The following is a 134258-nucleotide window of genomic DNA, read 5'->3' as shown; positions in this document are numbered from 1 at the left end:
CGTTCAGAACTGGGCTTCCTTCCCTAGGAAGCCACCACCTCCTCAACAGCTTCTACTCTGCCAATACCATCCTCAAAAACAGGCATTACAAGAGGGTAGATTTCCATCGTGGGTTTCTATGAACGTTCAGGGGAGGCAACAGAGTGGTTTCACAGATATAGCAAGGCTATAAAGTTGCTTTAGAAAGAATTCTTAGGACTCTAGATCCCACTTCTAAGACTGTGACAGTTTTTTTTTTTCTTTGTCTTTTGGTGGTGGTGGCTGGGGGTGGGGGAAATCACTCACTGCTACCAGTAGATGGATTCACATTGTGGGCAGTGCCAGAGTCACATTTCTTCCCCATCAGACAAAGACAACAATTATGTACACGTAATTTTAGAAAGAAGTATTAACATTATAGAAGCAACTCACGCCTAGCTTGCATTTATTTATTTATTTATTTATTTATTTATTTATTTATTTATTTATGATAGTCACAGAGAGAGAGAGAGGCAGAGGGAGAAGAGGCTCCATGCACCGGGAGCCCAACGTGGGACTTGATCCCGGGTCTTCAGGATCGCGCCCTGGGCCAAAGGCAGGCGCTAAACTGCTGCGCCAACCAGGGATCCCCCATGCCTAGCTTTTTATAACAATTCCTTTATTTTTCTGAAACAATTCCATGTAATGGAATATTACATCACTGTGATTATTTTTTTTAGATATAAAGCACATAAATATCAGCCTTTTAAAGTGGTTATTAGTGCATTCATAGATTCATAGATTGTGCAATCATCACCTCTCTAATTCCAGGACACTGCCATCAGCTCAGAAAGAAGCCTCATCCCCATTAAACAGTCACTTCCCATTCCTCTCCCAGCCCCATATAACCGCCCCTCTTGTTTTGTCTCTATGGCTTTGTCTATTCCCAACACTACATGTAGATGGAATCATACAATATTGTGGCCTTTTGTGTCTGGCTTTTACCATTTAGCGTATTTTCCAGGTTTATCCATGTTGTAGCATGTGTTAGTACTTTGTTCCTCTGTATGGCTGAATCTGACAGATCAGATATCTGGTCCACTTCAGGCAGGCTTGAAGCCAGCAGGTTTGACATTGTGCCAGGGGGTAGGCACTGGCATTAAACAGGCAGAAGCAGCACAAGAGGATGAAGTAATGGGATTCCTGACTTTTGTCCAGTCTACATATTAGGCTTTTGTACAAGATTTTATTTAAAGAAAATTTTTCTTTACTTATAAAGTTCTAAGATTAAGATGAGCTAATCATACATTTATCAAATATTCTGCTAGGTATTTAGGAATACAAAGACCACTGAAAGTTTGGTTCTTCTAGTCAAAGGGAAGACTTGGTGAAGGCAGGTGTGTGTAAACACGTGCACACACGTGTATAGGGGCACAGTACTAGACTCAGGCCCCAGGTGATGCAGAAATATCAACACATGAGGCACCTTTGGCTCAGGGCAGGATCCCAAGGTCCTGGGATCAAGTCCTGCATCTGGCTCCCCACAGGGAGCCTCTTTCTCCCTCTGCCTATGTCTCGGCCTCTCTCTATTTCTCATGAACAAATAAAATCTAAGAAAGAAAGAAAGAAAGAAAGAAAGAAAGAAAGAAAGAAAGAAAGAAAGAAAGAAAGAAAGAAAGAAAGATGAACACTTGAAGATAACAAGTGGTTTAGCACAGCTGAAATGCAAAGTACAACTGGGCAAAGAGGAAGCCTCATGGACAGGCAGGGACCACGAACATCATGCTAACTTTATTTTATGGGCTCCTTGAAGTCATTTAACCAAAAATTCGCCCAACGGATTGATAAGATTCATAAGAAAATCATTTTTTGGGGATCCCTGGGTGGCTCAGAGGTTTAGCACCTGCCTTTGGCCCAGGGCATGATCCTGGAGTCCTGGGATCGAGTCCCGTGTGGGGCTCCCTTAATGGAGCCTGCTTATCCCTCTGCCTATGTCTCTGCCTCTCTCGCTTTGTGTCTTTCATGAATAAATAAATAATTTTTTTTAAAAAAATAATTTTTTCCTGGGATGAGTGGGGGAAATGGATTAAAGGTGAAGCAGGGGGTAGCCCCGATGGCCCAGCGGTTTGGCGCCACCTTCAGCCTAGTATATGATCCTGGAGACCTGGAATAGAGTCCCACATAGGGCTCCCTGCATGGAGCCTGCTTCTTCCTCTGCCTGTGTGTGTCTCTGGGTCTCTTTCTCTCTGTGTCTGTCATGAATAAATAAACAAAATCTTAAAAAAAAAAATAAAGGTGAAGCGGGGAAATAGTTAAGAGAATAGATCTAGATCAGAAATGATGGAAGTCTGAACAAAGCCAGGAATGTGAGGAAGAGAAGATTGGAAGGAATCTGGGAGATTCAAGGGGGAGGGTGGACTCAGAAGAATTTGATAAATGAATGCAAGAAAGTGCGTGAAGGAGGAGAATCTAGAAGACCATGTCTAGTATCAGCAACTGGGAAGAAAGAAACCCTCTCTAAGATGAGGACTACAAGGAAAAATTAGCCTTTAAAAAAATTAATTTGGGGGGAACAGAGAAAGAGGGAGAGAGAAAAAATATTAAGCAGGCTCCATACCTAGTGTGGGGCCCCACAGGCATGCTCCCCCGACTGAGAAAGCCACGTGACCCCTAAATACAAAGGGCTTTATTGCAAAGAATTGGCTCTACAACCATGGAGGCAGGTGAGGCAAGTCTGAAATCTGGAGGGCAGGCCAGCCATCTGGAGGGCGTGCTCCAGGTACACAGATGGATTTCTTTTTCCTCAGGGATACCCCAGTTTTGCTCTTTTGCTTCCTTGTAAATTTTATGTAATCAAAACTTACACTTTTAGTGACTTAATTTTCTTTTTAAAATTTTTTCTAGCTTTATTGAAGTATAAATGGCAAATAAAACTGTAATATATTTAAAGTGTACGACGTGATGATTTGATACATATACATGGTGAAAGGACTCCCACAATCAAGTTCATTAACAGATGCACCACCTCAGTTACTTTAAAAAAATTTGTTTTATTGAAGAATAATTGACATACAACATTGTATTCATGTCAAGTGTACAATATAGTGATTCAATATTTATATACATTATAAAGTGGTCGGGGCACCTGGGTGGCTCAGTCAGTTAAGCATCTGACTGGGTTTCAGCTCAAGTCATGATTTCAGGGTCATGGGATCCAGCCTCGAGTCAGGCTCTGTGTTCAGCAGAGTCTGCTTATTCCTCTGTTCCTCCCGCTGCAGAGTGTGCTTATCCCTCTGCCCCCCCCAACCCGTTCCTCACCCCCCAACCCCGCTCGTGCTCATTCACTCTCTCTCTACAGTAAATAAAGAAAAAAAATGTTAAAAAATTGTTACAATATTATTTACTATTCCCTACACTGTATATTACATCTCCCAATCTTATTTTATCAATAGTTACCCTTAAAAATTTTTTGTGAGACTACTTAAGATCTACTCACATAGCAAATTACAATCATACAATATAGTATTTTCAACTACGGTCACTAGGAGACACAGCGGAAAGTTTGTACCCTTTTACTAACATCTCTCCATTTCCCATACTTCCCAGGTCTTGGCAACCACATTCTACTGTTTCTATGGTGTTCAACTTTTTTTTTTTTTTTTTTTTTAAGTAATCTCTACTCTGAAGGTTGGGCTTTAACTCATGACCCTGAGATCAAGAGTAGCATGCTCTACTGATGGAGCCAGTCAAGAACCCTGATGTTCAATTTTTTGATTTTAGATTCCACACGTAAGTATCAGTTTTGCTTTTAGGCATTTCAACTGACTGCATGCAGCCTACCTGGCTTACCCAGGATCATTACTTAAAGTCAAATGATTGTAGATGGTAATTGTGTCTACAAAGCATCTTCACAGCAACACCTAGACTAGTTTTGATTGAACGCTTTACTACAGCCTAGCCAAACTAACATATAAATGACCTGTTGCATCTGAGAAAACCTAGGAGGGCTGGAGAGGGGAGTCAGAACAACAGCAGGCAGTGAAGGAGTTTGCTAACCAAAGTCAGATAAAATGATTACTGAGGAATCCTGGGAACTTAGCTATTAGTTACTAGAGATCACAGCAAGTTGATAGAGTACTGCCCAGGGACTTGGGAAAGCTAGGTCCTACCTCTGCACAACTACATGGCCTTAGTCAAACCTCTTAACCTCTCTGGGTTCCAAATACCCATTTATAAGGGGCACCTGGGTGGCTCAGTGGTTGAGCGCCTCCTTTCGGCCCAGGGCGTGATCCTGGGGTCCTGGGATTGAGTCCCACATCAGGCTCCCTGCAGGGAGCCTGCTTCTCCCTTTGCCTGTGTCTCTGCCTCTCTCTCTTTCTCTCTCTCTCTCTGTGTCTCTCATGAATAAATAAATCTTAAAAAAAAAAAAAAGAGCTTCTCTGGGTTATAGGCTCTCTAAGATGTATCGAGTGCATACATCCTAGAAATCTAACTTCTAAGAATTCATTACATGAAAAAACTGACCTCATTGTGCAATGACTGAATGCTATATAGTGATAATGGAGATATGTGTATGAAGGACATGGCCCAAAAGAGGGTATGTCTGAGGTCTCCCCAAATAGGAAATGATCTGGAGTATGCCAGTATGAAGGGCCCAAAGGTCCACTGCTCCTCTGATGGCAACTGGAGGCAATCTCTCAAAAAGATTACACACACACTGACAGCTAGGGGCACCTGGCTGGCTCAGTGGGTACAGCATGGCACTCTTGATCTTGAGGTTCTAAACTGGAGCCCCATGTTAGGTGTAGAGATTACTTAAAAACAAAATCTTAAAACAACAACAACCTTGCCCTACAGGAGGTCACCAAATTAACCAAATTAACTAGGTGATGTAACTATGACTGCTTCCTCATGTGGATCATCATGGACTCCATAGTGGCTGGAACTGAATCCTCAAGCTCCCACTGCAGAGCAGAGCAGAGCAGGGAAAGAGCCATTTTAAGGAAACACAGGACCAGGCATCTAGAGGATTCCCAAGAATAGAGAAGCTTCAATCTGCACAAGCTGATGCAGGAGAAAGCAAAAGTCAAATCTGTGCCCCCCATTTTGAGATTTTAAAAAAAAAATTATGAGAGTGAGCATGAGCAGGGGGAGGGGCAAAGGGGGAGAGAGAGAGAGGGAAAGGGAGAGAGAGAGGGAGAAGTAGATTCTGTGTTGAGCAGGGTACCCCATGCAGGCTCAATCTCAGGACCCTGAGATCATGACCTGAGCTGAACGCAGACAATTAACAAATTTAGCCACCCATGTGCCCCAAAGGTCAAATCCCTAAACTACAACCACCAAAAGAACCTGACTATCCAAGAAATAGAAGGCTCCCCTTAGACTACAACTTGTAGGTTTCTTTTTCTTAAAGGTTTCATTGATTCATGAGAGACACAGAGAGAGGCAAAGACACAGGCAGAGGGAGAAACAGGCTCTCTGTGGAGAGCCCAATGTGGGATTCCATCCCAGCACCCCAGGATCATGACCTTCATGAGGCAAAGGCAGACGCTCAACCATTGAGCCACTCAGGTGTCCGAACTCGTGGGTTTCAAGAAAGTTTTGGGTCCAATACCTTCCAGTCCAGCCAATGAAACGAGGCAATCCTTGGCATTAGCATGTGGACTCACTCGCACTGCGGAAGGACAGCAAATAGACGATGAGTAACACTGCACATATGTGAGAACGTTTAAGGATCACTTCAAGTAGGAAGACTATGTTAGCAGCCATACATGTTTGGAGCGTGGCTATTTTGAGGAAAATAGTAGGGAGAGATGAAAAATGGAAGAGGGGACTTATATTTATTTTGCATCATCTATTAGGAGTTCAGGGACTCTGGAAAAGTACCTCGTTTAATTGTGACAACAATCCTGTTGTAAAGCAGTAAGGGTATTCTCGTTTTCCAGATGAAGTCACCAAGACAGAAATCAGTTGTGGTTGTAGGAAGTTTGAGAGTTACAATGGGGGGACCCCTGGGTGGTTCAGCGGTTTAGCACCTGCCTTCCGCCCAGGGCGTGATCCTAGAGTCCTGGGATTGAGTCTCACATTGGGCTCCCTGCATGGAGCCTGCTTCTCCCTCTATCTGTGTCTCTCATGAATAAATAAATACAATCTTAAAAAAAAAAGAGAGAGTTACAATGGTGCATGTCACAGTTCACTGTGTCTCCCCCCTCAGACCTTACACCCCTGCTCATTCCCCAGGAGGTAATAACTGAGCAAATCCAAACAAAAACATGTTTTTCTCTGCTTTAGTGTGCTGTCAAAGGAAACTCACCCGGAACCGTCTAAATCTTGGTGGAGCAAATGAAAGTGAGATTCCTCAGACTTAGTACAAACTAGAGCTCTGAAAAATGACACGTTTGCCTTCAATCATATTACAAATATTTACGAGGTGCCCATGATGCATCAGGCACTCTGCTAAATGCTGTTACATGTCCAAAGTCACAAACATAGAATAAAGCAGAGTCAGTTTCGAACGCGGGTCTTTCTGATGTCAAAATCTGGGCATTTTCACATTTCTATGGCTTTCAAACATCTTCGACACAAAATCTTACAATATTTTCCGATATGAAGATCCCACAGTTAGAAAACCATGTAAAGCATCTACATGTGAGTTCTCTCAAATGTATATGCCTGTTGAACCCAAACTCCTCCATCAGGATGTTGGACCCTGGCTCACGGGTGCCAACGTGTCCCGCTGGATGCCCCAGAGACTCAGACCCCAGACAGGCAGATGCAATCAGCAAGAGGGTTTATTGAACATTTGCGCAAACGGGCTCTCCGCCTCCCAGGAGGAAAAGCCCCGATTAGCAATTACAGGGATCTTTTAAAGGCAAAAGGAAAGAAACCGCCTAAAGGCAAAAGAACGCGGGACTCCGCATAGCATCCAGGTTGATTTCACAGAGGGTCAACGTGAACCTATTCAGGGACATTCCAATCAGGGTGTGGGGGGAAATGGTTTTCTTATTGTGAACAGAATGCTTTCAGTTGCTAAAATTTCAGGAAGGCACCTGGATGGGCTGCCTCTGGGTTAGGGCTGGCCCTACTTACAAGGGGGGAGGTTTCTTCAAGGATATATAGGACATTGGGAAGCCTGGGTGGCTCAGTGGTTGAGCATCCACCTTTGGCTCAGGGCATGATCCCGGGATGCTGGGATCGAGTCCCACACTGGGCCCCCCTTGAGGAGCCTGCTTCTCCGTCCGCCTATGTCTCTGCCTCTCCTTGTGTCTCTCATGAATAAATAAATAAAATCTTTTTTTTAAAAAAAGGATATATAGGACATTACCATCACCCCCCAAAATTCCTTCTGGGCCCTTCCCAGTCACTTCCTGTCCCTAACTCCCAAAAGGCAATCACTCCTCTGACTTTCCAGCACAGGTTAAGTCTGTTCTGCATTCAAACTGCTGTTATCTAACAAAGCATGGAGCATTTGGAAAACCACCATACAGCCCTGAGAGAATGAGAAAAAAGGCAAATAACATCTTTGATATTCAGTATGAAAATCGCTTTTACTCTGCAGAGGCCAGGGGCCCCCAGACCACATTTTGAGAATCCTTGCTCTAGGGATTACAATATTTTGTTTTGTTTGAAATGTTAATATACAACTCTGCTTTGTCTGCTCAAGGCAGGAATCCTCTGGAGCCAGCCTCATTCTAGCAAGCATTTCAAACTCCCCCAGCACAGCAGCCTTCAAAGTTGACCTGAGCCTGCAGGAAAGGGCCAGTAGATAGGTCAGGGGTACCTCTGCTGAGCCCTTTTGGGAAGCTCCCCCACCCTCCTCAGCTCTTACATAATTGTAAATGAAGCAAGGGAAAGAGATGCCCACCAGGGGCCAACTGGTGAGGCTTCCTGGCCCCCTGAGGGGCTTTATTATCTTTCCCAGGAGTCCTCCCTCCCCACCTGGTGGCCCCCCTCCTCCATCTGGTCCTTTCTCTCTCACCACCAATTCCCTTCGCCAACACTGCTGCTTTGCCTTTCACCCCAGATGATCCTCACTTGGGATCTTACAAGGCTTGAAGGACAGAGAGGCTTGAAGGACAGAATTGCCTCTCTTGCTCACTAGTCTCCTTCCAATTATGATAGTGCAAATGCTAACATGACTTTGCTCTGCTCTCCTTTGCTTCCCAAGAGTCTAGTTTTAAAAAAAAAAAGTTAAAAAAAATCCACTGTTTCTTTCTTTTTGCCTGTCAGGTATTTAACAATCTAATTTCCACCAGACAGATGCACATCCTTAAGACAACCCTAGGAAGCAGATTCAACCATTATTCCTTTTTTAACACCTGAGGAAATGGAGGCAAGGAGGTTAAGCCTCTACCCTGGGTGATCTAGCACCAAAGCCCTGTACCTGAGCTATTTATTCAATCTTAAAAGTCCTGACCCCTGACCTATGCTCCTTCCACTATTTCTGGCAAGTATCTTACCAAATATCTAGGGACTGGCAACAAATATGAAAAGCCCAGGAATCCTTTCTAAAGCGTGGATAAAACCAAACTGCCAATCATCTTAAAACAGTGGTTTCCCAAGTGTGGTCCAGGAAATTCTGGAGGCTCCTAAGACACCTTCAGGGAGGTCTGCAAGGCCAAAACTATTTTCATAATAAAACTAAGATGCCATTTGCCTTTTCTCCTTGTAAACCTTTTTGTTTTTAAAATTTTCTTTACTTATTCATGAGAGACACAGAGAGAGAGGCAGAGACACAGGCAAGGGAGAAACAGGCTCCATGCAAGGAGACCAATGTGGGACTAGATCCTGGGACTTCAAGACCGTGCCCTGATCTGAAGGCAGATGCTCAACAGCTGAGCTACCCAGGCGTCCCTCCTTGCATACATTCTTAAGTATATGGTAGAGTTTTCTTTTCTTTTTATGGTAGAGTTTTCAAGAAGCTATATGATATATTGATATCACAACATCCTGAATGCAGAAGCAGATAGGAGAATCCAGCTATTTTCTGTTAAGCCAGACATTATATTTGTAAAAATGTAAAACAGTGCCACTCTTTTTTTTTTTTTTAAATTAAAATGTTAGAGTGCCTGGGTTGCACAGTTGGCTAAGCATCTGCCTTTGGCTCAGGTTATGATCCCAGGGTCCTGGAGTAGGCTCAGCCTCAGGCTCTCTGCTCATCAGGGAAACTGCCTCTCTGACTCTCTCCTGCTCTGCCTACTGGTGTGTGTGCGTTATTTCTGTCAGATAATAAATAATATCTTAAAAAATTTTATAATGTTATTTACCTCATATGTAATAGGTTATTGTAATTTTTCAGGCAGGTTTTTAAATGGAGATATAATTCACACAACATAAAACTTATCATTTTTTGAAAAGATTTTATTTACTTATTCATGAGAGACACAGAAAGAGAGGCAGAGACACAGGAAGAGGGAGAAGCAGGTTCCAGGCAGGGAGCCCGAAGTGGGACTCGATCACGATCCCGGGTCTCCAGTATGCCCCAGGCTGAAAGTGGCGCTAAACCGCTGAGCCACCCAGGCTGCCCCTCAAAAACTTTTTTTAAGATTTGTAAATTATTTAAGTAATCTCTACACCCAACATGAGGCTCAAATTTACAACTCCAAGATCAAGAGTCAAATGCTCTGCGGACTCAGCCAGACAGGCGCCCCTGGGGCCTCACATTTTAAGAATTTACGTAAAAGGACTTCAAGGGCAAAATTGTTCTCAGTAACAAAGGGTCTAACACTTGTTTTGTTTTTTTAACAGGATGGACATAATGTCTAAACCAGGGCCCTACTCCAGGAGCCCAAAGATGTGACATTCATCCCTGGTTAGGCTTCCAGAAGGGAAAGGTAACTAATTCACAAACAGGTGAACCACAGGACACTGGGGAGTGGAACCGTAGGTGAGGCTGACTAGGTAAAAGACTGAACATGCCTTTAACGTTCACTCCAATGTGTTTTGAATTACCAAGTAAGGAACATCGTAGCTGGTCTCCCGGGCTCAGATTTGACATAAGAGGACACATATGTCACCTGCACCTCACATAGTGGATTTGGGCTCAGCAGGAGGTGAGTGCACCGTGACTGCCTACAATCCGGGCAGCGCGGTCCAGACCTACAGGAGTGACCAGACGGTAAAGCACCGTAGACTGGCACTGAGTTCAAGTCTCGAAATCCACAAAAACGACCTCGCCAACCCCCACTCCCAAGGGCGCGAAGGCAAGAAACTGCAGAAAGCGAAGCTGACTTAGAATAACTCGTTTTCTCGCAACGTCTTCCCTTTTCATAGAATCACCCCTTCTGCCACTATAATAGCTTAAGCTGTGTTCAATTCAGGGAAATTTGGGGGTAAATCGATGGAGTGCCTTCGATCCCTGCTTGGTTCGTACCCAAATCCGTGGTTGAGGGGGAAAAACGAGGCGAGAAGTCTGTACTTAGGCAAATCTACGCTGGGAAACCCGAAAGACAGAAGGTACGGGGAGTCCGGTGCCCGGCCTCGCCCAGCAGCTCCTCCGACTGCTTCCGCTGCCGCCGCCATCCCTGCCTCCCGCGCCAGAATTCGAGCGGGAGCCCGGGCCGCTGCCGCCACGGCTGGCTGGCCAACCTGCGCGCATGCGTCCTCCGCCCGAGGGAGGTTTTTCTTGCAGGTCCCAGAGGCGAACCCTAGAGGGCGGGGTGGTTGAGAGCTGCCGTCAGCGGCTTCCGGCGGCGAGCAGGCGTGATTGGTGGAACCCAGAACAGGGGGCGGGGCACCGGGAAATTCGAATAGGAGAGGCGGGCCAACGGAGGGAGTGGAATGGACGCGGGGGGCGCCGCGCCGCTCAGGCGACGCGAGATGGCGGCGGCGGTCTCAGGTACGCCACCCCGGCCTGGACGGGGTGCCAAAGTCTGGAGCCTGGTGTGGTAACGCCCGGAGTCTGGTCCGGCCTCTCTGGGTTGTCGCGGAGAGGCCGAAGTGGCGCGGGGAGGGGAAGGTGGGAGTGTGGGACTTGCGAGCGGGCCGGCCCCGCTCGCATTTTCCTGCTCATTGTTTCCAGCTCTCCGCACGGGTCAGTGGGCCGTGTTAAGACCCGGTTCCGACACTAGAGCTTTGTTTGAGCCTAGCTCACTTGCCGCCTTTTGCGAGCCGCAGTTTTATTGTCGAATGGGGACAGTGACCCCATCTCGGGAGATGAGTGAGCGAAAAGTAGGTGACACTGAACCGTAAGGACCAAAAGAAAGAAGCTGGATGCACGTTTGACTGTGTTCTTGACGTGCTGTTTGAGTGAGAGGAGATCCCGGGGAGATGCAGGGAGGCCGAGGTTCAGACCGGCCGCAGCTGGGTGTATGTTGACAGCCTTAGATGTGCTGAGGTCCCGGACCAGGGAAATAAGGGTCTAGCCGTGGAAGTCAGTGCCCTTTTAGGGTTGGAAATGTTGTTGGGACATTCGGAATCTTGTAAGTGCGTATTTGTTTACAGATGTCTCTGCTCTCTTCCTGTACACTGAGTTCTGGCCAGTGATTATGGTGGGGACGGTAGTAATTGATTTAGTCCCCTGCTGTTTGTCAGGCCCTGGGAAAAACAGAGCTATTTAGCAGAATGTCAGGCACAAGTTGAACGCTTGCTAGGTGCCAGGCATAGTTGTAAGCACTTTGTGGTGTTGAATCATTTAATCGCCACACAATGCTACGAGATTGTTGGCTGTTGTCCTTGTTTTACAGATGTAAACTGAGGTGAAGATGGGTTAAATAGCTTGCTCAGAGTTAACACGACTAGTAAATATTGGGGTCTGAATTTGTGCTCAGGCAAGTCCTACTCTAGAGCCTCTGCTCTTTTTTTTTTTTTTTTTGAAAGATTTTATTTATTTATTCATGAGAGACACAGGCGGAGGGAAAAGGAGGGAAAAGCGGGCTCCATTCAGGGAGCCCGATGTAGGAATCTATCCTGGAACTCTGGGATCACGCTCTGAGCCACCCAGGCGTCCCTAGACTCTTGTATTATAAAAGCAGTTGTTTACGTATAACTCTTCTTTTCTTCTCCCCTAGACTGTGAGCTTTGGGACAGGAATGGCACGTGAACCACTTTTATGCTGAAAACAGGAAATAAACAAGCCAATGATTTATGTTAATTCATTCATCAAGTCTCAATTTGTTGAGCAGATACTTCTTTTTTTTTTTTTTTTTTAAAGCAGATACTTCTTGAGAGCTACTGTGTGCCTGGTACTGGGGGTATAGAGGTGACCAGAGTAAGACTTGTTTTCACTGAATTCAGTTAGGTGGAGCAGACAGATAAGTCTGCAGCTACAGTGGAGTATGATGAGCGCTTGGATGGAGAGAGCCAGAGAGCCATGGGTATACTGTAGTGGGGCAGTAATTTTACAAGAGGTTTTTTTTAGAAGAGGTAAGGTATTTTTACGTCAGTCATATGAGGGGAGGGATGTGATAAAGTAGATATTCCAGGGAGAGAGTATAGCATGTGCAAGTGCCCAAAGCTGTGAGAGAACTTGGCATGTTGTAGGAACTAAAGGAAAGTCATTATGGCTGAGAGCTGGAGCTTACAGTGCAAGGAAGGAAGGGAGGAAGTGGAGAGAGAACAACTGGAAACAGGGAGAGCATTGGGGAGACTGGTGAGATGATGATGAACTTTGCAAAGATTGTGCCGTGGTTCTAGAGAGAAGTGGACTCATTTAAAAAAGACAGAACTGGGAGGAGGGCAGCTGGGTGGTTCAGTGGTTGAGCATCTGCCTTTGGCTCAGGTCACGATCCCAGGGTCCTAGGATTAAGTTCTGCATCGGGCTCCCCACAGGGAGTCTGCTTCTCCCTCTGCCTATGTCTCTGCCTCTCTCTGTGTCTCTCATGAATGGATAAATGAAATCTTAAAAAAAAAAAAAAAAAGGGCAGAAATGGTACCTGGGTGGCTCAGTCCGTTAAGTGTCTGCCTTTGGCTCAGATGGTGGTCTCGGGGTCCTGGCATCGAGCCCCATGACAGCCTCCCTACTCAGTGGGGAATCTGCTTGTCCCTCTGTCCCTCCCCACTGCTCGAGTTCGCTCTCTCAAATAAATCTTTTTTAACAAGGCAGAATTGACAGGTGTTAAATGAGTAACTGACTTAGGTGGTGAGAGAGAGAAGGTGGAGTTAATCAAGGAAGACCCCCATCTTTGGGATTGGTTCCATTCATTTATTCTAGAGAGCACAGAAAGACCAGGTGGCAGAGAGATGGAGAAGGGTTCTGTTTAGGACAGGTGGGGTTTGAAATACCTGAGAATGGTGTCAGAGGAGGTGTCAGTCAGGGCAAGCTGGAACCTGGATCCTAAATTTGAGAGTGAGCTCTGGTTTGGAGGTGTGGATTAGGAGTCATCAATTTTAATTACCATTAAAATGGTAATTAAAGCCAAGAGAGCAGATGACCATACCCATGAAATGAATCAGAGTAGTTGTTTTCGACTAGAGGCAGTTTTGTTCCCTATGGGGGCATTTTTAATATCTAGAGACATTTTTGGTTGTTATGGGAGGGGGGCAGTGGCACGTGGAATGCTACTGGTATATATGTGCTAAACATCCTACAATGCACAGGATGGCTTTTTAAATTTTTTTTTCCTGGATGGCTTTATTTTTATTTTTTTTATTTATTTATGATAGTCACAGAGAGAGAGAGAGAGAGAGAGAGGCGCAGAGACATAGGCAGAGGGAGAAGCAGGCTCCATGCACCGGGAGCCCGACATGGGATTCAATCCCGGGTCTCCAGGATCGCGCCCTGGGCCAAAGGCAGGCGCCAAACCGCTGCGCCACCCAGGGATCCCCCTGGATAACTCTAATAAGTTATCCAGCCCAAAATAATAGTGCCATAGTTGAGGGACCCTGTGCTAGAGAAAGGATAGAAGGAGCTCAGGAAAAATATTTAAGACTGGCAGAAATTTAGAGTGAGCAGAGTTCTTTATTTTTTTTAATACAAATATTACAGCACTGGGTAACAGAAAAGAAACTCACATAGTCCCCATCAAGAGAAAACCGTCATTAATGATTTTGGGTATACACACATGTACATGTAAGTATGTGTTATAACCCGTGGATAAGAAATAGAAGCACAGGGCAGCCCAGTGGTCAGCAGTTTAGCACCGCCTTCAGCCCAGGGCGCGATCCTGGAGTTCTGGGATCAAGTCCCAGGTTGGGCTTTCTACATGGAGCCTGCTTCTCCCTCTGCCTGTGTCTCTGCCTCTCTGTGTCTCTCATGAATAAATAAATAAAATCTTAAAAAAAAGAAAGAAAGAAAGAAAGAAAGAAAGAAAGAAAGAAAGAAAGAAAGAAAGAAAGAAAGAAAGAAAAGCACAGAAAAGTCAGGCAGTTCATTGACTGGTTTTTTTGGGGGGGGGAGCAAATGTCAACTCTTTTAATCCTTATAACTCCAGAAGATGCTGGTCTACAACACCTTGACAATTCAAAGCATGTCCCACCAGCAGCATCCACATCATTTGGCAGTTGGTTAGAAATCCAGAATCTTAAAACAACAACAACAACAACAACAAAAAAAAAAACCTCTGGCATCACTTCAGGGACTGAAGCAAAATCTGCATTTTAACAAGATCTTACAGGTTATTTGTGTAAGCCTGACAATCTACATCCCACCGGACCTACTTGTAGAGCAAGGAAAGAAATGGGACTAAGCTTGGGAATACCCACAGTATAGCCAGGGTAGAAAGAGTTTCCCTGAAATGAGTTTCCCTCCCAAGGTATCCCCAGGTCCAGTTCATTTTCCCTGCCCCTCTGTCCAGGTTATGAGGATCTCTGGTCTACTTAAGATGCTGAGGTTTTGTTTTGTTTTCAGGCTCTGCTTATTCTTTTGAGGAGCAGAGAGACAAAATGTGGCCTATGAAACAAGATGTAATGGGCACAGGCCCCAGGAATAACTTGCTAAGGTGCTCCGAAGAGCTACTGCACCTCTCTCAGCTTCTCATTGGTAAAATGGCACGGATAGAACCTACCTCAGGAACACTGTGAAGATTAAACAATACCTGACATGTAGTCAGTGCTTAATAAATGTTAACGTTTGCTAAGTACACAATATGGTTTGCACTCCCCAACCTTTACATAATCTTGCTCCTCCAACCTCTGGCCTACTCTGGGCAAGCTGCTATTCATCCTTCAGAACTCACTGTATCAAGTACCTCTTCCTGCAAGACTCCTGTTACCTCTGGCAAAGCCGGCTCCTGCTGTTTCCGTGCCGCCACCACATTTTATGCCTAAAAACTTACCTTCTCTATTCTAGGAGCTGGTCGCTGTCGGCTAAGCAAGGTGGGGGCTGGTAGGCGCCCACCGCCAGCCCGAGTAAGGGTGGCTGTGCGGCTGCGGCCATTTGTGGATGGGACAGCTGGAGCAGGTGATCGCCCTTGTGTGCGGGGCCTGGACAGCTGTTCCCTGGAGATTGCCAACTGGAGGAACCACCAGGAGACTCTCAAATACCAGTAAGGTTCAGGCTGCCCATCCCTCTCCTCCCGCCTCCCTCCTCGGCTGCTCACGTTATTGCTTGCCCACATGGTTTCTCACACATGCCTCTTTAGGATCCTTACTCCTTCGCTAGCACAGCTTTGTTCCCCACACCTTCGTTTGGTCTTCCAGAAACATTCATGGGTGCCCACTATGACAGGTCCTCTGTAGGATCCTTGGGGAAAGGCCGAAGCCTGAACCAAACACACTACTGTTAGCAGGGGAGCCCTACCTAGGGTCAGGGGAGGTGGTGTGGGAGGGTTTGGAGGAACACAGACCAGCCAGCCAACGCAGGCTGCAGCTGGACTGTGTGAGAGAAGACCATCCAGATTTGGGGACAGAAATCACAAGGACAGCTACTTTAAAACCCCATTGGAGATAGGAAGTTCAGTCTCTTTGGCCTGTCATTGGAGGCTAGGGGATTGGCAAACTACAGCCTGCAGGTCACATCTGACCTGGAGTCTTCTTTGTAATGAAAGCTTTATTCAAACAAACCATATTTGTTCATTTACATACTATCTATGGTTGCTTTCTCATGATAATGACGGAGGTGAAGAACTGCAAAAGGAATCATATGGCTCACCAAGCCTGAAATATTTACTGTCTGGCTCATTACAGAAAAAGTTTGACAACTTCATTCTAGGCTCTTGGCAATTTGTCTTGTTTTTTTTTCCAGCCTCGTTCTCTCCCCCAACACAGGCTACAGTCCCCTTAAAACCCTTACCTCTGGGGATCCCTGGGTGGCGCAGCGGTTTAGCGCCTGCCTTTGGCCCAGGGCGCGATCCTGGAGACCCGGGATTGAATCCCACATCAGGCTCCCGGTGCGTGGAGCCTGCTTCTCCCTCTGCCTGTGTCTCTGCCTCTCTCTCTCTCTCTGTGTGACTATCATAAATAAATTAAAAAAAAACAAAAAACAAAAAAAAAAAACCTTACCTCTGCTGTGGCCTCAGCCAGAGTGCAGAGAGTAGACCGCAGGTGTGTGGAGTCTCATCTTGTTATTGACAGCATCCTCTGCTTCGTTCTGATGTACAGATATTACTTTCTCTGTGTACTGTGTCGAGAAAAAGACTGGAAGCCCCCGCCCTTTCACACCGTGCCTTGTCTGCATGCTATTTTTGATACTTGGAATATCTTTCTCTTCTCTCTCTGGCAAAATCCTCTTTCCTCAGGCAGAATCAGTTACACTTTCTAGTGTGTCCTCCTCTCCGTTTCCTGAATCACAGTAGTTTGGATATCTTTCTGTCCCACAAGACGGCAGAACTTCCCCAAAGCAGGCATCAGACTCATCTCTGTATTCCTAACACTGGGACAGGGACTGGAGCAGAATAGGTGTTCTGTGAGTGCTTTCCAAGGTCCTTATATAAAAAAAGGGATAGAGACTCTTTAAATCCGAGGCCCAGGGGCACCTGGGTGGCTCCGTTGGTTAAGCATCTGCCTTTGGCTCAGGTCATGGTCCTGGGATCAAGCTCCGTGTTGGGCTCCTTGTTCAGTGTGGAGCCTGCTTCTTCTCCCTCTGCCTGCTGCTTTCCCCTGCTTTTGCTCTCTCTTCCTCTGTCAGATAAAATAAAATCTTTAAAAATCAATCAATCCAGGGCCAGTGTTACCCTCTAAGTCTGGGTGAGAATGGAAGCCTCTGTTAATTCTCTCATTTTCTCCCTGCCTATATATAGGTTTGATGCCTTCTATGGGGAGAAGAGCTCTCAGCAGGACATCTATGCAGGATCAGTACAGCCCATCCTAAGGCACTTGCTGGAAGGGCAGAATGCCAGTGTGCTTGCCTATGGGCCCACAGGGGCAGGTAAGGGAGCCAAATAGGGAACAGGTATGGGCCCAAAAGGGCTTAAGAGTGGGGAGGAAGATCTCGCAGCAATCTCCATTCTTTCCCCCAGGGAAGACGCACACAATGCTGGGCAGCCCAGAGCAACCTGGAGTGATACCCCGGGCTCTTATGGACCTCCTACAGCTCACAAGGGAGGAGGGCAGCGAGGGCCGGCCCTGGGCCCTCTCTGTCACTATGTCCTACTTAGAGATCTACCAGGAAAAGGTGAGGCCCCATTCTGGTTGGGAAGGGGAGAGAAAGGTCAAACAAAATAGGATCCAGTTCTTGACTGTGAAGCTCTGCCCTAGCAAAGAGGCGAGACTGGAAAGACAGAGAATGGGGTAGCAGATAGTATACCTCTGACAGTCCAGCACAAGAAAGACACTGATGCCCTGGAAGTAAGCAGCTTGTGTCTAGAGAACTGGCCCTACCTCTCTCTGCTCCAACAGGTATTAGACCTCTTGGAGCCCACATCAGGAGACCTGGTGATCCGAGAAGACTGTCGGGGAAACATCCTGATTCCAGGCCTCGTGCAGAAGCCCATCACTAGCTTTGCTGATTTTGAGCGGCACTTCCTGCCAGCCAGTAGAAATCGGACTGTGGGAGCCACCCGGCTCAACCAGCGCTCCTCCCGCAGTCATGCTGTGCTCCTGGTTAAGGTGAGACCACTGACAGGGTGAGGACCTGAGGAGCCTCTACAGGCTGAATTAAGTTGGGGGCCCTTGCTCTTAACCCCAGGTGGATCAACGGGAACGGCTGGCCCCATTTCGCCAGCGGGAGGGTAAACTCTACCTGATTGACTTGGCTGGCTCAGAGGACAACCGGCGCACGGGTAACAAGGGTCTGCGGCTGAAGGAAAGCGGAGCCATCAACTCCTCCCTCTTTGTACTGGGCAAGGTGGTGGATGCCCTGAACCAAGGCCTCCCTCGTGTACCTTACCGGGACAGCAAGCTCACTCGCCTGTTGCAGGTTAGGCTACCCATCTCAGGATGAAGAGGGGCTGGAGGAGAACATTCTCAGGTGTGCTGGGAGGTTGGGGAACAGCAGTCAAGGAATGGAAACATGGGGTGTCTGATCTGCCTATCCCTGCCCAATCCCTCAGGATTCTCTGGGTGGCTCAGCCCACAGCATCCTCATTGCCAACATTGCCCCTGAGAGACACTTCTACCTAGATACAGTCTCTGCACTCAACTTTGCTGCCAGGTCCAAGGAGGTGATCAACCGGCCTTTTACCAATGAAAGTCTACAGCTTCCTGGTGAGGACTGGGGTTGGCAAGAAAGTGGAGGGCAGATCTGGACAACTGGGCAGCACGCTAAAGCTGCCCAGCATTAGCACAGAGGCTGACCTGCCCCCACATCTTCCCTAGTCTTGGCACCCATTAAACTGTCCCAGAAAGAACTGCTAGGCCCGTCAGAGGCAAAGAGAGCCCGAGGCGCTGAGGAAGAGGAAATTGGGAGTCCTGAGCCCCCAGCAGCTCCAGCCTCTGCCTCCCAGAAACTGAGGTGAGCAGAAGGGGAAGGGCCCTGGGGATGTTCCCTTCACTGTTGTGTGTGTTAAGTGCAGAGAGCAGTAGTGGGCTTAGTTTGTCAGATCCTTGAGCTGCGAACTGGTTCCTCTCTCATTGACTTTACCCCAAATCCTACTCTACAGAACTCACTGAAGTGCTAAGCTCAATCTCCAGCCCTGGTGTGCTGTCCTGCACCTGCAGGAAGCCATCCCTTTGAGTTCGCAGCCCCTCAACATTTACCAACCCCTTTAGGCAGGCAGCAAAACCTCGCATTTGCAGGCAGCTGTTTCAAGGATGAGCATTTTAACTTCTGTCTCAAGGAGAAATCTGGATCAGGTCTTTCAGGTCTAGAGGATAAGAGCAAAGCAAAGAGATGAAGAGCCGTGTCTCCCTGAGACCTCACAGTCTGTGCATTAGAGTCCAACATCTCCATGACTACAAGGGGCCAGCTGCTGTCCTAATTTGGCTTCTAACCTCAATCTAAAGTTTCTCAACTAAGTCCCTTCTGTGTGTGCAGCCTCTCCCCCGTTCTGATAGCTGCACCTCATGGCCAAGGTTGCATGAGGTCCTAGGTCACTGCCATTTAGTGGTCTTGCTTTCTATGTCTGGCCACTGGGCCCTCCCTAATTCTAGGGAGCCAGCTGCAGTTTTACTTTTGCCCGGCTTCTACCCAAGCCCAAATAAAGCATCTAAACTATTTAAGTCTGAAGACTAGTGAACAGAGGTGACCTGAAGAGGTCAAGGATTAGTACATACTCTGTCCACCCCCCTCCCGGGGATGGAAGGGCTCTACTGTCGTTGAGGATGGATGGCATACAGAAAAACGCACTTGCTTAGAACCCCATCTTAATCTTGTCCCTCAAGCTATCTGTCAGCAGTCCCCTCTCCTATGTGCATAAACTCAAGAGAAACCTACACCCTGTACATGTGTTGTAACATGTGAATAGGCAAAGTCTCTGCCAGACAGGCATCCCAGGTAAACTCAGAGATGAGGCATGTAAGACCTAGTCAGACCTTGACTTTAGGGATTCAGGAAGGGAAGACGAGAACTTCAGTTTTTTGTTTTTTGTTTTTTTAAGATTTATTTATTTATTTATTTGGGAGAGAAACAGGCAGAGACACAGGCAGAGGGAGGAACAGACTCCCTGCAGGGCACCCAATGTGGGACTTGATCCCGGAACTCTGGGATCACACCCTGAACTGAAAGCAGATGCTCAACTGCTGAGCCACCAAGGTGTCCCAGAACTTCAGTTTATGATGCAGGAGAGATAGGACAGGGTGCAGTATGGAAGGAGTTACTGCTTCTCTGACAGCCAGGGAGGAAGAAATGACTTCAAGTGTTCACCCATATTTTCTGATCCTGCTCTTCCTACATATTTGCACACAAAGAATGCGGCAGTCCCTGTCCTTGAGGAACTAGTTCACAGTATATGAAGGAAGGTACACAATCAAGTTGGGGTTCATGGGAAAGGTGGTGTCAAATTGACTGATAATTGTGAGGGGAAATAATACCAAACAGAAGGAACAAATGTTAAGCATGGTCATACTCAGATTAAGTCAGGACTCAGTTTGAGGAGAACTTTCCTACTGCCCATGGGAAGAAGATTTGGCATTTGAGGTCTTCAGTGGCTTTCAGAGTGCTGCTGAATCTTTCCCCAACTGCTCTTCCAGAGAAACCGGCACACAGCCCTTGTTGTCACAGTCTTTGCCTTTCCCTTAAGACAGTGACTGCCGGCAGAGCAGGGTTTTAGAGCCTGAGCATTTGAAACTCAGGTGTGCATTAAATGCCTGTTCTCGTTGGATCTCTTGGCATCCCTGAGAGGTTACCTGGGCAAGCAGTGATTGATCTCATTCACCTGATGAAGGCACTATACCCAGAGAGTCTGACTGACTTTGCTCAAGGTTGCCCAGCAAGTTAACACCAGAGTCTGGAATCATAGAATATGCCATTTTAAGGGATCATGGGGGGAGTCTTGCTGCTTTAGAGAGGGTGATGAGAGAAGGGGTAGATGCAGAGTAACTTTTGTCTGCTCAGCCCCCTGCAGAAGCTAAGTAGCATGGATCCAGCTGTGCTGGAGCGCCTCCTAAGCTTGGACCGTCTCTTGGGCTCCCAGGGGAGCCAGGGGACCTATGGGCTGAACACCCCAAGACGAGAGCGGATGGTGCTCATGAAGACAATGGAGGAGAAGGATTTGGAGATTAAGGTAAGTGTTGGGAAGGTGGGGGCTGGGATCCCTACTGGCTTAGAAAAGCAATCTGAAGATCTTCAGATAAAGGACACCAAAGGCTGGACCAGCATCCAATTTTTACCCAACACTGGAATCCCTGTTCTTCAGCTTCTGCTTGAATGTCCTTAATGTGGCCAGACTGAAAAATAATTGAGGTCAGCTTTGAGGAGGTGAGGGGGTGGAAATCCAAGTGAAAGGAACAAATGTAAGATGTCCTTTCTTAAAACCCAACTCAAGTTAGGACTTTCTACCTGAACAGTCCCTTTCCTTCAGTGTTTCACAATGGGTCCCGTTCCACCTCCAAGCAGCCCTGATCATGAGGAAGCCCTTAATTATACTGGGCTCCATTTGTCTCCTGGTGGCTTCTCTCCTTGGTCCTCACCCTGCCTGCTAGTGCGTCAGAGCCCTGCATTCACTTTCCTGGACCACTGCCCTTCAAGCTGTCTGAAAGTTGGTTCTAGGTCAGACGTCTCCCTGATCTTTTCCAACAGAGGCTTAAGATGAAGCAAAAAGAACTAGAAGCTAAGGTTCTGGCCCAGGAGGCTCTGGACCCAAAGGATAAAGAGAATTCCTCTCCTGCAATACTCCGACCACTTGCCCGCCGCACAGTCACAGTAGCTAAGCCCCTGAAAAAGGCTGTGGTGATGCCCTTACAACTGAGTAAGTTCAGCTGTGGAGACCAGGGGAGCCCAGATGATAGAGCCTGGGAAGGGAGGAGGTTTATGGAACAGCTTTCATCACATCACTCGTGCTCTCTCCGTATTGCAACTGCGGGGTCGGGGGTTGAGGACTGCCTGAAATAGAGCTTGGGTGCGCTCTGTTCTCAGGCACTTAGTAGGTCGGATAGACGGACAATATGTGACTGATTACTATGCAGTAACAGCTGAGACTTTCAAATATAGATATAAGAAAGGTCATATGGAAACAACAGAAGAGGAGGCTCACTTGGGCTGGAGGGGAACTGGGGAATGAGAAATAGAACCAAGTGAGGGAGGGTGAAAAGTAGCCTCTGCCATGATTCTGGCTCATGATTCTTGCCTTCAGTTCAGGAACAGGCAGCATCTCCCAATGCTGAGATCCATATTCTGAAGAAGAGAGGGCGGAAGAGAAAGGTGAGAGCAGCTGGCAGCTTAAGCCACACTTACAGCGGAGAAGCTAAGACTAGTGAGCTCTAGTGGGAAGAGCACTGGCCATGGAGTTAAAAAACACATACCAGCTATTTATAAGTTGCTCATCCTCTGAATGTAGAGATACTTCACAGCATTTAGGATAAAATGCAGTATGTATCTGTATACCTAGCAGAGAGGGTGTCTGTCACCTGTTACTTCTCTTTCTTCCTGCTGGCGCTCTCCCTCAGTCAGCAGCTACTTACTAGGTACAGTGTGTAGCCTGAGTCTCACTCCACAAAATTAAGAGGTCACTTAGGGGAAACATGACCTAAACACTCAAGAAATGAACACTGGAAGAGTTACCTAAAAACTGAGATGATGTATGTGGTGGGGGTGTGAGTATCATTTATTAAGTACCTTTTGTGTGCCTTCCTAGGAGTGGAAGAAAGCTCATTCTTTACTTTTCAGAGATGAGGCAAATTTAAGAGCTTATTATGTGCTTTATGTTCATTAATTCATTCCAGCTTCACAATAACTATCAGCAGTCTTTCACAATAAGAATCAGCCAAGAGAGTGACCCGAGAGAAGTGTGTCTGTTTTTGGACAGACACTTGAGGGAAAGAGAGGCTTGGGAGGGGCGGGGAGGTAGCTGCGCCTAGGCATCTAGCCTTGGCAGAGGAGTCTAAAGCAGTTTGCTGCCATGGGCTGAATAGCAAACTCTGTTTCTGTCACTCACCTCCCCCTGCCTCATAGCCGGAGTCCCTGGATGCCTCAGAGCCAGAGGAGAAGGCTGAGGACTGCTGGGAGCTACAGATCAGCCCGGAGCTATTGGCCCATGGGCGCCAAAAAATACTAGATCTGCTGAACGAAGGCTCTGCCCGGGATCTGCGCAGCCTGCAGCGCATTGGCCAAAAGAAGGCCCAGCTCATCGTTGGCTGGAGGGAGCTCCACGGCCCCTTCAGCCAGGTAATGGCCCAGGGAGGCCGGCGGCCCTGGAATGGAGTTGGGGGGTGGGGCAGGAGGGGCGACGCGGGACACCCCTGAGGCCCCTTCCCATCACTGCTGCCGTGCTGTCCTGCCAGGTGGAGGACCTGGAACACGTGGAGGGCATATCCGGGAAACAGATGGAATCATTCCTGAAGGTGAGCCCACCGCTTAGCCCCCTCCCTTCCCCAGCCTGTGCCCTGCACCCAGCTTTAATGCCCCTCTCCCTTTCCCTCCTGTGTTGCAGGCGAACATCCTGGGTCTCGCCGCGTGCCAGCGCAGGGCCCCCTCCTGACTGCCAGCTCCTTTCCTCTCTCTGCCATTTTTTTTAATCCTTATATAATTGCGTGTCGTGTAAATACAATTTTTACTCCGGTGTTTCAGCCTGATTCTTGGGACTGTGGGGGCGGGGCCAGGGGGTATAACTGCCCTTGGGTTGGGCCACAAGCTCCTCGGCATAACTTCTCCGGGCGCCATCTTTGGGAAAAGCAGGCAGGAACCAAGCGGGGCAGGATTGTAAATAAACCGCTGGCGTGGGGAGGGGGAAACGACGGTGGCCGAAAGGAAACAAAAAAGTAACGCGAAAGCCCGCGGACGGCGACCGTTAGGCGGGCGCGCGCTTCGAGTTTAGCCCCGCCCCATCTGTACCCCCGGCGCGCGCTCCCCTGTTCTCCCGCTCAGCAACGACAGCGGTTTTATGCGCGTGCGCGCGAAATAACGGCCGCTAGAGGAGGGAGGAGGGGGGTGGAATCTTTGAAGGGGGGGGAAAGAGAGAAGCCGCCCCGTCTCCCGCGCGCCCACCACCTGCGCCATCGTCAGCCAATCAGCGGCCGTCTCAGGGGTCTCGCGCTTGGGGCGACTTGGGCTGCTGGGTGGCTCCCCCGTCCCTCCTCCCGCCAGAGTCCCTCTCGTACCTCCCCCCTCCCGCTGGCCTCGCGCGCGCTCGCGCTCGCGCCCGCTCCAGCCTCTTGTGTGTCCTCGCGCCCCCCGCCCGCCCTCCCCGCGCGCAGTGTGCTCCGCTCCCCCCACCCTCCTCCTCCTTCCCCCCTCCCGCTCGCCCCGCGCGCCTCCTCCCTGGGTTCCCCCTCCCCCACTGCCGCCTCCTCCTCCTCCCGCCCCAGGGTGAGCGCGAGCCACCTCCCTCCCTCCCTCCGCCATGGATCCCGGCAACTGGAGCAGCTTCATCTTCCAGGTAACAACCCCCTCCCCCCGCCCCCCCCACCCCCCCTTCCCACACCCCCTCCCGCCCGCCCTCCCTCCCGTCCCACCCCCCCTCCGCGCGCCCGGTGCGCGCGCAGCTGTCCCCCTCCCTCCCTCGCGCCCTCCCCCGCCCTCCCCGAGGCGCCGGCTGGGCGCGCGCGCGGCGGGGGCCGAGGCTGCTCCCTCGCTCCCCCCACCCCGCCCCGCCAGGCTCCAACCGCCGCCGCCGCCGCCGCCGCCGCCGCCGCCCGGGCCCCCGCCCCCCGCCCCCGGCCCCCGGCCCCGCGGGGCCTCCCGCCCCCACCCAGGGGGCGTCGCCGCCGCCGTCGCCGCCGCGCTCCGCGGCCCGCCAGGCGCCCTCCTTCCCTCCCTCCCGCCGGCCGGGGTGCGCGGGCGGCGGGGCGGCCCGCGGGCCATGCGTTCGGCGCGGCCCAGCCCGGCCGGCCGGGGGCGGCGCCCCGAGCCCGGGCCCCGAGCGGCCCGCGCCCCCGGCCCCCGCTGAGCCCCGGGGGCCCCGCCGTGGCCGAGGCCATGTTCCCCGTGTTCCCTTGCACGCTGCTGGCCCCCCCCTTCCCCGTGCTGGGCCTGGACTCCCGGGGGGTGGGCGGCCTCATGAACTCCTTCCCGCCACCTCAGGGTCACGCCCAGAACCCCCTGCAGGTCGGGGCTGAGCTCCAGTCCCGCTTCTTTGCCTCCCAGGGCTGCGCCCAGAGTCCATTCCAGGTGAGTAGGGGCCGGCCGTGGCGGGCCGGGCGGGGAGGGCGCCGACCCGCGGCCGCGGCCCACACGGCGCCTTGTCTTCGCAGGCCGCGCCGGCGCCCCCACCCACGCCCCAGCCCCCGGCGGCCGAGCCCCTCCAGGTGGACTTGCTCCCGGTTCTCGCCGCCGCCCAGGAGTCTGCCGCCGCCGCGGCCGCCGCCGCAGCAGCTGCTGCCGCCGCCGCCGTCGCTGCTGCGCCCCCGGCCCCGGCCGCCGCCTCCACAGTGGACACAGCGGCTCTGAAGCAGCCGCCGGCGCCCCCGCCGCCGCCCCCGCCGGTGTCGGCGCCCGCGGCCGAGGCCGCGCCCCCTGTCTCTGCCGCCACTATCGCCGCAGCCGCGGCTACCGCCGTCGTAGCCCCAACCTCGACGGTCGCCGTGGCCCCGGTCGCATCTGCCTTGGAGAAGAAGACAAAGAGCAAGGGGCCCTACATCTGTGCCCTGTGCGCCAAGGAGTTCAAGAACGGCTACAATCTCCGGAGGCACGAGGCCATCCACACAGGAGCCAAGGCCGGCCGGGTCCCCTCGGGTGCTATGAAGATGCCCACCATGGTGCCCCTGAGTCTCCTGAGCGTGCCCCAGCTGAGCGGAGCCGGCGGGGGAGGGGGAGAAGCCGGTGCGGGCGGCGGAGCGGCCGCCGTGGCCGCGGGTGGCGTGGTGACCACGACCGCCTCGGGGAAGCGCATCCGGAAGAACCACGCCTGTGAGATGTGCGGCAAGGCCTTCCGCGACGTCTACCATCTGAACCGACACAAGCTGTCGCACTCGGACGAGAAGCCCTACCAGTGCCCGGTGTGCCAGCAGCGCTTCAAGCGCAAGGACCGCATGAGCTACCACGTGCGCTCACATGACGGCGCTGTGCACAAGCCCTACAACTGCTCCCACTGTGGCAAGAGCTTCTCCCGGTGTGCACGGGGCCTCGGCCGCCCACTGGGCGGGTGGGGAGGGAGGGACGGCAACGGAGGTGGCCTGGCCTTGGCTGGCGGGGAGGGAGGCGGTTTCTGAGGATGGGGACCGGGAGCCACTCCCCGGGAGGAGGGAGGATAGCCTCTCCCGGTTACCAGGGAGCGGGGGGTGGTACTTAGCCAAGGAGGTGGGTCCTCCGGTTGTAAGAAAGCTTCGCGTGGGAGGAGGAGCAGCCCGCCCTGCGGCAGGGGGAGGGATTTCCTGCCACACACGGGACTCCGGAGCCTCGGGTCGGGGCGAATTGCAGGAGTCTTTGGAAGGGCCTGTTGCGCTAAGTTAGGCAGATTTGGGAGCACGTCCACACTCCAGGGCCCTAACCCCAACCCCAACGTATTCTCAGGCCGGATCACCTCAACAGTCACGTCAGACAAGTGCACTCAACAGAACGGCCCTTCAAATGTGAGGTAGGAAGCCCGCCTCCTCCTGTCCCGGTTTTCATGATTTTGATCCTCATTGTAGCTGTCTGAGTTCAGCCTCTCAGACCCCCTTTTTCTCTCTTCTTTTTGCTTTTTCACTCCATTTTCTCATCCCTTCTTCAAGACCTTGTCATCTCACTCCCATTTCCTACAGATCAAAGATCCCCAAGGCTCTGATTCCTTTAACCTCTTGTTCCCCTCTCCCTGCTCCCCGAAGCTCTAACTCTCCTGACAACCCCCACGCCCCTCCCCCCTCCCCAGAAATGTGAGGCAGCTTTTGCTACGAAGGATCGACTGAGAGCGCACACAGTACGACACGAGGAGAAGGTGCCATGTCATGTGTGTGGCAAGATGCTGAGCTCGGCTTATATTTCGGACCACATGAAGGTGCACAGCCAGGGCCCTCACCATGTCTGTGAGCTCTGCAACAAAGGTACATGCTGAGGGATGCTGGGAGGGCCAGGGACAAAGGGTAGGGACGAAGCCAGAGGCCCTTCCACAAATGTGGGTTAAAGGTGCTGTAGCCAAGAGCTCACGGCTATTAGAGCCTTTTAGGAAGCAAGGGGAACAACATCCGAGACCGAACCTCATTAAGTTCTAAGAGGTCTTGACTGGAGGAGATGAGCTACTAGCAAGAGTGGGCCTCTGAGGGTGGGGAGGAGGAGCAGGATTCGGCTGCTTTGGGAAAGGAGCAAGGAGCAGTCAAGAGAGCCAGGTCCCAAGGGTTGGAAGGCAGGGTTTCAGCTGTGCATCCACATGGTGTGCTCTTTGGCTTCTGGGGCAAATGGAGTATGCTGGCAGGGGATTAACAAGCTCGAACCCTGCCCTAGTAGCAGAAAGCTGCTTTTAAACAGCTTCACAGATTGACTTGAGTAATTGGGATGAGACCGTATGGGGCCCTGGAGGGAGGGGACACAGCCGTCTCTGCTGAGGGTCAACTCTTCGAGTGGCTAGAAATCTGTGGCCTGTCACCCCGGGAGAGGTCCCCCTAGCCACAGAAAATAGGTTCTGTGGACACCAAGGCTGAGAAGCTGACACCACTCACCCAGGTCCCAAGCTTAGGGAGGGGCGGTGTTCCACCAGCCCCAAGAAAGTAGTTGGCCCCAGGCTACCAAGGATGTGGGAGGAGGACAGGGCCATCTGAGGAGGGCGTCCCCGGCCTAGGAGAACCACCCCGTCTCTGGGGTCTCCGCCTGGCTGACCCCCCCATCCCCCCATCCCAATCCACCCCCCCCCCAATAGGCTTCACCACAGCAGCATACCTGCGCATCCACGCGGTGAAGGACCACGGGCTCCAGGCCCCGCGGGCTGACCGCATCCTGTGCAAGCTGTGCAGCGTGCACTGCAAGACCCCTGCCCAGCTGGCCGGCCACATGCAGACCCATCTGGGGGGGGCCGCCCCCCCTGTCCCGGGAGACGCCCCCCAGCCACAGCCCACCTGCTGAGGGGGACCCCGCACCCACCAGGCAAGGCGTGGGGCATGGCTGGGGGGGGTGGGATGGGGTGTGTGGGACGAGGGGGCTCAAAGTGCCCAGTAGCGGATCTCAGGAAGGCCAGGGATGCCCATCCATCACTGAAGTTAGGGACACTTTTGGGGACAGGGAGGGCCCTGCAGGAGAACTGGGTAAGGTTGCAGGTGGAAGCCTTTGGGGACCAAACAGGAAGTGAGCAACGGCTGTGTCCCAGGGGAGGGAGTCTGGGAAAGAGTCTGGGGCAAGGGGGCAAGGCTCTTGCCGATCGGATTGCGCTGTGATCTCCTGGTGTTTCTCTCTGTGCAGGTACTGGTGAGGTTTGTCCTATGGCGGCGGCAGCAGCAGCGGCAGCAGCAGCAGCGGCAGCAGCAGCAGCAGTGGCAGCCCCCCCTACAGCTGTGGGCTCCCTTTCCGGGGCCGAGGGGGTGCCTGTGAGCTCTCAGCCACTTCCCTCCCAGCCCTGGTGAGCTCCAGGTTGGTGGTGGGGAGAGTGGAAAGCGGAGGAAAGTCCCTTGGTACCGTCTCCTCCTCCCCTCTCTCTTCCTACCAACTCCTCACTACTTCCCCACCAACCAAGGAGCCTCCAGAAGGAAAGGAGAAAGAGATGTTTCTTAGGGGGAATTCGCTAGGTTTTAAAGATTTGTTTCTCCTGCTCCTCTCTCCTATCAGACCTGACCCCACACACACCTGTCCCCTTGGTTGTGTTGAAGCCCCCTGGACAGTGGGCAGGGGTGGCAGAGGACAGGAGCGGCCACTGCCCTCACTCCCCCTCTCCTCTCTGTAGCCCCCTGCCCTGCCCGGGATCTGCAAGCCACCTCCTTGATGGTCCCTGCTCTCCTCCTCCTCCCATTTCCCCCTCCCACTACTGTCTGCTGCCCCTCCCTGGGGAGTTGGTGCTTTTTTTTTTTTTTTTCCAGGGGGAGGGAGGAGAGGAAGGAGGGGAATCAGAGATTCTGTCCCAGAGAGGGGAAAAGGTGAGATTGCAGAAGGGGCAGAAGCAGGGAAGGCAACGGTAGTACCTTCATAAGGTGAGGTTGTTTGGGGTCGGCCCCTAAACATCGTCCTAATTGAGAATCTGTCAGGGGAAAACAAGTCAAGGGGAGCAAAAGAAGGAGCCACTAGGGCCAGAGGCAGGACAAGAGATGGAATTTTAGGGTGCCAGGGTAAATGGGGGGATCCAGGGACTAGAGGTGCTTCCTGGGGGTGGGGGGAATGCAGTCACAGTGTCTCCCCCGTCCCTCTGCCACCCCAGCTCCAGCCCTGGCCTTTTCTTTTCATCCCTCTCCCCCACGACGGAAGCTGTGGCCCTGGCCATGTCATCGTGTTCCTGTGTCCCCTGCATGTTCCCCACCCTTCACCCCCTCCTTTTGCGCGGACCCCATTACAATAAATTTTAAATAAAAACCTGTCTCTGACTCTGGATTGGATGAATTGCTCTCCCCAAGCCTTCTGCCCCACCCCCAAGGAGTTTCTTGCAGGCCTAGTATCGGTCCCAGCCTTGCCCTGCCCTGTGTGGCTCTGGGGCGCTGGCTCCTCCCTCACCAGAGGCAGCACCAGTAGCTGCCAGCCTGATTCAGGGTGGGGCTGAGGCTCCAGTGACTGGAGAGCAGGTTCCAGGACTCCCAGGTCTCCCGGGAATACCCAATCTGGGCAGTCCCAGAATAGCCACTGGAGGTTTGAAGAGGCCAGGGTGAGAAACCCCAACAGTTACCAAACAAAAATGCTGCTCTTCCCGACTCACACACACTGCCTGCTGCTCAGACCCCAGCCGAATACCTGCACACCCTTAATGCCCTGAGAGGTGACTGGGCGGTGGAGCTGCAGAAAGGATGGGGAAGTCAGCCCTGGGACTGGGAGCCCTGAGGTTGCCGAGAAGAACTGCATTTCTCCCCCACCCATCCCCTTCGCTCTTGGTGTGATCCATTCAGCATTTACGGGGCTCCAGGGCCCCAGCCCCCTCCTGTTCCAGACTGCCCCTGCAGCCTTGGCCCTGGAATTCCCTTTTGAGCCCTGCTCCAGGGACCCGGGAGCCTTCCAGCACCCATTTCTGCTGCTGCTTCCTCGAGGGTAGAGGGACTTCCCGTACTGCAGGCTCCCTTTTCTTAAAACCCCACCCTGCTCCTCCTTGGAGCAGCCTCCCCAAGTTTTGCCTCATTTCCCCTCCCCGCCTTCTGCTTGTAGGAGTGCCACCACCGGGTCCCGCCTGTCTCACAGGTCCTGTCTCCTCGCAGACCCCTCTCCGTTTCCCCCAGTCCCCCGCCTCTGCCAGGACACCCCGGTGACCGTTGGCGGGAGGGGCCCAGGGCTTGGGAAGGGGGCACCCCCAGGAGGCGCGCGTGGGAAGGGGCAGGGAGGGGGCGCGAGTGGTTACCCGGCCGGTTGCCCGGGTAACGCGGGGCCTGGCACGCGTGGCTCCCTGGGGCTGGGCGGGAGGGGCGGGAGGCGAGCGAGGGGCGGGGGCGGTGCGCGGCAGCAGCGGAGCGTAGGGGAGGGGACCTGAGAGGAGCGAGAGGAGGGGACGAGCAGAGGGGAGGGGAGACCCGCCGCCTCCCTCCCTCGCTCGCTGACTCGCTCCCTCCCGGGCTGCGGCTGCTGCAACGGGGCGGCGGTGGCAGCAGCAGCGGGAGCAGTCTCGAGGCCGGCGTCGAGGTGAGACGGGGATGGACAGAGGCTGCGGGTAGGAGTGCGCGGACAGACGGCGGACGCCGGGAGGGCTGCACCGGAATGCAGGCGCCTGGCGGACTGGCCGGTGGTGCTGGGCGCACCACGCCAGTGGGAGGAGGAGGCGCCGTCCCCCGGGGGCGAGGGAATCCCTGCAAGAGGGGCTGAGAAGGGGCTCAGAGGAGCAGCCCAGGTCCCCCAGGGAGGGGCGGGGGAGTCTGCGCCCCAGACGCGCTGTGAGAAAACACCGGCGGGGCGCCCAGGGAGGAAGGGAGGATGCAGAGGGAGTGGAATGTAAATGTCGGTCCTCTGCCCGGTGTGCCTGTCTGCCTGTCGGAGTGTACGAGCGTCTGCACAGCTTGTTGATTTCGGGGTGCTGGGGCATTTGCTAGGATCTCAGAGTCTGGATCTTGTCGGGGAGACCCAGGAAGAGACCATGGGGAGGGTCCTGTTTACAAAAGGGTTAATCTTCCCAGGGCTCTCCAAGCAGACTTTGAGCAGAGCACTCCTCCCCAGGGATGTCCCACCCCAAGGCAAAGGAAACCCCAACTTTTCTTCCTCTCCCCAGCGGCAGCCCAAGGCTGGCCCTCCAGCTGCAGTGCTGAGAGCCACCCCTTTCCGCCTCACACCAAACCTGTCTCCTCCTCTTTCAGGACTGCTGCTGTCTCTGCTGCTCCAGCCTCTCCAGCGAGGTCTTCTCCCCTCTCCCCTCTCAAGATGGCAGCCAGCAGCTCTGAGGGCTCAGAGATGAAGGGGATAGAAGAGGGTCCCCAAAGCCAAGGAGAAGGGCCTGGCCATTCTGAAGCCAAAACTGGCCCTCTCCAGGTCCCAGCTGGGGTCCCAGATGAGCCAGAGGCCCTGCAGCCCGGCCCAGACATCACTGGGGCCCCTGTGGACTCAGAAGCTAAGGCTGGGCTGGCTCCAGAAACCACAGAGACCCCAACTGGGGTCTCAGAAACAGCTCAGGCTAGAGACCTCAGCTCAAACCCAGGAGGGGAATCGAATGCCATCCCTAGCCCTGAAGAAGCATGCCAAGAGCCAGCACCCAAACCAGAAGTGAATAAAGAGTTCACTGCAGACCAGGGTTCCGATCTGGGGTCTGCGGCCCCGCTTGAGCCAGCCTCAGAGCCTGCTCCCCAGTTGGACCCCCAGTCAGACCCTCAGCCAGATTGCCAGCCAGGTTCCCAGCCCACCCCCAAGTCAGATCTTCAGCCAGAGCCCCCCACCCAGGAGGACCCCACCCCTGAGGTCCTGACTGAGAGTGTGGAGGAAAAGCAAGAGAATGGGGCAGTGGTTCCCCTGCAGGCTGGCGGTGGGGAAGAGGGCCCAGCCCCCCAGCCTCACTCGCCACCCTCAACAAAAACCCACCCAGCCAATGGGGCTCCTCCGAGAGTGCTACAGCAGCTGGTTGAGGAGGACCGACTAGGAAGGGCTCACAGTGGGCACCCAGGATCTCCCCGAGGTAGCCTGAGCCGCCACCCCAGCTCCCAACTGGCAGGGTCTGGGGTGGAGGGGGGTGAAGGCACCCAGAAACCTCGGGACTACATCATCCTCGCCATCCTGTCCTGCTTCTGCCCCATGTGGCCTGTCAACATCGTGGCCTTCGCTTATGCTGTCATGGTGAGCCCCATGGGACCCTGGCCCAGGCCTGCTGTGGCTCCCAGCTTCCTGCCAGCACTGGGACAAAAACCCCAGGAGTAGTCTTGCCTCCCTCTCCTCTCTGCATGGATCTCACTTCCCAAGTATGGGGCCTATTCTAGCCTCTCCCTAGGACTTTTCCATCTGAGCCACCATTGCCCTACCCCGTCAGGTGGGAGGGATGTCAAGATGCGTTTTACCCAGCCTTGCTGACCTTTGCCCTCCTCCCCCTGCCTTTCCAACCCTCTTTCCTCCTTTAACCACTGTCCACGGGGCCTGCCCGTCTCCTCTGGACAACTCTTTCACCTGATCCCTGCTGGGCTGTCTTCTCCTGACCTGGGCCCATGGTGCCCCACCCCTCACCCTAACCCCAGTCCCGGAACAGCCTGCAGCAGGGGGACGTGGATGGGGCCCAGCGTCTGGGCCGCGTGGCCAAGCTCTTAAGCATCGTGGCGCTGGTAGGGGGGGTCCTCATCATCATCGCCTCCTGCGTCATCAACTTAGGCGGTGAGTGGGGGTCTGGGACAGGCCGGGAGGAATGGAAGGGTTGGCAAGGGCAGCTTTACTAACCCCTGCCCCTGCTCTCTCCTGTCTGTCCTCCCTACTTCTCCTTTGTCTCTCCTTGTCTCTCCCCACCACCGTCTCTGTCTGTCCCTCCCTCTCCTCTCCCACAGTGTATAAGTGAGGGGCTCTGCCCTGCATTCCAAGACTTTTCTTCCTGTTGGGAGCTGCCTTGGGCCCATCCTCCCCTGGGGGGAGCCCAGTCGATGGCCCAGGCCCGCACCCATAGGGACCAAGGGAGCCTGAGCGGCCTTGTTTACAGCTTCTTTCCTGCTCCTGCATCCTGCCAGGCTCCTGTGCCAACCGTAGGCCTCTCTTCTCCCTGCACTGTTTTCACCCTCCCTGCACTTCTGCCTGCATTCCCCCCCCCCCCCGCCTCTTGGACTCCTTGCCCCTGCACTTCTAGAAACCTTCCTGCACTTCTGGAAATCTCCCTGACCTGAACGTCTCCCAAACTCTCTCTGCTCTCAGCCTCCCTGCATCCCCCCCAGCCTCCCTGCACTCCTCCCAACTTCCCCAATTCCCTGCACCTCTGCCCCAGTGTCCCCCTTTCAACTTTCACTGTCTTGGCATCCTTCCCCATTCCTTCCTTCCTTCTCCCCTTTATTATCTCCCCTTCCCCCTCCACACTCCTTGCCCCCTTCCTCTTCCTGCCTCCTAAGCATTCCTATCCCCCCTCAGGATCCTCTCCTCCTCCCTCCTGCCACAGTTTTCTCTGCAAAAACTCCAGCACTTAGATCAGCTGGGGGAGGGCAGCGGTGTCAGGGGAGGGCTCCCCCGCCCGCGTTCCGACTGTTTTCTGCTGGGACCACCCAGGTCCTGACGCCCCCAGGGCGCCTCTGGGTCGCAGAGCTGGCTAGCCAGGTCGTGTCTGGGAACTGGTGCGGGGTGTCGCGCACCGTTGCTTAGCTGGGTTCTGAGCACCTGGGAGGAGGAAGGGGCGCGGCTGTTGACCCTTTCAGATCAGCCCGAGTTGACTCGCCCCGACTGGGCTTTTAAACTCGCTCTGCGAGTTTCTTAAAGGCATCGGGGCTGGGGTCATTCACGTGCATAACTAAAGAACCCCGAAATAGGACCAAAGCTCCTAGATGCAGGGAGCGAGTGAAGGGCGGGGAGCTCTATAATTATTTTCCAAGAGGACTAGGGAGGTTTGTTGCACGCGACAGTTCGCTAGGGAGGCGGGGACCGAGCTACGATGCCTTTCGGAGTTGGCGGGTTTTGTTTTCTTTAAAAAAAAAAAAAAGCGTTGGAAAAACACTAAAAGTCTTTAAAAAAAAAAAAAAGGATACATCAAACAGATTCTCCCTTTTTGTATGCCGGATGCTGCATGAGTCTGAAACACCAATAAACGGAGACTGCATGAGACTCGCCTCTAGCCTCAGTTGGTCCTTACGTCTGTCCGCCGCCGGAGCCCACGGTACTGCCCCCTTTCGGGCAGAGCCTGCTGGGTGTTTGCGCATGCGTCGTCCCGGTGGCCATCTTTACTGTGGGTCGAAGCCAATTGTGCCCGAGCCTACCTGCGCATGTGCAATCCTCCCCTTGCTTTCCTTTTCTAAGTAGCTTTGGCTAGAGCGGAGACTTCCGCGCCATCTCTGTGCGCCTGCGTACCGTGACCCTGCGCAGCCCGAGAGGCGGGTCCTAGCTCCAGGTGCGTACGGCGGCTGAGGTAGCTGAACTGCGAGGTGTGGGGAGAGGGCGCCGGATCCCGGTGTAGAGAGGGGCGGTGTGAAGGCGAGAAGAGCGTCTCCACGCCCTCTCCGGCCCAGAAAGTGGTTTCCGCTGGTCCCTAGGAATCTCGGAGTACCGGATCTGGATCCGTGGGGCGGGGTCCTTGGAGGGGACTCAGCGCCCCCTCCTGGGAACCGGCAGTCTCGTCGCTGGGACTGCTGTTGGAGCCCGGTTGGAGACATTCCCTGAACTCCTGGGGAGCCCAATCCCTCGGGGGAGGGGGGCGGGAGACCCCCCTGGTTTAGTACTCCTGCATCTCCTACCATCGCAGGGCCCCTCCCCTAGTAGCCTATGTCCCTTGTTCGTGGTCATGGAGACATTTCGGCCACCACGGCGGCGCCCCTGTCTGAAGAAGGGGAGGTGACCTCTGGCCTCCAAGCTCTGGCGGTGGAGGATACCGGAGGGTCCTCTGCTTCGGCCAATAAAGCCGAGGAAGAGGGGGAAGGAGGCCAGCAGGAGACCGAGCTTGAGGGGCCCGGGGTCGAGGAGGTGCAGGAAGAAGCCCCCAGCACCGAAGGGGAAGAGCATGCCAAGGGAGAATCCGAAGACTGGTGCGTACCCTGCAGCGATGAGGAGATGGAGCTGCCCGCAGATGGGCAGGCCTGGATGCCTCCCCCCTCCGAAATCCAGCGGCTCTATGAACTTCTGGCTGCCCACGGTACCCTGGAGCTTCAGGCTGAGATCCTGCCCCGCCGGCCACCCACGCCTGAGGCCCAGAGTGAAGAGGAGAGATCGGATGAGGAGCCTGAAGCCAAAGAAGAGGAAGAGGAAAAGTGAGGGCACACCCTTACACTTTGTTGCTGGGGCTTGCTCTCTTGGTGCCAAGAGAAAATTGGGTGGGGAGGTGGGACCTTGGAGCATGGAAAGTAGAGGGTTGCAAGGGGTGTGGGGGGAGACCCTCAGGCTGGGGTGTTTGGGGAGACCACCCTCACTTTTCACTCTGTCCACCTGTCCCAGACCGCACATGCCTACAGAATTTGACTTTGACGATGAGCCAATGACCCCAAAGGACTCCCTGATTGACCGGAGACGCACCCCAGGTACAAAGGGGGAGAGTAGGGGGGAGGTAAAGGACCTCTACTCCCACTGACCTGAAAGGCGACTCCTGAGGAGAGGCCTGTGTTTGGTGCCTTGATTGCTATACACAACTTGTAGCTGCAGGAGAGAGCATTCACCAAGCGGTGCCATCATTAACAGCTTGGATAGATACCCTGTCTTCTTTATGAGACTGACAGATGGTTCTATCATGCTTCCCATTCCTTTTATCTCCATCTCCCTAGAAGTTCAAGTCTTCTCCGTCCTTATCCCTATACCACTGTGTATATCTCCTAATCTGACCTGATTTCACACTCCAAGTGCCTTCCTGGAATTTACTGTTGGAGCCATTCTTGATTTCTTTCTCTCACCCCAGCATTTAAACCAGCAGCAAGTCCTGTTTAGCCCTGCCTCCACATTTCCAAGCTCATCTGCTACTCTCCACCCTCAGCCCACACCCTCATCCAAGCCATCATTTCTCTTTCTCTTTATTTTCTTTTAGAGAGGACATTCCTGGGGAGGGCGGGCAGGGGAGACAGAGGAAGAGAGAGAATCTTAAGCAGACTCCACTCCCAGCCCAGAACCCATCCTGAGGGGTGGATCTCACAAACCTGAGATCACAACCAGAGCTGAAATTAAGAGTCAGAAGCCCAACCGACTAAGCCACCCAGGCACCCCCAAGCCATCATTTCTTTTGCCTGGATATTTGCCATGGCTTGTAACTGGCCTCCCTGCGTCCATCCTCAGCAACCAAAATGATCCTTTCAAAATATAAATCATGTCACTACTTGATTTAAAATTCTCCAAAGGATTCCATTGTTGGGGGAAAGAGCATATCAAGAGGGAATCCAAACACCACAACTCCCCCTGACTTTTTTTGGGCCGCCAAAGTTTCCAAAGATAATTTATTTCCGTTTGACCTAAGATATCCAAACTTTCATCATGGCCTCAGAGTTGTTTCTTGGGCCACAACTTTCCTTCTCCCTGCCATACCCCAGCTCTCTATACCCTTTGAACAAACCTCCCTGTTCCTGCTCTGGGGCCTTTCCACTTGCTCTTCCCCTGCCTGGATATCTTTACCTTGGTTTTCACATTACTGGCTCCTTCTTGTAAGTCAGCCCTTTACTGCTTACCCCATCTGAGGCCCAACCTCAAACCCTACAACCTCCGTGACAGAGACCTGAAAATCTGTTTAATGAGCTCCCTAAGCAATGAGTAATATGTAGGCAGGTCTGGAGCACAGCACCTCACTCCCGTCCACATTTCTTACCTTCCTCTTCTCCAGGAAGTTCCGCCCGGAGCCAGAAACGGGAGGCCCGCCTGGACAAGGTCCTCTCAGACATGAAGCGACACAAGAAGCTGGAGGAGCAGATCCTTCGTACTGGCAGGGATCTCTTCAGCCTGGACTCAGAGGACCCCAGCCCCACCAGCCCCCCGCTCCGGTCCTCAGGGAGCACACTCTTTCCCCGGCAACGGAAATATTGAGTGTTGTTGCAGCCTTTAGCATGCAGAGCTTATACCTTCTGGGCTCTCCTTCCCTAACTCTGGACACTGGGAACTGGGCAAGAGGAGAGAGCTCCCAAGCTCCCAACACCGCACCTTGCCAGAAAGAGGACATGTGTGTGTATTTATGCTTTCTGTTGAACATTTATTTGGAGACCTGGGCTGAATTTTTGGAATCTAGAATAAAAAAAACACAAAGTTATTTTCTTCTAGAGGGTGGGCTGCAGCAGGAACCCGGTTGTGGAGCAGCCAGATCAGGATCCTAGTCACTCAGGTGAGGAAACGAAAATTAAAGCCACATGGGACAGAGATGAGCTCAGCATCTGCCCCCAATTCTCGTTCCAGTGCTGCCAGCTGGCTCTGAGGCGGGACCTTCCTGAGGGCTGAAAGGGCTGCAGTGCCTTCAGCTGCCAGAGGAGCCGCCCATAGGAAAAAAATGAGAGAACCAGCTGCAAGGGCTCTTTAAATGGCCAAGCCCCACCCCCAAGCTTGCCCTCCTCTGTCAGGAAGTGATCCCTGGGGCTGGGCCAGGGAGTTTCCCCATCTGAGGGATCTGTGGCAGCAGACACTCTTCCGGGTATACTTCATACTGGTCCTAAACACCCCTAAACGAGTGGTGGGGCCTTGTGTCCCTCTAGGCTCTCCAAGCCTGGTCCTGCCTTCTAGGTCCCCTTACTTCTGCCGGGGCAGGTAAGACCTCTCTGACCCTGAGGAGGGAGAAGGTGGGTGGAGGCTTACGTTCCTTGTTGGTTTTTTTAAATTTTTTCTGTATTTCAAAAGTAAAGGTTGGTCAACTTGTTACCTTGCCAACACTCCCTACCCCCCAAAATCTCAGGCCTCTCGACTTCGGGGGCTCCCACATCAGAAGTAAGGGCAGAGGAAAGTGGGTGCATTTATACTCCCTCCTGGGTCCCTGCTGTCTGCTCCCCCTCGGGGCTGGCCTGGGCTCTGGCCCGTCCTCTAGAGCTTTTATTTATTTTTTAAAGTTTTTTTTTATTTGTTCATGAGAGACACAGAGTGAGAGGCAGAGACAGGGAGAAGCAGGCTCCATGCAGGGAGCCCGACGTGGGACTCGATCCCCCGACTCCAGGACCACGCCCTGGGCCAAAGGCAGGCGCTAAACTGCTGAGCCACCCAGGGATCCCTCTTTTGAGCTTTTAGAATGTGTTTTCTCCCACCCTTGCCCCCGGGATCCTTCATCTCTGCCAAATGAAGCTTTCCTATTGCCTCACTAAAGGCTGTGCCAATGTGGGACCATGTGGGAAGTGGTTAGGAAAGCGATTTGAGGCAGGCTGGACTTCTAGAAGGTGTGGGGGTTGGTTGTTGAGCAAGGCTCTTTTTCTCTTTGGGAGAAATGAAGGAACCCAAAATTCCTTTGGGCTTGCCAGTCTGTGATTGTGGACATCTTAGGGTTGGCTCTTCTTGAGTGAAGTCTGGAGGGGTGGGAGACAGTGGGTTGAGACAGATGTCCCTGTGTTGTCTGCTCCTTGCCCTGGGGGAACCCTGGATTGTGAGGGGGAAGCCTTCTGTTACATGGGGTGCCAGCCTGTGTGCTCCCTGGGAACTCCTGCCTGTTTCTGCCCTTGGCACACAGGCCTGACCTGGGGTGAAGCTTTCTGGGTGAGGCAGCTCTCCAGAGGCAGGAGCTGGTAGAGGAGCCACCTTGAGTGGATGCCCCTTGACCGCCCCCCCCCCCCGCCCTGCCCAGGGCTCCAAGAACTTGGGCCTCCTTGTCTGTTGGAGGCTACCTGCGGCCTCTCTCCCCCCCCGCCCCCCCCCAACTCCCTCCCTGGTCTTAGGTCCCTGTTTTGTGCTGAGAAGCCAGGCTACTTCCTGGTTTGGGAGCTCTGCAGGTAGGGTAAGAGACAGGATTCTGACCCTGTCCTTTGATCGTTGTGCAAAGTTCCTTAACTTCTAGGTTCCTGTGAGGATTAGATGAATGAGTTAAAAGGCACACAACACCTAGCACAGGTTAATTCCTTAATAAGTGGGAGCTGTTATTTGGGGGCACTTGCCAAAGATACATGTTCGGAGCCTCCTGGAAACTCAGCTGGTCTGGGTGAGGCCTGGGAATCAGCATGAACAGGAGCAATGCTCTCAGCTGGGTCTTATGATGGAGTGAGCTTAGAAAACACTGATCTGGATCAGGAATTGTGAAGCCTGGTTCCTGGGTCACTTCTCAACTAGGCAATCATTGCCTTCAGTGATGAGCATTAATTAGCATCTGGGAGGTAGGATGAAGATAGGACAAGAAGCATTCTGAGCTGGCAGATGTGTTGTGGCTCCAGTGAGGCCACCAAGCTGCTCCTCCCACAAAGTAGTTGGACTGGAGCTCAGATAAGTCTTCCCTAGGAAGGAAAGTTCCTAAAACTTTGCTCTTAAACAGTTGTGGTCAGTATGAGACAAGCTCTCAAAAATTTCCACTCTAGTCCCCTAAAGCGGAAAATAATTTCCCTAAACTAAACCAGCGTATAAACATCTGTGCATAGTGAAGGCTTCTTGCCGTCCCCAAAGTCTAGAATGTTTAAAATCAGGGAAGCTGCAATAATGAGCCCTTGTTTATGCTAGGCATCGTGCATTTTCCTAAACCTGAGTTTGATAGAGATGATGGTGGCAGGCCGGGCCACCGGCCTCCCCTCCGACTTCAGGCTGCGTGGGGCAGGGGACTTGCATTGGCTAGGGGGTCCCTGGGCCTGGCAGTGGATTGGGCTGGAGGTGAATAACCAAATGCCAAATGCCCTGCCCTTGAGAAGCAGTCTGTAATCTGAGCTTGTCTTTAAATCTCCCTCCTTCCTCCCAGCCCCCTACTTTGAGCCTGTGCACTAGAGATACCCTGTGGCCACTAATCTCTTCAAGCCCAGGAAATAGTCCCTTTTCTTTCCACTTCTCAGTCTAGGACACTCCAGCTCAGAGTTAACAAGTGGCCCAAGATAATGACAGAGTTCAGTCCTTGCTGTGTATTAGATTTAGTGGGGAAGCTTTTAAATACAGTAATGGTCAGGATGCCCGGATGGCTCAGTCTGTGTAGCCTCAACCTTTTTTTTCTATTTTTTTTAAGGTATTTTATTTAGAGCAAGAGAGAGCACATGTGCAAGCGGAGGGGCAGAGGGAGAGGCAGTCCCAAGCAGACTGCACTGAGCTTTGAGCCCAATGCAGGGTACCATCTCACGACCCTGAGATCATGACCTAAGCCTAAGTCAGGAGTTGGCTACTTAACTGATTGGGCCACCCAAGCTCCCCTACATTGAACTCTTGATCTCAGCTCAGGTTTGATCTCAGGGTGGTGAGTTTAAGCCCTGTGTTGGGCTCCACGCTGAGCATAGACCCTACTGGGAGGGGGTGAAAAAAGGCAATGCTTGTGCCCTATCTCAGGCCACTGATGTCAGAATCCCCAGAGATCAATGCTTTTCAAAGACCTCAGGTGATTCTCAAGTACAGCTAGGGCTGAGAGTGGCTGCTTGAGGCCAGTGTTGCTGGCACTTTCACATGTGCCCAAATCACTAGGGCTCTAGTTAAAATGCCAGCCGATTCAGCAGCTCTTGAGTGCAGCCCAAGAAGCTCCCTCACAAACAAGCTGCCGGTGATGTGAACACTGCTCACTGCAGACCAGGACACGGTAGTAAGGCTGGTCACACAGGTATCTGCTATTTGAGTCACTGCAGCAGGTCCTCAGGGTTGACTCTGAAGATCTCTGACCAAGAGTGACCAAAGAATCTCATTAAGCTTTGCTATAGTGTAAGTTTACTTCTGAGCCAAGACGCTGGACCAGAGTGCCTCTTAACTAGAGGAGGAACCCAGCTTCTGCCTTTAGGTTGTGTTATTCCCTGCCCTTCCACCTGTGACTTTCTTCCTTTCTTCGTGGGTGTGATGCAGTGTCTGAGGTTTTGGGCAAAAGTTGACTGGCTCCTGCAAGAGCCCCATGACCCTTGAGGGCAGTGTGATCAGGCAAAGGTGGGCATGTAGCCAGAGAGCAGACTAGGAAGCTGGTACTGGAGGGGAGAGATGGGTGGATTTGGAATATTGGGGCCAAACCCCAAGGGCTGAGCAGTAACTTCCAAAGATCAACATAATCCTTAACCATTGTTCTTTGAGGGCCCCGATATATTGGAAAGAAAATGTTCTAACTGTACATGTCATCTGGTAAACCACAAAGTCTAAATCTGGGACTTGTCACAAACATGTTGCCTGAGTCAAGTGGGTTCTCTGATTGCCTGGAGAGGCCTTACATTGAGGCTCCGTTCTAGAGATGACAGAAAAGAGCAGAGTCCATTCTTGGGTGAATAGCAGGTGATCTAGGTGGGAGGCACAGCTGTAGGGCATAGTGGATGGGTGGTAGGGGGTTAAGATGGGCCTGGGACTGAAACAAGGGCTTGGCTTTGGAACAAGGCAGAAGCCCAGCCAGATAAGCTATCAGAATAATTCTCAGCTGACTCACTGAGTTGGGCGAGGCTCTCAACCCCCCTGACTGGGCCCAGCTGGGGTGACAGATGGTAGAGAGGCCTCAGCCATAGGGAGTAGGGGATTGTCCAAAAAAGAGTCATTGGAGGCTGTTCCTGGGGCCTGCTTCCCAGCCCTGCATGGCCTTCTAGAGTTCAGATCTTCCCTGGGGGGCCTCATGGAGCCCTGTCCGTTCCTCCGTTTATAGCCCTTGCCCTTCTTCTCCCCCATCTGGCTTCCTGGCTAGGCTTCCACCCTGCAGAGAACTTGGCAAAGGAGCAGCTGGAAAAGGCTTTACTTGGCCATCAGATACCCCTTCTTTGTTTGCTATTCTTCTAGCCCCACAGCTGGGGTGATCTAAGACTTGCCATCCTTCTGGCCAGTCAACAAGGAGGGGGTTAAGGCCCCTCTGGTACTAGGCCACATCCCCTAGCTGATTAAAGGAGTTGGGCCTCAGGCTCTTTCTGCCTCAGCAGTGAGCCACATAGTGGTTCCGAAGAGCCGGGCTGTTCCAACTACTTTACAATGACCTCAGCCCTCATAACTCTGTTAGATGCCCTATCCACTCCCAGTTTACAGGCCTGGGAAACAGGTACAGGGAAGGCAACCAGGTGACCCATCCAGTAAGGGATCTAGGCAGTCCCAGCTCCTGGAGGCTCTTCAGGGGCTTCAGCAGGGAGCAACTTTGGAAGACAGCTGGGCAGGACTGAAGAGTAGAGCAGAAGGAACCAGAAGGTCCAGATAAGAGTGGGGAGGAGAACCCATCCTGGAAAGCCAGCCCCTGTATTTTCAAATGCTACCCAAAAACAACAGAAGAGGGAGCTCTGGTGCTAGAAAAGCCACTCCTACAAGTTAAGGGAAATTAACTCCACATAAAAGGGAGCCACAGAAAAGTATCAAGGTCAAATCCCATACAAAGTTGCAAGATAGCCAAGGAACATTCCTTTGATGTCAAAAGTGTACCAGGAAAAGAGGTCAAAACTGTAACCTTTCAAAATGAGGTAAGACGTGAAGGAAACAGTACAAGGCAGGAAAATGGAACTGTAAGCCTGGGCATTCTAGCTGAATCGGTGCCCCTAACCACTGTCCCGTGCTGCCACCAGAAAGGATTCCCATCCCAGTAGTACCATTTATTTGCTGTGTGGCCCTGAATGATTCGTAGTCCCTATTTGGGACTCAACCATTTTGAGCCACACTGTGTAATCTGGGATCAAGCAGCCATATTTGGCCACCTTAAATAAAACTTAATATTCTAAAGTTACTCTAGTGCCGCTCTAGTATTCAGTAGCTGCGTGTGACCAGTGCAAAGAGCACAGGTTTAGAAAATTCTGTTGGATGATGCTGAGAGGGTGTTAAGCAGGAGCCAGGCAGGTGACATAGTACAGTGGCCCAGGTACAAGATGACAGGGACTATAGGTGGGAAGTGTGGTAAATAGGAAAGCTTGTGTCCCATCCAAAGGGAGCTGCTGTGACTTGGCTCTACCCAATTTTGCTAGGTGGGAACATAGGGCATGGCCCCTAATCCTTCAAGAGAAGTAGCAATCAGGAGTTTGTGATTGCTAAACTAAAAATTGAGATTTTACAGATTGTGTAGATCAAGTAAAACTCTTGGGCCTTGCCTTGGCTCTGTAATTTATGTGTTTTCTGCCTATTTTTCCTGTGGCAAGCCACTCCCTCCTCGCTTCCCCTTTTTTCACTCCAGTCTGAAGTTGGATGAATGGTGGGGTAGATGAGGTGTCACTCCTTTCTGGTGGTGGCTTCGAAAATGTCTGACCAAAGTCTCAGAGGACAAGGCTTTGGGTCCCCTAGCAAACTTGATTCCCTTTGTGTGATGCCAAGGGCTGTGTTGTCCAAGGTCCAAGGCATGCTGGGGGCAGGGATGGAGTTTAGGGAAGAGGTGCCACCCTCCTGAACAGGCCAAGCATGGAGTGGAACCACCCAGGATTTAGAAGCAGGTAAGTTGGGGTGGGGGCGCTGGGATATGTACTCACTTATTCCCTTCCCACCCACCACCCCTACCCACAGCAGCAGGAAACCAAGAGTGGCAACTGACCAGAGAGAGCTGGGGAGGAAAGGACTAGAATATTTGGTGTTTCTAATCCAGCTGATTGCTAGGCCCCCTGTACTCATGTTGCTGTATCTGCTCTCTACCTGTCTGTCACTCTGCTGGTCTGGCCTCAGAAGTCACCATGGCAACTGAAGAGTCCATCATACGCATCCCCCCATACCACTATATCCACGTGTTGGACCAGAACAGCAATGTGTCCCGTGTGGAGGTCGGGCCAAAGACTTACATCCGGCAGGACAATGAGAGGTTGGTGTCGGGACTGGGCCATGGGGTGCCCCTTAGTCTGGCTGGCACGATTGTCCTTCTCCATCCTGTTCCCAGGCAGGATTAGCCTGGGGTTGAGTGATGGGGAGCTTTCTATCCCATTCACTGTCCCCTCCAGGAGTGGGGACAGGGATCTCCTGGGGTTCTCACACTGTCTCTCACCCCCAACAGGGTCCTGTTTGCCCCCATGCGCATGGTGACTGTCCCTCCACGCCACTACTGCACAGTGGCCAACCCTGTGTCCCGGGATCCTCAGGGCTCAGTGCTGTTCGATGTTACAGGGCAAGTACGGCTACGCCATGCTGACCTAGAGATCCGGCTGACCCAGGACCCCTTCCCTCTGTACCCGGGGGAGGTGCTGGAGAAGGTACCTAGCTTGCTTCCTCCGTAACCTCCAACCTGTACTGCCCCCTTGTCCTAGGGCTCTCTACCTCCCACAGAGAATCAGACTGGAGGGGGCGGAGGTGGGGGGTGGCATTTGGTGGTTCTCCCCAAGGACGGAATTCTTGCTTCCTCCACTCATCTCTAACCATACTCCCCTTCCTCCTCACATGCCCATGACAGACTTGCCCCCGTTTGAGAGCTGTCAGTGCATTCTCCCAACCTGGCCTCCCAGTCTCCAGAGCCTGCTAGAAGGTCCTGACCAGTCTGGTGCTAAATGACTTTGCCGAGAGTGAGCATTTCATTCACTCAAACAGTGGGACACTGGTGGCCAGTGATGATAATAGTGGACCCGATGTGACTATGCCACAGAACCACATCTCAGGCCTGCGCTTCTGGTTGAGCCCTTGTCTGTGTCACCCTCAGGCCCTGGGCCCACGCAAGTGGGCATCTGCCTTTATGTCCTTAACGGTCCTGCTTTCACCTCCTGGCCATTGTATCCTGGTTTACTCTGGCTTCCTCTACTCAGCTGTGATCCTGGAAGCCTCACGGCATGAGCCAGGGAGTTTTGAGACCTTCTTGCCCACTTAGCGGTGGCCACTTTGGAAGAGGAGTATGTGCAGCAGAGATAGGGAGGGCTGATGGGTAATTAGAATGTTAACCCTTGAGGAATCTGAGCCTCAAGGGAATTCTTTGTACTATTCTAGCAACTTCTGTGTATGTCTAAAACTGTCGAAAGCTAAAAATCCTCCATGCCCAGGTTCTACCTCAGGTCTGTTCAGTTCCCCTCTGGGTGGGGAGCAGTGTGTATGGGAGTGTGGGGGAGTCATCAGGCACCAGTGCCTAAAGCTCCCTAGGAGCCCCAGCCCCCTGCCACTCATTCTTTCACACCTCACATCATCTGGGCCAGGAGGGCAGGACCTCTCCCTCCTCAGAGCCCAGTGCCCTGGAGACCCTCCCTTTCTACCCACCACCCCCACTCTTGCCCCTCTCTGCCCATATGGCTTCTTTCCTGGTCTTCACTGCAGTGGTGCGTGGCTCAAGCGTCCCTCCTTCCTCCTCCCTGTAGATTCTGGGGAGCCTCACAGATGTCCTTGTGATGACCCTGTCGATGACTTGGCCTTCTTGCCCGACTTGGATCCTTGCCTCTCCCGTTCTGCTTCAGCCCCTTCTTGGGGGCCATGTGCACTCTGGGCTTGCTTATTCTCCCACCTGCCCACCTTGGGAATTCAACCCCACCCTCTTCACCATCAGCCTCCCTTTCCTAGGCCTCCTGGGTCATCATGGCCTGTCTTGTCTTTTTTTTTTTTTCCCTTTAAAGATTTTATTTATTTATTTATTCATGAGAGAGAGAGAGAGAGAGAGAGAGAGAGAGAGAGAGAGGCAGAGACACAGGCAGAGGGAGAAGCAGTCTCCATGCAGGGAGCCCGGTGTGGGACTCAGTCCCGGGATTCCGGGATCACGCAGAGCCAAGGGTAGATGCCCAACTGCTGAGCCACCCAGGTGTCCCAAGCTTGTCATTTTAACACTTGTGTGCAAGAACCTGTGGCAGAACCCAGTCCTGGCTTGATGGGACCCTCCCCTGTCCTGTCCTCACACTCGGTGGGGGGTGTCTCCTAGCTATGGACATGGATCCACCAAGACAATGGGCAGCAGACATGTAGTTGATGGGGTCAGCAGTTCATCCCAACCCAAGCCCCGCTCCCCCCACATTCAGTGGTTCTTTTCCTTCCTAGCCAGCTTTCTCTCCACTTCTCTCTGCATGCCTCTAAATACTTATCACAGCACTCTCCTCCTATTTCCTATCTTCTCACTCTTGAAAAAATTCATCATGTGCTTAGAAGTCAACGCCATCTGGCAGGATCTGGTCTGTGTCCCCTTCCCTACTTTAGATCTACTTTTTTCTCCTCTCTACCTGCTGGAGCCTCTGTCAGGTGGGCCCAGGAACCCAACTTGTCATTCTGTATCTCCCTCTCTCTTTTATTTTAATCCCAATGTAATTAACAGACAATAGTACATTATATAGTGATTCAACAATTCCATGCCAGACTCTGTTCATCACAGTAAATGCACTCTTAACCCCTCACCTATTTCCCCCACCCCACTACCGTTCCCCCTCTGGTAATTATCAGTTCTCTATAGTTAAGAGTCTGTTTCTTGCTTTGTCTCCCCCCCCCCCTTTATTAATTTGTTTCTTAAATTCCGCATATGAGTGAAATCCTAGGTTATTTATCTTTCTCTGACTTATTTTGCTTAGCATTATCTTCTCTAGATCCATCCACATCATTGTAAATGGCAAGATTTCTTTCTTTTTTTTGTAAATGGCAAGATTTCATTCTTTTTTATAGCTAAGTAATATTCCATTATATATATGTATCACATCTTTTTTATATATATCTTTATCCATTCCTTTATTGATGGACACTTGAGCTGCCTCCATAATCTGGCTAGTAAATAATTTACTAGCTAGTTTAATTTACTGGCTAGTAATATTTATGCTCCAATAAACATTGGAGTGCACATATCCTTTCAAATGAGTGTGCTCCTATTCTTTGGGTAAATACCCAGGAGTGTGATTATTGGATGGTAAGGGAGTTCTATTTTTTTATTTTTTGAGGACCTTCCATACTGTTTTCCAGAGTGGCAGCACCAGTTTCTGTTTCCACCAACAGTGCACGAGAGTTCCTTTTTCTCCACATCTTCGCCAACACTTATTGTTTCTTGTGTTTTTTTTCTTTTAGCCGTTCTGACAGATGTGAAGTGATATCTCCTTGTGGTTTTGATTTGCGTTTCCCTGATGATGAGTCATGCTGAGCATCTTTTCATGTGTCTGTTGGCCATCTAGGTGTCTTTGGAGAAATGTCTTCTGCCCATTTTTAATGGAATTACTTTTTGGTGTTGAGTTGTGTATAAGTTCTTTATATATTTTGAATGTCAGATATGTTATTTGCAAATATCTTCTCCCATTCAGTAGGTTGTCTTTTAGTTTTGTTTCCTTTGCTATGCAGAAGCTTTTTATTTTGATATAGTCTCAATAGATATTTGTGCTTTTTTTTTTTGTTTTGTTTTGTTTTTTCTCTTGCTTCAGAAGACCTATCTAGAAAAATGTTGCTACAGCCGATGTCAGAGACATCATTGCCTATGCTCTCTTGTAGGGTTGTTATGGTTTCAGGTCTCACATTTAGATCCTTAATTCATTTTAAATTAATTTTTGTGCCTGGTGTAAGAAAGTCCAGTTTCATCTTTGGCATGTAACTGTCTAGTTTTCCCAATACCATTTGTTGAAGAGACTTTTTCCCATTGCATATTCTTGCCTCCTTTGTTGAAGATTAATTGGCCATAAAATTGTGGCTATATTTATGGGCTCTCTATTCTGGCCATTGATCTATGTGTTTTGTTTTTGTGCCAGTCCTATACTGCTTTGATCACTACAGCTCTTGTAGCATAACTTGAAATCTGGAATGGTGACACCTCCAGCTTTGTTTTACTTTTTCAAGACTGTTTGGGCTATTCAGGGTTCTTTGTAGTTCCATAAAATTTTTGGATTGTTCTAGTTCTGTGAAATATGCTGTTGGTATCTTGATAGGGATTGCATTAAATCTGTAGATTGCTTTGGGTAGCATAAACATTTTAACAATATTTCTTTCAATCCATGAGTGTGGAATATCTTTCCATTTGTTTGTCATCTTCAGTTTCTTTCACCAGTATTTTATAGTTTTCAGAGTATAGGTCTTTCACCTCCTTAGTTAAGTTTATATCATTCTTTCTCTCTCTCTCTCTTTAAGTTTTTATTTATTCATGAGAGACACAGAGAGGCAGAGACACAGAGGGAGAAGCAGGCTCCCCTCAGAGACCCTGATGCAGGATTCAATCCCTAAGCTGGGATCACGCCCCAAGCCAAAGGCATTCGCTCAACCACTGAGCCACCCAGGTGTCCCCCATTCTATCTCTTAAGACCTTGCTCCCCCACTTCTTAGAGCTTCTCCTTCCTTTGTCTTTAACTTCTCCACTACTGATGCCTTTCTCTTGACCAATAAACATGCTTTGCCTCTTCCATCCTTTTCTTTTTTTTTCTTTATTATTTATGATAGGCACACACAGAGAGAGAGGCAGAGACACAGGCAGAGGGAGAAGCAGGCTCCATGCACCGGGAGCCTGACATGGGATTCGATCCCGGGTCTCCAGGATCGCGCCCTGGGCCAAAGGCAGGCGCCAAACCGCTGCGCCACCCAGGGATCCCCTCTTCCATCCTTTTCTGCCCTTAAAGGCTTACTTGTGTGAGCTTTTCATTCTAAAGAATACATTTGGTATATAAGGGATGAATCACTGAATTCTATTCCAGAAACCAATATTGCATTGTAGATTAACAAAATTTAAATTAAAAAAATTGAATTCAGAAGGTGTAAGGTTCTGACTTCCACCACCAATCTCTGGTCTCCATTCTCCAGATAGTATCTACTGTCATCCATTCAAGGTCTGTGTTTCCATATGTGTTTATGCGTTAGCAGAGTATGTGTAAAAAAAAAATATATATATATATATAAAAGAAATATAAAAATATGTATTACATATTTATATATGAACTATAACCATTTGCATAAGAGCTATCAGATTGTCCCTGGGTTGGGTTTTTTTGTTTTTTTGTTTTTTTTTTTTTTTAGACTTTATTTATTTATTCATGAGAAACAGAGAGAGAGAGGCAGAGACACAGGCAGAGGGAGAAGCAGGCTCTATGCAGGGAGCCCGACGCGGGACTAGATCCCGGGTCTCCAGGATCATGCCCTGGGCTGAAGGCGGCACTAAACTTCTGAGCCACCCAGGCTGCCCTGGGTTGGGGTTTTTTAATTTTTTTTTTTAGATTTTATTTGAGAAAGAATGTACACGAGTTGGGAGGGAGGGGCAAAGGGAGAGGGAGAAGCAGGCTCCCTACTGAGCAGGGAGGGAGCCTGATGCTGGACTCCATATCCAACGACCCTGAGATTATGACCTGAGCCAAAGTCAGATGCTTAACCTCCTACTGGACATCCAAACCTGCTACTTTCTGTTCTGCCCTCAAATCTGTTCTCCTACATCCCCAATTTTACATGATGATACTACTGGGTACCCAGTCACCCAAGCTGGAAGCCTGCAGTGGCAGGTGGAGACCAATTAGGAGGATCTTTCCATTGTTCAGGTGAGAGATGGTAGCTTAGGTGAGGGGAATGGCAGCAATAGATAAAGGCAGTTATAGGGTTCGCTGGAGCAGGTAGGAGGTGATGATAGAGTAGATGTGTGAGGTGAAAAACCCACTGGCCTCCCTGCTCCTTCCAGAATGCTCACCATTTCCTCCTCCCACACCTTTGCATCAGAAACAAGCTCTTCTTTGAACTTTTGCAACCTGGTTCCCTTGACACTGTCCATGGTCTGCTTGAAGAGAAGGGGCTGTATCTGTCTTATCACCTGCTGGAACTTGCAATCCATGAAGCTGGGGCTAGCCTGCCCCCACCACAACCCGCCGGGTGCTGTGTACACTGAAGGTGCACAAGGGAGGGCTTTGCTGGCACAGTGAACCTCCAACTCTGTCTCCCTCCAACCTTGCGTGTGGGAGTGGGGAGAGTGGTGTTATCTGACCACCCCCACCCCTGGCTACTCTGATTGGAGTAAGGAGTGGCAGGTGGGCTTCTTTAAAAGACTGTGGTTCAGGTCCTGATTCCTGTTCCTTACTAGTTGTGTGACCTTGGGCAGGTCTCTTAGCCTCTATGAGCCTCTCTTTGCTTGCTTTCTTGCTCCCTCAGATCAAAGACCAAGTGAAGTCCTACTCGTGGAAACATTTCTATGAACTCCTAAAAGGTTTGGATACTTGTTGCCAGGTTCCCCTCCCTGATGAAGGGAAATGTAATGGCTGTAGTACAGCAGCTGTCTTGTGACCATGAAACAACCTTGAAAACAAAACCCTGTGTCCAAAGCATGCCTGTTAAGGTTGTTCACACCTCCCACTTCCTTACATTTCGTAGAGGGCCCTGGTGCACATGAGGCCTTGAGGGGTTGCCCAGTTTCCTGCCTAGACTTCTAGGTCAGAACCATTTCCAAGCACTTCCTACAGAGAAATGTGTGTCCTTGGCTCACTGGCAGTGGAGTCCACTTGCCCTGTCAACTGTCTTAGTTCTTCAGATCAGATGGCTTTGGGACTTAACCTCTGCCTTGTACATTCCATGTGGAGGCTTATCTGGGAACATGTAAAGACTGATGCTGTGGACTCCGACCTCCAAGATATTGGGTTTGACTCTTGGGTCACAGTACTTAATGTCCCATGACTTCCCTTCTTCCCCTGTTAGGACATTACCCCACTGCAGGTGGTTCTTCCCAACACTGCCCTCCACCTTAAAGCATTGCTGGATTTTGAGGATAAGAATGGAGAGAAGGTGGTGGCAGGAGATGAGTGGCTATTTGAAGGACCCGGTAAGTTCCTTCCATTGGCTGGAGTCAGGGTCAGAGACTCCCTGCCCTTCCCTTAAGGCTCTGGTCTTTAACCTCTGCCATCTCTTCCCTTCCCAGGCACGTATATCCCCCAGAAGGAGGTGGAGGTCCTGGAGATCATTCAGGCCACAGTCATAAGGCAGAACCAGGCCTTGCGGCTGAGGGCCCGCAAGGAGTGCTGCGACCGGGACGGCAAGGAGAGGGTGACAGGTGGGATTGAGAAGGGGTGCTGATGGGGCTGAGCAGGCTGTACCTTGCCTGCAGGGTTGGGGACAGCCACTTGCATGCAGCCTGTGAGGAAGTGCTTCCCTGGTGGTATAAACTTTTGGAGGCTGCCCACTGCTTCGCATCCCACTCCAGCCTCATGCAGCCTCTACCTGACCCTGTTATCATGAATGTATTGACATGGCTTTTTCCTCCTTCCACCTCCACACCCCACTCCTTTTACCATGAGCCAGGGACAGCAGTCATATCTGTTTCTAGATCAACAAAGCAGATGTTCGCATATAGTTAGCAATCGTACTGGACAAATGTGATATGTTAATGTCTTAACAAATGCAGTACTCTCTCTGTGCCAGGTATGGCTCAAAATGCTTTACAGATGGGAACTTACTTCGTCCTCAACCTAGAGGTGCTACGGTTCTCACTCTCCAGATGACCTGAGGCACAGATGTGAGGTCACTTGCTGGGATTTATGATGAGCAAGGGCAAGGCCAGTACCCAGGCACTCTTGCTTCTCTGATAAGCCAGACAAAATCTACAACTCCCTAGAGGCAGTTCTGCCCACTTCAGGAGAAGGGAAAAGTTGGTCTTTGGAGCTCAGAGAAGGTGTGGTAGCAGCTTGAGCACTTAGATGACTTTTCTTACTGTCCTGGTTAGGGGTTGTTTTTTTTCTCTGGCCTCAGTAAAAATTAACACATGGCCTACCGTCAGGCCCTTGAGCCTGAGCACAGTGACCTCTCCTAGCCTGCAGAGTCTTGGGGGTGCCCTGTTGTTTAGGCTGCGGGAAGGGGCAGCCACTGGGGAGCAGCCTGGGTGAACTTTGACCCTCACCTCTCCACCCTTGGCCCAGGAGAAGAATGGCTGGTCCGCTCCGTGGGTGCGTATCTCCCAGCAGTGTTTGAGGAAGTTCTGGATTTGGTGGAAGCTGTGATCCTCACAGAAAAGGTCTGTGCTCTGGGGGGGTTAAGGGACCCTGGATCCCTTAGGGATCACTCCTAGTGGCAGAAACTAGTGGCAGAGGACATGACAGTAGAAGAGAGGCAATATTTGAGTCCACTCAAAGAAAAATGCAGAGGTTGGATACCTGAGGAATATCCTGGGCCCTCTGAGAGGGTTAAAGGTCCTCCTGTGTTGGTGGAGACTGGCATTCAGGCCTGAAAGCACTCAGTGGCCAGCAGAGTGGCCACCCAGATCCCCAGAGGAAACTAGAGGTCGATTTCCTCAAGTGGCCCAGCACCTTGCCATGTTGCCCTCCAGACGGCCCTACACCTGCGGGCGAGGCAGAACTTCCGAGACTTGAGAGGAGTGACCCGCCGCACCGGGGAGGAGTGGCTGGTGACTGTGCAGGACACAGAGGCCCATGTGCCAGATGTCTACGAGGAGGTGCTGGGGATCGTGCCCATCACCACCTTGGGCTCTCACAACTACTGTGTGATTCTCGACCCTGTCGGACCAGATGGCAAGAACCAGCTCGGGCAAAAGCGTGTGGTCAAGGTAAATGCCTCCAGCTCTCCTGGGAGGGTGAATGCCCCTGAGTGGCAGCAGGCCCTTAGACCACTCCCTTCCCTCCTCCCACCCCAGATACACATTCTAGAAGCATTGAGCTTATTATGGCTCCCTCTGTGCCTTTGCACACCTAGCTCTTGTCTTTATTTTAAAGATTTTTTATTTATTTATGAGAGAGAGAGAGAGAGAGAGAGAGAGAGGCAGAGACACAGGCAGAGGGAGAAGCAGGCTCCATGCAAGGAGCCCAATGCGGGACTTGATCCCGGGTCTCCAGGATCATGCCCTGGGCTGATGGCAGGCGCTAAACTGCTAAGCCACCCAGGGATCCCCTAGCTCTTGTCTTTTGAGACACTGTCCCATCAGTCTTCCTGGTGGCCCCCAACCTCAGTTCACACACGGTCTCTTCTAGGAGCACCTCCCCAGCCCCATCTGTACCTGCCGTCCTGGAAACTTTGTCATCATCCTGCATAAAACAAATCTCTTGGTTTATGCTTCTCCCCACTCCCTACCTTACCCTTCTCTCAACTATATGCTGGCCTGCCAGGGATTGGCACACTTTTCTGTGAAGGGCCAGATCGCAGATATTTTGGGCTTTGTGAATGGTAATGGCTTCTGTTGCAACCATTCAACTGTGCCGTTGGAGCAAGAGCATAGACAGCTTGTAAATGAACGAGTGCCTCTGTGTTCCTGTAACACTTTGCTTCCAGAAACAGCCCAAATGTCTATCAGTGGATGAATGGATAACAAATTGTATGGCATATCCACACAGTGGAATATCTTTCAATTATATAAAGAATATGTACTGATGCTTGTGTGCTAATGATCAGCATGTACTAACACCTACAACACGGATAAACAAATATCACGCTAAGCAAGAGGCCACACAAAAGACCATATATTGTATGATTCCATTTATACAAAATGTCCCTAATGGGTAAATCCATAGCAATAGAAAACAGATTAGTGGTTACAGCAGGTAGGGATAGATGGACATTAGCTGCTGTTGAGTACACAGATTTTCAGGATGATGAAAATGCCTTGGAGTTAGATCATCATCATGAATGGACAGCTCTGTGGATGTCCCAGAACAACTGAACTATATACTTGATTTCATTTACTTATTTTTAAGATTTTATTTTTAAATCCTCTCTACATCCAACATGGGGCTTGACTCACAACCCCAAGATCAAGAGGTGCACGCTCCACTTACTGAGCTGAATTGTATACTTTATTTTTATTTATTTATTTTTGAATTGTATACTTTAAATGGACAAATTTCTTGGTATACAGATTATATCTCAAATATATAGTTAAAAAAAAAGGCCAGATTTGACCCAACAACAGTCTCCCAACACCCAGACTATACCATCCCAAGAAACACAAGGCATGAGAGAAATGAAGAGCAACAATAGATTCATGCTTAGCTGTTGAGCTTGTGAGGGTCCAGGTCTTGACAGTTTACAGAATTTATCAAGGGCAGGTTCGACCAGATGAAGTATGTAGGCATTTGCCAAGAGCCTCACGATCCAGATGATACTTCACAGTGGGAGTGTGGGGAGGGTGCTTCTTGGGCTCCTGTTCTCAAAACAAGCCTGTGGCCACAGGAACCAGAAGAGGGACGGACCATCCAAGGGACAACCCTGGGTGGCGACTGCTCCTAACCCCGTGACTCCCCATTAGGGCGAGAAGTCCTTTTTCCTCCAGCCTGGAGAGAGACTGGAACGAGGCATCCAGGATGTATATGTGCTGTCAGAGCAACAGGGGCTGCTGCTGAGGGCCTTGCAGCCCCTGGAGGAGGGAGAAGGAGAGAAGGTTGCACACCAGGCCGGGGACCACTGGCTCATCCGTGGGCCCCTGGAGTACGTGCCCTCTGCCAAGGTGGAGGTGGTGGAAGAGCGTCAAGCCATCCCTCTGGACGAGAATGAGGGCATCTACGTGCAGGATGTCAAGACCGGAAGGGTAATGGTTAAGGGATGGGCCCCATCACCGCTGTGTGGCCCTGGTGGTAGCTTGCTTGGGGCTGACAGGGAGAGGTGCAGGGTGGAGGCGGGGGAGGGGACTTCGACAGCCTTGATGGTGGCATCTGAGCTGGCTGGCTACTAGATATAAGGACATTCTGGGGAGTATTTGCCTTCCCTTTGTCTTAAATAGCTAACTCACTAACTTTTTCTTTTTAGAGAGGGAGTGGGGGAGAGGGACAGAGGGAAATAAACAGACTCCATGCCCAGCGCAGAGCCCCCCACGCAGGGCTTGATCTCATAACCCTGAGATCATGACCTGAGCTGAAATCAAGAGTCAGAGACTTAACTGACTGAGCCACCCAGGCGCCCCATTAAATAGCTAACTTTATTTTTTTTAACTTTTATTCATTTATGATAGAGAGAGAGAGAGAGAGAGAGAGAGAGGCAGGCAGAGACACAGGCTGAGGGAGAAGCAGGCTCCATGCACCGGGAGCCCGACGTGGGATTCGATCCCGGATCTCCAGGATCACGCCCTGGGCCAAAGGCAGGCGCCAAACCGCTGCGCCACCCAGGGATCCCTAAATAGCTAACTTTAAATTTGAGAAACCCCCAAGGGAGAAGATGAGCCAGGTTTTAGGATGGGGGCTCTGACTGGCCCCAGCATAAAGGTCTGACTGGGGAGTGGCCTGGGAACAGCAAGAACCAACCTCTTCCCCATGCCTTTATCCTGGTGGAATCCTTCCTCTTTGCCCTCTCATCTGAAGCCTTGACCATGGTTTGATCTAGGACAACATCTTTGACTTCTCTCTAAGACTCCACACTAGAGGGGCACCTGGATGGCTCAGTCAGTGAAGCATCGGCCTTCAGATCATGATCCCAGGGTTCTGGGATCGAGCCCCACATTGGGCTCCCTGCTCAGCAGAGAGTCTTCTCTCTCTCCCTCTTCCCCTCCCCCTCACTCATGCTTGCTTGCTCACTCTAGCTCTTTCAAAATAAAATAAAATCTTACCAAAAAAAAAAAAAAATCCAACCTAGAAGTAGAGCTCAGAATCCTAGAAAATGTTGGTGGATATTCCCTATTTCCTAGGATTGACTGCATCTGTCCCTACGATGTTCTCCAAGCTACCCCGAGAAGGAACATTCCAGAAGAAATAATATTGAACCCTTACCACATGCCAGGTTCTCAGCACTAGATATGGGAGAGGTTATTCATTCCTCAATGTGAGGCAGCCAGTGTCAGGTCTGTTTTGCGGATGGGGGCCTAAAGCCATGCTGGAGCCAACAGGTGCTGCCTGTGGATGCAGCCCCATCCCAGGGACCATGCCCAACCACAGCACTGTCTGACCCCCGGGCCAGCTGTTTCAGGACTGTTGGCTGGGTCCTTCTCCCTTTTACCTTCCCAGCTGATGTCCCTCCTTGTCCTCTTCTCTCAAGGTACGTGCTGTGATTGGAAGCACCTACATGCTGACCCAGGATGAAGTCCTATGGGAGAAAGAGCTGCCCCCTGGGGTGGAGGAGCTGCTGAGCAAGGGGCAGGACCCTCTGGCAGACAGGGGAGAGAAGGAGATGTCCAAGACCCTTCAGCCCTCCGTTGTCCGGAACAAGACCCGTGTAGTTAGCTACCGGGTCCCTCACAACGCAGCCGTGCAGGTGTATGACTACAGAGAGAAGAGAGCTCGGTGAGGGACTACCTAGTAGCGGGGCGGGGGGGGGGGGAATTGGGGTGGGTGGGGAACAGGTGATGGAAAGGTGACAAGGGGGGAGTGAGGTAGGGGCCACTGGGGATTGAGGGACCAGCCATGGAGGACGGTGAGGTGGGAAGGGTTCTCTATGTATCTGATTCCTGGCTCCCTGTGCAGTGTGGTCTTTGGGCCTGAGCTGGTGTCACTGGGTCCCGAAGAGCAGTTCACCGTGTTGTCCCTCTCGGCTGGGAGGCCCAAGCGTCCCCATGCACGCCGTGCACTCTGCCTGCTGCTCGGGCCGGACTTCTTCACAGATGTCATCACCATCGAAACGGCAGACCATGCCAGGCTGCAGCTGCAGCTTGCCTACAACTGGTGAGGGGGGGGGGCTGCTGCAGGCCCAACCCTAGGGGAATCATGGGGACAGACGATGCCTCCCAAGGTGCCAGGCTGAGTGGGGGCAGGATACCTGACTCTGTGTCATGACTGAGAAGGAAACCCGGTGATGCCCAAGTCGGGTGATGGGAAGATGCAGACTCCCCTGCTCCCTAGGAGCAGGATTTGGTGGACGTGGTCGGAGGAAACTCCCCAGCTAAACTTCCCATGAGTCCAGTCAGCCACATAACTGCAAGGTTATAAAAATGTCAGTGGGACACACCCGGTAGGAGTGGGAGTGTGCAGGCAGGTGTCACCAGCACACACTCTAGGGCTCCCTGTCTGGATCCCGGCCCTGCTGTGTGCTTGCTGTGGATCTAGGCTACAGACTCAATGCTTTCCTCAGTTTCCCAATCTGTAAAATGAGAATGGCAATCATCAACCTCACAGGGCTGTTGAAAGTACGTTGAGGATTAGAATGGGCCGTGTACATAGTTAGAGCTGGAATGGCAGTACCTGGAGCTGAGGGAAAGGAGTCACATCCAGAAGCTATGCTCCACCACACCCACCTCTTGGCTGAGTGGCCAGAACCATGACGGAGGCAGAAGGACGCTGACATCTTAGGGGGCATGACAGCGTGGTACCTTAGAGCATAAATCTACTCAGCCATGCTGCCTGATTCATCTTTCCAGTTGGCTACATCTTCTGCTACTTCAGGCCTGTCCCTTAACCTCCTGGGCCTCTTACTTCTCTGCAGAAGGGGGTAACACTCATCCCTACCTCATATGGTGACCAAGAGAATTAAATGGGACATCACCTGGGCGCTAATTCTCACTCACTGTTAAGAGAGACAGACCCTGGCCAGTAGTGGAGGGTTTGCGTCGCAGTCCTTTCCAAACACGAGAAAGTTGCTGTGTCCTGGAGGAAAATAGCTTCCCTGTTCTGGGCCTCTTTGCTCACAGGCATTTCGAACTGAGTGACCGGAAGGACCCCAAGGAGGCAGCCAAGCTTTTCTCAGTGCCTGACTTCGTGGGTGACGCCTGCAAAGCCATCGCGTCCCGGGTGCGGGGGGCTGTGGCATCTGTCACCTTCGATGACTTCCATAAGAACTCCGCCCGCATCATTCGCATGGCTGTCTTTGGCTTTGAGACTCCAGAAACCAAGATACTCGACGGCAAGGCCCTGCCCCAGCCCCGGGACCGGGCCATCTTCCCCCAAAATGGACTAGTGGTCAGCAGTGTGGACGTGCAGTCAGTGGAGCCTGTGGACCAGAGGACCCGGGATGCCCTACAGCGCAGTGTCCAGCTGGCCATTGAGATCACCACCAACTCCCAGGAGGCTGCAGCCAAGTGAGTGAGGTCTTGGGTGGGGGACCCCTGCCACCACAGTGCCCACTGTGGGCCAGAGCTTTCCAGTGTCCTTCCCTCAGTCCACTGTCGGGGATCCTGTGGTCAGCCTGGTGTCACCCTTAGCCAGCAGAATGGATGGCCCACTCAAAGTACAACTGGGTGCTCTCTTGCTCCTGTGGCATCTTCCTTTGCTTGTGCTAGAACCCAAACTTGTTGCTGTGGCCTTCCAGGTACCCAGGGATTGGTCCCCCTGCCTCCCTCCCCACCCCTTCCAGACTCTCCCCAGGCTCATGTGCTCCGATCCCACTAGCTGCTTTCTGCCCCACTGCGGCACAGCTGGGCTCATGCCATAGGACCTTCTGCACTGGCCGTTCCCTCTGCCCAGAATACTCTTCCCCCAAACGCTTCAGGCAGGCTGCTCCTCCAGCTTCAGCCCCAAGCTGCCCCCCTTGGAGAGCCTGTTTCTTCCCCAACTGAGGTGGCACCCTCTCTGCTCAGCCACAGCGCCTCATCATCCATTTTCAGGGAACTTGTCACTGTCTAAAATCAACCCCATTCATTTGTTCTTCCTGATTGGGAGGTCAGTTGTGTGAACATGGGGCCCCGGGTCACACTGTGTTCCCCTGCGCCTGGGATCAGGCACTGTCCTTCCATTTGCATATTGAGTGCTTTCCATGGGCCCCTGACAGATTGGTGGTCCCTGCCCTTGGATTTCCTGGTCGAGATCTGGCCTCTCACCAGCATCTTCCTGGTCCCCTCTCCTATCCAGGCACGAGGCTCAGAGACTTGAGCAAGAAGCCCGCGGCCGGCTTGAGAGGCAGAAGATCTTGGACCAATCTGAAGCTGAAAAAGCTCGCAGGGAACTCCTGGAGCTGGAGGCTCTGAGGTGGGTGGAAAACCAGAGGCAAACAAGGCCCAGCTTGGAAAAGTAGCTGGTGGATGGAGCAGGGTGCGTGTGACATCTGCTGCGACATAAGTCAAGGCTGGGGGAGGGCATGGGAAGGTTTCTCCCGGGTGTCCCCTGACTCTGTTGCCCGCCCCCCCCCCCCAGCACTGCTGTGGAGAGCACAGGGACTGCCAAGGCTGAGGCTGAGTCCCGTGCAGAGGCCCTGCGCATCGAGGGAGAAGGCTCCGTGCTGCAGGCCAAGCTGAAAGCAGAGGCCTTGGCCATTGAGACGGTGAGTGGGGGGTGATACCTGTGGGCGGATGTAGCCTTGGGGTCTGGAAGAGGCACCATCATGCCAATCCTTGAATATGAGCAGGATGCCAGGTATTGGAGTATAAAGCCCTAATTAATTAATTTACTTATTTATTTAGAGAGTGGGAGCCAGGGTGGAGGGGAGGGGCAGAGGCAGAAGGAGAGAGAATCTTAAACTGATTCCATTCCCAGCTTCTCTCGACTCGGGGCTAGATCTCACAACCTGGAGATCATGACCTGAGCCGAAATCAAGAGTCAGACATTTAACCACTAAGCCACCCAGGCATCCCTGTAAAGCACTATTTTATAACTACTTTGTGGTTTATAAAGTCCTTTGCCCTCTATCTATTCACTTAATCTCCGCACCCACCCCCTCACCCCAGCAGGCAAGCATTAGGACATCCATCTTGTGTGTAATATGCATACAAACATTGGCCAGCTTTGTGCCAAGTGTTGGATGCATCTTATACATGTGGTCCTATTTAACTCTTGAAATCCCACTAAGGGGATAAATATTATCTCCATATCACAGATGGGGAAACCAAGGCTTAGACTAAGGACTCCCACAGGTCACTAGCTTAAAAGGTAGCCTGGCCAGGATCCACACCTGATTGACTATTAGCTTGCAATTCCATCCCTTGGGGGCTCTGTTCCCTCAGGCTTGCTGGCTAGGGTGACTTGCTGGACAGTTCCCGTGGGCCACACAATGGAAAGCATGCTATGTTTTCCTCTCTTCCAGGAGGCTGAGCTCCAGCGGGTACAGAAAGTGCGAGAGCTAGAACTGGTCTATGCCCGGGCCCAGCTAGAACTGGAGGTGAGCAAGGCCCAGCAGCTGGCTGAGGTGGAGGTGAAGAAGTTCAAACAGATGACTGAGGCCCTGGGCCCCAGCACCATCAGAGACCTTGCGGTGGCTGGGCCAGAGATGCAGGTGAGTGGCAGTGGTGGGAGCAGGGGAGTGTGTGTTTCAGGGCCACACTTGAAACCAAGAAGGCAGAGCTAGGGCGGTAGACATATCTGGAAAGATGTTGGGGGCAGAGGGATTGGTGGGCACCATGCTAGCTTCCCAGGGGGCCTCAGCCCCTGGTGCAGATGATGACCCGCTGGGACACTGGACTGTGGCAAGTGCTTTGAAGGAAGTCGAGCAGGGTGATGCAGGTTGGCTTAGGAAGAGTCGCTATGAGGAGGGGATACGGGATGTAGAATTGACAGGAGCTTCCTGGAGAAGGTTCAAGGGCAAAGACACAGAACAAAACTCAGTGTGCTTAGGAACAGAAAGGATGGGATGGCTGCCACCAAGGATGGAATGGTGAGCGGCTGAAGGCAATACAGGTGTAGCCAGGTCTTCCTGGTGAAACCCTTCAGGCTCCCCTTATGTCCTCACCTATTATCTCTGACTATTTTGTGAAGATGGCTTGAGTGGCAGCTTGATGTCAGATCAATGGGGGGATAGTGGCCAAGGAAACAAGAGAAAGGGGCAAGGGCCTTGACTATATGTTCTTGCTCCTCCAGGTAAAACTGCTTCAGAGCCTGGGCCTGAAATCAACCCTCATCACCGATGGCTCCACTCCCATCAACCTCTTCAACACAGCCTTGGGTCTGCTGGGCGTAGGGTCTGAGGCTCAGCACCCAGCCCAAAAGGCAGCTGGCATGCCTGGCCCCCGGGAAGGCTTGGTACTCCGCTCCACTTCCCCTCCTCAAGCTGTTGGAAGCAACCATGTGGTTCCTTAGATCCATACTGCGTTGATGAATAAAACATTTCTGGGCATTTAAATGCTGGGCCTCAAACTCATCCTGAGAGAGCTCAGTGGATACCCCTGAAATCTCCAGGTAGCTGCTAGAGACCATCCTCATCTGTTGGGTGGAGAGGAAACAGGGAGAAGACTCACCTGAAGTCACGCTGTTAGAAATGTGACCCCATGGTCTCAATAGCCAGACGGTCTGTTGACAGTCAGCTATCTCTGACCCCGGGGTGGGGGCGGACACTGCAGGGGAGAGAATGGCTCCTGCCTGGCCAGCCCCCCTGGGCTAGCTTCAGTACCAGCAACATCTCTTCTCTCAGCTAAGTCCTCCAGGAGCAAATCTGGCCAGTTCTGGAATCTAACGCTCTGCTGCTGGAGCATCCACCCCTGCTTCCCTCCCGCAGCACTTGGGAGGCGCTCTCTGGCGCCACCTGCTGGTAGCATGGCCTGTGCACTTGTCCCACTTCAGGGGATGTCTGGATCCTACCCAGGGGCCACAGGAACCAGTGCCTCCCTGGGTTTCTGGAAGGGCTCTTCAGGAGCAGAGAGAGGAGTTCTCTCCTTCCACCCGCCCCCCACACACACACACACAACCCCCCACAACCATCACAGAGCCCTTTCTTGGGGACGGATCCAGGCAGTTTCAAATCCTCTTCTGTAAGAGGAGGCTGCATGGTGCACCAGCCCTTTGCCCAGATGGAGCTGTGGGTACCAGGTCTATAGCAAAGTAAAAAGATACTGGAGGTATAAAGGAGACAGAAGCTTGCTTTCCATTCTGGATGGCTGGAGAAGGCCACTTCTCTGATGTCTTCTGTCCATGAAAGAGCTCAGGAGCACTTCCCCTCCTGAACAGGGTTGATGCTTGGCGTTGGGGTCTGAGTCCTCTTCCTGATGGAGGGAGGCCTGACCCCACGAGCCTGGTCTCTTTCCGAGCTGAGAGCTGAGTTGCATTTGTGTGGCTGATGGCTCCACTCAAGCCTGAGCTTGAAGCTGAGGGCTGACTGGTGAGCTCGCAGCACGTTGGGGGGCCAGGGCTGAGTCAGCCTCACCAGCCCTGGTTCCTACTAACGGTCCTACATCTTCCCTTAAGAGCGGTCATGAGCATGTGCCAGGTGCCAGATGCAGAACTTTACGTGTAGCCTTAGCCCTGCTCATGGCCAAGAGCCTTTGGGGAGTAAGACTGTCCTTGGTGGGTATGTTCCTTCCCCCAGCATCCAGCTCCCATGGCCGTTCCTTGACCTTGTCCTTACTGGTAACCATACCATCTCTGAAGCCTCACCTTCCCAAACCATTTCTCCAACTCAGGGCTTCAGTGACCTTGACCCCAACCACCTTCTCAACCTTGACACCCACCCTTTCATTTCAATCTTGCCCAGCTTAGATTTTTGTCCTATGGGTAATTCACTCACCAGAAACCTCCCTTCTTAACTCCACTTCTCCCCTTCCCCTGTGATACTTAGTCCTGTTCCCCCCCACCCCACCCCCCGTCTTTTTCTTTAGAGATTTATTTGATGGGGAGAGCATAAGTAGGGGGGAGTGACAGGCAGAGGGAGAAGCAGACTCCTCACTGAGCAGGGAGCCCCAACTGGATGGGCATATAGGGCTCGATCCCCAGGACCATGGGATCATGACCTGAGCCCAGGGCAGATGCTCAACCAATTGAGCTACCCAGGCTCCTCTACCCCAGCCCCCCCCCCTTTTTTTAGCTGGGTACAGTATACTCAGTATACTTTATTGATGGTGCATGACAAGGTAGGGCTCTGCAAGCCCCTCCCCTTCGTCGGGGTCTGGGATGTAAATTGGAGGTCTGGAGATTCTGTGTGTTCTGTGTGTTGGGGCATTAAGTTGGGGCAGGGACTCCCCAGCAGCTGAGGGCCTTCTCTCTACCCCAGCCCTTCTTAAACCAACTACCATCCTCTCCACCAGCCTCTGGCCAGCGGCATATTGCAGGGGGGAGGTATATCCCACATGCTGAACGATCTCATTTTAAACTCATGGCAACAAATCTGGAGGGAAACCTAGGGCCTCTGACTCTGTTTCTTCTGTGTGAGCTCCTTCAGAACAACCACTTGTGCCTCCCCCCACCCTCCCACATCCCCACCCACTTACTCTCCCCTCTGAGAGAAAATAGAAGCACATAGGGGCAGGAAGGCACCCCCCTGCTTCCCAGCACCAAATCCAGCAAACTACCAGCACCTGGACTCCTGTCTCCTGCTCCCACTAGGAATGTGTCCCCCTGGGTCCTGCTCCTCCCCTTGGGTTCTAGATCCCAGCCATCTCGAGCCCTTGAGTCAACTCCTCCATGGATCAGCTTTCTGGCCTGCACTGTCAGTTTCTCCCTGTCTGGGCTCCCTGCCACTCTGCCCCCCCCAGAACCAACAAATGAGCTCTCCCTCAGCTCTGCCTTCCCTCCAGCTGCCACCCTTACTCTTTTTCCTTTGCAGCCTACATTTCTTAGTTTCCATTCTTCACCTCTTATTATCTTCTCAAGCTACTCCAATTAACTGTGGCCTCCACCCCTTTCTTCACAGAAACCACTCTTATTGGCGTCACCAGTGACATCCCTGTCGTTAGACCCCTCAGCGAGATGGTTCTTGCACAGCCTCCCCTGTCACTAGGCACAGTGGCCACCTCTCTTCCACACTGGGGCTCCCCTGACCTGGCCTACTCCATTTCCTCTCCACACCAGGGGCCACACCTCAGTTTCCCTGGCCGGCTCTACTTCCCCTGCTCCATCTAAATCATGGGTCGCCCTGAGCCACCTTCTTACTCAGTGACCATCTTGGCCAGTTCCATAGCTTTAGAGCATCTCTACACCATGGACTTCAAATGCAGTTCTCCATCCCTGACCTCACCCCTGAGCTCTGGACTCCTTTCCAGCTGATGACCTGATGTCTCCACAGGGATCTCTAATGGCCATCATGCTGGGCCATATGACTCGCTCTAGCCAGTGAAATGCAAAGGGAAGGCACATCACTGCCTTCTCTTTTTCCTTTTCCATGGTGACAGGCAGTGTTCCAAACAGAGGCTTTTCTGTCAGCACGGATCCCAGAGAGAGAAATGGCATGAAGCAGAGAGCCACACCTGACTCCAGCAGGAGCAAGAAGTGTTTGCTGTATTATGGAACTGGAACCTGGGGAGGGGGATGTTACCATAGTAGAATCTAGCCCATCCTTTTTTTTTTTAATTTTTATTTATTTATGATAGTCACACACACACAGAGAGAGAGGGTGAGAGGCAGAGACACAGGCAGAGGGAGAAGCAGGCTCCATGCACCGGGAGCCCGACGTGGGATTCGATCCCGGGTCTCCAGGATCGAGCCCTGGGCCAAAGGCAGGCGCTAAACCGCTGTGCCACCCAGGGATCCCCCGAATCTAGCCCATCCTAACCACTATGTGTACCCCCACGGGCTTATGAAATCTAGTAAGGTAATAGAGGAAGCTGTTCTTTAAATCATATGCATGGAAGCACCTGGGTGGCTCAGTCGGTTAAGCATCAGCCCTTGCCTCAGGTAATGATTTCAGGGTCCATGTTGGGCTCCCTGCTCATGCTCTCTCTTGAGAGATCAAAGTCTTTAAAATAAATAAATAAATCGTATGCATAAAGACAGGCCCAGTACTAATTGTAGGGTGAGGAAGACCAGATACACCTTAGTGATAGAAAAGCAAGTTTTGCTGGCAATAGAGTGGGGCTCCAGCTCACACCAGAGCCAAATTCTGAGCCAGTCCCCTGAGCATTAACCCCCTGAGCCACCCAGGATTTTTGGAGAACATGGCTACTCTACTAAATTTACCCTTGAAGTTCCTTGAATTGCCCGTAAAATACAGAATAATGTGATCTCTGATGAAGTTCAACACAGCCTGTTTTTCTCTGGCACTAGAGCTACTGGCTCTTCTTTGGCTGCATGCCAGATAAGGTCTTTGATTTAAGAACTCATGGGGATCCCTGGTGGCTCAGCGGTTTGGCCCCTGCCTTTGGCCCAGGGTGCGAACCTGGAGTTCCAGGATCGAGTCCCGCATCGGGCTCCCTGCACAGAGTCTGCTTCTCCCTCTGCCTGTGTCTCTGCCTCTTTCTCTCTCTATATCTATCATAAATAAAAATAAAAATAAATCTTTAAAAAAAAGAACTCCTTGCATAAGAAAAATGAAATCACACTCAGCAGGTAACAGTGCTGTTTATTCAACCTATTTTCTCTTCCTCCTGGTCCCACAGCTAACCTCTCTTTCCCAACCTCCCTTGTGAGTACACGTGGCCACGTTGATTGAGTTGTAACCAATGGAAGGTGAATGGAAGTAGTATGTGCCAACTCCCTGCCTTCCCATAAAAACCTTGGGGGGCACCTGGGTGGCTCAGTGGTTGAGCAGCTGTCTTTAGCTCTAGCATGATCCTGGGATCCTGGGATTGAGGTTCCCCACTCCCCCTGTATTGGGCTCCCCGCAGGGGGCCTGCTTCTCTCTCTGTCTCTCATGAATAAATAAAATCTTAGAAGTTTCTTTTTCTTTCTTCTTTCTTTCTTTCTTTTTCTTTCTTCTTCCTTCCTTCCTTCCTTCCTTCTTTTCTTCTTCCTTCCTTCTTTTCTTCTTTCTTTCTTTCTTTCTTTCTTTCTTTCTTTCTTTCTTTCTTCTTTCTTTCTTTCTTTCCTCTTTCTTTCTTCTTTCTTTTCTTTTCTTTCTCTTTCTTTCCTTCTTCTTTCTTTCTTTCTTTCTTTCTTTCTTTCTTTCTTTCTTTTTTTTCTTTCTTTCTTCTTTCTTTCATCATGTTTAAGCCACTGTACCTCTATGAGGTTTGTTAGAGCGGTTAGGCTTACCTGAGGGAATAGCAGATGCACAGTGCGTGGGCCATGCCCTGCCGGAGGCAGAGCCTGTTGAATGGAATGGAACGAGCAAATGGAATGTGGTGGTTATTCACTTAGTCTGAAAGCATATAGATGAAATCTAGAAAGTTCTTGCTGCACGTATGCCTTAGTCCATTTGGGCTGCCATAGCAAGACACCATAGATTGGGTGGCTTATAAACAATAGTCATATAGTTCTTATGGTTCCGAAGGCTGGATTTCCAAGATTGAGGCACTGGCATGATCAAGTTCTGCTGACAACCCTCTTCCCGGTAGAACCGGCATCTTTGGCTTTTTCCTCACTTGGTGGAAGAGGCAAGAGAGCTCTCTGGGGCCTCTTTCATGAAAGCACTAATCCATTCATGAAAGCTCATGACCTAAAGGCCCCATCTCCAAACACTATCACATCGGACATTAGGTTTCAACACATGAATGCTGCCAGCACACAAACATGCAGACCACAGTAACATGGCTCCACTATGTTCCTTAGATCCAGTTGGGCCTAGACTTTCCCCACTGTCCTCCTCCAGGTCACTCTGCTCGCTCCTGGGCTCAGTCCAGCTATTGGACATGGGACCAAAGGCAGAGGCTAACCTCCAGGCCCTACCAAGGGAGGAGACTGATCTCTGGTGGTGGCGCCTCAGGTGTGTTATTTTATTTTATTTTATTTTATTTTATTTTATTTTATTTTATTTTATTTATTTGAGAGCACAGAGGGAGAATGAGAAGCAGACTCCCCACTGAGTAGAGAGCCCAATGTGGGGCTCGATTCCAGGACTCTGAGATCATGATCCAAGCAGAATGCAGATGTTTAATAGACTGAGCCACCCAGGTGCCCTCCAGCATGTATTCTATTTGAGTGGAAGACACACTCTCCTGCCCACCTTTCTCTCTTTTTTAGATCATGGGTTTGCTGAGCTTATGTAAATTAGAGACTCCTGGTGAGCCAAGGAGGCAGGGCTGTGGGGTTTGAGCGAGGGCTCAGAGGATGCATCTGGCTGGAAGAGAGAGATCACCAAGAAATAACGGAATTCTGTGCCACCATTAAGCAGACAGCTGGCATGGACTGCCACGTATGGTAAATGTTAAGGGTACAGGCTCTGGGGGCCTTGATATTTCCTCTCTGGAAAATGGGCACAATAAAAGGCTTGCTGTATTGTTCAATACACAGGACAGCATGGGTGTGAGGTGAAATGAGGGATGCAGGCACGCAAAAAGCACTTGGAACTCCGGTAGCTTGTGAGAACAGAACAGAACCTGTATAGAGGGCAGCCCTGGTGGCTCAGGGGTTTAGCACTGCCTGCAGCCCAGGGTGTGATCCTGGAGACCCTGGATTGAGTCCCACGTCGGGCTCCTTGCATGAGGTCTGCTTCTCCCTCTGCCTGTGTCTCTGCCTCTCTCTCTCCTCTCTGTGTATTCTCATGAATAAATAAATAAAATCTTTAAAAAAAAAGAACCTGTATAGAATGAATGTGAAAATATGGAAATATGTACATGTAGATGTGAAGTATTTAGGCAGATATAAAAGCAATGAGTAGCAGTGCCCACAGCTGGGAAGAAGTTAGAGCTTAAGGTGGCAGACTTTGTCACCCTTTTGTAAGGTGACATTTCATACGATTTCATATTCTTACCATCTGGATGTTTTTCCTCTTATTTCAAAAGATCCCTTCAGTGGCCCCACGTGGCCTTCAGGCTAAAGTCCAAACTGGACTACTCAGGCTGCCCTGGCTGCCTTTAGCCCCACCTCTCACCAGCTCTCCAGCTCCCAGCCCCCAGCCCTCAGTGTTCTAGGCACATCGATCCGTTTCCATTTTGGGTCGATTTCCATTTTTGCAACTGCTCAGCATGCTCTCTGGCCTCCCTATTCTCCCAGCTGAGAATCAATCCTCTTCTGTACATTAACCCTTTCTGCCCTATCCCCAGCAGCTTTCTGGATACCTACCCGCTTCAGCAACACCTAAGTCCTCCAGGACTTTCTTCTCCCATCTCCCCACCAGCATCACAGGAAGTGCATTATCATCTCCCCCGTGGCTGGCCTGTGACCTCCAAGAGGGCTGACCAAGTCCTCCAGGGGCCTAGCTCAGGAGTCAAGGCTCAAAACCCAGCTGCTAAATCTCAGCTCTCTGGGACACAAGGGCCTCCTGGCTAAGCTATTATAAGGACGAAATGAGTAACATCTGCAAAGAACCCCCAGCACAGGAGCTGGCATATGGTAAGCTGAATATAGTCTTAAAAAGCAAGCTGGTGCCAGACAGCAGAGAAAGCTCAGATGGCAGGGGTAGCTGTTAGGGACAGATGCTCAGAACAATGTCTACGACACAATGGGTGCTCCAAGACTGCTTAAGACAGAACAGTGATTCTCCACATTATGGGGAGGAATCAATCACCTGGAATTTATTAAAATTGCAGACTTGTGGGCCCATCCCTAGAGATGCCAACTCCAAAGGTCTGGCACAGAGGGTCTAAGCAGATAAATCTTTAAGAAATAATCCACAGGGGCGCTAAGGACCACACTCTGAGAAACCAATTGATCTGTTCGTGAATTTTATTAATATGATATGCCAGGTGAAGGTTAATCTTCATGGTGGGGAGAGAGAAGGAACAAGAAAAGTCTGTCCCCTCAGAGCATTTACATTCTGGTGGGGGTGGAAAATGTGAGGTATCCAAATAAATCGAGACAGCCAGCGACAATGTCATAAAGAAAATAAAGCAGGTGGGCAAGGACAGGGCATGAGCTTGGGTGGCAGGGAGGGCCTCTCTCTGAGGTCACGGTGGAAGGTGGAATTAGGAGAGACTGGGACCTCACAGGAGGGGGCGGGAAGCCAGGTAGGGTAGAGCCGGGTCAGTAAACAACTAGAAGAAAAGCATCCAGATGGAGCTTCCTCTTCTCCCCAGCTCCCCTGAACCAGGCCCTGGTCCAACAGTATCTCAAAGGAAACCAAGTCCTGGAGCATAAAGCCCCTCCCCCAGCACACCCCCTATTCTAGAGGTTTTCACAGCCAGGACAGATTGGACACAGGAGTCTGGGATGGGAAAGGATTACACGGCCCTTCTCTCCTGGCCGTGGTACTACAGGCTTCCTGCGGCCAGTGGCACAGGTCTGACTCCCTGCCTTTTAAGAAACCCGGCCTCTACTCCTCACTCAAGTGTCCCTAAAGTCTCAGGCCGAGCCAGATCCCTGGGCTGAGCCAGCAAGGGGGACCCCAGCGGGTCCTCAGGCCTCCTGATGCTCCAGGAGCACTGCCTGTAGGGGTGGGGCCTCCTGAGCATCCTTCCCGATTCGAAGTCCAGGTCCTTGGGAATCCCGGCGGTGGGGACGGGACTGGTCCTCAGGATTTCAGAGAACGTGGCATCACCAAAGAGGCTGACCCCCTTCCCAGCAGGCCGGACAACACATTAGGGAGACGTGAGCCTGGGACCTCGCGGGAGGGGAGGGAAGCCGCGCAGCCCAGCGAGACTCCCAGGGCAGGTGGGCGGCCAGGGGCTGGAGGTTCCGGGGTCACTTCTTCCTGGCGCGGTCAGCCGCATCCAGGGCTGCCATGTTGCGGGCGGCTGTGACCAGGTGGATGACACTGATGAGGGACTTGAGCGCCGCAATGGGGGCGGTGATCCAGAGGCCCACTCGGAAAAGACCCACAGAGCCAACTGCGGAAGGGAGCATGGGTGATACAGAGAAAACTGCGCAGGTGAGGGCGAGGGCCAGCGGCCTGCAGCCTTCAGGCCTCCATCACCCCAGGCCAGGCCAGCCCCTCCTCCCCCTCCTGCCCAGCCCCTTGCCTCCTACCTAAAGGTCCTTCGGAGAAATTGAACAGGTAGAGGAGGCAGTAGAAGAGCTCATTTCCAGCACACAGGGTAAACAGAGCGGGCTGTACAAACAGCAAAAGGGCTGCTTAACCAAGGGGCGCACGGGGTGGGGCAGTGCTGCCCCTTGTCCAGCTAAGGGATGGGGTCCAGAACCCTCTGTGGATGGGTGGTACCTGGGCAGTACTGGGAAATAGGGGTACAGCAGGGGGAGCGAGAGTGAGAGAGAAATCTCAGCCTATTGCTTCTCTCTTTAAAAATCCTTTCGGGGGGCAGCCCTGGTGGTGCAGCGATTTAGCGCCACCTGCAGCCCAGGGCATGATCCTGGAGACTCTGGATCGAGTCCCACGTCAGGCTCTCTGCATGGAGCCTGCTTCTCCCTCTGCCTGTGTCTCTGCCTCTCTCTCTGCATCTCTATGAACAAATAAAGAAAATCTTAAAAAAAAAAAAAATCCTTTCAGGGACATCTGGGTGGCTCAGTGGTTGTGTCTGCCTTCGGCTCAGGGCATGATCCTGGGGTCCAGGATCAAGTCCCACATCGGGCTCCTGGTGGGGAACCTACTTCTCGCTTTGCCTGTGTCTTTGCCTCTCTCTCCCTCTCTTATGAATAAATAAATAAAATCTTTATTTATTTTTTTAAAGATTTTTTCATGAGACACACACACACACACACAGAGAGAGAGAGAGAGAGAAGAGAGAGAGAGAGAGAGAGAGAGAGGCAGAGACACAGGCAGAACGAGAAGCAGGCTCCATGCAGGGAGGCCAATGTGGGACTTGATCCCGGGACTCCAGGATCACGCTCTGTGCCGAAGGCAGGTGCCAAACCGCTGAGCCACCCAGGGATCCCTAACTAAAATCTCAAAAAAAAAAAAAAAATCCTTTCAGACACAATCTGTGCTCCTAGAATAAAGTCCACATAGCCTGAAGTTTTTCCTTTAAACCCTCAGGCTTATTGAGAACTGGCTCCGCAGGCCAATCTGGCTTCTCTGCCCCTCCCTCCCTCCCTCCCTTCTGCTTTGGGCAGTGATTCACACATACCCTCCCCACCTATCCTACCCTCCTTGAAGTCAGCTTACAGGCCTCTCCCCCAAGTCTCCCCTGGGTCAGTTTGTCCCTCCTTGTGCTTCTCCTAACCTAGGACCAGGGCTCAGCTAGGGCCTTGGCATATTCGAGGAACTACGGGAGGGGCGGGAGATGCTCACTCTGGAGGTGTAGTAGATGCGAAGCACTGGATTTCCAGACAGGTCAATCATCTTGTGACTTTCACTGCCTCGGACCACAGAGCTTAGGGAGAAAGCAGGGAGAATCCATGAGTACTCCTCACCGCTAATGTCCATCTAATCCCCCTATCAACCCCCATGAAATAGGTACTGGGATTGTCCCTACTGAACAGAGGTGGCAGTGGGGCCCAGCTGAGAACCCACGTCTTGCCCAAAGCCACACAACTACCTAGCTGGTAATTACCTAGCAGATTCGGGATTGAAATACAACATTCCAAAGCCCCCAGCTGTTATCTATTTGTAATTCTCTACCTTCCAGCGAGAGGAGTTTCAGGGAATGCTTAACCTACCTGTAAAAAGGATCAGACCCCATAGACAGAGGCTTCGCTTCAACAAAGCAGAGCTAAGAGGGAGACCCCCCCCCAGGAGCCTGAGGCCTTTCCAGACACCACCCCATATAGCCTCACCCCTCCCCACTGTGGTGTCTTCTTTAGCCGGCCAGCACCCCCAGAATTGCAGACCTGTGGAGGTGCAGCCAGTGGCTGGCCACATCCAAGCTCATGCTGAGCTGGAAGAGAAGGGTGGCCCGTGGGTACAGCAGGGCCAGGTTGACCAGCAGACACATGGTGGAGCAGCGGTCCGTCAGCATGTCCAGCATAGCCCCAAACCGGGTCCCTGAAAAACCAGGACTGTTAGGCGGGAAGGGGCCAAGGGTCTATGAAAGGAACCATATTGGGTGTGTCACTCTGATGCAGAATCTAAAAGAAAATAAAAAATGCCCAGCAGGCATTGCCTGGGGAGGAAAACAGGCTGCTGCCATCTGTGGGGTGTGAGATCAATGGGCAAGGGTCACTAAGGCAGGAAATGGGGAGGCATGTGGGCGGGAGCAGTGCAGGAGACAGCTAACTCCGCAGCTCACCAATCCGGAAACCAAGGGTCCAGGGCTCAAGACAAGCCCACTTAGTCTTAGGGAAGGTCTTGCAGGTGGGTTTGGAGAACAGATTAAAAAATTAATCTGCCCTCCAGAAACCATTCTTCTTCCCTCTCCATTCTCCCTCTAAACACGGCTTCTGGAACCCCTATTACTTGTGCCAGGCAGGCAGCAGACCCCCAGTAAACACCTGTTGAATGGATTTTTCTTGAGGGAGACCTCTGGCACTGCCACGTCCAGTTTTGTGATCCACACCCTACCAGTAAATTCTTCTCCACAGCCAGCTTAAATCCCTTCTAATACCTAAGTAGGCCATTCTGTTCTGCTTTCGACAGAGACGGGAGAGACGGGGCTCTGCGGTTACCGAGCTCCCGCCAGCCCCACGTCCCGAGGAGGCAGGAAAGGGGGGTAAGAGGGTGGTTGGGCCTCAAGGCTGGCTGGCAGGAGGTGTCTGTCACCTTGATTAAGGGCTCGAGCAGCGTGTCCATCGAAAGCGTCCAGAAGTCCGCTGAGCAAGTAGAAGGAGGAGGCCGTGAGGGGGCAGCAGGGCATGAAGTAGAAAGAAACGATGGCGAAGACAATCCGGGCATAACCTTGGGATGGACGCGGGGCAGACAGGGCGGGATCAGCGACCCTGCCCGAGGCCCCTCGCCCTCCCGTGCGGCGCGGAGCCGTGGGCAGCACTCACCGATGAGGTTAGGCACAAACAGGAAGATATTCTCGCCTGGCATCGCGGCGGCCCCCTCGCCGCCCCGGGCCCGATCTGGAGGTGGCAACCGAACCCCAGCCTCGCCGCGCGGCCTCACCTCCCGCCCCGCGGAGCCGCCGCGCCCACAGCGCGCAGGCCCCCGCCGTCCCCGCCCGACCCCAGGTGTTAGGGCTCGCAGCCAGCCGGGGCACGGGCCGGCCCAGAGGTGCGTCGGGAGCAGGAGGGCGCACACCCCGCCCTCCTCCGGGGCAGGCCCTGCCGCCTCCAGCGGCTGCCCCTGCCGCCCCAGCGGAGCCGGGCGTGCAAAACTGGAGGAGGGGTGGGGGGAGGGGGGGAAGAGACAGCCTAAAAATGGCTGCGGCCCCTTTAAGACCTGCCCGCTTCCTTTTCCTCCCTCCGCCCCTTTCCATCGGTGTGTACCAAAGCGCTGGGGGAGGAGGGAGCCAGAGAGGCCTCGGCTCCGAGCAAAGGAGGGAACCGAGAAGGAGGTGTCAAAAGAGAACACTGCGGCCAATGCTTCTATTTTCCCCTCTCCGGAGGGTACAGCTTCCTGGAGACAGAGACAAGGAGAAAACATTCCTCCCTCCTGGGTCGGTGCCTCCCCGAGAGGCAAGGTTACTTGGTACAGGCCACAGTGTTTTCGGCCCCGCCCCCTCTCGGGTCTTCTTTGCTCCCGCCGGCTCGGGCAGCGAGAGAGGCCGGCTAGAGAGGCTGGAGGGCGGCCGAGGGCGGAGTTGCTTCTCGCGCGTCCCTAGTGGTAGGAGGATTAGGTCCCAGGCATCACCCTAGGGGATTTTCCCCTTTCTCAGACTTCTGGCGCTGGGGTCACCATACCCAACGAGGTGGAGCTGAGGCCAGAGAAGCGAAAGCGACGAGCTGGGAAAATGACCACCCCCCCTCACCCCGGCCCACGCCTTTGGTTCTAGAATCCCTAATATCCTGGCAACGGGGCTGCAGAACGTCCGCAGACACCAAGGTTTTTATAGCAACGGGTAGCAGCACCACCCAGGGCCCCTCTTTCCAGCTTTCCTCTCCAGCTCCTACTCCCCTGTCCCCTAAATAGGGGCTCCTTAGCCTTCCCTGTTTCCCTCCTGTCTAAGATTTAAACTCATCTGCCAGGTCGGGGATGGGGGGTGGGGGGAGAGTTGTCTGGTCTTGGGAGGTGCCTTGGGTGGGAGAAGTGGGGGGAAGACGACTGCTGTGGGTGTTCCCACCCCGCTCCCTTCCCCAGTAAGATTTAAAGCAACAATTTTTTTTTTTTTTTTTGAACAGTAGGATGGTTCATCTAAAGGCCTTATTTAAAATCTGGCCCTGAGGAACGGTGGTGGGATGGGTTTGGGGAAAGTGTTCTGGTTTCTCAGCCTAAACACAGGGGCTGCCTGTTTCCAGGGGGATGGAATCCACACCTACCAGGAATGAGGAGAAAAAGGGCAGCAGGATGTCCCAAGCTGCAACTCCCTTGGATGGAGGTCCGGTGAACATGGGGGTGAGTTGAAGTGGGGAGCCCCTAGGCCAGGGGCACTGACACCTCCAGCCTTGAGACTCTAACCTCACCCCTGAGCGCATAATCTCCAGCACTTGGCCCCGAGGTCCTCAGAGACAGCCCCCCACCTCCAGTGCGGTCTCTGTCAAATCTCAAGATGATGCCAGACTCCTTAGGCCCAGAGCTCCCAGCCTGGGAGCCCCCAGACCCAGGACTCCCATGAACTGAGCCCCTCTGACTTCCCCTTTTGCAGAAGGTTTCATTATCCCGATCTGAAGAATTCCTGACCCGGATCAGCGCAGAACTCACCGATGAGGCCTTGTTTATTGCTGGCTGCCACATGAACTCTGTGCCCATCAAGGAAAAACAGACACAAGACCAAGGGACTCAGATATCCAAACATGGTGACCCCCCTCACTTCAGGACCATTGTGTCCAGAGACCCTACTGTACCCTTAGTTCCAGTCCTTAACAGCTCCCAACCACAGCTGATCTTTCTAGCAATCTGTGCCCATCTGTCCCATCTCACAGCTAGTCCTTTTTTTTTAAAGATTTTATTTATTTATTTATTTATTTATTTATTTATTTATTTATTTATTTATTCGTGAGAGACACACAGAGAGAGAGAGGGGCAGAGACACGGGCAGAGGGAGAAGCAGGCTCCATGCAGGGAGCCCAATGCAGGACTCAATCCCAGGACTCCAGGATCACGCCCCGGGCTGAAGGCAGGGGCTCAACCGCTGAGCCACCCAGTTGTCCCTCACAGCTAGTCCTGGAATAGCACGGTGCTCCCTGCCCTCCCAACTCACCCAGTACCCACCCCTCACTGCTGGCCAGGAACACCTCAGTACCTCCCTCCCTAGCCACATCTCTTTCTGGCTCTGGGGGTAATAATTTCTCTGACTGGGGCCTCTACTTCCAGTGTTCTTCAAGACCCGAGGCACCGATACCCGGTGAGTGAAGCTTCAAGGGAGATGCCCTTTGTCCTGGGAGAAGGATGAGGAGCCTGGAGGGGAGAGAGCGAGGGTTTGACAACATCCTAGCAGGGTAGGGGGATTTTACCACGTAGTCCAATTCTATTCTGCTCTGATTGTCTAATTTAGAATTCTCAGCCCTCCCCTTTCCCTCTGCCATCTCTAGTTCTGACAGAAACCGTACCTGCACCAAGACACACCTCCTGCCATCCTCTCGTGACAAGGTTTGTACCAAGTCCATGAATGGCAAGGCCATTCAGTCTTAACCAAACATTTAGAATTCACAGAATATGCCAGTTCCTGTTTTAGGAGCTTGGGATCCAGAAATGAAAGGAACAGTCTGCCCTTGAAGGGTTCAGTTTAGTGTGGTGCCAGTCAATAGATGGTCAATTACAGTGTATTATGGCTCAGTGCCTGTAATAGAAGTGGATACAGTGAGAAGAGTGCTGATCTCAGCCTTGGTTGGAAGAGAAAGGAAAGGAATCATGGAGCTTCTTGGGAGGTGACACCTAAAGAAATAATCTTCCAGTAAAAAGTGGGTTGGTCAGAGTATTCCAAGTGATAGGGCTTTGTATGAGCAAAGACATGAGGTGAGTTTCAGTAGAGTGAATGCTAGTGTGCCTGTGTATGTTTTAAGGTGGGAGAGAAGGTGGGATCAGAGGTAGCTTAGTTGCTGGAGTACACAGGCATGATAGCCAGGGTCTACTCAGAGACCTTATGCATGCTTTATTAAGATCAGGAGTCACTGAAGAGATCCGAGAAAGACAAAATTAGATCAGTCACTCTGGTGGTCGGGGGTAGAGCGAGCTGGAAAGGGGGAGATCAGAAGTGGAGGCCAGTTAGCAATCATGCCCAGAGACTAAGCCCATGATGATCAATCAGGTCCTGGATTGTCATAGTCATAGTAGAGATGAGAAGAGGGGCAGATTCGAGAAACGAAGACCAGGAAAACGGAGATTGGTAATTGAGTAGAAATGGTGTGGGGGGAAAGAAAATCAGATGACCCCTCACCCCCATCCCCCTCATTCCTGACTGCCTTAACTTAAGTCTGATGATGTCATGCTTCTAACTCCACGATAGTTCCCGGTTTCAGAGTAAAAGCCAAAGTCCTTCGGTGGCTTCCAAGGCATCTCTCCTCCCCCAGCCCACTGTCTCTCTCTGCTCTCAATATCTACAGCTGCTCCCCTTGCCTCCCCTCTTCAGTCATACCAGCCTCCTCAGCCTTCCAGGAGCATGGCAGCCCTGCTCCCCACCTTTGGATGGAGATGCCAATGGGAAGACCAGGTGGAAATACCATGTAGTAGTAGTTGGAAACATGGCCTCATGACTCACTGGAGATGTCTGGGCTGGTGATAGAAATTGAATTTTGGAGAGAGTTGGCAGTTGAAGGATGTGTGTTTGCCCCCCGGGGGGGGGGTGAGGATTAGGCAGATTAAGATTAAGAAAGAAGAGGGCTCTGAGGTTTGGAGTCCTGAAGAGTCTTTCCATGTAAGGAGTTGGTGGAGGAGGAGAGAGAGGGTCATGAAGAAGGCAGAGAAGGAACTGACAGCAGATGTTTATTGAGTGTCTTCTATGTGCTGGGTCCACCTGATCTTAGGGATAGTCAGTTCTGGGGCTGCTACTTCAAGTGCTTATGACCAAGACCAATGGCACAATACCGCTGAGAACAAGGCACCCTTCTTCACCTCAGAGAGCTGGCCTTCTAGTGCCTTTGGGACATTTGAACTCTCCCGATTAGCCTTTGGTATTAGAAGCAGCTTGAAGAAGCCCTGGGCCTTCACAGTTAATCTGCTATCAACCTGATAGCCTTGTGCAAGTTGCTTCCTTTCTCCCTATATGTCAAATAGGAGCCTTGGACAAGATGCTCTGTAGCAGTCCTACCTGCCCATAGTGTGGTTTCCTGCACCTTCCCAAATGGCACTTATGAGAATTTCATCCTGAGCCAATACCCTCTCCTCTCCTGGGCAGCACCCCATGGTCCCAAGAGACTTTTCCTCTCAAAAACATGGAAGCCTACAGATCTTTGAATTGCCCCTTGAATTACAGGTCATTGTAGATGGTCAAATGTTGAACAGTGGAATGGGTGAGTGGCTGGAGAGGGTAGGCAAATGGATGAATGGATAAATTCACTGAACAATCATTAGGCACTTCATATGTGCCAGCACTGCTATAGGGGCTGGAGTATAGAAGTAAGCAGAGTCCCTTTGCTTTTTAAAAAAAACTTTAAAAAATTATTTCATTTATTTATTCATGAGAGACACACAGAGAGAAAGAAAGAGGCAGAGACACAGGCAGAGGGAGAAGCAGGCTCCATGCAGGGACCCCGACGTGGGACTGGATCCCCAGTCTCCAGGATCATGCCCCGGGCTAAACTGCTGAGCCACCGGGGCTGCCCAGAGTCCCTTGCTTTTGAGAAATTTAAATGGAGGCTGAGTGATTAGGTAGAAGAGGGATGAGTGGGTGGATGAGTGAATGAGGGTTAGATGGTCAGGCAGACAGATAGATGAGTAGAATGTGCGGATGGGTAGAATGCTGTAGATGTGTGGGTGGATAAACACATGGATGGATAGATGGATGGTTGCATGGATGGATGGTGGAGAAAAATGAGGAGTGACGGGTGGATAAAGAGATGAGTGGGGGATAGGGGTTGGATGGAGAGGTGAAGGACCGAAGGAAAAGGCAAGAGCCTTGGGTCCAAAGAATCAGAAGGCTTTTTTTTCTTTTCTAGGGAGCTCTGCTTAGCACCTTGGCATCCAGAGGATGACTCTAACCCTCTTTGATGCTGCTCTTGGCCTTTCATATCCTCCTCATTGTGTCCTTCTAGAACATACATCAGAGCTCCTCGTTCACAAGTCATTAACACTTCAGTTTGCTGGAGATGCCTGGACATGAGCAGCATCACACCCAAAGCCTCCCAGGTGTTCTGGAACCATCTCACACCTCTCCACCCTCAGCTGGCAAGGACATCACCAGAAATCCAAGGCTTTAATAAAAAGACAGGTCTTTCCCTCCTCCTAAACCAGGCCATGCTCTGGAGTGGCTTCTCTGGGGTGGTGATGTGAGAGGGTCGCCCTTTTTCTTTTCCTTCTTTCTTCTCCTCCTCCTCCTTTGCCACCTCCTCCTTTTCTTTCTTACCAGATGTGTGGGCATATGGGTGGAATGGCATATTCCATATTATTGGAATGGCTTTAATTTGGGCAGTTAACCTGTTTTCTGGCATCTGAGAGGGTCCACCTTTGCTTCTGGGAAGCCACCTCTGCCATCAATGTCAGTGCTGAGGCCTCTCCTCAGAGCTCTGGGGCATCACACCCCAGGGAACATACCACGCCCATTGCTAGCCAGAAGGCAGCACAGCCAGCTTTGTGGGTTTGCATTTAAATCAGAATCTGGCCACTGACTCCAGCCTCCTGAGGAAGTCCTTTCACATCTCTGTGCCTCAGTCTTCTTATCTGAGTAATGGGAATAATTGTCCCTGTCTCAAGGGGTCCTTGTAGGGGTTCAAAACACAATGCATACAGAATGCTCAGCACCATGCTGGGCACAGAATAAACGCCCAGGAATGCAGGCTACTATCAAGATCAGTTTGCATCATGTTCTCCTAAAATTCAGCCTCCTTTGAGTATTTCAGTGTCCTTTTGAGTGTCCTAAAAATGTTTCATTATATTTAAATATAAAATTAGAATTAAGAGAAGCTCAATTAACTTGGAGACTCTTTAGACAAATATGCTATGAATTCCTTATAATATTCAAGAGTAGATACGCTGCAAAAGGCCCCCCACAGGGTACAAAACAAGCTCATTCTTTATGAAATGCTACAAATTTGACCATTACTCAGTAGGCGTGTAACAGCAGATATATTTACAGTGCCAAAAATATTAGGGGAGAAAAGAATGGTACACTTGGATGGATACAAAAATTCTCAAAAGGAACTTGCCTTTTAGGTGAAACGGTCATGAAACAGACAGAGAGCTGTTTGTGACCTGCCAAGCAGGGAGGGAGGGTGACTCCTGCCTGGCCCGAGAGGAGGCTACTGTCAGCTCTCTCCTGGCTAAAAGAGCCTAGAAGGTCAAGCAAGGGGCTAGAGACAGCTGAAGCCCACAGGGGGCTCATCCTCCACACAGGCCGAGCCTAAAGCCAGGCTTTTGGACCCCAGGCCAGCAGTCCCTTGACCCAGTCTTGGAGCTCCATCTTTTTTCCAGATCGTTCCTCTCTCTCCAGGCCACTCCGTGACCCACCTGCCCATACCCCACCAACCCAGTTACAAGTGGTGGTTTTCTGTTTATTGCTCAAAACCAAAAATCCAGAAGCGAAGGTGGGGAGGTTGTGGATTGGGAGATGGCATGAAGCGGGGTAGGGGCCTTTTCCCCGCTTTTCCCCCCTCATCCCTCTTCCTCTGACCCTCCAGAGCCCAGGGTGAGGCCCAGGGCCAGAGCATCTGGGAAGAGCCTTCAAGGCCAAGGGAACAGCAGAGCTCTCAGGCAGTCCGTGGGTGGGTGGGGGTGCCTTGAGCCAGAAGGAGCCCCTGGAGTTGCAGGGGGGCTGGGTTCCCCTCCCAGGGTCCAAAAGCCAGTGGGGCCAGAGGGGAGAGGCAGGCCCCTTTGTTTGGCAACTGAGAAGAGGAGGCTTGGGCGGCAGGATGCTGGTTTATTTACTGTAGGGTCCCCAGGAGACTATTTACACAGCAGGGAGGAAAGGAGCCAGAGACAACGTTCTGTTCTCCTCCCTGTCCAGAATGGGGAGGGGAGGGGCGTCCTGGGTCCTGCAGCCTTAATCTTGGGGTTCAGATGGAAACTTCATACTCCCGTGTATCCTGGAGACAGAGAGAGATGGGATCAATTGCCGGAGAAGGATGGGGATGGAGGAGGGAGCAAAAGAGGAGGAGGCATCCACAAGGGAGAGGAAAGACCTTGGCTTTTTAAAATAACATTGATCATGAGACTTGGGAGCCATGGGGTAGGAATGGGGCTGAATCTGGCCAATGGACGTTTGGTTCATCTTATAGTATCTTAGAATCCCACACAAATATCTGGGTTGTCTTGAACAACTGGAAGATCTGGCAATTGGGCCTCAGTTTCCACTATGGGCTAGATGGGCCATAAGTTCACCACTGTCCCCACCTGATGGTTCACACCTGACTTGCTGTGTTCCCTGGCATGCCTTTGTAGATAGCTGAGTTTGAAATGCCCCAAGATGGGTATTACAGAGACTTTGAAACCTATGGAGTCCCAGGGCAGCTGAGAGATGTGGCACCCCATGGGGAGGGGAAGGGCTCACCCCGGCTTCATATAGTGGATTGCTGAAATCTGACTCCACGGTGATGGGGCTGTAGGAATGGGAGCCCGAGAAGCCGAAGAGGGATTTTCCCTGTAGTCTGGGAGAGGAAAGAGATAGAGGGGCTTATCGAGAGGTGAGCCCCCTACCCCCCCCTCACCCGGGCTTCTGTGCCAGGCAGGCAGGACGTCTGCCCTGGCTAGCAGCTTCCCGAGCAGGGTACTTACTTGGTGTAGTATATGTAAACACCACTGCCGAGGACAATGACCAAGCCTAGGGGCAGCAGGATGGCCAAGGCGAGGTTCCCACCCTCCAGCTGCCGTGATGGGTCTGTGGTCTGGGTCACTGGGGAGAGGAAAGACTAGTGAGCTGGGGCTCGGCCCAGCCCACTGGCCTCTCCCAGCCTCCTGCCCTGGGCCTTGAACCCTGGGCCTCACCCCTCCGGCGCCTGGCCTCCTGCCCCCGGCCTCGGCCTTGCCCTCCCGACTTGGCCAGGCCTGGGTCTCCACCTGTGCCCTCACTGACCTTCCAGTTTTCGGTTGTCCAGGAGCTCCTCATAGGCCACTGCAGGGAGAGGAGGGGGAGGGGACGGGGTCTGAGCCAGGGAGGGAAGGAGGATGGGTAGAGGCCGGGAGCCCAGGGGGGCTGGGCTGGACAGCCTGGTTCTCTCTGCCCTCTGCTCAACCTAAACTTTATCCTTCCCTTGGTGGGGGTGAGGGAGGAGTAGGCAGGGCAGGGCCATCTTCCTCCTCTCCTTCTCCAGACCCCTAAAATGCAGGGTTCTTGGGTAGTCTAAACTAATCGAGTCTGTAGAATTAGTGGAAAATGGGGAAACTGAGACCTATTCAGAGGGCAAGAGACTTCAAAGCCCCCTCTGCTACATCCCTGAGGATAATTCCATGACCTTGAAATCCCCCAGGACCACTGGATGTAGCTGTGAGGATCCGAGCCCACCACAGGTGAATGGGGAGCTCAGCATACTGTTGGTCTCAAATTTGCTACCTGACTTTCCCAGCCCCGTCACTCCCCAAACACTGCTGTGCCCCCTCCTGCCCTATCTCCCCAGGCACCTTTGCAGAGTGGGGGCTGGCTGGTCCACTGCGAGGGGTGGCCGGGCACACAGGTGATGGTGACCTCGCCAATGAGCTCAAAGCCCTCATAGCAGAAGAAGCGCAGAGACTCTCCCGCTTGGTAGTGATGCTTATACAACGTCTGATAGCCGTTCTCTGGCACCCCTGGGTTCAGGCACGGCTCATACTTCACTGCAAGGCATATGTTAGTCACATGGCAGCTCACTGCTGAGCAGGCCACCCAGCCATCCTTCCCAGGGTGTCCCCAGACTCACAGGCACACTTGGGGACCCGGTCGCTCCACTTGGGTGTGCCTGTGTCCCGGCTGTAGCAGGTGAGAACAGCGGCCCCCTCCAGGCTGTACCCAGGCAGACAGCGGTACTGGACGTGCGAGCCAACAGGGAAGCCAGCGTCTGAGGTGGTTCGGTGCCCATTGGTGATCTCCCCAGGATCGGCACAAGTCATGACTGTTGGCAGGAGGGCAAGTTCAGGGGGACCTCAGGCCTTAAACAATCTCCCAGGAGCTTAGGGCTGGGAGATGCCTGAGCCATGGGCCATCTTCCCACTAAGCAAACCCGCATGTCCCACTATTTCCTCCAAATGAAGAGATCAAGAAGTTTGAAAAATGTAAAATTCAGTGCATTTTAGATTTCAGGTTCCTTCCAGAGAAGAGTGGTGGGGACAACTCAGGCCCCCATCCTAGGGTGAAATGTGAAATATTTTGCCACTGTACCAGAGCATATCAGCTACATCCCAGCACTGCCAGCCTTCCAGGGTGGATCTTAGGCCAGACAGAAGCTTGTGCTCTTCAGAGGGGCCCAGCCCCGCTGCTCCGCTCATTCCCGTCATTCCCAACACATTCCACTCACTGGCATAGCCTGCCCTGCAGGTGCCGCTTTACGTAGCCATTTCTTGAACATGGATCTGTGGGAGGCACCCTGCTAAATGCTTTACAAACACAGTATCCTATACTCTGATGATCCTGAGAGGTCAATGTGACTCATTGTCCAGGGGTTAAGGGTGGTCAAATAACGTGGTCCCTCAGCCAGATCCCAGCCCTATAGCACAGGCCTGAGATTCAGAGACCTGGCTCTCAGCTCAGCTTTCAGGCTCAGTGTGCTGCCCTGGCTAGGCCCTATCCCCTCTGGGCCCTGCCTCCATCCCTGCCTGTCCCTGTCCTGTCTGGGTTTCAGACTAAACATCCTGTGACTTCTCCCAGAGGTGGGGAGCTTTGTAAACCAGAAAGTTTTCCTTGTGTCCAGTCCAAACCTGCCTTCCTGAACTTAACCTCATCAGTTCCACCATTGCCCCCCAGGGCGAGGGAGAAGACCTATAATCCCATATCCTTGTGGCAGACTTCCCAAAAGTTGGAGAAAATGACAAGATGACACCCCTTTCTGCTATTCTAAGAGATAAACACTCCCAGCTCCTTCAAATATCACCTCTTCTGTGAAATCTCCTGTCCCCTCCCCAGAACAATGAACACCCTTCCTTCTCCCAGCCCTTCTTCATATTTATAGCAGCTGCTAAACTGTTCACAGGTACTGTGTGAAAACTCTTCACAGCCCTTATTCCTATTTCACCGATGAGGTAGACAAGACTCAGAGATGTTAAGTACTTTGCCCCGAATCACCCCGCAGGTACTAGTCTGTAATATATCCTGAGTTATTTAAGTGTCTGTCCGTTTCTGGACTGTGAGGGGTCCGGAGGGACCCCAGCCCCTCTGCATAACCCCAAGCCAGCATGGGGCTTCGACAACTCCTTTAAAATAAACCAAGTTCGGGCAGCCCGGGTGGCTCAGCGATTTAGCGCCGCCTTCAGCCCAGGGCCTGATCCTGGAGACCTGGGATCGGAGTCCCACGTCAGGCTCCTGCATGGAGCCTGCTTCTCTCTCTGCCTCTCTCTCTCTCTCTCTCTCTGTGTGTGTGTCTCTGATGAATAAATAAAATCTTAAAAAATAAAATAAAATAAAATAAATAAATAAAATAAACCAAGTTCTCTGGCCAGCCAAGGCCGCAGCAAAGCGACTCTCCATAACGTTAAAGGTAGGAGACCGAGGGACAGGAGCCTGGCCCAGAAGCGGGAGAGGGGAGCCGAGTTGACGGGACGGGACCCAGGGAGGGGCGGGACTCTGATGCGACGGAGGCGGGGCCAGGAGGAGGCGGGGGCGGGGCCACGAGAAGGTAAGGTGGGACCCAGAGGACCCTGGGCCGCAGCCCAGAGAGGTCCGGAGGGGACCGTTTCGGGACACCGGGGATCAGAGGAGAGGACGCCAAAGGGTACGAGGCCTGAGTGAGATCCAGGCAAATGCAGAGCGAAGGGATGAAATTCGGCCGGGACCCCCAGGGGTAGGAGCAAAGAGACAGAAGCTGGACGGAGGGGATGGGAGGGGCCCAAGTGGAGCGGCGGACCCCCGACGGGCAGGGGCGGGGCCATGAGAGACCTGGGCGGGCCCCGGGCTCACTCTTTTGGCAGGCGGGCGGCGCCGCGCTCCAGGACAGGTCCCACTGGCAGGTGAGAATGTCGGAGCCCAGCAGCTCGTAGCCAGGTTCGCACTGGTAAGTAAGCACCGTGCCCCGGATCAGGTCCCCGTGGGAAGCGGTCCTCCAGCCCCACTCTGGAGGTGGCAGCTCAGGGCACGTGTCATTCCTCGGCACCTCTGCAGGGGAGAAACCGCGAGTTCGGAGGCTGCCCTGCAACGGACTCAGGGCGCCCTTCCAGCCTTAGGGGGCCGCGCTTCTCCCGGGATCTCCGGCCTGCCGGACCCCCGGCCATTTCTGGACCCTAGACCTCCGTACCTTTGAAATGCAACACAAACCCCTGCCCGAGGCCCGGGTTTGGCGGCCCTGGCGGTGCCTGGAACTGCAGCGTGAGGTCGGGCCCGGAAGAGAGGAGGCGGCGGCGCGGCTGAGGTCCCCGGAGCTGGGCCAGGACTCGGGCGCTGGGACCGTCCCCGTCGAACAGTGTCAGCATGTCCCCTTCGCGCACGTTCAGGCTGCAGGGAGTGGAACCAGATATGCGGGCTGGGTTACAAGATCGGCCCTCCTATGCAGTTCTGCCCAGGCCCTAACTCTGTTCATTAGTAACCCTACCTACTCTCCAGCCCTCCCCACATTTCCCCATCCCAGGTCAGGCTGCCCTTAGACCAATTATGGGCTTCTCTGTGTAGCCACTCCAGGTTCCACTTGTTCTGTGGCTCTTCCCAGTTCCCACTTCCCAATTCTTAGTCCAACTCCTTAGGAGCCCCTCGCACTCTCTGGTCCCTCCTTCAATACCAGAGGATGCACAGTCTTGCTCAAGTCCAGCTCTGACCATTCACAGGCCATGCTCTTTTACCACCAGCCCAACTCCAAGCCCCTGAGTGTCCTCCTACTTAGTCTGCTAGGTCACATGACCACCTCATACCAAATCTTCTCACTGGCTTCTCCCCACATCCACCACCACCTTGCACGCTGGTGACTAGGCCCTAGTCTGGGCTAGCACTCCTGGAAACCATTCCAGGGGCAGCCTCAGAAACAGCCAAAGAGTGAGAGACACTGGGCCAGATGCCTCTTTGCACTATAGCCCCTGCAGAAGGGTCCATTACCCATGTCCCTGTCTAGTCACCTGGCCAATAAGTGATTTGTAGCTAGGTCTACCAGATAACCCACACCCCCATCCTGAACAGTTAGTTGCCTCTTTCATCAGATCATATATTCACCAAATCCTGTGTAGCCAGCCAGGCTCACGGTGTCCGGTCAGGTGTTGTTATACCACACTTCACTGAGCCTGAACCCATTGCATCCCCGGTAGCACCAGAACTTACATCTCAACTTGGAGCAAGATGCGCTTCTCTTCCTGGACGTGCAGGCCCCACACACAGTCCTGGCCTGGGCTATAGCTCTGGGGCCAGTCAGGAGAGAGGACTACACCAGCCGCCTCTGACAGCTCCCCTCCACACATGGCTGGGGTAGAGGGGGGAGCAGATTCAGAACTCAGTCTTCATTTTACCAAGGGCCTCACCACTTCCAGTTGTGTGTACTGGACCACCTCACAGGCTCCCTATTATCTCTTACCCACCTGTTTCTTGCCGTACCTAGTCCCATTGTGTCCAATCCCCCGCCCTGCTGTCACCTAACCCCGCCCACTCTCCAACTTGTGCATTACCTTCATCCCATGATTTAGCTCCAGTTAGAGCTCTTCAAGATGTTTGGGTCATGACCCCTAAATTCTGTAACACATCCACCAATTATTCAGCTATGAAAACTATATCTGAAAGGGATGAAAATTTACCCAAGGCCTGGATTTATAGGACTTGAATATGCAAGTCTCCTTTCTGAATGGCCTTCCTAAGAGCCCCAGCTCAGGGGTAGTCTGCAGACAGAGGGACCTCCTGGGAATGTGAAGGGCTCACCCTTACAGGCTGGCTCTGTGTCATTCCAGTGGGGTTCTGTGGGATCCACACATTCGATGGCATTTGGGGGGCCAGGGGGCTCCAGGGCATATCCTGGGAGGCACGAGAAAGTGGCCAGCGCCCCTGGGCGGTACTCAGGGTCTGTGGTGGTGACATTGCCATGTGCCAGGAAGGGAGCAAAGCAGCGATCTTCTTCAAAGGCTAGAGGAGGAGTGAGTCACAGAAAAAAAGCATCAGGACAGGCCTCAGGGGATCTCAGACTGGGTACATGGGCTGAATTCAAGTGTTGTTTGGCCACTCATGTGGGCTGTTTAAAATGGGATGACTTTGGGCTTAGCTTTCATTCTCCAGTCTCCCCCAAACTCTAACACTTCTCACATATTGATGTTACCTTCTTGGCCTCTGGAGGGAAACCCCTAGGCTAGTCAAATCCCAGCTCCCATTCTACAGATGAGGAAACTGAGTTCCACAGACAGAAAGTAACTTGCCCAACGTCACACAGTAGGGCAGGGGCAGAATCAGGTCTCAAACCCAGATTGCTCGATTCCCAGCAAGAGACGTTTGGTTTTGGAAATCAAGCAGGAGTGAGGGGAAAGGTACCTTTGGAAAACTGGCTCATGCAGGTGACATGGCAGTTCTCTCCTCAAAAATAACAGATGGGCAATAAATAATCTTAGAGAGAGAGTGCGGGGGTGTGGGGCAGAGGGAGAGGAAGAGAGGGAAAAATTGGAGCAGATTCCCTGATGAGCACAGAGCCCGCTGAGGGGCTCAATCTCACAACCCTGAGATCATGACCTGATCTGAAACCAAGATTGGCCAGTTAACCAATCGAGCCACCCAGGCGCCCCATAAATAAATCTAAAGGGAAAAAAAAAGGGCAGCCTGGGTGGCTCTGCGGTTTAGCACTGTCTTTGGCCCAGGGTATGATCCTGGAGACCCGGGATCAAGTCCCACATTGGGCTCCCTGCATGGAGCCTGCTTCTCCCTCTGCCTGTGTCTCTGCCTCTCTCTCTCTCTCTCTCTCTGTGTCTCTCATGAATAAATACAAATTAAAAAAAAAGGGAAAAAAATAAGATTCTGATCACCCTTGATTATCCATGGTGTGGCTAGAATCCAAAAGTGCAGCGAATGCAGAAGCTACTCAATTTTGACTTTGGACTAACTCAGCAAAAATGAACATTTGGAGAGCATTTTAGTTTTTGCCCACATGATCATATCTGAGCTGCAAAACTATCTGTGGAGAGGAATCTGGAGCTCATGGAGTAGCCATGGCCCACAAGTAGGGAGGCAGACCTCAAACCTGGGAATTCTCCACATTTTCAAATCTAACAGACAATTTATTTTTCAGATCTGCTGTTTAGTTCACAGTTCCTTAACCTGATGAGGTGTCATGCCCAAATCCCATGCATCCATCAGGGCCCAGCACCAAATCCATTTCTCCCTTGATTCACACCAGAAACCAGCCCCTCCCATCTCTGAGCATTTCACTTTCTTTGTTTCTCTCCTGCAATTGCTTGCACAAATCCTCTGCTCCAGTCACGTTGAAATTCTGTTTCCCAAACATATCAGGCCTTTCTCTACCTCTTTACTGTTGCTCACACTGTTCCATTTACCTGAGATGCTCATCCCTAATCTCCCTCTTTTCGAATTCTCTCTATCCTAGGGGCATCTGAGTGGTTCAGTTGGTTAAGGGTCCGACTCTCGATTTCTGCACAGGTGATGGTCTCAGGGTTTTGAGATCAAGGCCCATGTCAGAATCTGTACTGGGTGTAGAGTCTGCTTGGGATTCTCTCCCTCCTTCCACCCCTCTGCCCATCCCTCTCTCTTTCTCTCTCTAAAAAAATAAATAAGATAAAATAAAATAAATAAAATTCTCTCTGTCCAGCTCAAATGCTCCCATGATCACGGTCTTCCTTGTTTCTACTTGTCCAGCATCTAGTCTCCTGTCTTCTGTTCACAGCACTCCTACTTTCATTTTGGGACCCATGCTTCACCCCTCAGTCTATGAGGTCCAGTTGGGCCCAACTATGGATGCTCATGTGATGTGACCCTGCCAGTCATAACACCACCTGCTCCTGGTTTCAGTGATTGGCCCAGGTGTAGACACATGGCCTAAGCCAGGGAAATGAGAGTGCTTCCTGGCATTTTTGCTGAAGCTCTTAGGAAAGTGGTATGCTTTCTCTTTCTGATGGACTTACTACGTTGGTGGTACTTCAGTCTAGATACACACCACAGACTGAGAGCCTGACTGACAATGAAGCCAACTCATAGAGGAAAGCACTGAGACATTAAGATGCCTGGTTTCTTGGCTGCGTACCTGGATCTAGCCACACGTGACTCTTAAGCAGGAGAAGCCACCTCAGGAATTATAAGGCATCCATAGGAGCGGATTCTTACAGTTTTGCAGTGGGGAGAAAGTTATGTTCCAGAAATCCAAACACAGAGATAAGCAGGGACAGAATATGTACTTGTGACCATACTGGGCCATCAGCAAGAGGGGAAAGTGCAGGAGTTGGGGTTCCGAAGGGGAGAACACTTACCTTCAAATCTGAGGCTTAGCAGCAGAGGATTAGCAGGGGTCTCTGAAAGCAGCTCCACATAGAGGGACTGGGCATCACTGATGAGACCCCGCTCTGGGACATCATCCATGTCTGAGTCATAGATGACTGGGGAGAGGGGACTGCCACCTGAGCGCACCATCAGCCTGGGATGGACAGAAGGGTAACTGGGAGCTCAGTTTCCCCTCAGAAGCTGCTTTACCTCCTGCGCTCACAGCTATTATTTTCATTATTTTCAAGCATTGACTATATGCCATGTACTCTAAGCCTTCACATGTTTTTATCTCATTTGCTTTTCACAAGAGCCCTTGAGTCAGTATGATTTATTATCCCTGATTTTTATAGTTGAGGAAATTAAGGCCCAGAAAGAGTAGCCTGCCCAACGTCACAGAGCAACCAGTGGCAGAGCCAAGGTGGCAGTTTGTTGGGTAAGAGTGGTACCGGTGAAGATGATGATGACAAACACATTTACAGGGCTCATTGTGTGCCAGGCACCCTTCTAAGCACTTCACATATCTTAACACATTCATCCTCACAGAAGCCTTCAGAAGGAGGTCCTATTATTTCCATTCTACTAAAGAGGAAGCTGAGGCACAGACATGTTCAGTGATTTGTCTAAGTTGGCACAGCTATACCACCTAGGAAAGGGGAAGGACTAATCTGTGTTTGACACAAATTTTAACTGGGGCCCACCCCAGATCTGTCTGAATCCCCACTGCAGCCTTCCTATTTCCCAGAGGTGGGGACCTCTGACCCCAGGCCCAGATCCTCACCGGTCATTGTCCTCATCCAGTGAGACCCTCTCGAAGTGCAGGTGAAGCCGGCGTCCCTCAGCTGCTTCAATGACCCAACGGCAGGTAAGGTTGGGCCCAGCTGCTCCCCCAGGCTCAGGGGACACGATGCGGCCCAATGTAGCATTGTGGATGGTGCCACCACAGGATGCTGTGGACAGAGGGGGGACATGTTAAGGTGACTTGTCCTGTCTTCAGAGCTGTTACATCCAACACCTTTTGTTGGGACCTGCCCTCAGAGTGGTCTCTGCCCTGTAGGCTCCCCTTAGAGGATAGGACCTTATCTATGGCCACCACCCAGGTAGGGAAGCAGCCCTAGAATAGAAAAACCCCAGAAAGGACACCCCCATTCTGGTAATATGAACACTCCCCAGATGTGGACACTACAGCATGGGGAGTTATGAGGGATCCCCAAAATTGAAAGTTTTCCCTCAAACAGAAAATCTTCCAAGATGGAATCCCCAGGATGAAGATTCACCAAGATAGAGTTTGTCTAGATTTGGACCTCAAGGATGAGGAGTCTCCGAAAGAAGAGACCTCCAGGATGAGACTCCCCTGATGGAAAACCTGTAGGTAGGACATCCCCAGATAGAGACACCTCCCCACCAAGGATGGGGATTCTCCAAGGGCAGAGACCTTTAGTGTAAAGAGCTCCAGGTGGAGACATCAGGATAGGGACTCTTTTGGGCAGAACCCCCTTGAAGATGGGTGTTTCCTAAAGATGGAGATCCCCAATATAGTACCCTCCCAATGGGGCTCCCAGGACAGAAGCCCCACCTATCGTGCAGGAGACTCACCCATGCAGCTGGGGGGTTCACCGCTCCAGGCTGGTCGGGTGCCATTGAGGCAGGTAAGGGTCTCCTCCCCCTGCAGCTGGTAGCCCGAATCACAGTGGAAGGTGGCAGTGCCCCCAGGGTGCAGGTCTGTCACGCTCACGTCCCCATGGGCAGGCCGGGGAGGGAAGCCGCAGCTCAGGAGGTAGGCTGGATGGGGTAGAGCAGGCAGGAGGAGGATTTGTCTTCCCACGCCAACCTCTCTCACCAATCCCCTAGCACTTCCTTTCCTCTTCCCAAGTCCCCCTTGGTGGCACAGACTGGTCCATACTGGACTTCTCACATGGGCACTTTGTCTCACAAAGAGGTCATTTCAATATCCCTTTCTCCCCTAATCTTTGTTTTTTTTTTTAATTTAAAGATTTCATTTATTTGAGAGAGAGAGAGAGAGAGAGAGAGAGAGAGAGAGCAGGAGCGCACAAGTAGGGGGCAGGGGCAGAGGGAGAGGAAGAAGCAGACTGCCTGCTGGGCTGGGAGCTGAACGAGGGACTGGATCCCAGGATCCTGGGATCATGACCTGAGCTGAAGGCAGGTGCTTAACTGGCTGAGCCACCCAAGCACCTTCCCCTAATCTTTGTAATCTACCCACTTTGGCCTCCATTTTATAGATGAAGTATCTGAGACTCAAAGAAATTCTGACTTTAGCACTCATTTGCTGTGTGACCTCAGGCAAGTCAGTTGACCACTGTGAACCCATCCAGCTCTAAGAATAACAAATAGTATTTGCAGAGCTTGCTCAGCTTCTAAAATGAGTTCATGCAGTGCTTCTGAGGTAGCCAGAGTAAGGCTATGATGCATTTTCCAGATCTAGCAATTGGTGCCTCCCAGTGTTTTCTCCCTTACACACACACACACACACACACACACACACACACACACACACACATACACACTTCCCCTTTGGTGCCTGGTGGGAGTACACTCTCAGCTTTCACCCAGAGGAGCCACATGAAACTCCTTTAGGAACTGTGACCATCTTGTCATTGTAGACCTTAATCGTCAGTGCCCCCTAAATGAATCCCCAGGGAAGGTGAAGAGCTTGGAAAGGCTTTGCTTTCCTCAAGGAACTGGTTTCTCTTCTCCTTTCTTGCAGTAAGAACTTTGTGATCTCTCTTTTTGTGCTGGCTGCTAAGAAGCTCGGAACCAAATTAAGGCTTGTCCCTAGCAACGATGGCTTGGCCATCTACATTCTATTTTTTTCATCTTTAATAATAAGCACTACCTGGTACTGATTTTCTTTTTGTTTTATTTAATTTTGCTGCATTCTTTTTTTGAAAGCCTCCTGAAATTCTTGTGGAATCACAAGAGATTAAATAAATAAATAGAAAGTAACTTAGGGGACTCCTGGCTTAATAGGAAGAACATGGGACTCTTGATCTCAGGGTCATGTGTTCGAGCCCCATATTCGGTGTATAGATTACTTAAAGTAGAGAAGGAAAGAAAGAACAAAAGAAAGAAAGAAAGAAAGAAAGAAAGAAAGAAAGAAAGAAAGAAAGAAAGAGAGGAGACTTGGTGGTAGACAATGGACTCTAAATTTGGTGCTGACACAGTTCTGAGTGTCTGTTTCAGACTGGACAGAGTTCACCAATAAGAGCTTCCTAGAGGATGTGCGCCAAATCTGGGTCTCTGTAGGAGGGGTAGGCTCTGGGCAACCATGCTTGGGAGGTACCAGCTGGCCTAGGCCTTTGCTTTTGCTGACTCTCCAGCCCTGAGTGATTCTGTCAGAGACCTGGTCTCCCTATTTTAAAGTTCAGCAAGCATTTCCTTGGCTGGGTGCTGGGCACAGAGGGGTGAAAAAGACCCAAGCCTTGTCTTTTGGGAGTCCTCAGCCTACTGGATAGACCCAAAAACCTTCTAGAACACAGTGGCTTAAATAAATATTAGCCTCTTGATGGCTCTCCAAGACCAACGGAATCAAGTCCAAATGCTTTGGATCAACATTCAAGCCCCTTCCACAGCTGCATCCAGCCCAACACTTCCTGCTTCAGTCCTTAGCACCTGCAACCCAGTTATCCTACACAATGTAGTTTTGTGACTTCATATTTTATCACATCATTTCCCCTACTGACAAGGCCCTTTCCCCTGCCTCTTTCTCATCTTTCAAGGAGTACCTTAAGTACTACCTCTTCCAGGAAGTCTTCCTGACCCCTCCCTTTCCAATAGTGTCCGTTTCTTTCTTGCCTTTACACATGTGAATGCATACTTATATCATCACATTAACTGCTATTGCCATGATGAGACTGAATGAGGCCTTATTTATTTTGTCTCCCAAAAGCCTAGCCTAACTGATCGATCAATGCAGCCAAGAGGTGGTATGGAACAGTATAAAAGAACCCTGGATTGGGAGCTGGGTAAAGCTGACTTCCATTTCTAGCTCCATGACTTACTCACTGTAAGACCTTGAGCAGGTGATGTCACCTCCAGGACCTGTCACCCTTAAATAGCAGTAGTAATTCCAATCTTTGATGACTGACCCTCTAGTTAAAGGAAAGAAACACGCAAAGCACCTCACACATAGGAAGTGTGAAGAAAATCTCAATCACTTGTCCCTCAGTCTCAGTTAATGAATGACTGGGAGTCAGGGCTGAGGATCTGACTTCCGCTCTGCAGTGTCCTTGCGGGGGTGCTTAGCAATTCGGAAAGCCCTTCTTCCTCTCAGAGGCAGAGTGGCCAATGACCACTTGCGGGGGTGCCGCAAGAAGAAAATGAAACAATAGCCAGCATAAGGGTTTTATAAATGGGAACTTTTGCTGGGCTCAGGGCGAGCTGTGATGGAGCCTTTGGCCTTTCAGAGAAGCTAATGAGGCCGCTCTGGACTAGAGGCCCCAGTGAGGGCAGAGTGGGGAGGGTTTAAACAGGGCTTGGGATCCCAAAGGTGCCCGGAGAAGCCGCAAAGCAGGGAAGCCCGAGGTAGGTAATGAAGACCAATTTATGCAATAGCTCTGCTTCCCCAAATGTTCCACTTTGTCTAAAGAGTCCTATTTTCAGTGCCCTAGAGAAGTGGCTGTTTAAGGGAGCCAGCAGGGAGCCATTTTGTAAAATTGGAAGTCCAGCCCTCGGCCCTAGGTCCTAGGCTTGACTTTGCTCCCTGCCAATCTGACCTCCCATTATGAGGTCCCCAACTCATAGGCCCCTCCACAAATAGGTCTCTCCACTTGCACATAGGAGTTCCTGGAGCCCAAGTATAGACCTCAGCAGAAACTGGAAAGAGTGTGAGGAAGGGATACAGGTTGTATGTGTCCTAAATAAGGCCCACAAGGGATCTGGGGTCAGCAGAACCTACAAGGGACAAGTAAGGCCATGAGGAGATATTGGTCCCAAACACAGCTCCCTATCTGTTTCTGAGGAGCACAGAAAGGGACTTTGGAGATGGCAGCGTGTCTAGAATGGGATAGTGGGCTGGGCCCCTGGCCTCATGCACACATGTGTGCTAGAACATATGCATGCACTGTGGAAAGGTTCCTGTACACACAGGTGAGTATGGATGTACACGTGTGTGTGTAGGTTGTCTGTGGGTGGTGCTCATGAATGCAGTTGTGCATGGATATGATACAATCCCCTCCTACACCGCCCAAAGTCAGTAGGATCTTTCTAGGTCACAAATCTGAGGCTGTCACTATCTTGCTTAAAACATTCCAAAATGTCTCCACATCCCTTGCGGGATAAAATAGTCTGTACTCCTTACTGAAGCTGATAAGGCCCTTTATGCTCTGAATCCAACCTACTTCCCAGTCTGGTCTCTTATAGTCTCTCCTATCACCTTCTGGGCTCTTCTATAGCAGTGACTGACATTTCTGAGCTCTCACTGCGTACCAGACACTATTTTAAGCACTTGACATGTATTCATTAATTTGGTCTTCCTAATACTACCATGAGCTAAGCATCATGATCCCCATTTTTCAGATGGGACAGTGAAGCATGAGAAGGTTAAGTACTCACCCCAGGTCACAAAGCTAGGACAATTCTCTCTTCCATGCTGAATTACTTCAACTCCTTAAGGGGATCATTCTTTTTCATCCATCTGGATGCTTGCCTTCCTCTTTCTCTCCCCCCCCCCTTCTCCTAGTAATTCATCTTTTCAGGTCCCAGCTTAGTTACATCATCCAAGAAGGTGTCCCTTCATCATGGGGATAGAGGTCCTTATCTCACTGAATTATAATCATCCTGGTTACTTGTCCATCTCTTTACCTAGATTCTGAGTTCCTTGAAGATTTACATCTGGCTTGTTCATTCCTCTCCCCAAGGACAACACAGGGCCAATATGAAATGGGTGCTCAATAAACATTTGTCAAGTGAATGGATGAACTGCCACTCGGATGTTTGCACACCCAGACACATGTCTGTGAGTGCATGAAATAAGTGTGTATAGATCTTCTCTGAGAGCCCTGCCCTCCAGGATCCTAGCCAGGAGAAAAGCCCCTGACATCTCCCTGGCCGTAGAAGCCTCCCAGGGATATCCCTGGGCCACTGTGTCCCCTGCCCTTCCACCAGCACCCCAGACTCCTCACCCTGATAGTAGATCCTGAAGCCACCACCCCTTGGGACCCGTGGGCTCTGGAAGTGCAGGAGCAGGCGGTTGGTTGGACTCCGAAGGACCTGTCCTTCTCCCAGCATGGAGGAGTTGGCCAGGAGTCGGGGGGCCAGGCCCGGGGACCCCCCGCCAGCCAGCACCAGGAGTTCTTCCTCCCGAGACAGGTTCAGCGTCTGCACCTAAAGAGCCAAACCCAGATCCCCCAGGACAGGGCAGTCAGGATAGGTGACCCCTAAGTCCCCACCCTTTGCCTTCCTTTCCCCCATATTTGACAGCCCAAAACACCACCCTCACTTTGGCCAAATCATAGAACTCCAGGAGAGTCTTTGAGATCCTTAGAAAACAGACATATTTGAGTCAAAAAACAGCTTCTCTGTTTCCCAGACCAAACCTGCGCACACACCTGGGCCCAGAGGAAAGGGCTTGGGGGCTTCGAAGTCCAGTTACCTGGATCTCAATGCCGTAGCCAGGGTAGACATGAATGCTGTAGGTGCAGTCCAGGAGCCCCACGGTGCGGCTGGCTGCACTCCCCAAATCTGGAGACTCAACATGCCCTTCGCCCTCAGAGATGTTGTTATTACACAGAACTAAAGAGACACAAGTGACTAGAGTTGAGTGGATCCCTGTGTTCTTGCCCTCCCAGCAAGCAATTCTGGGGCCCTCACCTGTCTTGTCCCCAGCACTCCTCGCCATCTTAAGCTGCTGCTCCCTCACCCACCCGTGCCCATAACTCCCTTCCCCAACTATAATAGAGATAAAATGCATAGGACGGTGCTGGTATACAGCAAGGGGAGACAAATGCCAGCCTTTATTATTGAGCAGAAACCCCCCTCCCACCTATACCCAGACCCCTTCCTCCATTTGTTTCCAGCCGCCTCTCCCCCTGCATCCCCCATTCTCTCCCACACTCGTGCTCCTGCACACTATCCCCATCTCCTTTCAAACGCCTTGCCTTACCCGGGCTGGTCACTGTGGTGGTAACAGTTGTCGTGGTGATGATGGTGGTGGTGGTCTCCTCCTCTCCTCCCTCAGGCCCAAGGGGCGGGCCTGGTGAGGCGGGGCCAGGAAGGGGCGGGGCCGTAGTTCCGGGGGGCGGGGTCAGCAGCTCTGGTGCGGTGGGGCCTGCTCCCCTGCCCCCTTTAGGGGTTACGGCCGTAGTCAGAGGCCCCGTCCCTGGCTCAGTGGCCCGTGGCAGGGAGGGCGCTGCAAGAGTCTGGCCGGCTGGAGGGGTGGCTAGTGTGGGGTCTGGATCAGATCCTGGGACAGTGCAAGGAAAGTCAGGGTGCAGAAGGAGCAAATTGGTGGGCCGTGGGTGGGGAGCAGGGCTGAGGGAAACTGGGGGCACCCCCACTGAACCCAAAGACCTCCCCCACAAGATGCAGGTTCCCCACCTCTCCCTTCCGCACCCGAACTCTGCACTCCTCCCAAGGCTTCCACAGCCTGACTCCCCCACCCCCTCCACCTCTCTACCCAGGTCCTTCCACTCTGACCGTCTCCTTGAGCCTCTCCATGCTTCCAGGTTCAGATCCGGCTCCCTTTCCTGTGTGCCCCCTTCTCTCTCCTCTTTCTCTCTTTTGCTCTCTCTGGAACTCTTCTCTGCTTAGTATTCTTTCTTATGGCTCTCTGATTTTATGATTCTAAACCTGCTACTCTCTGCACTTCTCCCTCTTTTTGTCTCCCCCCTATTCCTCAGACTCTGGTTCTCTAAGTTTCCATCTGTCTTTCTCTCTGATGGTCTGTTTTTCTGTCTGGCTCTGTCTCTTGATCATTCTGTCTCAGTTGCCCCGGTTCTCTCTGCCGTTTTGACTCACTAACCATCTCTCTCACTGGCTTGAGCCCCCATCTCCCCCAAGTTAATGACCTTTCCTCTGTGTCACTACTGCCACTTTAGGGGCCTCACCCGGCAGGTAGCCCATCTCTGGACCCCTCCTCAGCAGGGCCCCATGGAGCAGCTCGGCCAAAGCCTCAGAGGCTACCGTGGGGGCCTCACTTCCAGGCTCTGGCAGTGCCTCTTCTTCCTTCAGGGGCAGACCTAGGAGATGAAGTGGTGTGAGCCTTTCCACTGCCCCACACTCCTTCCTTCTTCGGAAAGATCTTTCCCAGAGCTCTTCCTCCCTCCTCAGTCAGCTGGGCCTGCAGGAGCTCAGAGGGTCCCAGACTGGGCTGAGAGCCAAGATTGGAGGAGGGGCTCCCAGCTGCCCCTCGCACTTCTACTACACCTTTCTCCCCACCCCCCAGCCCCCCAAACCCCACCCCCCCCAGGCTGTGTGGGCCTTTGGTAAGCATCTTGGCTCTTATGAACCCTGGACAGCGCCAGCAGAGTGGAGGGGCCACTGTGCTACCTTCCTTTCCCCTCGATAGTGCTCTTCCGCCAACCCAGGAGCTCCTCCGAGGGTCTGGCAGCACCTCCCAGCCCTTGCTCCTGCAATGCCCAGCTTTCTCCCTGGGTTTCTATCTCTGCAGTGTGGTTTCTCTCTCTCTCTCTCTCTCTCTCCCTCTCTCTCTCTCTCTTTCCCTCCCTCCCTCCCTCCCTCATTCTCTGCAGTCTTTGCCTGCTTCCCTGGAGTCTGGCGAGGGGTCAGAGTAGAGGACTGAATATCTGGTCTCTGAGCACTGCCTCTGTTCATCTGTCTTTGTCCATACGTCCAAGAACATTTGCGTGTGCAGTGCCTGGCATCTCTCCCAGCACCTCCATCTCCCACCCAGGTACCCTGCAAGCTTCTGCCGCCTCCGCAGACATCCCCCCCAACTTCCCCAGCCCTTCTTTCTGGATTTAACCCCTGAGACGCTGGTAAAAGCTCCCCTTGTTCATTTCCCCACCTTCTCAGTATTGTGGGTTAGGGCTCTGGGTACAAGCCAGAAAACCCTGGCTTACCCCTTCCCCGTCAGCTGTACCCCATCCCCCGCCCCCCGCCCTCCTCCAGAAGCTAGGAAAGCCCAGAATGTTCAGAGAAAGGATGGTAGAGGACCCAGTTGAGGACCTTCCCAGGGCCTACCCCCACACTCCCATGTCCTTACCCTGAATCCAGGGACAGCTCAGCAGAATTAGGAACAGCAGCTGGGGAGGCGGCGGGTGCTGGACCCTAGGAGTCTCCATGGCGACTCACACCGATTTCTCTCCTCTGCTCCTCTCCTAAATAATCTAGCTGTCACCTTTCCTCCGTCTCCTTTTATCTTTCCCTTTAATTTTTTTTCCCTGCTAGCAGTTAGCAAGGAAGACCATTTCTCTGCTCCTTGGGATGGAGGGGCAGAATTGGGCTGGGGGTCGCCTGGATTCCACCCCTCCTTGCCCAATCTTCTCTGTCCTCCGCTATCGGGTCTGTGGGAGAGGGGGCGCGGCTCCGGCTGGAGGGGGTGGGACCGAGGAGGCCGAAAGGGTCGGGTCGCCTGGATTACCCACACGCTCGGATGCCTGGGTCTACCGAGCTAGCTGGATCCTAAGCTGGGGGAGTGGGGAAAGGCAAGACAGCTTCTGGGGGTCTAGGGTGGGGTTGAGCATCGGGAGAGTTCCTGCTGTGCTCTAGCGGGGCTTGGTGGGGAGGGGAGGGGGTTGCGGAACCTGGAGAGCCGAAGCTCGGGCACTGGAGCTGCGGGAGGGAGAAGCTGAGAAAGGTGTCGAGTCCACGTCAGATCCTGGGGACGGGCGAAGGGAGGGGCCTGGGATTTATTTGGGGGCGACAGTGGGGGAGGGAGAAGGAGGAAGTGCAGATGGAGGAAGGAGGGACCACATGAGCCAGACCGTAATCCTCACTCCCGCGTCCCCTAGGGGAGGCAAAGGAAACTCTGGTCCTAGCTGTAATTACAACCCCTTCCCCCAGCCTTTTCAGCACATCTGGAATCTGAATCTCCTCCTCCCAGGGTGCCGAGGGGCGGCACAGCTGGGTTCACGCTTGCTTAGCTCCCCAATATGCCCCCTGCCCACAACCAGACACCCCCCCCCCCACGGGACTTCCCTTTCCCTTTTACAGCTCAGGTGAAACGGGGTTTCCCCTCCTCCAGGAGAATGACAAGTTTCCACGTTTATGAGAAGTCGAAGGGGCGACAGACCAGGATCTGGGGAGGAGAGACCTCTTGCCTTACATACAGGACCCCGGCCAGCTGCCAGGAGGCTTCAACTTTGCTTTTTGTCTCCTGGCCTCCCTCACAACGCCTCTGGGGCGCCCTTTTCAGCACCGCCAGCCGCGGACAGCTCTCCCCGGCCCCGCAGGAGCGGCCCGGCCCCCCGCGCCGCGGACGATTGGCTGAAGCGGCCCTCACTATCAATCAGGCTCCCGGGGGGTGGGGGAGGCTGGCTCTAGCGGAGGCGGAGTGGGGAGGGGAGTCACAGGCCGACTGGTCAAGGGATCAGCAGACAGACGGACTGGCCGCAGTGTCCCGGTCCTTAGTCCGAGAGCGCGGGCCCTGTGCACCATTCTGCGCGCTCGCCCCGCCCCTTGTCTTGCCACGCCCCTCCCTCAGCCCCCGCCCCTTCTTTCCCCCGCATTGCGGGGCGGCTGGAGGTTGGCACAGTGTCCCCTGTGCCCCACGTGGCGCCCCGTTGGGGCGGGGAGGGGAGGCAAATCCGGAGACGAACCCCCCCACCCCGGCTAAGATGCGACTGCCACTGGGTGGGGGCGGGGGGTAGCTAAGCTGAGATGACTGTGGGGAGGGGTGACGTCAGGGTGAGTGGGAGCCAAGGAAGGGACGAGTAGGAGAGAGGGAGGGAGGGGGAAAGAGAGAGAGAGAGAGAGAGAGAGAGAGAGAGAGAGAGAGAGAGAGAGAAAGAGGAGACCAGCGGGTCGGGTAGAGGGAGAAGGAAGGGCAGAAGGGAAGAAGGGGTTGGAAGGAGAGAGAGAAGCCGCTGCGGAGGACAACTGGTTGCGGGCTCTCGGGGCTACGGGTCCAGGTAGGGTAGGAACTGGTGTCCGGGGGAAGCTAGAGGGAAGGGAGGGGGAGCTAGAAGAGGGGCGGGGAGGAGAGAGAAGAAAGGAGAGGGGAAGACTGAAAGGGTGGAGAAAGGAGAGGCTGAGGGAGAGAAACAGCCGGAAGGAAAAAGGAGAGGGGGGTGGGTAGAAAGAAGAGAGAGTTGAAGGAGAAAGAGGTAGAAGGGGAGAGAGATAGAAGGAAAGAAAGAGAAAGGAGGGTTGGGAGGTACTTGAAGGAGGTGAGAAAGAGGGGGATACACTGACGTGAAGAGAAGACCTCAGAGGGGAGAGAACCCAGAGTGGGAAATGTGGAGGGGAAACAGCCCAGAGGGTAACCTGGGAGCAGCCACAGAGGGTAACAGTGGAGAACTGGGGGGACAGGGGAACTGGGGTCTGGAAGATGCCCCGGGCCTCCTGGCCAGGGCCTCCCTTCCTATCATGCCTGCATGGCCATCGCCCTTGGCCTCGTCAGCCCTCACCCTGCTCCTTGGAGCCCTCACTTCTCTTTTTCTCTGGTACTGTTACCGCCTGGGCTCCCAAGACATGCAAGCTCTGGGGGCTGGGAGTCAGGCTGGGAGTGTCAGTGGAGGGCCTAGGGGGTGCTCTGAGACTGGCAGGTCAAGCCCAGGGAGATCTGGGGAGCCTGGGGAAGGACCCAGGGCCGAAGGCCTAGTGAGCCGTCGCCTGCGGGCCTACGCCAGGCGGTACTCCTGGGCTGGCATGGGTAGGGTGAGGCGGGCAGCTCAAGGTGGCCCAGGCCCTGGGGGAGGGCCAGGCGTCCTGGGCATTCAGCGCCCAGGCCTGCTTTTCTTGCCGGACCTGCCCTCAGTCCCCTTTGTGCCACGGGATGCCCAGCGGCATGACGTGGAGCTCCTAGAGAGCAGCTTCCCTGCCATTTTGCGGGACTTTGGGGCTGTGAGCTGGGACTTCTCAGGGACTACTCCTCTGCCTCGGGGCTGGTCCCCACCCCTGGCCCCCGGGTGCTACCAGCTCCTGCTGTACCAAGCAGGCCGGTGCCAACCCAGCAACTGCCGCCGGTGCCCGGGGGCCTATCGGGCACTGCGGGGGCTGCGGAGCTTTATGAGTGCCAACACCTTCGGCAATGCTGGCTTTTCTGTCCTCCTGCCTGGCGCCCGACTTGAGGGCCGCTGTGGGCCCACCAATGCCCGGGTCAGATGCCATCTGGGTAAGTAGATGCTGACTACAGACAACCTCTTTGCCTCCATGATTCCTCCTCCAAACTCTCTTCTCTGCCACCAGAGCTCTTTACACTGTGCTCCTGATCATGCCTCTCTTCTCAGCAATCTTCCATCACTCCCTGTTGCCCATAGCAGCATTTCCTGAGCTCGTTACCTGCCAACCATCGTCATAAGCTTTGCCATGGTCATTTACCACCTGGATTATGTTTCTTGGTACTGATTCCCCCTGCATTTTGTTTCACTTATTTAAAAGGGATCTGTGGGGATCCCTGGGTGGCGCAGCGGTTTAGCGCCTGCCTTTGGCCCAGGGCGCGATCCTGGAGACCCGGGATTGAATCCCACGTCGGGCTCCCAGTGCATGGAGCCTGCTTCTCCCTCTGCCTGTGTCTATGCCTCTCTCTCTGTGTGTGACTATCATAAATAAATAAAAATTTAAAAATAAATAAATAAATAAATAAATAAATAAATAAGAGGGATCTGTGTAGGGACGCCTGGGTGGCTCAGTGGTTGAGCGTCTGCCTTCAGCTCAGGGCATGATCCTGGAGTTCCAGGATCGAGGCCCACGTTGGGCTCCCTGCATGGGGCCTCCTCCCTCTGCCTGTGTCTCTGCCTCTCTCTCTCATGAATAAATAATCTTTTTTTTTTAAAGGGATCTTTATAAAACAATGATAGTATTACTTGCACTAAATAGAAAGTACTCTTAAAAACAAATTCAAACTTAAAAAAAAAAAAAAGCTTTAAAAATTCTAGCTAAGGGCAGCCCGGGTGGCTCAGCAGTTTAGCGCTGCCTTCAGCCCAGGGCGTGATCCTGGAGACCCGGAATTGAGTCCTTGTCGGGCTCCCTGCCTGGAGCCTGCTTCTCCCTCTGCCTGTGTCTCTGGCCCTCTGTGTTTGTGTGTGTGTCTCTCATGAATAAATAAATAAATAAATAAATCTTTAAAAAAATAAAAAATAAATTAAAATTCTAGTTAAATACTCTAGCCTGAGACTGAAGCCTAACCTCTCTTCCTTTGGAAGGGAACAGTGTTAGTGGGGCGTTAAAAGTTATGATAGCACCAAACTGAGATTCCCTTCTTCATGTTTTAAAGACTGAGAGAAAATGGAGAAGGAAACAGTTTTGTTGTTTAATGCAGGGTTACTTAAAGCCCTGTTACCTAAAATCATTTCCTGTGCTACCAGTTTGATGCGTCCTCCACTTCAAAGCACACTGGCTTCAGCGTCAAGGCCAGATTCTTTCTCCCACCTGTTCCCTTCCTCCCCTTCCCTTCCATCACCAGGCATCAGATCATGAGAGCCTTCTGGCCGATCCTGGCAGATGCCACACTCCGCAGCCTAGAATGTATTTCTCCCTTATCACCTATCACCTCCTGGAAAACTCCTACTCAGCCTTCAGGACTCCCACTTCTAAACATCATACCTCCTCTGGGAGGTCTCTTTTCTCTTTTCTTCTTTTTTTTTCTTTTCTTTTCTTTCTTTAAGATTTATTTATTTATTTGTTAGAGAGAGAGAGAGGCAGAGTCACAGGAGGAGGGAGAAGCAGGCTCCATGCGGGGAGCCCGACTCAGGACTCCATCCTGGGGCTCCAGGATCGCGCCCTGGGCCAAAGGCAGGCACCAAACCGCTGAGCCACCCAGGGATCCCTGAGAGGTCTTTCTATTCTCCATCATTAGAGCTGGCTGCTCGGTTTTGTCGCAGTACTTTACCGTGTTGTGCAAAACACCAACATTTTACCATGTTGGTCCTTGGGCAAAAATGGACTGAATACTTTTATACTGAGGGCCTCATAGACAGTAAGTAGGTTCTTGTGCTAAATTGGCAGAAGCCCAAGAAGAGATGCCGCTTCCTTCAGGAAACCTTCTCTTTCCTTTGGAACTGAGAGCTTGTGCTTTGCACTGCCTTTCCCCTATCTCCCAGCACTTCTTTCATCTGGTACTGTATTGTAAATCCGGGACACCTTCAAGAGAGCAAGGAGGGACACCATGTAGGACTTTTTGAGACCTTCAAACTGCTTTTTGACTGACTGGGGTGGGCCCCTTTGATGGAGGCAGGGGTGTTGGATGCCTGGTCTCTTTCCATAGGCCTGAAGATTCCTCCTGGCTGTGAGCTGGTGGTCGGGGGTGAGCCCCAGTGCTGGGCTGAGGGACACTGTCTACTGGTAGACGACTCCTTCCTGCACACAGTGGCTCATAATGGTAATGAGCTCCCATTCTACTAGGGGGAATGAGACTGAGTGAAGGGGAATAGATTAGAGGCTGTGGGATCAAGCCCAACTGGCATCTGGTCCTAGCACTAGCATTTTCCAGCTGCATGACTTTGAACAAGTCCTATAACTTCCCCAAACACCTGTGAGGTGAGGCAACCACCTTCTTTACCGGGTGATTCAGCACAGTGGTAACAGTACAAGGCCCTGGACCTGGACCACCTGGGTTCCCGTCCCACCCCTGGCATGTACCAGCCATGTGACCTTGGGCAAGTTATTTAATCTCTTTGTGCCTCAGTTACTTCGTATAAAATGGGAATAATCATGGCAATGACTTGTGGTTTGTTTGGATGACTTAGAGTTAACACATGTAAGGGGTTGGAATAGTGCCTGGCACTTACTGACAAAGTACTGGCTGTTGTGTGTATGTGGTGAGTGCTCTGGCATATCAGTAGTTAATGTCAGCTGCTCTCTTGTCTCCATACCCTTGTGCCCTAGGCTCCCCGGAAGATGGGCCTCGAGTGGTCTTCATCGTGGACCTTTGGCACCCCAACGTGGCTGGGGCTGAGCGCCAGGCCCTTGACTTTGTCTTCGCACCAGACCCTTGAAGCAAGGGGCTCCCTTCAGACGTCTAGGCTGCAGAGGTGCCGCACTCAGGGACGGCTTGAGTAATAGCCTGCACCTCCTCTCCACTGCGGGGGGGGGGGGCCTGAGGGTGGGAACTGGCCAGCCTACACTGAAATACACATTTTAAGTCCTCTCCTAACTCCTGACTACCTTCTTCGAGCTACCAGCCCAATAAAAGGCTTGGGGCAGGGGCTCCCATCCTCTCCCATCCAACTAGCCAAGTACCTCCTTAACACAAGCCATCTCCCTGACCCTCTCCCCTGGAGCCAGCACCAGACCCTCAACTCAACTTTATTCCAATAATTTAATAGAAAATTAAAATAAATAATATGAAATAGATTGCGAAGATGGCTGAGCTGGTGTAAGCCCAGGCCAGCCTAGTACAAAGTTAAAGGGGTGGGGGAAGGAGGAGGGAGAGAAACTACCCTGCACAACGGGGAGGCGGCTCAGAACATGGTAGGTGTCAGGAACGGCTGGCATGACACTTTGGCATGTACAATGTGCTGAAAAGAGAGAAAGAAAGAAAAAAAAGGGAATTCTAAATCATTATAAACCAGCTGGAGAGGGAAGATAGCAGGAAAAGGATGGGATGAGGGGACAAATGTAGGCCTTCTGAAGAGTTGTGAATGAGGAAGGGGCTGGAATGTACCGTGCCATTAGCAGTGAGATGCAAAAGAATGGAAAAGGGACAAGAAGAGGACCCACGACTTGGCCAGCAAAGCCGGGGGCAAAAGTCAGGGAAGGGGAGGGAGAGAGAGAGGAACTGTGTTCTGGTGGCAGGTGGAAGACAGAGAAAGGTCAAAGCTCAGTCCTTGAAGACAATCTGTTGGCCATGGGGACGCTCATCATGGGTGATGTGGCGCCGGACGTGGATCCTGCGGACCCGGTGCTCACGGTTGTCCTCGTCCTCCCCTCGGCTTGCCCCACCACCTCCGGCTGCACCCCCTGTGGCCTCCAGGAGGGCTGGGTCTGGGCCCCGGGGAGTCTCGTAGATCAGGATGTTCAAGGTCTCTTCAAAGATCCGGGCCTCTGGGAATTCCACCTGCAAAAGGCCGGCAGCCCCAGCTCCTACCCTATGATCCAGTTCCACAGATGCCTCCCCCAACCCCACTGCCCCACTACCAGGAAGTACACCCCCGAGCCGTTGCAGCCGCAGCTCCTCTGTCCTGACTACCTATCCTCTCTGCCAATCCCTTACTCAGCAAAGACATACTTATCCTTCAAGGTCCAGCTCTGGAGTCAGGCAGTTACTTGCTTTCTCTCCTTTGCTGCCAAGTCTCTTGGTATGTTCTTTCCCTTGACAAATACTCCTAGTGACTGCACCGTACCAGGTGTCGTTCTAGGTTTTGGGAGTGTAGCAGTGAACTCAGCGAAGCTCCTGTCTGCAGGAAGCTTCCCTTCCAGAGGAGGGACACAGACATATGTGTAATAAAATATAATATCAGATGGTGGTAAGCATTACAGGAAAAAATACAGCAGAAAAAGCAGGTGGGGATGCTCATGGCCATGAATATTACAACTTTAGAGAGGGTGTTCAGAGAAGGCCTCCGTGAAAGGGTGACATTCAACCAACAGCCAAAGGAGGGAGGGAAGGAGCAACATGGGTAAATAGAGAAAGGGCAGCCTGGGGTACATACAACAGCAAGGCTCAGAGCTCCAGGGCAGGAATGCATTTAGTATTGCATAGTATTTGAACATCTGCAGGAAGGAAGCAGAGCGGAGAGAAAGTAGAAAGGGGTGAGGCAAGGAGGTGCTGGGAGAGTCCCCTCATGTGACCTGGAGGGACAGAGCTAACATAACTTTTAACAAGCTGCATTTTCATTACTGGTTTATCTTCCTGTCTTCCCAATTACAGTGGAAACTTCTTGGAAGCTGCTTGGAATTCATGCATGCATGTATTCAAAAAATGTTTCCTAGCTTCCATTGTGTGATAAGCACCTGCCCAGTGCTAGGGAGATTGGAAGAAAAGCTAGAGCCCTACCCTCAAGGAGCTAATCTCTTGCTGCTGATGTGAGACCCCCGGCCCCACCCCAGCCTCTGCCCACTGCAGATTAGGAAGGAAGTAGGACCACCTCTGGGGTTAAAGGGTTGAAAGTTCATGAACAAAAGTATCCCAAAGAAATCTGTGCTTGGCTTGTGTCTTAAAGATTGAGCACAAGTTCATTAGGCAGATGCAGATGAGGAAAAAGTCCAAGAGGGACGTTAGTGCAAAGACTGGGAGGTATGAAATTGCGCTCGGTGCTCAGAAATTTGTGTTATCTGAGGCACATCCCTCATATCAAAGTCAAAAGGGAGCAGATGACACGACAGAGGGCTGGTACTTTACTAGGCCTTTCAATCACCTTGATTTCAAACCTGGCGCCGTGCTTAGTGCAGAGTAGGTGCTCTGGAAGTATCTGCTGGGGACTGCCATGTTCAGGACTCAGGACTTACAAACTCAGTGTGTTCTAAGAGACCTGTGTGTTCTAAGGCCTTGAGGTTTTAAGAACCTATTTTGCATCAGGGACCATTCTGAGATTTTAACATCTATGGTTTTTCTATATGGAAAAATGCATACACACTCCAAACCCACTTACCACTTCAAGATGGCCTTGAGACCCAAATGGGCTCGGTAAAGAATCCCACTCTAATCCAACACCCTCACTTCACGGCAGAGAAACAGAGACCCACAGAAGGAGGGTGATTTGCCCAAGGTTCCCCAAGACCCCGGAACTTGAAACTGCAGCTCCTGATTCCCAGGACTTTCCGCTGCCCGGTCTGCTGAGCTGTCTTTGTCCAGGGTCCTGGTGCTGCCCACCACCACAGCCCTCCCTGACCAGGCCCTGAATCCCCTCTGACCTTGGTCTGCTTCTTCTCCGTGGCATAGACAATGGAGGTGCAGCACACCTCGGCGATTTTGCGGCCCTGCCCGTAGAAGGACCAACAGCAGATCTCGTCCCCCAGTACATCCTTGAGGAAAAGCAGCCGCCCGTGGAAGCGCAGGGCCAGTTTGTCAAACAGCTCAATGTTCTTAAGGAGGTTGTCATCCGAAGTGCTGAAGACCAGGGGACCAGGAGGCCTCAGTGCACTGGTTTCCTTCCCTCTGTCCCTCTAGCACAGAGGCCTGCCTGCCCTGCATACAGGTCTTGGGGTTCAGCAGGGAGCTTCTTCCACCCTGGGCCAGGCTAAGTGGGCCTTAGGGAAGAAGCAGAGCGGAGCAAATCCCAGCACAGCAGAAGGACTACTGTGCAGGACCTGGAGCCCCAGCTGCACCACCACTTCTTTTACCTGAGTGATGTGAGGCAAGTTATTTCACTTATTGGTGCCTTGGTTCCCCCATCTGCCAAATGGAGACAGTAGTACCCCAAAGAGTTGGGCTGATCATGGGAGCTACTATGTGTAAAGCATGGAAAGCAATGTCTCTCTTGTGGAAAAACCCTCTGTAAATGCTAGCCACTGTCATCTGATCCTCGGTGGAACCATTTCCTGGTGAACACACTGAACCTTGGGATGAAAATGACCTGCCCCATACCCAGAGTTGGAATCTGCACCCCGGCAGGCAGGCTGGCAGGCAGGCACTCTGTCCCTCTGGGCGGCCACAGCCCCCGCCCCCCAACCCTGTGCACCTCCCCACCCCGGGGCCATCACCTGGTGTAGGAATACTTGTTGTTACTGCGGTTGTGCAGGAGCTTCACCACGGGCTGTGGGGGTAGAGAGCAAGGAGAAGGGCGGGGGTCAGGCTGCAGGGAGAGGCCCCCAGCTTCCACCCTACAGGACACAGGGGCCTCACCTTAGAGGTGCTGGCCAGGAGCTGCTGCTCCTCCCGGGGAGATGTCACCGTGGGGATGAGGCACAGCGGGGACAGGTTCTCCCTTTTTTGCTAGAGAAGAAGCGGAAGGTGGTTAACAGCACAACCAAAGGTCACTCACTCTCCTACTTAAAAGGTGTCCAAAGCTGCTTGTTGACTTTGGGGGCGGGGTCGACTCCTTAGTGGTCCACAGAGCTCTGTAGGATCCAAACTCTCTGATCTTGTTTCTACCATTCTCCCCTGCTTGCTGGGTTTCAGCCCCACTGTGGCCTGTTCCTTGTACCCACTCAGCCCTTTGCTGTTCCCATCGCCCAGAATTGTCTACACTGCTGTGTGCTTGGCTAGTTCCTTCATACCATTCAGATAACTCAAAAAGTACCCCTCAGAGGGTGCTGGTCCGTCTCCTAAAGATTCCTGACTAGGGAAGCCCAGGTGGCTCAGTGGTTTAGTGCTGCCTTTGGCCCAGGGCATGATCCTGGAGACCCAGGACTGAGTCCCACGTCAAGCTCCCTGCATGGAGCCTGCTTCTCTCTCTGCCTGCATCTCTGCCTGTGTCTTTCTCTTTCTGTGTCTCTCATGAATAAATAAATAAAATCTTAAAAAAAAAAAAAGATTCCTGACTGAAGCAGTCTCCTCTACCTCCTTTACACATTAGCAGCTCATTCTTCACAGCACTGAGTTCCTCACATTTTCTCCTCTCCTCACATTTTGTTGTATGTTTGCTTGTGATCTCTCTTTTCTCATCTAGGGAGTGCCTGCTATACAGTACATGCTCAGTGTCTGTTGAATAAATGAACCTGGCTGGGTGGGATGAGGCATGAGGCAGAACCAGATACATGAACTTCTTTCCCCTTTTCTGTCTTCCAGAATCTTTATGCCAAAACCCCTTTTACTTCTCTCAACCAGATCTTTTTCTCAACCGGAAATTCCAAAAGACTTTTTTTAAGAAACTTATAAGACTTTTTCTATCATTAATATGGAAGAATTAGGGATCCCTTAGTGGCACAGCCTTTTGGTGCCTGCCTTTGGCCCAGGGCGCGATCCTGGAGACCCGGGATTGAGTCCCACGTCGGGCTCCCGGTGCATGGAGCCTGCTTCTCTATCATAAATAAATAAAAATTAAAAAAAATATGGAAGAATTAAAGTCTACTATTACTTAGGTTAATTTTTAAAAAGAGCCAAGAGGAAAGACTGATGCTATCATATATTAAGATATTCTATAAAGCCACACTAATGAAAACAGTATGTTTTGGTTTTGGGAACAAACGAAAAACCAGTGGAACACAAGAGAGTTTGGAAATGGGCTGATGTATATATGAGAACTGGTATTTATAAAGGACACCTCATATCAGTGGGGTAAGAATGGAGTGTGTGTCAGTTATGGCTGTGTAATAAACTATTCCCAAACTTAGCAGCTTAAAGCAACAATATTATTTCAGTTTCTGTTGATTAGGAATTTAAGAGTGGCTTAGCTGGGTTGTTGTGGAATAGGTGCACGTCTTGAGGTTGTAGCTAAGTCAGCCAATGCTGCAGGAATCTGAAGGAATGCCTGAATCTGGAGGATCTGTGTCAGAAAGCTTATACATATGGCTGGCAAGTTCATGCTGGCTATCATCAGGAAACAGCTGGTCCCTGTCATCTGGACCTCTCCAAAGGGTTGCCTAAGTGTCCTCACAACATGGCAGCTGGCTTCTCCAGAGCAAATAATCCAAGAGCAAAGTGGAGGCTTCAATGTCTTTTATGACCTAGTTTTGTCAGCCCTGCTCTGTGTGCAAGGAAACTACCAAAAGAATGAATACCAGGGAATAAGAATCATTAGAGATTGCCTTGGAGACTGGCTCCACAGGCCATCATCTGGCCCCTTTGATTCAAATCCTTCCCATTGAAAACCACACTCATCCCCTCCTATGATATCCCAAAGTCTCATCCCATTATAGCATCAGCCTGAAGTACAGAATACTGTCATCTAAGTCAGTCTAGATGTGGATGAGGATCCTTGGGTATAGCTCCTTAAGTACATTTCCTCTGGACCTGAAGACCTGTGAACTAAAGACACAAATTCTCTCTCCCATACACCTAATATGCAGTGGTGGAACAGGCATTACAATAAACACTGGAGTTACTCTTGTCTGGAATGCTTGGGGGAAGGTTGGTGGCACATACAAGTCACTGTTTCATAGAAATTCTTTTTTTTTTAAAGATTTATTTATTTATGATAGACACAGAGAGATAGAGAGAGGCAGAGACACAGGAGGAGGGAGAAGGGAGAAGCAGGCTCCATGCCGGGAGCCCGACGCGGGACTTGATCCTGGGACTCCAGGATCATGCCCTGGGCCAAAGGCAGGCACTAAACCGCTGAGCCACCCAGGGATCCCTGTTTCATAGAAATTCTGAAAGCCAGTTGGACAAATGTTGGGAGCTAATGCACTCTTGCCCAGAAATGATTCTCTATGGCTGTTGGCTCTGCCCTGAACCGTCCTTCCTTTTCCATGAAAGCCAGTCCATGCTTGCAGCTCCACGGTTTTCACCTGTAAAGAGGTCCAAAGGCCTCTTCTCTTGCTCCATCTCTGTCACTTTCACTCCAAGCTGGCAGTTTCTGCCAACATAATTCTCGTAAAAATGTAGTGGGTATCTTGCGAGTCTTGGGGTTCAGTTCACTGGATGATCCCACACCCACAAATTTTTGTGAGATACCCTCTCCTCTACTTTGGGGGTGTGCTCAGACTGCTGAGGGGCACCACCCTTCAGCTTCTTAGAAGCACTGTTGTTTGAGCAGCAGTGCTGAGGCATTTTCTGGGATATTTCTGAAGTCTTAACAAAGGCTTTTAGAATCACATCCTAGGCTTCATCTTTAGAACATGTTTTACTGAGAATTCCCTGTATCTGATCTTGGCCTGGAAGCTATTTGTGAATTGTAGCATCATGTGTTATCTTGAAAGGTTGGGACTTTTCAAACACAGTAATTCCTGCCTTCTTGTTTTTCCTCTTGCTTACTCTCTCTTCTATTTCACTATCAGCAACAAAACCTTCAACGTTCTTTTTTGGAAACCTCTTTAGCTATATCACCCAATTCATTAGGTATGTTTTCTACTGTAGGAGACAGTGTTGCTGAACTCTTTCGTCTACATGACAAGGGTTCCCTTTGTGCCAGTTTCCAGTAACATTTTCTTCCATTCAGCCTCCTCCAAAGTCATTGGGCTTCTATGAACAGACCCTCTAAAGTTCTTCAGGCTTTTATTAACATTCTCCTCAAAGTCCTGCCAGCTGGTGCCCACTTCCCAATTCTAAAGCCACTCCATATTTTAGGCTTTTGTTACTACAGAACCCCACTCCAGATACCAAATCTGTTATCCACTGCTGGGTAACAAATGACTACAGATTTAGCAGCTTAAAACAATATAAACATTTATTATTGCACACATTTTTCATGGGTTGGGAACTTGAGATTGGCTCAGCTGGGTGGTCTGGACCAGGGCCTCTCATGAAGTTGGGAGTCCAGATGCTGGCCAGGGCTGTAGTTATCTGAAGACTTGATTGGGCCTAACAAATCCACTTGAGATAGTTCACCCATATGGCTGGGACTCTGTGCTGGTTATTGACAGGGGGCTTCTGTTCCTCACCAAGTAAACTCTCCTTTGGGTTGACTGGGTGTCACGTGGCAGCTGGCTTCCCCCAGAATGAGTGATCCAAGACAGAGGCAGAAATTGCAATGTCTTTTGTGACCTAGCTTTAGAAGTCATACACTATCACTTCTGCAATATCCTACTGGTTACATAGGTCAGCCATATTCAGTGGGGGAGGGGACTACACAAGAGCCTGAATAAGGATGAAGCAAGAATTGCTGGTGGCTATCTTGAACACTGGCTACCACAGAGTGTTTAGTAGATGGCATTGGAAAAACTAGCTCACTCTACGGAGGACAAAAAAAAAGTTAAATCCCTTCATAATTCACATTTAAGACCATGAATTCCATTTAGATTAAAAGACCCATATATGAAAGATAGAACTATAAAACTAGTAAAAGATGTAGGATGGGATAAAAAAATCTTCCTAAACAAGACCCTACAAAGATATACCACTAGGTTAAAAAACAAAGAGGAATTTGACATTAAAATCAAGATTTTCGGGGATCCCTGGGTGGCGCAGCGGTTTGGCGCCTGCCTTTGGCCCAGGGCGCGATCCTGGAGACCCGGGATCGAATCCCACGTCGGGCTCCCGGTGCATGGAGCCTGCTTCTCCCTCTGCCTGTGTCTCTGCCTCTCTCTCTCTATGTGTGTGTGTGACTATCATAAATAAATAAAAAAAAAAATTAAAAAAAAAAATAAAATCAAGATTTTCTCCAGTTGACAATGGAAACTGTGACTTTACAAATAATCCCAGGTAATAATGCTAAAAGAATGACAGAATTATAATTACTCTACAACCCTAAAGAAATGATTAATCCGTAAGGATTCTCAATCGGTGGTGTGGCTGATAGGTAAGTGCCATTCACAGTTACCTATCAGTGCCTAAACAACATCACACAGATTACTTCATGGTTGGCAACAAGGAAATGTAATGATAATGGAGGGATCCAATCATCATCACGAATCTAGGGGCCAATTCTGAGCATTACCAATGATGGGTCATATTAGCAGCAGTATTATGGATTTCTCAATACAACACAATATGAAATACATAAAATTGGGCAGCCCAGGTGGCTCAGCAGTTTAGAGCCTGCCTTCAGCCCAGGGCCCGATCCCGGGGACCCAGGATCAAGTCCCATGTCGGGCTCCTTGCATGGAGCCTGCTTCTCCCTCCGCCTGTGTCTCTGCCTCTCTCTGTGTGTCTCTCTCGTGAAAAAATAAATAAAATCTTAAAAAAAAGAAATATATAAAATTACCTAAATTTTATTCTAACCAAAATGTTTAGTATCAAGCCTTTAAATCTGCTGTTGGGGCACCTGGCTAGCTCAGTCAGAAGAGCATGTGGCTCTTGATCTCAGGGTTGTGAGTTTAAGTCCAATTTCTACCGTAGGTGTAGAGATTACTAAAAAATAAATAAATAAACTTAAAAAAATAAATATACGGGATCCCTGGGTGGCGCAGCGGTTTGGCGCCTGCCTTTGGCTCAGGGCGTGATCCTGGAGACCCGGGATCGAATCCCACGTAGGGCTCCCAGTGCATGGAGCCTGCTTCTCCCTCTGCCTGTGTCTCTGCCTTTCTCTCTCTCTCTGTATGACTATCGTAAATAAATAAAAAAAAAAATTAAAAAAAAAATAAATATACTGTCTAGTTTCCAGAAAACACAGAATAGGGTACAGTACTAAACCAAATGATACCACAAGGAATCAACCAGGCAAATATGGAAAACGGATCACTGTGCAGGACAATTGGCAGTCTCTTTTAATAAGTCAGCATAAATAAAAAAGGGATGGTTTGGGGTTGGAAGAGACTTAAAGAACATAATAATCAGATATAATGCAAGGATCTAGACTGGGTCCTGGTTTAGATGAACCAGCTATAAAAGATGTCTCTGAAAAAAAAAAAAAGATGTCTCTGGAACAAATGGAAAAATTTGTATATACTCTGGATGTTAGGTAAGACGAAATTTTATTGACATGGAAAGATGGCAATTATTAACAAACAAAAAAAAGCAGATTACAAAACAGCACATACAGTATAATCATATATATTTTGGCAAACACACACATGCACGCACACACACACACACACACATGAAGACCTTGAAGGATATTTGGAATTTTTATTTTTTTATCTGTGTTTTCTAAATTTCTACAATGCATACATATACTCCTTTAAAAATAATAAATGGTTATAATAAAAAAGATTTCTATCCAACAACAGATGCCACAGACAGGTGACATTTTAAGAGACAATATTGGCAACAATTAAAACTGACTAAAAATTATCTGAAACAGATTTTCTCAACTAGGATTCTTCATCTGAATCTCAAAATCCAGGAAGTAATTGCAGTACCTATTTTCTCATCTCTTCCAAGGATGAAAGTAGTACCATTCTACAAACATACGAGGAAAGTAAATTTATTATGTACAATACATGTGTTAGGGCTTAGTTCTCCCTAGGAACTAAACTAAAATATGCAGACATCTTCTCCAAAGCAACAAGAAAAAGATAGGAAACTCAGTCGAAAATTTGGTAAAGAACATGAATAGGCAATTCACAGAAAGGGAACCACAAAAGCAAGTAAAGCATATGAAAAGATGCTCAATCTCATTAGTAATTAGAGGCATGCAAATTAAAATGAGATCACTCTGTACCAACCAGACTGACAAAATTAGAACACTGGATGATGCCATGTGTTGTTGAGAATATGCAGAAATGGGATCCCTTTTGCATTGCTGATCAAGAGTATAAAGTGCTACAGTCATTTGGGAAAGTAATCTGATGATACTTGCTGAAATTCGTTTGTATGTGTTCTATTACCCTGCAATTCCACTCCCAGCTACAAACATGAGAAACCCTGGCCCAGGATCCACAAGGGCACATGTATAAGGATGCTCATGGTGGCAGGTGGCACGGTGTGTGGGGGAGGGAAGTTGGAGGCAATCTAGGTTTCCAACCTCAGGGGAATGTATAAATAAAATATGGTGAATATGTATCATGCCATAGATTCTTGTGCAGCAGTTAGAAGCAAAGAACTAAATGTACAAATAGCAGCATGAATAGATCTTGAAAAAAGTGTTGAATTAAGAAATACACAATCCATACCTCAATGCCATTTATGGAAATTTAAAACACGTACATATACAAAATGAGGCTTTTAGCTTTTCAAGGGTACAAACATAATCTAAGTATATGTATCAAAATGTCAGAATTAGAGGGGTACCTATGGGTAAAATGGAAGTGGGCAAGGAACTGGGAATGAAAGGGAAAAATAGAGAAAAGATCTGTAATGAGACCAATGATGATTAAGTACCACACGCTGAGGAGTATGATGAACCCAATTCTCTACACCTGAATCTTAAAAACAAAAACCTCCAAAAGAACATGCAAACTCTGAGTGGGGTGAGGATGAGAACAGTGTCAGAGAAACCTGGAAAGGAAGCAAGTAGAGCACAGAGGAAAAAACACTGCACCTAGCAATCAGATAAGCTGGGGCTGACTCTGAGCTCTGCGGCTTACTGGCTCTTTGACCTTGGATGCATCCTTAACTTCCTACCTGTATATCGAACAGGGGTACAAGATGTACACACAATCAGATAGCAGAATAGCTCCCAACGCACAGTGGGTGGAAGGTAACACTGAATAAATGTACAACTACAGAGCAGGAACTCACTTTCAAGATTATTTAGTTCAATGGTTTTCCAACTGCAAGTGGTGACCCATTAATGAGTCATGAAATCAGTTAATGGGTCCAAAGAGCATTAAAAAGAAAGAAAACAATATATCAGCATGTATTTCACTAAAAGTATCATTTTATAAAATTTTTACTTAAGTTATATATACGTGGGCATAAAATGCATTTTTCCCCTATAGGTTGCAGTTTGAAAAACATGGATATTGCCCGAAGGAACTCTATACTTTTGTTTTATTTTTTTAAAAGATTTTATTTATTTATTCATTCATGAGAAACACAGAGAGAGAGAGAGAGGCAGAGACACAGGCAGAGGGATAAGCAGGCTCCATGCAGTGAGCCTGACATGGGACTTGATCCTGGGTCTCCAGGATCATGCCCTGGGCTGAAGGCGGCTCTAAACCGCTGAGCCACCCAGGCTGCCCTATACTTTTGAATTTCAAGAACCAATATGTATTCACCAAGATAACAGAAAATTGTTTATAGTCGCCACTTTTTAATATATAAAGGGCACTAAAAAAGAAACTCTTATAATCTCCTAGTAATATTGTATCATAAAAGAAGGTACATTTTTAACAATGTAAAAATAGAACAAAATAAAAGGCTTTATGTAAAACTCACTACAGTGTACATATTTTTCTTGTTTTCCTATCTTTTGGAACATGAGGACAGAATGCCAGAGGTAGGAACTGAATCAATCAAGGTCACTCGGTCAGCTGTGGTAGAGGTGACACTTAACCCACAGGTCCTGGCTGTGCTTTCTAAGCTCTCTTCAGAACCCTGAGATCCATAGAAGAGAAGCCCAGAAGTTGGGGCGTGGAACCCCCAATCTGTCTTTTGGGGAGCAGCTCTGATTCTAGGATTTCATTGCTAAAAAAGAAGTTAAAAACAACAACAACAAAAACCTGGCTGGGGGTGGAATACTGCCTCCCAGGACAGGACCAAATCACAGAGATCATTATATTCTAATTTAAAATTATTATTTTTTTTTTCCTAGTGGCACAGGGAGTTATTTCAGATTTAGGAGCAAAGGGGAGACTAGACTGTTTAAGGATCATCACTCAGGTGGTAGTGTGATTGCCGGATTAGCCAGGTAGGAACAGCAAGGAGAGAACAGTCATTTAACTACTGTAACAGGGACCCCTGGGTGGCTCAGCGGTTGAGCGTCTGCCTTTGGCCCAGGGCAGGATCCTGGAAATCAGAGGATCGAGTCCCACATCAGGCTCCCTGCATGGGGCCTGCTTCTCTCTCTGCCTATGTCTCTGCCTCTCTTTGTGTCTCTCATGAAAAAATAAATAAAATCTTAAACAAAAAAAACTACTGTAATAGTCCTGGCACGAGGTGGTGAGGGAGGTCCTTCCTGAGGTAGCAGGAATACACAGGAAAGCATCTCCAACCAAATTTTCTGTAGTTATGGCTAGTCACAGCCAGGCCATAGGAAGCCTCTCCAAACAATACCCCAGATACCTCCCCTCTATTTTTTAATGTGCTAGTATCTAAGTGCTTAGACAGCTCTCCCAGAGACATGGGTATAAGGTGGGACCCAGGGCCCCTCACCTGCAATGCTAGCTGGCAGTCCTCAATCAGACCCTGTACCAGGTAGTAGCGTGCTTCGCCTAGTAGCTCCCCCAGTTCTCTGGTATTATCAGGCAGTGGCACGGACCCATCCCGCAGGTAGTTGAGGATTGTACCAAAGTGGCGGCCGCTCCGGTCAATCAGCACCCAACCTGGTGGAGTGGAGACAGGCAAGAGGAAGGATGGCTTTGCAGGGGGCTCTGGAGCTACTAAATTTTTATGAAAAACAGATTCCAAAGCTACAGGTCTGAATACTGATCTGTCTCAAACCTTTGCCACATCCAAGAAAATCCCTTTAAAACATCTCCAGTGAGTTCTCCCATAGACCCCTTTTTAACATTCGTAGACACAGAGAATGAATTCCTTTCCAGGTCTGTTCTGCATTGAAAAAGTTCTCACCATGAGAAAATGATTGCAATGAAAATGATTACCTTACCAACAAACTCTAACCTTTGGCGTTAGTTCTGACTGCCTTAATTAAAATATCTACCCCACCCCCCAGTTCACTACCATTTCAACCTTTATATTATTCAGAGAACTTATTACTATCTGCAATCACATGTATTTTTCATATGTGTATTTGCTTATTATTTTCCTCCTGCCCCCACAAAAAAAGTAAAGTCTATAAGACTAATCTTGTCTGATTCATTTACCAAAGTATCTCTGGCACTAACTGGCACTTTACAAATACTTGTTGAATAATCAAATCCTTCAACCTCAGATATTTTAAGATTGAACTCCATCGCCCAAATTTTAATTTTCCTGCTCTTTACTATCATTGTTATACCCCTCTCAATACCTTCCCCCACCCTCACAAAAACTACAGTTCCACCTGGGCATGTGGGTTCCAACCCTGAAGGCAACACTCCAAGAAGGTAAGGTTCACCTGCCAAAGAGAACTGTCCACCCTTCTCTCTGGTGTCCATGGCAAACCCCCAAAACAGCCTTTTTCTACAGTCTGCATTTACAGATGGATCCCTAGAGCGTACGGGGACCTGTGTTGGAGGAATAGAGACAGACAACTCCTCCAGGCCGGTTGCTGGTAGTGCTGAGGTAGAGAGGCAAACATAAGGCTGGGCAGTTGGAAGGAACATGAAGGTTGCCTGGAAGGGTGCTGCTGGTAGCAGGGCTAGTTCCCGAGTCGTCTGAGCTGAGGAGTAAAGGGTGGGAGAATTGGAGGGGACTGGTAATAAAAATTCGGAAGTGACGTGTTGAATTACTTACCACAGCGCGTGTTGGAAGCGGGCATGTGATATTCCCTTAAATGTCGGTTATTGCTAGGGATAAAGGACTGAGATAGGAGGGGAATTATGAATGAGGAAGGGGCGATGAGACTGGATGGCGGGGGCTGGAGGGAGGTTAAATGAGTTGACTGCACGGTAGAGATGCGAGAGAGGGGATATGAGGAGACTGGGCGAGGGAAGGCAGACGGGGATCTGGAGGATGGAGGACCACAGAGGTAAGTGCGGCGCGGCGTACCTCCCGCGTCAGTGAGCACCTCCGCGCGGCCGCTGAACATGGCTTTGAGCATGGTGTCCTGTCCCGTGAGGGTGCGCAGCGTGGTGTAGTGCAGCGAGCCGCCCACATTCAGCTTCACGTACTTGCTGTTCGGGGTGAGCGGCTTGAGACCGTAGGCGGCGGAGCCAGGCTCGAGACCCGAGGGCTTGGGGGCTTCCAGGGACGGGGCCTCGGCCGCCGCCGGGCCCGAAGCCTCGGCCGACATGCCGGGGACTGGCGGCGGACGGCGATCCTAGGCTCTCTCCGCACCCTCCGACGGCTCTCAAAGACCCCGAGACCCGAGCCGTCGGAACAGACAGCGAGGTCCACACGACCACACGCCGCGGCTACTCCGCCGCAGCCCTCAGCCCCATCACGCCGACGCCGCCGGAAGCCGAGGCTGAACAGGTGCGCAGGCGCGCCAAGGTCCCGCCCCTGACCTCGCGCGCCGGCGGTGCGGAGCATGCGTGGTGACCTAGGGCCCCCGTGGAGAGGTAGCGCGCAGCCTCTGGCGGGGTGGGTTACCGCGCGACGTGAGGTCCTCGCGCGGGTCTTGGACAGTGGTTGGAGGACGGGCTCCGCCACATGCCTGCTGTGGAAAGCGAGGTCGCCTCGCGGTGGTTGAGTCTCTGCCCTCAGAGCGCTTCGCGGGCGTGAAAGGCAAGGTTTCCGCCTCCCATCCCCGCGCTTTTGACAGACTGCGGAGAGCTTCGAACAAAGCACCAAGGGAGACTTGTACAAGAGGCCAAAGTGAGGTGGCCTCCTTAGAGAGGTGACAGTAGTGCTAGGACATGCAGGGTGTGTGTAGTAGGTAAGGCCGTCAGGAAGTGCGTGCCTGAGGAAGTGATGCAGAGCCGAAGCTGAGAAGACGAGGCCACACTAAGGTGTGAGGGAGAACTCCAGGCAGAGGGAAGTGCACACACACGGACTCCAGGCAGAAACACGCCTGTGGTATTGAGCAGAATGAGTGTCAGGGGTGGCTGCAGCGGCCAAGCAAAGGTTTTAGAATCCCAGCTAAGGTCTCGAGACACCCAATCCCGAAAAAAAGAAAGAATAAGTCAGGGACATGTTATTGACAAGAAAATGTACTGAGAAGTGTTTATCTGACTGGATCTACGTTCCGTTGAGAGGCTGATACTTCAGAGATTTAACAAAGGATCTTAATGTCTAGCATGGGGGTTTGCTGGAGGGAAAATTTAAACAGAATTTCCACTCTCCCACAGGTTCATTGGGTGATCCTAGCCAAGTCACTTTTCTCTGGGCTTGGTTCCTATTTTGCTCTGTGTGGGGTGCAGATTTCAATGCCAGGGAACAGTTAGGAGTGTACATGAGTGGGGTAGGGCATTACAAGGTATTGGGGAGTAATGGAGCCTGTGGTGACCCAGAGAGCTCATGTTTTACCAAAAGAGGTTGCCAATTCTGATTTTTCAAGTGCAACTGATTTAAAAAAAAAAAAAAAGGCAGCCCATGACAGCTGGGAGCTAGTTTACACTCTCCCTGTGGAAACCTTGGTAATGCTAGGAGCAGGCCTGGCACTATCAGCTAGGCCATGGCACTCTGACAGATTGAGAGAAAGACCATTTCATAATCATTTCTGAACACAAAACCAACATTGCCCAAACACAAAAATGACCAAACACAACCCCTTCCCCCACAGTTTGAGTGACTGCTGCTTCTTTACCAAGTACAGCTTTTAAAAAAAGATTTTATTTATTAGAGAGAGAGAAAAAAGAGAGAGAGAGAGATAGCACAAGCAGGGTGGGCAGGAGAGGGAGAGGGAGAAGCAGGCTCCCTGCTGAATAGGGAGCCTGATATGGGGCTTGATCCCAGGACCCTGGGATCATGACCTGAGCAGAAGGCAGATGCTCAACCATCTGAGCTGCCCAGGTTCCCCTAAATATAGCTTTAATCCTAATCCATTCCTTCTAACTTCTAGATGAGATTTATTAAGATAACCAAAAAGAATTATCACCACTTCCTGACAACATCCAACCTGAAGCAAATCTCCCCTTTCTTGAGCTCTCCTCGAGAATCTAACATAAGCCCAAATCCTATAATAAGTCCTTTCTAACACATTTTGCTGAGATGTCCATGATGGGTTCCCCATGGTGTGCCATCTTCCTTGTTCAACCACAGGTGTGCTCCTGCTGGTCTTTGGCTGGAGGGCATTGTCAGAAAAGAGGAATCTACAGAGTTTCAGCTGAAGCCTTCACAAACTTGGACTGGGACCCTCAACTCTAGTAATAATGTGCACATCTGAAACACTTTGTGTCTCTAACTGTTTGAGATGCCATCCTGCCCATGGCTGGGAGGTAAGTTCTCACTAAATGTGAGCTCTGATGTTTTATTAAGACCCTTAAGTATTGAGATTTTGTTTTCCTTGCAAAAAGGTCCCCTTTGGTTCATGGTTATCTAATTAGATTTTTATTTTTCTTTGGTTAAATTGTTTTTGGCTTTTTATATCTGCCCCTATGATCTGTCCTCTCTTGTCTATTGTTTTGAATGCCATTTGTCTATAAGAGGAAACGTTTCTAGGGAAAGGACAGATATGCAGCCCTGAATGTCTAAGGACATCACAAATCTGTTATTGCTCAAACTCTAGTGATTGAACACCACTTGTCCCTCTAAGAAGCTGGAGACGCCAACCACTCAGGGGTCATATAATTAGTTAGCATGCTTGAGTGTTACTTGTTACCAGAATAAACCAGACAAATCACTCCATTAACCAATGTCTAGTAAGTCTGTACTACAACCAGTGTTATAGGCTGTGGAATTCAAAAGATCCTCAGACCAGTGTCTTTAAACTTTGCCTCAGATTGCCATTTTATTTACTTATTTAAGATTTTATTTATTTGAAAGAGAGAGAGAGAGAGAGCGCGCGCACGAGCACATGATCAGAAGGGGAGGGGAAGAGGAAGAGGGAGAAGCAGGCTCCCCACTGAGCAGGGAGCCCTGGGCAGGAATTGATCCCAGCACCCTGGGATCATGACCTGAGCCAAAGGCAGATGCTTAACCGAGCCACCTAGGCACCCCTTAGATTGCCATTTTAAATTGCTATAAGGAATTTTTCCTCAATTTTGTGTTCCTGGAAACTACTTTGTTTCATTCTTCTCCCCAGAATCAAGACATTTTTCTGGCCCTGTCAATGATAATTGGCTTTTGGCCAAGTTCTGCAGATACAAGGTTACACAGCACTATCCTTATGGAGCCTTGTCTCATCTAAAACTGGGCCAAATATCTGCTTCCTCTTCACAATTACACTAATTTATACCCTTACCTCTCTGACAGAATCTCACTAGGGACAAGTTAGAATTGTAGCAGCCCTAACAATTGTTTATTTGAGAGGTACCTCAGAACAACAAGAAGAACAAAAACCAAGAAAAAAAGAAAAGAAACCCTCATGAGGAGATTGTCTTGTTTGTTAAAAGGAGAGATTTTGGGATCCCTGGGTGGCTCAGCGGTTTAGCGCCTGCCTTTGGCCCAGGGCGCGATCCTGCAGTCCTGGGATCGAGTCCCACGTCGGGCTCCCGGGATGGGGCCTGTTTCTCCCTCCTCCTGTGTCTCTGCCTCTCTCTCTATGTCTATCATAAATAAATAAATCTTTTAAAAAAATAAAATAAAAGGAGAGATTTTATGGGGTGCCTGGTTGGCTCAGTCAGTAGAGCTTGGTACTCTTTGATCTCAAGGTTGTGAGTTCAAGTACTACATTGGATGTGGAGCCTACTTCAAGAAACAAACAAACAAACAAACAAATGGAGGGCACCTGGGTGGCTCAGCAGTTGGGCGTCTTGCCTTTAACTCGGGGCATGATCCTGGGGTCCCGGGATTGAGTCCCACATCGGGCTCCCTGCGTGGAGCCTGCTTTTCCCTCTGCCTGTGTCTCTGCCTCTGTGTGTGTGTGTGTGTGTGTGTGTGTCATTTATTTATTCATGAGAGACACACAGAGGCAGAGACACAGGCAGAGGGAGAAGCAGGCTCCACACAGGGAGCCTGATGGGGGACTCGATCCTAGGACTCGATCCCGGAACTCCGGGATCATGCCCCGGGCTGAAGGCAGGCGCTAAACCACTGAGCCACCCAGGGATCCCCAGATTAGCCTTTTAGAATGATAATTTTATATTTGTCTGAAATATCTCCCTCTCATTTTCTTCTCTTGGAAAACTTTAAAGATTAATAAAAAAAATTGTATGTGTGCATGCTAGGAACATCTAGTCTAGTTATGTAATCAAATGTGTAAATGAATTGTTAAACTACCTATGTTTCCTTTGTGGGCACTGAAAAGTGTATTTATGTAATAGGCTGTGTTATAGTACAAGATAAGAAAAGGCCTTAGTTCTAAGATACAAGAAGAGCTTTTGGCCTAATCCAGTATCTTTAAATGTTAGTTTGCCATGTAAAAATAATACCAGCACAATATTCTGGTTGGTATAAGATCAGGGTTAGTTTTCTCATGATTTAAACCTTCATATTTTTTATATTGATTTTTTTTAAAGTAGGCTTCATACTCACCTGGAGCCCAACATGAGGCTTGAACTCATGACCCTGTGATCAAGTCATGAGCTGAGATCAAGAGTCAGATGCTTAGGGGCACCTGGGTGGCACAGTTGGTTTGGCTTCTGACTCTTGGTTTCAGCTTGAGTTGTGATCTTGGATCGTGGGATTGAGCCCTGGGTGGAGCTCCGCACTCGGCTTGAGATTCTCTCTCCCTCTGCCTCTACCCCTCCTGCTCGTGCTCACTCCCTCTCTCTCGAATAAATAAATAAATCTTAAAAAAAAAAAAGAGAGAGAGAGAGAGCTGGATGCCTAACCACCTGTGCTACCCAAGTGCCCCTTTTTATTGATTTTAAAAGTTAAATAAATCATAGTTTTCACATATGATTTACCTTATTTTTTTTCTTTTTTAAATAGTTACCATGTTGTACATTACATCCCCAGAACTTATTTGTCTTATAATTGGAAGTTTGTACTTCTTGACAACCTTCATCCACAACCCTCTTTCAACCACCAGTCTGTTCGGTTTCTATGAGTTTTGTTTGTTTTAAGATTCTACAGATAAGTGAAATCACATGATATTTCTCCTTCTCTAACTTATTTCACTTGGCATAATGCCCTCAAAGTCTATCCATGTTGTCACAAATGGCAGGATTTCTTTCTTTTTTATGGCTAATATTCCACTGTGTATACCTGCCATATCTTCTTCATCCATTTATCCAATGGACACTTGGGTTGTTTCCATATCTTAGCTATTGTAAATAATGCTTCAATAAACATAGGGTTATATGTATCTTTTTGAATTAGTATTTTCATTTTCTTTGAATCAATACTCAGTAGTAGAATTATTGGATCATATGGTATTTCTATTTTTGAGGACCCTCCATACTATTTTCCACAGTGGTTATGTCAGTTTACGTTTGCAATGACTGTGCACCAGGGTTCCCTCTTCTCCATATTCTCACCAACACTTTTTTTTTCTTGTCTTTTTGATACTAGCCATTCTGACTGGTGTGATGTGATATATCCTTGTAGTTTTGGTTTGCATTTCACTGATGATTAGTGATGTTGAGCATCTTCTCATGTATCTATTGGCCATCTATGTCTTCTTTAGAAAAATGTCTATTCAGATCCTCTGCGTATTTTTAAATCAGATTGTTTTTTGGTGTTGTATACATTCTTTATATAGTTCAAATATATATTTGATATGCCATTTACAAATATCTTCTTGCATTTAGTAGGTTGCCTTTTTATTTTGCCAATAGCTTCCTCTGCTAAAGTTTTTTATTTTATTTTAGTTCCAATAGGTTATTTTTCTTCTGTTTTTCTTGCTTGAGGAGACACATCTAGAAAAATGTTGCTAAGGCTGATGTCTAAGAGATTACTCCCTATGTGTTCTTTTTTTTTAAGCTTTTATTTATTCATTCATGAGAAACAGAGAAAAGAGAGAGAGAGAGAGAGAGAGAGAGAGAGAGAGAGAGCAGAGACACAGGCAGAGGGAAAAGCCAGCTCCATGCAAGTAGCCCAGCGTGGTACTCGATCCCAGGACCCCAGGATCACGCTCCGGGCTGAAGGCAGGCGCCAAACCGCCAAGCCACCCAGGGATTCCCACCCTATGTGTTCTTTAAGAAGTTTTATGGTTTCAGGTCTCACTTTTAGGTCTTTAATCCATTTTGAGGTTATTTTTGTGTGTGGTGTAAGAAAGTCGCCTAGTTTTGCGTGTGGTTGTCCAGTTTCCCCGACACCATTAATTGAAGAGACTGAAAAAAAAAAAAAAAAAAAAAAGGGCAGCCCTGGTAGCGCAGCGGTTTAGCGCCGCCTGCAGCCTGGGGTGTGATCCTGGAGACCCGGGATCGAGTCCCACATCGGGCTTCCTGCATGGAGCCTGCTTCTCCCTCTGCCTGTGTCTCTGCCTCTCTCTTCGCTCTCTCTGAATGAATAAATAAATAAATCTTTAAAAAAAAATAATTGAAGAGACTGTCCTTCCCTATTGTATATACTTGCCTCCTTTGTTGTAGATTAATTAACCATATAAATGTGAGTTTATTTCTAGGGTCTTTTCTGTTCCATTGATTTATGTGTCTGTTTTTGTGCCAGTACCATACTGTTTTGATTACTGTAGCTTTGTAGTATAGCTTGAGATCTGGAATAGTGATACCTCCCATTTTGTTCATCTTCCTCAAGATTGCTTTGGCTACTCAGGGTCTTTTGTGGTGTCATAAAAATTTTAGGATTCTTGATTCTTTGGTGCTTTTTAAATATACTCTTAGTCATTTTTGAAAAGAGTCCTTATTTTTGAAAAAAAGTTAAGTTCCAGGGATCCCTGGGTGGCGCAGCGGTTTGGCGCCTGCCTTTGGCCCAGGGCGCGATCCTGGAGACCCAGGATCGAATCCCACGTCGGGCTCCCGGTGCATGGAGCCTGCTTCTCCCTCTGCCTGTGTCTCTGCCTCTCTCTCTCTCTCTGTGACTATCATAAATAAATTTAAAAAAATTAAAAAAAGTTAAGTTCCTAATAACCATTGTTGCTCATGGCTGTGTGTTTTTACATTGCCTATAAATTTTTTTTTAGATATTTGTTTCTTATATATTATTTCCTCTGTAACTATTCTTTATTTTGCCTTTCTAAAATTCAGGCCTCAAATTTAGACTAATAACACTTTCAGCCTCTTTTTTATGCCTAAACTATCTTTGGATTTTCTAAAATGGCCATTAAGTAACGCAGAAATCTTCTTCTTTATTTTACTTTAAAAAACATTTTATTTATTTATTCATGAGAGACACAGGCAGAGGGAGAAGCAGGCTCCATGTAGGGATCCCCATGTGGGACTCAAACCCAGGACTCTGGGATCACTCCCTGAGCTAAAGGCAGACGCCTAACCCATTGAGCCACTCAGGCATCCCTTCTTCCTTACCATAGAAAATGAGGAACAGGGGATCCCTGGGTGGCTCAGCGGTTTGGCGCCTGCCTTTGGCCCAGGGCACGATTACTGAGTCTTGAGATCAAGTCCCGCATTGGGCTCCTGGCATGGAGCCTGCTTTTCCCTCTGCCTGTGTCTCTGCCTCTCTCTCTCTCTCTGTGTATATCGTGAATAAATAAATAAAATCTTTAAAAAAAAAAGAAAATGAGGAACAATAGGAATAATCAGGTTTATCTGGAATTATCCAAATTTTAATTAATTCAAAACTATTATGAGAATTCTTTTGTCTTCTATATGCATAATTTTTAAAAAATTACTGAATCGGGGATCCCTGGGTGGCGCAGCGGTTTGGCGCCTGCCTTTGGCCCAGGGCGCCATCCTGGAGACCCGGGATCGAGTCCCACGTCGGGCTCCTGGTGCATGGAGCCTGCTTCTCCCTCTGCCTGTGTCTCTGCCTCTCTGCCTCTCTCTCTCTGTGACTATCATAAATAAATTAAAAAAAAATTTTTTTTAAATTACTGAATCAAAGGAAAGCTTTCTTCCTGATATTTACACATGAATAAAGTATAAATTAATATAAATATCAGTCAATGATTTTATACTTTTCAGTTAAAAAAAGGCATAGTAATTTTTAAGCACAAAGACTGGTATAACTATCTACAAAAAGATCTGTTTCCAGGATTTTAGATCCACAAGCATCTTCCCCTTTTGTTCATGAAAATTCTGAACAAGTGTTAGGGGTACTGGTCAATTACATGGGGGATCATCAGAAGCCTACTGCTTATGCCAGTTTTTCATTAGATCCAATAGCCAAGGCATATATACTTTGTCTAAGAGGTATAGAAACATAGGCAGAATGTGTGAAACTTTCCCTTGATTTAGTTCTAAGGTCTCTGCTAACTGTATGGTCCCCTATTTTAAAGACTTGTCTACTGACAGGAAACATTCAACACTTCTCAAGTGGCAGATAGGCCATTATTTTCCTTTTATACATTACTGTCTATCACTACTATAAACCCAACCACCTTCTTTCTTACACAAAGAAGGAGAAGCCCATGACTGTTTTTCTCTACTAGGCAGCTAGCAAATCCTGGAAGGATCTTCTAGAGATTCCCATGTACATCCCTGCTTTAATTGTGTTTGTTGATAAATCTTACTTAAAAAAGAAAAATACCAATACCTAACATTATGATACTTAATAATGAAAGACTGAAAGCTTTTCCTCTAAGATCAGAAAAATAATGAGAATGCCTGCTATTGCCATTTCTATTTAACATAGTACTGGAAGTCCTAGCTAAAGCAGTTAGGCAAGAGAAAAAAATCATCCAAATTAGAAAGAAAAAAAAAGCCATCAATATTGGAAAGGAAGAAGTAAAATTATCTTTTTAAAAAAGATTTATTTATTTATTTTGAAGAGAGAGAGTGAGAAGGGGTAGGGGGAGAGGGAGAGAAACTAAGTAGACTGTGTGCTGAGCATGGAGCCTGATACGGGGCTTGACTTCATGACCTTGAGATTGTGACCTGAGCCGAAATCAAGATTTGGATGCTTAACTAGCTGCACCACCTACATGCCCCAGTAAAATTATCTTTGTTCAAAAATGACATGATCTTCTTATATGTAGAAAGTCCTAAAGATTCCACAAAAAACTATTAAATTTAATAAAGGAATTTAACAAAGTTGTAGGATACAAAATCAACACACGAAAATCAGTTGTGTTTCTATACACTGACAATGAGCAATCTGAAAATGAAATTAAGAAAACAATTCCATTTACAAGAGCATCAAAAATAATAAAATACCTAGGAATAAGCTTAACTAAGGAGACAAAGAGCTTGTACACTGAAAACTACAAAATGTTGCTGAAAGAAATTAAGGAAGACCCAAATAAATAGAAAGACATCCATGTTTATGAGTTGGAAGACTTAATATTTTTTTAAAGATTTTATTTATTTATTCATGAGAGACACAGAAAGAGAGAGAGAGGCAGAGACATAGGCAGAGGGAGAAGCAGGCTCCATGCAAGGAGCCTGATGTGGGACTCCATCCCGGATCCTGGGATCATGCCCTGAGCCAAAGGCAGATGCTTAACTGCTGAGCCAGCCAGGCGTCCCTTGAGTTGGAAGACTTAATATTATTAAGATGTTGATACCACTCAAATCCATCTAAAGCCCAACAGTGATTTTTACAGAAATAGGACAATCCATCCTAAAATTCATAATGGAATCTCAATGGACCCTTAATAACCAGAATTATTTTGAAAAAGAAAAGAATTGTAGATCTCACACTTCCTGATTTCAAAATGTGTTACAAAGCTATAGTAATCAAAACAGTGTGGCAAAACGGCATAGGATAGACATATAGACCAATGAAATAGAATAGAGAGTCCAGAAATAAATCCTCAAACATATGGCCAAATGATTTTCAACAAGAAGACCAATATCATTCAATGGGGGAAAGCTAGTCTTTTCAACAACTGGTGTTGGGAAAAGTGGATATTCAATGCAAAAGAATGAAGTTAAATGTTTACCTTACACCATATACAAAAGTTTATTCTAAATGCATGGAAGAACTAAATATATGACCTGAAATTATACTGTTAGAAGAAAACATAGGGGAAAAGCTTCATGATGTTGGATTTGGCAATGATTTCTTTTTTTTCTTTTTTTTTTTTTTTTGCAATGATTTCTTAAATAAGACACCAAAACCACAGGCAAAAGAGAAAAGAAAAAAGAAAAAATAAACTAAACAGGACTACATAAAAATTTAAAATTTCTGTGCATCAAAGGATGATACAACAGAATGAGGAGACAACTCCTAGAATGGGAAGAAATATTTGACAATCTAGTATCTGCTAAAGACTTAATATCTGAGATATATAAAGAACTCCTGTAACTCAACAACAGCAACAACCAAAAATTAACCTTATTAAAGTGTGCAAAGCACTTGAATAGATATTTCTCCAAAGAAGATAGACAAATGACCAACAACACATGAAAAGATGCTCAACATTACTAATCATTAGGGGAATACCAAGTCAAAACTATAATTAGTTACCACTTTATATCTATTAGGATGGCTACTATAAAAGAGAGGTGGATAGCAAGTATTGGCAAAGAAATGGTGAAATTATACACTGCTGGTAGGAGTATAAATTTGTGCAGCTATATGAAAAATAATATATTAGCTCTTCAAAAAATTAAAAAATAGACCTATCATATGACCCAGCAATCCCACTTCTGGATATATACCCAAAATAATTGAAAGTAGAGTCTCAAAGAGATGTTTGCACATCCATATTTATGGGAGCATATTCACAAGAGCCAAAAAGTAGAAGCAACCCAAGGGGCTCATCAACAGATGAATGGATAGACCGATATGGTATCTACATACAATGAAATATTATTCAGCCTTAAAAAGGAGGAAATTGTGACAGCTGCTCTAACATGAACCTTGAGGACATGATGCTAAGTGAAATAAGCCAATCACAAAAAGACAAAATGCTGTATGATTCCAATGTTATGAGATACTAGAGAAGTTAAATTCAAAGAGACAGAAAGTAGAATAGTGGTTTCCAGGGGCTGGTGGGAAAGGAGGATAGGGAGTCATTACTTAATTACAGAGTTTCAGTTTTGCAAGATGAAAAAAATTTCTGGAGATGGATGGTTGTGATGGTTGCACAACAAGGTGATGTACTTAACACTACTGAGCAATACCTTAAAAGTGTACCGAACCATACAGTCAAAAATGGCTAAGATGTGGACACCTGGGTGGCTCAGTTAGTTAAGCGTCTGCCTTCGGCTCAGTTCATGATACCAGGGTCCTGGGATTGAGTCCTACATTGGGCTCCCTGCTGAGTGAGGAGTCTGCTTCTCCCTCTGCCCCTCCTTCCTGCTCATGCTCACTCACATATGTGAGCTCTCTCTCTCTCTCGCAAAAATAAATAAGCTGAAAAAAAATTTTTTTGAATGGCTGAGATGCCAAGCCATAGATAACATTTATCATATGTGTATTTTGCCACAATTAATAATTTCAAAAAGGAAGAAAACCAAAAAATTCCAAGCAGCCTATGTTATCACAATCTTGGACTTATCCTTATAAGCTTGTTTCAGATATTACATCAGTTCAGATGGTAAATTAATTACTTTCACCAGACCTGTAAGCTGATGAAAGATAATAAAATAAATATTTATACTGGCAGTAGGTTTACATTTTCAGGTTAATTCATGATTTCAAAATGCACTGGAAACAAATTCTAACTTAAGAAAATCAGTGTAGGGATCCCTGGGTGGCACAGCGGTTTAGCGCCTGCCTTTGACCCAGGGCGCGATCCTGGAGACCCGGGATTGAGTCCCACGTCGGGCTCCCGGTGCATGGAGCCTGCTTCTCCCTCTGCCTGTGTCTCTGCCTCTCTCTCTCTCTGTGTGACTATCATAAATAAATAAAAATTTAAAAAAAATCAGTGTGGCATTACCATGTAAAATTGAACACTCACATATGCTATTGTGTGGGTTCTGGGCCTGTTTGTCCTCAGATCCACTCCTCATAGTCCCCTGATGTGCTCAGTTTTTTTTTTTTTTAAATTTTTTTTTTTATTTTTTATTTTTTTTATTTATGAAAATAAATTGGTTTATTGGTTATCAAGGTTAAGATAGGATTGGGGAGGGAGGGATCCCTGGGTGGCGCAGCGGTTTGGCGCCTGCCTTTGGCCCAGGGCGCAATCCTGGAGACTCGGGATCGAGTTTTTTTTTTTTTTATTTTTTTATTTTTTTATTTATGAAAATAAATTGGTTCATTGGTTATCAAGGTTAAGATAGGATTGGGGAGGGAGGGATCCCTGGGTGGCGCAGCGGTTTGGCGCCTGCCTTTGGCCCAGGGCGCAATCCTGGAGACTCGGGATCGAGTCCCATGTCGGGCTCCCGATGCATGGAGCCTGTTTCTCTCTCTGCCCCCCCCCCGAGTGTGTGACTATCATAAATAAATAAAAAATAAATAAATAAAAGAGATATATTCTTAAAAAAAAAAAGGATTGGGGAGGGATGCCTGGGTGGCTTAGCGGTTGAGTGTCTGCCTTTGGCTCAGGGCATGATCCCAGGGTCTCAGGATTGAGTCCTGCATCAGGCTCCCTGCATGGAGCCTGCTTCTCCCTCTGCCTGTGTCTCTGTCTCTTTCTCTGTGTCTCTCATGAATAAATAATATCTTAAAAAAAAAAAAGGAGATAGGATTGGGCAGGGAGAGGGGATGCATGTGACCATAAAGGGATAATTGAAGGATCTTTGTGGTGATGCAACAATTCTGTATCTTGATGCTCACTTTGGCAACACATATACTAAACAATTCTGGATCTCGCTGGTGGTGTGGCTACATGAATCTACATGTGATAAAATTCAATATGTGCACAGAACTGCATATATACAGACAAACACAAATGAATGCACATAAAACTGGTGAAATCTGAATAGTCTGTGGATTGTACCAGTATCACTTTCCTGATTGTGACCCCGTAATGTGGTGATGTAAGATATTACCATCAGGATTGTTTTCATTTCTTTGGGTAAATGCCCAGCAGTGGAATTACTGGAATTACTTGTGAATCTATTATTATTTCCAAATAAAAAGTGATTAAATTTTGAAAAAGAAACAGAGATTTCCTGACATCTCCCTCTAAAGTGGACAGCAAATTAATAACTTTTAGATGTTTTATTGTTATCCAAGAGGTAAGCATAGTCAAAGTGGAGTTTAGTAAGAATGCTTCTTGAATTTGCCCACATAGCAGAGATAAATTGACAATATTGAACTGACATGGGTGGGGGTGACTTTCAGGGTTAACATTAGAGGATGTTTCCAATGCATGCCCTAACTAATGACATGTTCCCTGCAATACTATAAAGGTAGGACATGAACAGGAATCAAAGCCTCCAGGCCCTGTGAACAACTCCAAATGAACTATGAGTAGGTTCTGGTTATTGTTTATTCTCAGGATGGATTGAGGCTTTCTCATGCTAGAGAGCTGTGCACATACTAGTAGAGAAGAAAATGACTTTAAAGTTTCCAAGAGGAAGGGTCTCAATTTATCTCTCTGGTAGCAAAAACACATAGTTCTCTGGTACCATTATTTTCTTAATTTCTTTTACTTGGAAAATAAAACTTTTTGTATCATCCACCATCATCAGCAAAAATAAGAGAACTGGGATGCCTGGATGGCTCAGCAGTTTGGCTCAGGGCATGATCCCGGAGTCCCAGGATCGAGTCTTACAAGGGGCTTCCTGCACAGAGCCTGCTTCTCTCTCTCTGCCTGTGTCTCTGCCTCTCTCTCTCTCTCTGTCTGTGTCTCTCATGAATAAATAAACAAAATCTAAAAAAAAAAAATAAGAGAACTAAAGAAATTCAAAACTGAACTATCAGAAACCTCAGGCTTTGCCATTGCCTATGGTATAAGATCCATTCCCTCCAGGATCCACAAGATATTTCCTTCTGAGTTAACTGCCCTGTGCATCTGGGAATTACTTCAGTCCTAGATTGATCCTGCTATAAACTTATATGACTAATTTCTGCAGGGACTGGTATAATACCTCCAGACTTATCACTAATTGTATTGTACTGCCAAAACACTCACCTAAGCAGCTCTGCACGATCTGATACCTAGAGATTTGGTCTTCTGGAAAAGAATCAGGAAGAAACTGCCCATGAACCTCTACGAAAAGGACCTTTAACAGATAACACAACAATAAACTCTAAGTTGTTGATCCCTGGACTCATATTTCCCAAATAAGAAGACATAAATCACTTTCTCCTGAGTACTGGCCATCTAATCCATTAGGGGACCTCACACAGGATTCTTAGCAATTCCCTAGAAGCTGCTGACTGTGGGCAGTGTCTGTCCCACATGATGGAACAAGGTACTAATTGAACAGCTTCTGCAGAAGACAACAGAACAAGATTAGTTTTTTAATTCTTCAGTATCCTTTTGTACCCTTTATCCTTCAGTACCCTTTGTTCTCTTAGAAATCTTATCTATTACTGTCTTTAACATCCCCTCTTTAACTGACTAAAGTTTTCTTTGTTTTTTTTTTTTTAAGATTTTATTTATTTATTCATGAGAGACAGAGAAAGAGAGAGAGGCAGAGACACAGGCAGAGGGAGAAGCAGGCTCCATGCAGGGAGCCAGATGGGGGACTTGATCCTGGGACTCCAGGATCATGCCCTGAGCCCAAGGCAGACACTCAACTGCTGAGCCACCCAGGTGTCCCTGACTAAACTTTTCTTACTATGATCTTCTGTATCCTTATTCCATTCCATTTGCCCCCTGGTGGTTTCTTTCTTTAACTTAAGAAAAAAAATATGCTGGTGCCTATTTCTCAAATCTTAGCTACTGCTCTGAGTTTTTTTCACAGATAGGTAGGCAATGTTTATTTTACAATGTGCATATTATAAAAATATTAAAATCACATATATTAAATGTTACCTATCACCAATCTAAGTAAAGTACAATATACAAGTTTTTAAAAAGATTTATTTATTTATTCGAGAGAGAAGGAAAGAGAGGGGAGGGGAGGTACAGAAGGAGAGGGATGGAGAATCTTCAAGGAGTTTCCCTGCTAAGGGTGGAGCCCAATGCAGGGCTTGATCCCAGGCCCCTGAGATCGTGGCCTGAGCCAAAATCAAGAGCTGGCCACTGAACCAACTGAGCTACGATATACCATTTTAAATTTATTTTTATTTTTCCATTTTTAAAGTACAGTTGACATACAATGTTATTATGTTAGTTGCAGGTGTACAATGTAGTGATTGGACAGTTCTATATATTACTTAATGCTCACCACAAGAATATGTTGTAGTAAGCATCTAACAATATTATAGTATTTTTGACTGCATTATTATTATTGACTATATTTCCCTATGTTGTACTTTCCATCTGTATGACTTATTTATTTATTAACTAGAGGTTTGTGCTTGTTAATCTTCTTCACCTATTTTGCCCATCCCCTCCACCCTCTCTCATCTGACAACCACCAGTTCTCTGTATTTATGAGTCTGCTTCTGTTTTTTTGTTTGTTTTTTCATTTACTTTTTTTAGATTCTACATATAAGTGAAATCATATGGTATTTGTCTTTCTATGTCTTTTATTTCACTTAGCATAATATCCTCTAGGTCCATCTATATTGTTGCACATGACAAGATCTCATCGTTTTATATGGCTGAGTAATATTACATTGTGTGTGTATATCATACCTTCTTTATCCATTCATCTATTGATGGACACTTCGGTTACTTCCATATCTTGGCTATTGTAATGCTACAATAAACCTAGGGGTACATATATCATTTCAAATTAGTGTTTTCATCTTCTTTGGGTAAGTGCCCAGCAGTGGAATTACTAGATCATGTGGTGTTTCTATTTTTAATTTTTTTGAGGAACTTCCATACTGTTTTCTTTTTTTTTTAAGATTTTATTTATTTATTCATAGAGACACAGAGAGAGAGAGAGAGAGAGAGAGAGAGAGAGAGGCAGAAACACAGGCAGAGGGAGAAGCAGGCTTCATGCAGGGAGCCTGATGTGGGACTCGATCCCGGGTCTCCAGGATCACACCCTGGACCGAAGGCAGCGCTATACCACTGAGCCATCCAGGCTGCCCCCAAACTGTTTTCCATAGTGCTTGTACCAATTAACATTCCTACCAACAGTTCATGAGGGTTCCCTTTTTTCCACATCCTCACCAATACTTATTTATTTGTATTGCTCTGAATGTAACTCATTGCTAGATCTGTTGCCTCACCACCTAATCTTTCTGACCAAAAAAGAAAAAAAGTAATAGCTTCAAATACTTCAGAAGGTAAATTTCCTTCCACAAGTCCTTTCTGGTCTTAAGTTTTCCTCACATAATTAATTCCAAAGTTTGGTCCTATAAAAATTGGACATGAACAAAATGCTTTTGCTAAAGTCATTATATGCCTACCAGTTAAACCTAGGTTATTAGGAATGGAACTAATGTGGGAGTTATTCTTGCTACAGACACTCTAACCTACTTACAGTAATTGTATAACTCCATTCAAGGAATCTATCCACCTCAAGAGTCCAAAAATCATATACTCTTACTGTGATAAATGGTAGTTATCTCTCAATTCAATTATGCCTCACTGGGGTCCTACTTCTTATTCAGACATCAAGCTTTTACCTGCTGCTGCACACTACACTATGCAGTATCCTGCATATTCAGGGTAATTGTTAGAGCCTCTCAGATATTTTTAACTATCACCTCTCCAGTGGATCATGTTTTTCTGAAAATGGTACCTAGAAATCTCTGAAATGAGACAAGAACAACTACTCAGGAAAACTCCCAAGAAGGATTACCTACTCCTTTATCATGCATACAATATAAGCTTCCCAGAGAGGGATAATACTGCTGGAAAAGATGATCCAAAACTTGTCTCTAACCTCAGTAGACATCATAAATGACACAACATCTACTCAGTAGTCCAACAACCAATTTAAATTTAAATTTATTAACCAAGGGTAAAGTTATGCTTTAGCAAACACCTCTTATGCTATCTGCATAAATACAGGTCAAGCAGAATAGTCTGTGACTATGCTAAAATAAGTCACTTGAATCTCTTAAAAAAAAAAAAACAAGCTGACTTTGGGACATGTTTTCATTGCCTGGATTTGATGATTTGGGGCCCTGTCTTCAGGGCCTATTACAAGAAGTAATAATCAGTTTGT

The 134258-nt window shown here is 50.1% G+C and overlaps 10 protein-coding genes across 21 annotated transcripts; 7 read left to right on the top strand and 3 right to left on the bottom strand.

Moving 5' to 3' along the window:
• Positions 1-10724: 10724 nt before the first annotated feature.
• Positions 10725-23426, top strand: KIF22 (kinesin family member 22). Its single transcript, XM_055341258.1, has 14 exons — positions 10725-10795; positions 15185-15380; positions 17073-17200; positions 17292-17446; positions 17671-17880; positions 17960-18190; positions 18324-18477; positions 18589-18724; positions 20765-20933; positions 21449-21617; positions 22002-22069; positions 22820-23032; positions 23149-23208; positions 23298-23426. Exons 1-14 carry the CDS (start codon positions 10738-10740, stop codon positions 23343-23345), a joined length of 1995 nt encoding a protein of 664 aa, XP_055197233.1. The 5' UTR covers positions 10725-10737; the 3' UTR covers positions 23346-23426.
• Positions 23427-24171: 745 nt separating this feature from the next.
• MAZ (MYC associated zinc finger protein) lies at positions 24172-29270 on the top strand. Of its 4 annotated transcripts, XM_055341326.1 has the most exons (7): positions 24172-24242; positions 24887-24973; positions 25057-25913; positions 26315-26378; positions 26652-26823; positions 27633-27856; positions 28169-28307. In XM_055341326.1, exons 1-6 carry the CDS (start codon positions 24207-24209, stop codon positions 27833-27835), a joined length of 1419 nt encoding a protein of 472 aa, XP_055197301.1. In that variant the 5' UTR covers positions 24172-24206; the 3' UTR covers positions 27836-27856; positions 28169-28307. The 4 variants fall into 4 exon arrangements, with proteins under 4 accessions (XP_055197301.1, XP_055197302.1, XP_055197299.1 ...); XM_055341327.1 differs by lacking the exon at positions 27633-27856 and having other exon boundaries at positions 24178-24242; positions 28169-29270; XM_055341324.1 differs by lacking the exon at positions 24172-24242 and having other exon boundaries at positions 24681-24973.
• A 1131-nt stretch (positions 29271-30401) lies between these two features.
• PRRT2 (proline rich transmembrane protein 2) lies at positions 30402-34085 on the top strand. The gene is made up of 4 exons (XM_055340018.1): positions 30402-30539; positions 31177-32143; positions 32536-32668; positions 32836-34085. The coding sequence occupies exons 1-4, from the start codon at positions 30523-30525 to the stop codon at positions 32844-32846; spliced, it is 1128 nt and encodes a 375-aa protein (XP_055195993.1). The 5' UTR covers positions 30402-30522; the 3' UTR covers positions 32847-34085.
• Positions 34086-34212: 127 nt separating this feature from the next.
• Positions 34213-37190, top strand: PAGR1 (PAXIP1 associated glutamate rich protein 1). The gene is made up of 4 exons (XM_055340019.1): positions 34213-34370; positions 34722-35223; positions 35408-35490; positions 36771-37190. The coding sequence occupies exons 2-4, from the start codon at positions 34742-34744 to the stop codon at positions 36968-36970; spliced, it is 765 nt and encodes a 254-aa protein (XP_055195994.1). The 5' UTR covers positions 34213-34370; positions 34722-34741; the 3' UTR covers positions 36971-37190.
• Positions 37191-37505: 315 nt separating this feature from the next.
• On the top strand, positions 37506-60658 carry MVP (major vault protein). Its single transcript, XM_055340017.1, has 15 exons — positions 37506-37678; positions 43607-43739; positions 43929-44124; positions 50453-50576; positions 50673-50804; positions 51667-51761; positions 52074-52310; positions 54003-54281; positions 55718-55962; positions 56143-56340; positions 57303-57689; positions 58459-58575; positions 58741-58867; positions 59627-59815; positions 60397-60658. Exons 2-15 carry the CDS (start codon positions 43615-43617, stop codon positions 60613-60615), a joined length of 2670 nt encoding a protein of 889 aa, XP_055195992.1. The 5' UTR covers positions 37506-37678; positions 43607-43614; the 3' UTR covers positions 60616-60658.
• A 7328-nt stretch (positions 60659-67986) lies between these two features.
• CDIPT (CDP-diacylglycerol--inositol 3-phosphatidyltransferase) lies at positions 67987-72459 on the bottom strand. Its single transcript, XM_055341365.1, has 6 exons — positions 72100-72459; positions 71870-72004; positions 71002-71155; positions 70463-70544; positions 69244-69325; positions 67987-69104 (listed from the first exon to the last, which is right to left on the bottom strand). The coding sequence occupies exons 1-6, from the start codon at positions 72140-72142 to the stop codon at positions 68959-68961; spliced, it is 642 nt and encodes a 213-aa protein (XP_055197340.1). The 5' UTR covers positions 72143-72459; the 3' UTR covers positions 67987-68958.
• A 397-nt stretch (positions 72460-72856) lies between these two features.
• Positions 72857-78098, top strand: LOC129520274 (putative protein T-ENOL). 5 transcript variants are annotated; one of them, XR_008666545.1, is made up of 6 exons: positions 72857-73096; positions 73510-73606; positions 73857-74007; positions 74525-74649; positions 74743-74800; positions 77305-78098. XR_008666545.1 is itself a non-coding variant. In XM_055341367.1 (6 exons), the coding sequence occupies exons 2-6, from the start codon at positions 73514-73516 to the stop codon at positions 77434-77436; spliced, it is 369 nt and encodes a 122-aa protein (XP_055197342.1). In that variant the 5' UTR covers positions 72857-73096; positions 73510-73513; the 3' UTR covers positions 77437-78098. The 5 variants fall into 5 exon arrangements, 2 of the variants coding, with proteins under 2 accessions (XP_055197342.1, XP_055197341.1); XM_055341367.1 differs by having other exon boundaries at positions 74525-74555; positions 77401-78098; XM_055341366.1 differs by having other exon boundaries at positions 74525-74555.
• Positions 78099-78407: 309 nt separating this feature from the next.
• Positions 78408-97174, bottom strand: SEZ6L2 (seizure related 6 homolog like 2). 4 transcript variants are annotated; one of them, XM_055340568.1, is made up of 18 exons: positions 97042-97174; positions 95924-96055; positions 94981-95280; positions 94471-94610; positions 94001-94202; positions 89457-89642; positions 88642-88810; positions 87851-88014; positions 85311-85511; positions 84723-84861; positions 83716-83912; positions 83382-83576; positions 81193-81384; positions 80918-81109; positions 80373-80411; positions 80075-80192; positions 79851-79972; positions 78408-79386 (listed from the first exon to the last, which is right to left on the bottom strand). In XM_055340568.1, exons 1-17 carry the CDS (start codon positions 97118-97120, stop codon positions 79858-79860), a joined length of 2760 nt encoding a protein of 919 aa, XP_055196543.1. In that variant the 5' UTR covers positions 97121-97174; the 3' UTR covers positions 78408-79386; positions 79851-79857. The 4 variants fall into 4 exon arrangements, with proteins under 4 accessions (XP_055196543.1, XP_055196542.1, XP_055196546.1 ...); XM_055340567.1 differs by having other exon boundaries at positions 79851-79947; XM_055340571.1 differs by lacking the exon at positions 80373-80411.
• A 1645-nt stretch (positions 97175-98819) lies between these two features.
• On the top strand, positions 98820-103106 carry ASPHD1 (aspartate beta-hydroxylase domain containing 1). Of its 2 annotated transcripts, XM_055340966.1 has the most exons (4): positions 98820-98908; positions 99937-100113; positions 102205-102318; positions 102825-103106. In XM_055340966.1, the coding sequence occupies exons 2-4, from the start codon at positions 100008-100010 to the stop codon at positions 102932-102934; spliced, it is 330 nt and encodes a 109-aa protein (XP_055196941.1). In that variant the 5' UTR covers positions 98820-98908; positions 99937-100007; the 3' UTR covers positions 102935-103106. The 2 variants fall into 2 exon arrangements, with proteins under 2 accessions (XP_055196941.1, XP_055196940.1); XM_055340965.1 differs by lacking the exon at positions 98820-98908 and having other exon boundaries at positions 99004-100113.
• Positions 103107-103238: 132 nt separating this feature from the next.
• On the bottom strand, positions 103239-117518 carry KCTD13 (potassium channel tetramerization domain containing 13). The gene is made up of 6 exons (XM_055340968.1): positions 117112-117518; positions 115615-115784; positions 106723-106812; positions 106581-106633; positions 105792-105987; positions 103239-103995 (listed from the first exon to the last, which is right to left on the bottom strand). Exons 1-6 carry the CDS (start codon positions 117353-117355, stop codon positions 103759-103761), a joined length of 990 nt encoding a protein of 329 aa, XP_055196943.1. The 5' UTR covers positions 117356-117518; the 3' UTR covers positions 103239-103758.
• Positions 117519-134258: the final 16740 nt, after the last annotated feature.

The sequence above is a fragment of the Nyctereutes procyonoides genome, unplaced genomic scaffold, assembly GCF_905146905.1.
Source record: "Nyctereutes procyonoides isolate TBG_1078 unplaced genomic scaffold, NYPRO_anot_genome, whole genome shotgun sequence".
NCBI lineage: Eukaryota > Metazoa > Chordata > Mammalia > Carnivora > Canidae > Nyctereutes > Nyctereutes procyonoides.
The sequence above is the reverse complement of the archived record's forward strand: the minus strand, read 5'-3'. Positions and strand labels throughout refer to the sequence as shown.

Bases quoted from the DNA above. Each gene is read 5' to 3' on its own strand.
- MVP (XM_055340017.1), top strand. From the start codon at position 43,615: ATGGCAACTGAAGAGTCCATCATACGCATCCCCCCATACCACTATATC. The intron at 43,740-43,928 runs GTTGGTGTCGGG...CACCCCCAACAG, and splicing joins ATCCGGCAGGACAATGAGAG to GGTCCTGTTTGCCCCCATGC. The intron at 58,868-59,626 runs GTGAGTGGGGGG...CCTCTCTTCCAG, and splicing joins AGGCCTTGGCCATTGAGACG to GAGGCTGAGCTCCAGCGGGT.
- MAZ (XM_055341324.1), top strand. From the start codon at position 24,782: ATGTTCCCCGTGTTCCCTTGCACGCTGCTGGCCCCCCCCTTCCCCGTG. The intron at 24,974-25,056 runs GTGAGTAGGGGC...TTGTCTTCGCAG, and splicing joins GCGCCCAGAGTCCATTCCAG to GCCGCGCCGGCGCCCCCACC. The intron at 25,914-26,314 runs GTGTGCACGGGG...ACGTATTCTCAG, and splicing joins TGTGGCAAGAGCTTCTCCCG to GCCGGATCACCTCAACAGTC.
- PAGR1 (XM_055340019.1), top strand. From the start codon at position 34,742: ATGTCCCTTGTTCGTGGTCATGGAGACATTTCGGCCACCACGGCGGCG. The intron at 35,224-35,407 runs GTGAGGGCACAC...CACCTGTCCCAG, and splicing joins AAAGAAGAGGAAGAGGAAAA to ACCGCACATGCCTACAGAAT. The intron at 35,491-36,770 runs GTACAAAGGGGG...CCTCTTCTCCAG, and splicing joins TGACCGGAGACGCACCCCAG to GAAGTTCCGCCCGGAGCCAG.
- SEZ6L2 (XM_055340567.1), bottom strand. From the start codon at position 97,120: ATGGAGACTCCTAGGGTCCAGCACCCGCCGCCTCCCCAGCTGCTGTTC. The intron at 85,512-87,850 runs GTAAGTGTTCTC...CTCCTCCTCTAG, and splicing joins GCTAAGCCTCAGATTTGAAG to CCTTTGAAGAAGATCGCTGC. The intron at 79,948-80,074 runs GTAAGTACCCTG...TTCCTCTCCCAG, and splicing joins GTTTACATATACTACACCAA to ACTACAGGGAAAATCCCTCT.
- KIF22 (XM_055341258.1), top strand. From the start codon at position 10,738: ATGGACGCGGGGGGCGCCGCGCCGCTCAGGCGACGCGAGATGGCGGCG. The intron at 15,381-17,072 runs GTAAGGTTCAGG...GCCTATATATAG, and splicing joins CAGGAGACTCTCAAATACCA to GTTTGATGCCTTCTATGGGG. The intron at 22,070-22,819 runs GTGAGAGCAGCT...CCTGCCTCATAG, and splicing joins AGAGAGGGCGGAAGAGAAAG to CCGGAGTCCCTGGATGCCTC.
- PRRT2 (XM_055340018.1), top strand. The intron at 32,144-32,535 runs GTGAGCCCCATG...CCCTAACCCCAG, and splicing joins CCTTCGCTTATGCTGTCATG to TCCCGGAACAGCCTGCAGCA.
- KCTD13 (XM_055340968.1), bottom strand. From the start codon at position 117,355: ATGTCGGCCGAGGCTTCGGGCCCGGCGGCGGCCGAGGCCCCGTCCCTG. The intron at 115,785-117,111 runs GTACGCCGCGCC...CCACTCCACCAG, and splicing joins GGTGCTCACTGACGCGGGAG to GTTGGGTGCTGATTGACCGG. The intron at 106,634-106,722 runs GTGAGGCCCCTG...CTACCCCCACAG, and splicing joins TCCTGGCCAGCACCTCTAAG to CCCGTGGTGAAGCTCCTGCA.
- LOC129520274 (XM_055341367.1), top strand. From the start codon at position 73,514: ATGGAATCCACACCTACCAGGAATGAGGAGAAAAAGGGCAGCAGGATG. The intron at 73,607-73,856 runs GTGAGTTGAAGT...CCCCTTTTGCAG, and splicing joins GAGGTCCGGTGAACATGGGG to AAGGTTTCATTATCCCGATC. The intron at 74,556-74,742 runs GTGAGTGAAGCT...TGCCATCTCTAG, and splicing joins ACCCGAGGCACCGATACCCG to TTCTGACAGAAACCGTACCT.
- ASPHD1 (XM_055340965.1), top strand. From the start codon at position 99,234: ATGTGGAGGGGAAACAGCCCAGAGGGTAACCTGGGAGCAGCCACAGAG. The intron at 100,114-102,204 runs GTAAGTAGATGC...CTCTTTCCATAG, and splicing joins CCGGGTCAGATGCCATCTGG to GCCTGAAGATTCCTCCTGGC. The intron at 102,319-102,824 runs GTAATGAGCTCC...CTTGTGCCCTAG, and splicing joins GCACACAGTGGCTCATAATG to GCTCCCCGGAAGATGGGCCT.
- CDIPT (XM_055341365.1), bottom strand. From the start codon at position 72,142: ATGCCAGGCGAGAATATCTTCCTGTTTGTGCCTAACCTCATCG. The intron at 71,156-71,869 runs GTGACAGACACC...CTGGTTTTTCAG, and splicing joins TGCTCGAGCCCTTAATCAAG to GGACCCGGTTTGGGGCTATG. The intron at 69,326-70,462 runs GTGAGCATCTCC...CTGTTTGTACAG, and splicing joins GCATCTACTACACCTCCAGA to CCCGCTCTGTTTACCCTGTG.